This window comes from Fringilla coelebs (assembly GCF_963513975.1).
Source record: "Fringilla coelebs genome assembly, chromosome: Z".
NCBI classification, from domain to species: Eukaryota; Metazoa; Chordata; class Aves; order Passeriformes; family Fringillidae; genus Fringilla; species Fringilla coelebs.
The window spans coordinates 57,274,418-57,383,479 of record NC_140031.1 but is presented as its reverse complement, the minus strand read 5'-3'; the positions used below and the strand labels follow the sequence as shown (position 1 = coordinate 57,383,479).

General features: G+C 41.0%; 1 protein-coding gene across 1 annotated transcript; it reads right to left on the bottom strand.

Moving 5' to 3' along the window:
* Nucleotides 1-66,485: 66,485 nt before the first annotated feature.
* On the bottom strand, nt 66,486-107,682 carry SUSD1 (sushi domain containing 1; the record flags this gene model as incomplete). The annotated part of the gene is made up of 16 exons (XM_084225158.1): nt 107,197-107,682; nt 105,178-105,309; nt 103,484-103,639; nt 102,669-102,821; nt 101,169-101,345; nt 99,155-99,334; nt 96,941-97,120; nt 91,497-91,591; nt 89,637-89,826; nt 88,550-88,644; nt 87,297-87,483; nt 76,374-76,467; nt 75,084-75,339; nt 71,574-71,613; nt 69,409-69,502; nt 66,486-66,624 (listed from the first exon to the last, which is right to left on the bottom strand). Exons 1-16 carry the CDS (start codon nt 107,276-107,278, stop codon nt 66,486-66,488), a joined length of 2,250 nt encoding a protein of 749 aa, XP_084081284.1. The 5' UTR covers nt 107,279-107,682.
* Nucleotides 107,683-109,062: the final 1,380 nt, after the last annotated feature.

The following is a 109,062-nucleotide window of genomic DNA, read 5'->3' as shown; positions in this document are numbered from 1 at the left end:
TCTTTATAAAAATAGAGTTTTCCCAAGGAGAGAAACGTGGGAAGGAGAAATAACAGCAATGAGAGGTGAATGCAGTGTTAAATTTGCTTGTGACTAATGCTCCAGAATGAAATATGGGCAAATCTGGCCACCTTTGCAACATACTAGGAAACATGGAAGAATAAAAGAGGTGAAAATTTAGAAAGATTCTTTAAATTTTAAGAGTCCTTGCTCAGAGAGAGGCTGGAGACCTCTGAGATGTTCCTGAAGGCTAGATATCTAGAATAAGCCTGTTTCCATGGATTTTATGAGGCTTTCAGCATGATTTGTTTAAGGGTTATGTTGTATGGCTGGAAAAGAAGGAAAGCATTTCCGCAGGGATTGCAGCTCACTGCAAGACGTGGGAACTTACACCTGTTGTCTCTGGATTACAAACCTCTCAAAGGCTGCTTTATTTTGGCTTCCCATGTCTTGAGGCATTCAGCTTGCCCTCCTGCAGATGATTTGCAGGGAGAAGAGGGACAACTCGTCGCTGTTGGGCCATTGGCTGAGCAGGAGGGAGCTCCAGCTGGAGCAGGCAGGTTTGGACTTTCCCCTTATTTGGGAATGACTGCGGACACAGACCTTTTTTGAGATGAGGATGTTAACTCTACGGTACGGTGATGACTGTACCATGAAGGGTCTCTGCTGATGCTGTGGGACTGGGGTGTATAAAAGTGTGTCTAGTAGGGAGAAGGCAGATGTTGGAAGGAGCGTACCTCTGTGAGTACTACACTGGTGGTATGAACTAGGATCCCTCTTACTAGAGCTTAGAATCTCAGCTTAAAATGTTGGTGTGTTTCAGGCATCCTCCTGCAGTGATAAGGTCACATGATGGTGAAGCATATCCTGTCTGTATGCAGAGTGACACAAACAATGATCTCATCACAGTGCGTCAGCAATGCGCTAGCTCTGCTAGGAGCCAACAGTCATATTTGGCATTCATATTTTTATATGTGTACATAAAAACAGTCTTTCTGCAGCCAGAATATAACTGGGTAATATTTTCATGCTTTGCCTGTCAAACAGATTGCTTTTGTATGCAACAGGTGATGACTAAAGAGATTGTTTCATTTAGTTTAAAAACAGCTGAAATGAACATCAGAAGTAAAATTTGGCATTTCCAGCTCTCTGACCAGTGATTAAAAGAGAGTCTGGTGCAATTTTGCCTCAGGCAGTACATTACTGTCGAACAGTGGAGTCATTTTTCATGAACATATGAAGTCACAAACCAAGTCTGTACAGCAGGAAGGACTGCCCTGGTCCATACAGTCCATCTCAAGGCTGGTTTTTGCGGCATCACAGCAAAGTAGCCAGCAGTTGACTTATGCCGGGAAACATGTAACCATTGCGTTTCAATGTCAAAATGCTACAAGTATCCAGAGGAAATCGTGCTTCAAGTCCTTCTAATGGGTGGTAATAGCTGATTTGTAGGATCACAGAAGCCAGGTTTCTAGCCACAAAATTATGATGTTTTGCATTGCATGAGAAGGTTGTATTTCCTGCTGTTTATTCAAGCCTAAACACAGATTATATCCTAAAGGAAAGTATCTTAGAGAATAAAGGAGCCCTTTTTACTAAAGATTGTCTCCTCCTCCAAAATACAGTAGACTTCCCTCTAAAAAAACTCCATGGACTTTGTCTAATTTATAACTCCCAACGTCATGGGGTCTTTTTCTCCTTGTAGGCTGTGAAATGTTTTAAGCTTCTCAGTCCCCAGGAAGCTGATGTTGTCATAAATAGGCTGGACACAGTTTTCTTCAGTTTTCTAGGTGGGAGGTGGCAAGTGTCTGAAGGGACTGAAGCTCTACCATTTCAGTGCTCTGCTGCCTTCATCTGGTTTGCACTGCAGCCACTTCTGATGTCTGCTGCACCTCTGGGAGCCATTTGCTCCCATTGCAATACTGCAATCAGTGGATAAATGTGTTTCCTCCTGTCAAGGGAATTTTACCATCTCCTCCCTGCCGCTAGCAACATGTGAAAATCAGAGAGCTGTAAAGGGCATACTGAGTTCCAGGCTGGAGCACCTTATCTCCGTGTGCAGATGGTGTAAATCTGATACACTGATGCTTGGCAGTTGCTTTTTGGGAACTGGTTCCTGCCAAGGTGGTAATAAAAGGGGGGGGGGGGGGGGGGGGGGGAAATGGTATTTCCTTAGCATTTATTTAAAGACATTGTTTGAAAAGTCTTGCTGTAGTATTCCTGTGAAAACCACAGTCCTTGCAACACATCTCCTAAACCTTGTTTCCAGTTTCTGGGCTATTCTCCATACTTAGCTGAAACCTGTAGTTTTGCATGGAGAAAGGTGCTTCACTACCCACTTGAGTTTGATCAGATCAACACAAATGTCCATTTTCCTTTATGTGCCCAGCTGATAGATCCTTAAGGATTTTTTTCCTATATGGTATGCTTAAATCCCTTTGTGCTGAGCTCCCTTTGTTTAGTTACTATCTCTGTGTCCTCTAGAAGTACTCTACAGATACCCACAAGTCCACAGGCAACAAATCAGAAGACACTACTCTAAGAAAATTTTGTGTGACAAAGAAATTTCTGCTTCCAGCCAGAGAGTGTCTGTACTACCCCAAGGATCTCCTCAGTAAAAATGGGTACTGGATTTTTCAGCAGAAGATTGGTAATCACTGCTGCTTCAAACAGCCCACTATAAGCATTCTTGCAGTGCAGGAACTTCTTGCCCCCTGGTCCATTCAAGACTGGATGTGTGAGCTGATTGCTCAGGACTCGGTCCAGGTGGATTTTGAGCATGCAGACAAAAAAATCTTTGGCCATACTGTGCATCCACTCTCACAGCAAAAGTGTTTCAGAAAGTCCAAAAGCAATCTCCTGTGTTTCAGTTTGTGCCCACTGTCTCTAATCCTGGCACTGTGCACCACTGAGAAAGAAGTCTGTCTCCTTCTCCTTCACTCTCATCAGATATTTGTACATGCAGATAAGATGCTCTTGAGCTTTCTCTTCTCCACACTGAGCAGTCCTAGCTCTCTCAGCTCCTCCTCATATGTCAGATTCTTCAGCTCCTTCATTGTGCTTGTGGCATTCCCATGGACTTGCTTGAGTTGTGACCTCACCAGCGCAGAGTAGTGGGAAGGATCCCATTCCTCAGCCAGCTGTCATCGCTCCTTTCTGTGCAGCCCAAGGCACCATTTTCCTTCTCTGTGGAAAGGGCACACTGAAGCTAAAGTTCACCCTAGTGTCTGCCAGGACCTTCATATCCTTTTCTGCAGAGCTGCTTTTCAGATTGTCAGCCCCCAGGCTCCAGCTGTTCCCTTCTGGGTTCAGGATTTTAAACTCCTCCTTGCTGAACTTCATGATGTTTCTGTTGGGGCATTTCTCCAGCCAGACCAGGTCCATCTAGATGACAGCATGACCTCCTGGCTTTCATGTGTACATGAGGATGGTGTAAAAAGGGGGCACGAATCTGAAGTTCTTTTGCTTCAGTATAAATATGGAAAAAAAATCTATTTGTATAAACCAAATAGATTTCCATTTCCATTGTTTCCATTTCTTGGTCTGAAATGGAAACAATACAAATGGATTACTGATGGTAATCATTGGCTGTCACTACTGGCTGCACCACTAATTCCCGAAATACCTGGGTGAAAAAAGAGAATAAATGAGTTTTGTTAATCCTTGATACATCCAAGCAGACTCTGAGTGCCTTCATGGCCTATTGGATATGAGTCATCTTGTCTGGGTGAGGGAATCAGCATCTTGTCCTTCACAATAACAATTCCTCTTTGCCTCCAGTCCCTCTGCTAAGTTTCCCCTTCACCTGCCCAATGTTTCCAGGGCCAGGATCTTACTTCTAGGTTTCCTATTGCTGTTTTCTCTACCTCTAGGTTAGCTCTCTCTGCTCTTCCCTCCTATTTCTTCTCTCCCAGCCAAGTACAGGTACAGGCTGCCGCTCCCTGTCCAACCACCTGTCCATGGGATTGAGGTGCATTTCCTCCTCTCTGGGCCTGGTGCAAGGCCTGACATGCTTCTCTCCCCCTTTGCTCTTTCTCGGAGGTACCAGCTCACACAGAAGCCAACCACGTGTTGCTGATGTGCACCCTCCTGGAGGACTTGCATGTGGCATGAACTGCTCCTTGCTGGAGGCGATGCAGAAGCAGCCATGGTGCCTTGATTGTCACCATCCTGCTGACCACCTGTCCGTCTGTCCCACTGCCTCCATGCCTGGGGGGATGGTAAACAGTGGGAGTGGACAGCACGTGTGGTGGGTGTAGCATGGCTTTCAGCTGAGCTCAGGGTGCCTCCAGCCTCTGTGCCCATTGAACCCACTGCTGAAAACCTAGTAGTGCTGTCAGGGACTGCTGGAATGGAGTCCTGGATGCCCCAGAGATGATTTGAAGCAGTGATGAAGCCAAGTCGGAGGATAAAACACAGGGTTGTGTTCTGTGTTGTGTTTTTGCCTGGCTATCCTGGCACCGAGAAAGATGGTGCATGGAGATGCAGTGTGTCCAGCACCTGTGTCCCTGAGAAGTGCAACTCTCCTGGGTCAGACAAACAAACATGCTGTCTGTCCAGCGGCCACGGGCTCCTGAGCCTCACAAGGCACTGCAAATTGTAAGCCTTGAAGCACATCCTCCACCGCAGGAATCTGAGCATCTGCCACTGTCTGGCACAGGTACATTTGGACACAGGTACATTGGGTATAGGTACATTTGGGCACAGGTACATTTGGTACAGGTACATCTGGGTACAGGTACATTTGGGCACAGGTACATTTGGGCACAGGTACATTGGGTACAGGTACATTTGGGCACAGGTACATTTGGGTATGGGTACATTTGGGCACAGGTACATTTGGGCATAGGTACATTTGGGCACAGGTACATTTGGGCACAGGTACATTGGGTACAGGTACATTTGGGCGCAGGTACATTTGGGTACAGGTACATTGGGTACAGGTACATTTGGGCACAGGTACATTTGGGCACAGGTACATTTGGGCACAGGTACATTGGGTACAGGTACATTTGGGCGCAGGTACATTTGGGTACAGGTACATTGGGTATAGGTACATTTGGGCACAGGTACATTTGGGTACACGTACATCTGGGCACAGGCACATTTGGGCACAGGTACATTTGGGCACAGGCACATCTGGGCACAGGTACATTTGGGTACAGGTACATTTGGGCACAAGTACATTTGGGTACACGCACATCTGGGCACAGGTACATTTGGGCACAGGTACATTTGGGCACAGGCACATTTGGGCACAGGCCAAGGAGGTCAGACGTCACTGAATGCCACCATATAGTGCTGGCTGCAGGGATTGATAAACCCTTTGCAAGTCCATTTCAGCAAACTAAATCCAGTTGCAAAGGAAGGGAAGGAGTCAGGTTTGGGAGTTTTGGGGTTGATTTTTCTGTTTGTGTATTTGTTTGTTGCTTTAAAGTTGGAAGGCCTCAGTGGAGGGTCTGGTGGCTGGCAGAGGGAGGCAACTGCAGCATTCAACACCAGCACAAGCTGCAGTAGACTCACACCGTCAGACAGCAATGCCTTTAATGGCTTAGCACAGATTTCAGTACACATGCTGGGCTTTGCATGTTGGGTTAAGTGATTTAGATTTTATGACTGGCCATTAAAGCAGCAGCTTAGTCATAAAATGTATTAAGCTGTGGGAATTTGAGTTGCATATTGGATTAGTTTTAGCTTTAAGCTAGCTAAGAAACATTAACCCTGTGCATATTTTGTTTATACACAATATATACGCTTTCAAATTAAATATATTTATTTTCATATTAATAATTAGTTTTTATTCTTTAGCAGGATATATTTTAAATAAATTTAAATAAACATTAGATGTGATTGCTACATCATAGGTTTTGTTTATAAATAGAAATAAAAAGAAAATGTGGTCTTGATTAATTTCTTCCCTTTAATTTTATATTAAAGATATGACATTTTTATGTTAGTAAATGAAAAAAATGTAGGTTTCCATGCTTACCTGAGTGCTGTCTGGGTGTGTTTGTATTCCTACTTGCCAAAAAGACCTTTTGTTCAAACACAGTATTCTTCCAACTGAGTACCAGATATAAAAGAAATATAAACAAATCAAGTTTTAGCTTTGAATTTTTCCACCAGGTGAAACATTCTATTCCTGAGAAGCTTTATTACCTATCTGGCAGCTGTAGGTTGGATTCCTCATTGTCTTCATTTGCTCCAGTGTGAAAGAGAGGGAAGGAGTATAAAATGCTGCCATTTAAAAATCTAGTACCTTCCACCCTCTTTTTTCTGGTTTGACTGACATAATGGTGCATAAGGCAGTGGATGTATTCTCTTTGTGTTTTGTTTGAATGGTGGTGGTGGTATTTGCAGCAGTGTTACTTGGAATTAATGTATTTTGGCTATTACTGCTTTTTCCTAACTGATATCTTATTGAAACTTGCCTTTCTAGGGTGCCTTCCTTTGCAAATATGTCCTCTAAACTTACATCACCCTGTGTGTGTACCTTAGACTTGATCTCTCAGGCTATGTTCCCTGCTCAGGAAAGAGCACAAAATTTTGTGTCTGTCCTGAAAAAGTAATGCATATAAAGTAACTTATGCTGACGAAGTCAGACGAAGCCTCTGGACATTGCCCAAGAGAAGATGAACATTTTTTTCTTGGAAATGCATCTGTCAAAATCCTACACGCCTCCCACAGCACTACATTCATGCCTGGGACCAAGGGCAGTGAGAAAACCTTGCTGTGGTATTTGCTGTGCACCTGAGGAGGTGGCAGCTTCCTGCAAGGGCAGGGACCAGGCACCAGGCTCGGGACCTTGAGGCTTCATTGATGTCCAAGTAAATGCTGTGAAGACCCAAAGCCCCTGCTGTGCATGATCACAACCCATGAGCTTCCTCCTAACCTCCAGTCTCAGAACCACAACCTGAGCCAGTGCAGACTGAAGGCGAGTGCTTTTATCCCATGCCATGTACTAAGCTGTTTTTCTTCTAGGCTGTTTCTAATATTATTTTTATTCTCAGTATTTAGTCATGATGACCCATGAAGGGATATTGAATTAGCTTTTGGACTTAGGCATACTTTGCAAATAGCACTGTTCTCTTGCCTATTTCTTGCATTGTTTCTCTGGTGGCTGAACAACTCTTGTGATTTAAGCTTTTTGGAAAGCCTGCTCTAGTATCACTGCATGCTGTTGTTTTTCTCATTAGCAGCCCTTTCCCATTCAGCCAAGAGCACAGCCCTGATGCTGTGTGTGAGCTTTGGCTCTACTTTTGGGAAGTGGAGCCTGTGGGACATGTGGTGCCATGGCCACTGTGGCTCTGGGAGCAAGGGACTTGCTGAGCAGGTGATAGCATATTTTGGGCAGCCCAGGGCAAACAGACCTTCCTCAGGTGTCCTGCTTCCACGTTAACTAACTACATGTAAACCTTGAGCAATCTAAAAATGAGAACTCATGGCTACAGATTGTGCAAACCTGTAATCAGTGCCAATTATACTGGGCCAGAGGCAGGTCTGAGGATGCCTTTGGCTGCTTTTAAGCCACTCATCCTTCCCAACTTCCTTTGCTAGGAAATGGCTGTCCCAGAGTGTGGTTCCTTCTGCTGCCAACAGACAGCCTTGACTCGCAGCAGGATCAGGCCTTGGCTGGGTAAATAACTCTTTCTTAGAGTTATCTGCAGCTATCTGCACCACTTCTGACTGAGCCAGGATGGATGCAACAACATTATGCACACAGTCAGCTGCAAGCTTCCTGCTGTGGCAGCCAGGATGCTTCTGTGGGCAGAAGCTAGGGGAAAAAAGCTTTAAGGCAAATTCTATCTCCTTAAAGCGTGTGTTCCTCTTCCCCTTCCTGGGGCTGGGAGGAAGTAATTTGGAATGATATTCTTAGGAGTCCTCCTTCAACCCTGCTGGAGTTATCACTGCACAGGAAGCAGAATTAAGTGGCATCCCTCTCCATCAGCGATGCCACTGAAACCAAGCAGTTGGCACAATCCATTTTCCCTCGTGGCACTGCACAGGTTGAGCCTCTGCTGTGGTCCACGGAGTGGATTTTGCTACCAGGCTCTCATGCTGGAGGAGGGAGTACAAAGAGGCAGAAGTGGCAGAGCTGGCACAATCACCATGTGCAGCACTGCCAGCCCTGTTGTGTCCTTGGGAACCAGTGTCAAGGTTGTATAATTATGTTTCCATTTCTCCAAGGAGCTAACCCTGCTGAAGTCTCTTTGCTATCCAGTTCAGAGGTGCCAGTTCAGTATCAGGTCCCCACAGCCTGTGCAGCACTCTGAGATGTGTCACAGGGTCCTGCATGTCCCCGCAGGGTCCAAGCATCACCTCCAGGATATGTAGGGCAGCCTGCAGGAGGTGTGGGCAACATTTGTGAGATGAATTGTTGCCTAAAAATTTTGCTGAATCTGGAGTTCAGACAGAGCCAACTGTCTTATATTCACACAGAGGGCAGGACCCTGGGGGTAAAGGTTGGGAGTAACTCGTATCCTTTAATCAGAGAGTACCCTGTTCCTTATTCTGCCCTATGGCCAGCTCGGATCATCTAGGCACAAGAAACAGGGACCTCTGCTGCCTTCATAGCTGCCAGTGGTGCTGCACTGCTCAGGGCCCCATGTGTAGTGCAGCATGCTCCCAAAAACAGGTATCCACTCTCCAGACACCTTGGTGATGGGCCTCTCCTACCAAGGGTAGTAAACCTGTTAGTGACTCTCACGAAAGCTCCCTTTAATTTTTCATGCTCTTGGAATCTCTGCTGTGAAGTCAGGTGGGAAAAACCAGCAACCTCTCCTCCCAGCAAATGGTGCTGTGGCATTGCACAGCAGTGCTGGTTATTCAATTGGCACATGCTGAATACCACAGAGGTCCGTTTTTCTTTTTTTTTTTTTTTTTTTTTCTTTCCACAAAGGAAGAAGGTAATGCAGTTTCCAGAACTTGGGGCTTTCTGAAGCATACTGAACAGAGTTATGCTTGCAGCAGTAATCCAAGATTTGTCAGTGCTGCCACTTAGGAGAAGCACATGAAAAACATCCTCTGCCCAGCTGCTCTTGTTGTGTACACATTACTCATCCCCTTGCCGTCTGGATAGGAAATAGCAATACTTAGCAGCTTAATCCAACCCACTACCAGAAAATGCATCTGTTTTGTGCAAGTCCAGTTCCTCTAAAGCTTACTTTGTCTCCAGAGAAATGACAAGAGCCTGAAATCCCTGATGCTGGAGAGAAGGTTCACACCTCCCTGGAGCTGCTGACCAGCTTGCAGGTTTTCTCAGACATTTTAGACTTGCATTTTGGAGCATGAAAACTGTCCACAAATGCCAGAAGAAACAGCAAATTATCAGCACCAGGGGTGACAGTGTTTAACCACAGACTGGATCTCAGGTGTAGCTGTGTGAAGCAAATATTTCCCATGTATGTCCTCCCAAGATATCAATGGGACTGGCACCTGGAGGGCAACACCTCACATCCCAGGAAACTGCTGATTATCAGGAGAGGGTTAAAGACCAGTAAACTCACATGCACATGAGCAATGTCCCAGAGCCATCTGCACTCACAGATAGCAATGCTGTGAGATAGACCTTCTGTCAATTGGCAAACACGTTGCTGGCCCATCCCTGATTAATCTTCTGAACACTAGCCAAAGGTTCTAGCAATAAGTTTTACAACGCCACGACAGTCAGCCAGGACAAACAGGCTAGTATTTGCTCAACATTGGAGCTTACTACTGTCACAGCAGACTGTTTGAGCTGCAGAGCAAGGCAAAATGGCTAAGCTCAGGTCCCCTCCATTGTGAGGCCTGATAAAGGAGTGGGAGGTGAGAGCTGTGACTCCAGTATAAAATAAAACAACTCTGACTGATGTAAATTGGTGCAAGTCTGTCGCTGGTCATCACTGTTGCCAGATGGATTTTTGTTTCACCAGCAGCACTGATTGATTTCACCCTGCTGAATAGAACAGAAAGGAAAATAAGTGAGAAAAACAACAACACAGTCTTTCTGAGAAAGGAAGCAGATTGCACAGGCATATCTTTAGTCTATTTGTCTTGAAACAGTCCTTGGCCTCTTTCTACCACAGCTTTACTGTGTGATGAGTCATAAATCAAAGCTTTTTGCAAGGAATAAATGTAGTAAGTCTGTGGAATATGCAGGCACAGAAGCTACCTGCAGCATGATTCCTCAAGCTGAGATAGTTTTAGAAGGAAATTTTTTCAAAGAAATGTTTCTACTTATGCACTGAAAAAAAAAAAAAAGACAGAAAGGAAAGAGAAAAAATCCTCAAACTTCGAAATTCTGGAAACTTCTGCATGAAATCAGATCTGCATGAAATCAGTCAAAAAACTTTGGATTGCAGCCCAAAAGGAAACTCTTACATACTGGTGCATAGCAATGACCTGGGACAGGCTTATGGAACAGGGCTAAACAATTCTGCTTGGTAGAGGGGCGTTTCATTAAAAAACTTCTTGAGACAAGTCATGTGCCAAGCCAAAATATCTCTGGCTGTGGCTGTAGTATGGATTTTCTTCAGCATTTACTATCAGAAAAACCTGGGCATGGTGCAAGCAGGCTTTGGGACACCTTGTCCTACCTCTTCCACACTCCACAGCAATAATGACATTGTTGACAGTTTTAGCTGTGACCATGAGAAAACTGGCCCTTGAGTTTGTGCTGCCAATGGTGACAGAGGGGTCATTTTCTCGTGACACCCCACCCTGGACAAGACCACTTCAGGAGACACATCTAGGCTCCATCAAAGAGCCCAGCTTTTGTTTGCAGAAAGACTTATGTGGCACCAAATGGGCTGTGTGGGGACAGGCAGGCAGCCTGCCTTCCAGGCATCAGCACCTCCTTGCAAACTGCTCTCAAATATTCATATACCATGGCTTGCTTGCAGGAAATGGCCACGGAAAAGATTGTAGGTGGTACAGTCTTTGTAATGGTGCAACCATCACAGCATTGGTGACCTGAGAAGCCTTAGTACAGAAATTAGGCCTTAGTATTTTTATCCTGCCTGTCATATCACAGTTGTGTTTTTGCTGGTTTGTAGGAGAGGAAATACTTTAGCCTCCTTACAGTTTTTCTTCCTGAGATTTTTTTCCTGTGAAGTAATGAGCGTGCATAAAAATCAATGCAGTAAGTGATTTAGCAAATGTTTTCACTTTAAAAGAGAAACAAAAGCGTATCTATTTTGGAGAGGAGTTGGTATAACTGCTATTTTCTAGAAGTCCTGAAATTTTCTATTTTCCTCACCTCCCTCCAAAAGTCCAAGTAAAGACAAAGCACCAAAGGAAAACTTTCTGGCCCTGAGGAGTTATTAAAGTGTATCTGGAAAGGTCTAGTTAGAATTTTGAGTTAACAAACTGTAGAAAATTGCATTTCTAGAGATCTTGGAGACAGGTGCTGGATCTGCTGTCCAGCAGCTGAGGCTGACCAGTGCGAGGGGGAGGAGTAATATGGAGAGGGTGGATCTTGCAGAATGGGCAAAACCAGTGGGGGAAATTCTGGCATGGGGAGTGCCAAGAAGAGGAAGAAATGAGCTCCTGCCCTCAAACCCCAAAAGTTGCAAACACCATTGATCCCTCTGACTGCCAGCTTCCAGATATCCTGTCTAGGAGCCATCGTAAGTGCTCTTCTGTAAGTGCTGAAAAAAGGGCTTGGTTTGGGTTGTTTTTTTATTTCTCTACGAGGTTTTCTGAGGCTGTTCAGAGACTTCTGTGCTGTGGGGCTGGGTGGCCAGGATGGCTGGAAGTCACTGCCTTCGGCTCATTGCCATCCCATGCAGAGGGCCAGGGTGTGTGACGCTGCACGTTGGCACGTGTCGTCCTGTGGCATGTGCTGGAGGAAGGTAACTGGGACATGCACATTTGTCTTCTTGAACTCCTTAATATTTTGGATCTACTGGGAGTTTATGCTGGTTTCACAGTTTAAATTGAATAAGAATGCTGGGGCTAGGGCAAATTACAAATTATGCGGTGTTTGGTAATTGCAAACGGCATGAGGTAGTTGTCCCTGGGCTTGGCCTTCAGAGGGTGGTCCTAGCATATGTCCAGCATGCTCTCAAAGTTGCTGATTCTTCTGCAGAGAAGTGCCAGGAATGCCTGGAAATACAGATCAGGCCCTTTGTCATCTTTCTGGACTTAGTCCAGTATATCCATGTCTCTCATACAGGAAGCCCAGAAAGAAAAGGTAAAGAAACCTGCATCAGAAACCATCAAAAGCATGAACCAGCAGAGAGCAGCTGGGGTTGGATGGGGCCCTTGGTGCCATGGTTGAGTTGAAGTGTTAGGGCTGATCCTAAAGGTCTCTTCCAACCTAATGATTCTGAGATTTTTCTCCTTTCAGTTCAGTGAGAGGGATTCAGCTCAGTGTGAGTTTTTCATTTTCGTTTCAGTCTCTCTGCTGAGCTCAGTTGAACATTGCATGTTTGGAGAGTTTCATTTTCAGTGCACTTTAACAATTTCGTTTGCAAGTACATGTCAGGTTGTGGTTTCTGTGCTACTCTGCACTGCACTAGTGGTTTTCTGCCTACCAGGCCAGCAGAAAATAAATCAGTGGAAGAAACCTATTGCTCAAGGGCTTCACTTGCCAGATACAGGTCTCTGCCTCTACTAGAAAACCTGGAAGCTTTGGATACAAAAGAAAATTGAAAACCACTACTGTAATGTCACTCCATTAATTCCAAACAATGCTTCCAGATCCAAGCACCACTCATTATCAAAATGGAAAACAAAATATCCCTTTGCTTGACTTCATCCTGAGCAGAACACAATTTTTTTTGTAGGAGTGGGGGATGGGGGCAGGCACCAGAAGCATTCAACAGCTGGGACAGGGTCTGTGCCTTGGTCTTTCTTCCCTAGCAATGGGAAAAAGACTGAAGAAAAGATGTAGATGCATGTTTGGTTGGTTCTCTGATGTACTGAAACAGACCTGAAATACAGAAGTTTTTTTGGGCTGGAGGAAGTAGCTTAGTATGTGACAGGAATAATTTGACTTTTGGTTTGTTGCATTATCTCCCTCGCAGTGGGGAGCACTATTCATGGATCAAGCCTTCCAAGTGGCTGGCACAGAGCAAACCCAGAGCACGACAGTGTCTGGGGCAAACCCAGGTGTTTTCCTTCACCTGCACACTCACTCAAATGCAGCCTCTCACTTTGCAGAGCACCTGTAACACGTGCAGGTGAAATAGAATGCTATTTTTGCAATGAGCTGTTGCAGCTGCATTGACACAGCTAACAGCCTGGCTGCAGGTGTAAGCCTCTTGTGAGGGCTATGGCAGCACACCTAACAGGGGACACACCTGAGCAGTTGCAGCCAATTTTACACTTCCAGGGATGAGTTGCAAGTCACTCTATGGAAACAACTTATTCCCTTTTTAAGTGTCACCAGTCTTGCAGAACAGGGCTGCCCAGAGCAGCAAGGCTGCCTATCACTACAGCAGCTACCTTACTGAAATGCAGACTAAATGTACTCCTGTTGAAATCCTGATCCCACACTTTCAGGCTTGGACCTGGCCTGCTTGGGCTAGTTCTAAAGTATTTGACATTGTTTGAGAAGTGGACTGTTCTGAATTCAGTGTAAACCAAAGTTTCAATTAATTTTGATTTTGTGGTTTTAAGGAAGCTCTATGTCTGTTTCATAATTTGTCAGTGTGTGAGTTCTGTACTGATATGCTTACGTGATTTTAAAATCACATCTATTTTTTATGTGCAGCAACTTGGAATAGAAGAAGGGCTTAGATCTTCTGAGATGAGAAGACAAAGGGGAAGTTGAAAGTGCAACATCTGATCTCTGAAAACATGGAACTCACAGGGCTGTAGACATAATCTACTTGTGGGAGGGAAAAAAACTTAGGAAAAAATTTATTTTGCAGCTGATGTCTCAATTTGAAATTCTGTCTCTGGGCATAACATTTAACATGTTCCTCACAAAATTGATTGAGTGGTAGCTAATTTGCAAATTTCGTGACCACAGATGTCATTTGTTTCCTTTCAGGAAAGTGCCTGCCCTCAGTGCTGCACATTTTGACTTTACATGGTCAGGAATGCGTTTGAAGGCAGCTGTAACAATGGTTTAAATGTCTGCCCTTAGTCTAATTCAAGAACTAGTCTAATTCAAGAACAACTGGTTTTGTCTAGGGAGAATTTACACATATTTGTTATGTTCCTTTAGAAAATGCCACTTATGTGTTGGATTGGATGTCTCACACACAGATACAAATTCCCAAATTTATTCCAAAACACACGAATTCCCCCACTCCCCCAATGTAAAGAAACAAACCAAAAAAAGAGAAGTTGACAATGAAGCCAGCTTGGGCTGCATGCTGAATGCCTCTTGCTTGTCTGCATGTACTTTCTGGAGGTGGATGCTCTTTTTTGTGAGCTCTGGAGTGGCAATGCTTCAGTGCCATTTACAACAATCCAGGACAATCCAGGATAGCTGTTTTTAAAACATATAAACATATGTTTAAAGCATAGTTTTAAACTACAGATTTAAAGCAATGTCCTTTGACACTTCAAAAATAATCTTCAGTTCTTAGACTTGCATCAGCATAGAGATGCCTCCGTACACTTATGTACTATAAAAACGTGTGTGGTTTTTAGTCTAGCAAGCATAGTAATTCCCTGAATTCATTCTCTCAGCTAAAGGCTGTCATCTGAAGGGTGTACTTGAGTCTTGGCCAGAGAAGGACAACAGCATTCAGCCTTTCCTTGCTCCAGTGAGTGTTGTGGGAGGTAGTTCAAAGGAGAAGAAAAGAAGGACTGTCTCATAAGAGCATAAAGTCAGGTTTGTCCTTTTATTTTCCTCAAGTTCTCTGATATTTTCATAATACTGGGTTTAGTCCTGATGTACACAGCACCAGTGATGCAGCCCAGTGAAATTCTAGATGACTGTGCTGTGGTCCTGTTGAGTATATGGCTCAGTGTATTGTTTTCCTTAATTTTATATATATACACGTATATTTACTAATTTTATATATATATCTTATATATTAAGAGTTTCAACATGGTTTATCCTATAGTTGCAAGAAAACATGATAGCTCTGTCTGATACTACCTGGAAGGAATTAACTCAAGAGTAAGGTGAAGTGGGTTGCAGAGTGGATCATAAAGTGGAAAGTGGAGAGAGGTTGGTATGTAAAGGGGAATATGGAAAAGAAATTTGAAATAATGCTACAGGATGTAAGATTAAGTGAAAATGTGCAGCATCCTGAGACTCTGATGCTGTGGTTTGACTTGAAGTGGTGTGATGGTCAGCGTAGCTGAGCTTCATTGGCTGAACCGCCAGAGAACAGGGAACGGGGGTGGATGGGGGGATGGCTCTGTGTGTGTGTGTTTGGTACAAGAACCTACACTAGGGATGACTTTGCTGCAGATGCATTGGCTTGCTGATCTTAAGACTCAAACTGCATGTTGTAGTCATTATGTGCATGTCATAACACGTTTGCACAGGCTGCAGTTTTCCTTATTACTACGGCTGGATTGCACAACTATTCAGATTCATTTGCTTTGCAGTTTCATTAAACCTTATCTTCACCTTTAAGGTTGTGGTTGAACAATGACTGCTGCTGCTCTAAAGTAATTATTCCCAGAGCTGCCTCCTCTAACCTTTGACATGATCCAGACTGCGATTGCCATCAGAGCTTTTTGCAGCATGCTGTATGTTCGTGCCACTGTAGGCTTTCTTCTGTGATGGCAGAGACTTTGGTCTCCCCTGTGCTGGGGTCTGCCTGCCATTCATGTACTCCTTCATCCTCTGCTGGTTTTACTCTGTAGCCTCCCATAATATCCTCTGCTGGTGCTTATGTTTATCTGCTGCTCCTCTGAGGACTCAGCTCCAGAACAGAGGCATTGTCTTGGTGACCTTAAGACTCAAACTGTGTGTTCTACTCATTATGATAAAAATCTTCTAGCATCTTCTGTGGAAAGCCATTTTTATCTCAACAAGATACTTTCTGTACAAGTCAGTCTGTTCCCTTTTTCCCTGTAAGTGTTAATATTGTCACCTGTTGCTACTGCGTGAGCAGCTTCTTTCCGTACAGCTAGCGGGGGTTAATATGGTTCAAGTACAGCTGGCAAAGGTTATTGTCATTCACACAAAGTTGCAAGATTTAGGCCTTATCTGCCTTGCCTGCTATATAAGTGTTGCTGCAGTTCAGAGGAGAATCACAGTGTGGGTTTTAGCTGGCTATCAGTGGAAAGTTTGGGTCTAATTTCCACCAGCTAATCTAGGTCTTTCCAAGATGAGTCACCACTGAAGCCGCGGACTTTCGAACCTCCATCATGGTCCTACACAGATTTTTCTGCAATGACTGATTAGTCACTATCAGTTAATGGAAATCTAGGCATGCTGACCAGGCTAACAGGGTAAATTGGGCCCTGGGTTTTCTGGGTAGGGGATCCTTCAGTGTCCTGTGGTTGTCTCAGGAGGGAGGTGTGTGCTGAAGAAGAAGCCAGGAAAGGCTGAAAGAGGCCCAGAGCAATCTAAGGGGTACGTGCATTGTTGGAGGGCAGTCTACCAGAGCAGCCAGTTGATGGTGGAAATGCTTTACAGGCTTTACAGCATGTGCAAAGTTGGGACTCTCTTGTGTTTTAAACCTGGACAGCCACTAAGGACCATACAGCTGATCACTTACTCCTCATCCTCATCCTGTAATGGGCTGATGTAATTTCTGCACCCCTTTTCCCCATTAATATATTTTTAGAAGCTCTTTTTGTTGTTCCTCCCTGTACTGGCTAGCTATAACTTCAACTGAGCTTTGGTTTCGTGAATTTTATTCTTACAGTAGCAAAAACCATCTCTGTATTGCTCCCATATTGCCTAACCTTGCTTCCACTGGCCATACACCTGCTGGTTTTGCCATAGCTTCACAAGAAGATCCCTGTTCAGGCAAGCTGGCCTTCTGCCTTTTTTCCTTGACTTCCAGTATTTGGGAATTGCCTGCTCCTATGCCCTTAGGCGGTGATGTTTGAAAAGTGACCAGCACTGATGGACCCGGGTGCCCAAGGGACTTCACTCACTAGTGCCCTGAGCAGCCTCAAGTTTGTTCTCCTCATGTCCAGAGCTGAGGTTTTGCTGGTACTTTTCCTCCTGACAGCAGCTCGATGCTCTGTGACCACTGAGGCCTGCAAGCCACTCGTCTCCACTTTGCTCATGAGATCCTCGCTGTTAATAAGCAACAAATGTGGTACCTGTATCTTGAGGTTATAACCCAGGTATTTGAGCACTCTTCCTGCCCTGATTGTCTCAGCTGTGTGATATTGCCAGTTAATATCTAGCAAGTTGACGTCCCCCATAAGGACGAGGGCAGGTGATTTGGAGGTGTCCCTTAGTTTCTCAAAGAATAGTTCATCAGTGTCGTTGTCCTGGCTGCATGGCCTGTAGCAGGCGCCCACGGTGACATCTGCATTATTTATTGACCCTTAACCCTCACCCAGAGGCTCTCAGGTATGTCACTGCAAACTCCATACACATGCCAGCCCCTCCTTTACTTGCAGTGCCATACCACCGCCACCTCACCTGCCCAGCCTGTTTCTGCTGAAGAGTCTACTGCTATCCATCCTGGCACAGCAGTCACAGGACTCATCCCACAGGTTCTGCTTATCCCAGTGATGGCATATCTCTGGGACTGGGCCAGAGCTTCTGCTTCCTCTTCCTTGTTTGTCATGCTGTGTGTGTTGGTATAGGAGGGTTTCAGGTGTGGTTCATTGTGCCTGTCACCTTGTGGGGCCAATTTAACCATCTCACCAACAATTTGTCCCTCAAATTTTGGTGCAGCATCCTGCTGCAGATCACTGGCAAGACTGATTTTTTTTCCATTCCCCCTTCCAATCTAGTTTAAAGGTCTAACAATCAGCACTGCTAACATGTGCAAAAAAGGCTTTTCCCCTTCTGAGAAAGGTGCATCACATCAACTGCCAGTGGATCCACTATTGTGGATCACTCCATGATCAAAACATTGAACAGTCCTTCATTTAGGATAAGCTTAGCAACAGAGAAGACATCTGCGTGCTTTCAACATCATTTTCACTCTGAATCCAAAATAGAGCACTGTACCAGCTATTAAGGAGGAGATTAACTCTATCCCAGCTAAACCAGGACAGATTCCCAAGAGAAGAAGCTTTGGCTTTGCAAATTACCTTTTCCCAGAGCTTCTGTTTCTCCCAGAACCTTCTTTCCCACAGTATGGTGCCTACTTTGAGAGACCAACCTTGCTGTGTGCCACAGCCCTGGCTGCATCCTCCTCTGCAGCAGTGAGGAGGGCTACTCACATACAAGCAGCAGTGAGGAGAGTCCTGCAGGAGGACTTGTCATGGACAGGCAGCTGTTACTGTGTGCTTCTGGGTCTCTCATCTCGTGGACTTTGCTATCATTACTGAACCATTTAGCCAGCTCTGCCATCATATCCTTACACATCATATCCTTACAAACATCCCGTTCAGCAGCTGTCCTTTTGCACCCCGGGGCTTGCCAGTTCCTCTGGTCATGACAAAAGACCAACACCTGATGTGTTAACAACTGAGGTCTGCAGCCTTTTTTTCAGGCAAGTTATTTTTAGCTACAGGTACCTTTACCCTCCTCCATTTACGGTGAGTTGAGAGAGTCTTTACTCCCTCCACCTTGTCAGCTGCTAATATCTGCCTTTTGCAAGACTGCTTTGTGCTCTCACTGTTCAGCTGAGCAGGGAACAGAAAAGCAGGGTGGTGCTTTCATCACAGATGAAAGATGCTTCCACAGACACAAGAAGAATCCTCAGCCCTTGCTGAAGTGGACACCTGCATTTATTATTTATTATTTACCTAACACTGGCCTTGGAAATTAAGCACTCCCAGCAGACCAGGTGGCACAGTGTTTCTGTGTGTGTTTCTTCCAGCAGGCAGGGCTTACAGTCTGGCCCGAACACCAAGTGACAGAAGTGTCTGCTTACAGTTAACAGGCAAAGCCATTACAGCACACCAGAAGCAATGCAGGTGCAATGAATTTTGTATGAGAATATTTGCTCTTTGCCCATGACCCTCTGCATTTTCAGGAGGGAGAAATTTTTGGTTGAGGACAAAATGCAAGGCAAAATAATCCTTATACATCCAAGGCAAATACTTATCATGAATCCAAACTACATAAAGCTGAAGAAATATCTTCTGAAATGAAGTGAGACTAAAATAGCTAATATTTATAAAACTTGCAGAAGTAAATTCTTGGTGAAATGATAAGAGCAGATCAGCCTGAAGAAGGCAGACTTTTACCTCACTTGTTGTGATATCAAACCATCACAAAGTGAAATTATTGTCATATCAGACCACCACCATGTTGGTGCAAGCATTTTCATGCACCTAAGAACACATAGCCCATCTTCTGGACTATGGGAAGTCTTCCTCCAAAACCCACATTTGCTCAGACAACGTATTTGCACAACTATTCTTCCACTTTTCAACTTACAACCACACTTGATCCAAGGCAGTCTCTGAGATGAGCTTGATGCAAGCTTGAGCTTGGCTATTTTTATAAAATCTTGAATATTAAATGGGAGCCATTGTGAAAATGCTGCCAAATTTGCAGCTGTGTGGACAAGGGTGTGTGGACAGCATGTAGAAGGCAGAGAGACAGATGACTGCAATGGCTGTGTATGGTGTAAAACTGTCTTGTCAGGCTACTCTGGACCTCTGGGAATTCCTACAGGCTTTTCTTGAGACACTTCTTCCTTGTGCAATAATCCCTGGGGTTTTTTTCCCAGCTGGATAGACTTCACTGTATCAGCATCAGTAATAACCTTGTTTTACTCTGGAGAAATATTTATTTTCTCCTCTGCCTCTCTAGCCCTCAGTTCTTGTTGATTAATTTTTCCCACTTCTGGACAAGCAACAGCATACCTGATTCTGCTGATTTGCTCTTCCACTACTGTACTTCCATGCTGAATTTTTTGTGTGATGCTATTTGAAGTCAGCATACATCTTTTTCTTCATGGCTGTATCACCAGGACCACGCTTAGGAGCTTTTGGCTCTCTTTTTAATGGTATTTTCCTTACAAAAGTAATACTATTTTAATAAGAAAAGCCATACCAGGAGCCTGAGTATTATGAACCTAGACCCTGTGCAAGTCATCAACAGCTGATTAAAACCTCTTGTTGTTTCTGACATAGAGCGCAGGAATGAAAGATGTTAATTGCCAACATTTGTGTGAAATCAGTGAAAATAAGCCAGACTGCTGTGAATGTCAGAAAACACACTCTGCCTGTGATGAGAACAACATTGTGCAATCTCCTTTTATTACAGGCCAAGCTAATAACACATTATTTCATGTTTTCAACAGTTAAATGCATGCACACAGACCCTTACCTTCCATCTGTGGTCTCCATACAAATTAGGATACGGCTGTGGATCGCTGCTCCCCCTGCTCTTCTTGCATTCCACACCTCTTTCCACCTTTCTTGCCTCACACAAAACCCCTTCATCCATCCACTCCCCTTAATGTCACCTTCTTTTTCTCCTCAACCTGATTCTGCATCTTGTTTGGGAAACAGGGCTGGGGGGCTGCCAGCAGTGCTCAGGCTGTAAGTCATACAAGTGATGTTTGTACATTTGTGCTTGGCAGTACTGGGCTCCTGGGGGAACAGGAGTGCCTGGCCCCAAACATACCTCTCAGGCAAAGCCCAGCCTCTGCACCAGCTCTGGATGGCTCAGGGGACTGAGCAACTTGTGTTGATTTTGCCCTGTCCCTCTCCCTGATGGATGCCACCATCTCAGGTTTCCAGCTGGCCGCAGATCCAGCAGCAGTGCTGTGGGGAGATGAACGGCGACCCTGAGACTCTGTGGATTCCCTTTGAGTGGGAGCTCTGGAGCCCTGATGCTCCCATTATACTTGTAGAGATTTTCCTCCTCCCATTAGTTCTCTGACACTTGTTCACCTGCACCTGAGGGTCAGAAGATGGGAAGAAATATGGAAAAAAATAGGTGTTTGAGGGTTATTATGGCTGGGCTGTCTCTCTGTAAATATTGCTCCAACGTGTCATGAAATACAAAATCTGGCAAAACACGGCTTTGCTCTTTGTTTTTCCCACAGTGGGGGCTTTTGGCATCTTATTTGGCTGTGAGGGAAAAAATCCTTCTTTAATATGAAAATAGATGATGGCAAGTCCACATACAGAGAGCTGCAACAGTCAACACACAGCAGAGGGTTGAAAACAGGAAATTCAGCAGCCTTTTAAGCAGGTGAAACATTTTAAAACAGTCTGAAAATATGTGCAAATTTTATTTCTTCTCTTCTCCAGATGATTAGCTTCTCACCATGGATAGTGGGTTTGCTCATGTCACTGCAGTGATGTGGAGGCAGAGAAGCAGGATGGTAAGGGAAAAAAGCAGATGGATGCAAAGGGGGTTTTGGCTGTTTGCAGGGCTTCAGCTTTCCATGGTAAAGGTGGTTGCAGACTGTCTTTTAGCAGCAAGGTCTGAAGTCATTGTGTGTCTGGCCTGTGCAACAGCCTTTCTTCTGGGGGCAACATCCCTGCATCCTTCTCCATACATCTTATCCCATCCCTACCAATACACCAGCTATTTGAGAAGCAGTAAAATGAACAAGCTTCTGTGTTAAAGCATGGTATCTCAGTGCCTGTCCTTCAGCCCTGAATCTCCTGGGAATTTGCTGCCTGTTTCCCTCAGGTCTGCTCATTGGAGGGTTCCTGCCTTAAGCAACCTGCAAGCTCCTGTTCTTTCCTGTCCCAGGGCAGAAACCTCTCACTTGCACAAGCACAGCATCCTGAGCTTGTGCAGGCAGTTCTTATGAAAAAGTGTGGCACACCGAGGTTCAGAGGCCTGAGTAGGGATGTCAGTAAAAATAGTTTGATTAAAAATACTGCCTAAACCAATCCTGAAGGCCTCATCGTGCTTTAGTTTCATTCTTTTGTCTGGCAAATGTTTCTTAATATCTACTGGGGAATGCTGAAGTTTGCACTTTTTTGCAGATTTTTTTCATTTTGGTTAAGCTTTACCATTTGTGGTTTATGTACTGGAGACTTAAGAGCACTGTGGTGCAGGAAGGATGTGTGTGGAAGTGATTTTAAGCAGCAGGGCAGAAATTTGCTGGTGTTGCAGCATTCTCAATGACTCCAGAGATATCATTATGTGTTGTCTGCCACTTCTTCCTGACCATCCTCCTCTTTGTGTCCAGGAACCAGACAGAGCTGTGTGCTGCAGCTGTGGAGTGGTTTTTCAGTGGGATGCATTCACCAGTGCAAGTTTTAGTGACCACAGGGCTGCTCCTGCTTGTGCTTTGTGCTGGTGTGGCCCTTGTGGTCTGCAAAAGGATGAAAGTCACAGAACAGTTTTGGCAGGCTACCAGCTAAAGGCCTAGTGATTTAAATAATCTCAAAGGCAGCAGATGAAGTCAGTCAGTAGAAGTCCTGCTGAAGCAGGAAGACCATATATGAGAGGCACAGAGAGAGAGGAAAAAAAAGAAGTAAGAAAGAATAGTTACACTGAAACTCTTGTCCAAGTAAGGGAATTTTCCTGGCCATCTCTGTTTCACTCTTTCTCCACCTTTCCTGTTGCACAAATATTGTAGTTTTGTCCCTTACTTAAAGCGGATCTGGGTGTTTTTTCCAGCAAAGCTACCAAGATTATTACGATATACTTACCTTGTATGCTATTGTCCTGGGGTGAAAAACCAGGTGGTGTCCAAACCAAGACAGCTATTAATCCCAGGTCCCTGCTGGCAGGAGTTTTGAAGCAGTTTTCTGTAGAAACTTTGTACCATAGCTAAAGTGTCTTTTTCCAAGTAATCCCAAAACATTAACACCCTGGCAGGCATCATGTCAGGGCTGTGCAATAACTACTGCACTGGAACAGTGTCAGGTGTGTCAGTGTCAGCATTTCATCACTTACACAGCTATTTCCATGCCAGGAAGAAGATCCGTGGCCTGCTCCCTTGTTACCATGAAGCACAACCTTCCAACACATGCAGGTGATCAGGTTGGGAGGAGTCAGGGTTTGGGGTCATTTAGTCTCTGTACATTAAAGGACAGAAGCAAAATGCACCAGACTCTGAAAAATGAGATGGAGGTTTGATTCTGCTCCCATCAGTCAGTGCTGAGGTGTTGTCCTTCTTTCCCACCCAAGGTACCAGAAGTTTTGTATGTGTAAGTATGGCTTGCTCTGATAAAACACATCCTAGAAAAGGAGGTAGAGTGCTGCCTGCATGCCTGTGCCTCCTCTCACACCCTGCTTCTTTGCGAGCACAGTGGCACCAAGAGTTTGCCTCGTGGTCTGCAGTTGTCTTTGTTCAACTACTTTTTATGGAAACACCTTTTTACCCCCCAAGTGTCTTTCAGACAAATGACAGAATCCTGTTGCTGGGCTCCCTACTCAGTGCTGTGGTATTGATGAGCTAAAACCACAGCTGAAGACAGAAACTTTGGCCAACAGGAACTTCAGTGTTGATTTCATGCATGAAGTAATGCCAGGAACATAGTACATCTCAGCAGCTACCATTTGGAAAAATAAGTACTAGAGCATGTGATCCTATTGTGGGAAACACTTTGTGTTACTGTAGCTTGAAAATCAGAAGCCTGAGCCTGAGACAAAACAGAAGATGAATTTCTGCAGAGATGTCAAGCCTGTCTTTGATTCAGAGTGCTTGGGAGTGGTGGAGGAAGGGAAAGAAAAAAAAAGGGAAGGGAAGGGAAGGGAAGGGAAGGGAAGGGAAGGGAAGGGAAGGGAAGGGAAGGGAAGGGAAGGGAAGGGAAGGGAAGGGAAGGGAAGGGAAGGGAAGGGAAGGGAAGGGAAGGGAAGGGAAGGGAAGGGAAGGGAAGGGAAGGGAAGGGAAGGGAAGGGAAGGGAAGGGAAGGGAAGGGAAGGGAAGGGAAGGGAAGGGAAGGGAAGGGAAGGGAAGGGAAGGGAAGGGAAGGGAAGGGAAGGGAAGGGAAGGGAAGGGAAGGGAAGGGAAGGGAAGGGAAGGGAAGGGAAGGGAAGGGAAGGGAAGGGAAGGGAAGGGAAGGGAAGGGAAGGGAAGGGAAGGGAAGGGAAGGGAAGGGAAGGGAAGGGAAGGGAAGGGAAGGGAAGGGAAGGGAAGGGAAGGGAAGGGAAGGGAAGGGAAGGGAAGGGAAGGGAAGGGAAGGGAAGGGAAGGGAAGGGAAGGGAAGGGAAGGGAAGGGAAGGGAAGGGAAGGGAAGGGAAGGGAAGGGAAGGGAAGGGAAGGGAAGGGAAGGGAAGGGAAGGGAAGGGAAGGGAAGGGAAGGGAAGGGAAGGGAAGGGAAGGGAAGGGAAGGGAAGGGAAGGGAAGGGAAGGGAAGGGAAGGGAAGGGAAGGGAAGGGAAGGGAAGGGAAGGGAGGAGAGGAGAGGAGAGGAGAGGAGAGGAGAGGAGAGGAGAGGAGAGGAGAGGAGAGGAGAGGAGAGGAGAGGAGAGGAGAGGAGAGGAGAGGAGAGGAGAGGAGAGGAGAGGAGAGGAGAGGAGAGGAGAGGAGAGGAGAGGAGAGGAGAGGAGAGGAGAGAAGAGAAGAGAAGAGAAGAGAAGAGAAGAGAAGAGAAGAGAAGAGAAGAGAAGAGAAGAGAAGAGAAGAGAAGAGAAGAGAAGAGAAGAGAAGAGAAGAGAAGAGAAGAGAAGAGAAGAGAGAAGAGAAGCTGCTCTCTTACTTTAGTGGAGGTTTGAGCTGGAAGCGCCCATCCCAACCTGACATTCCAGCTACGATTACTTCTGTCAATTCCATGATTAGTCACTGAGGATATTTTTCAGCTCTTTGTTGCATGCTGTGGCAGTAAGGGAGACTGGGAGACATACCTCTGTCAGCAGTGTTTAAGATTTTTGGTTGTTTTCACTTAACAGGTTCCTGCAAGTTGAGAACAATGGAGAGAGGGAGAGACAGAGGAAAGAAAACAGGTCAATAATATTTGTCATTTCTAAAACCTTTGAACAATAGCATTGCATCCTCCTCCTCTGATGTCAGTAGTAAGGTGAGGTTTAGATTCAGGGACAGGCTTCTCACTGACACCTCCCTGTAAATAAGGTTGTTGGGGGAATCCTTATGAGTGTGTTCAGAAAACAATTACTTGCAGAGCTTTTTTTAATCTCATTGTTCAATGACTTTTTTAAAACACACAAATGTTATGTACATAAGAGATGTCAAATGGATAGCTAAAGTTTAGGAGAAAAATCAGGCTTTTTTTTTTTAATGAGGCATTTGTTCTTGATAAAGAGCTCAAGGTCTGCTCTTTTAATCTTCCGTGGTATTTCACAGAAACACCAACTTCTAGCTGCTTCTACAGAGTACCATCCCTTTTCAGAGCTGCTTTCTGTATGAACACAAAACATATGGGAATGCTTAAAACTTATCTTAAAGAAGTAACTAAAATAAAAATGCTTGCCCTGCTGACCTGAAATAGCAATATTTGCTGACATAACATTGGAGTGTGCAGCACTTGCATGCCTGGCAATTTCACAGTGTTAACTATGTTGAACTTGAGATCCACTGTTTGTCCTCGCACGTTTAGTGATGCTGGAGAAAAGAAACATGGGAGACCACTTACCCCTCTTTCCCCTCTGCTACTAGCAGTGTTTTTAGGGGGGAGCTGGCATACAATCAATTAATGTGCATGAAAAAATGAACCTCTCCCAGCCCATATTTTTCAGAAAAGACAAAATGGGCATGGCTGTATTCCACTGGAAAATTATGATTTCAAAAAGGATTTCAGGGAATGTGTGTTCAGAATTGTGTAAAAAAATTGCAAAGCTGAGTTGCTGATGAAGAGCAACCAAGCCTCCAGTTCTGCTGATGGCTGCCTGTCTTGGGATAGCATGTATGAGGTGAATGGGCAAATCTCAAGAGGGAAAGCTCAATCACTTTCTCCTTGACAGTATCCCTGAAAGATCAAAGCTTTCAGGGCAAAAGAGGAAGGGTGACCCTTCCCAGCTGGCTCGAAGCCACCTGACATTGACCTGACTAGTCCAGGATGAGAATGGAACTGATCCCTGGGGAGTACAGTGAAATTATCATCCTGGCTTGATGGTGGCAGCAATCATGGGGTTATTTACACAGATGTATTCACAGCTCTGCAGCATCTTTGGCTTCACCTGGTCTGCTCCTCAGGCTGCCACCAACCTGGGGACTTCACACTTCACACCAAGGAGCACAGCCTTGGGCCCTGCCACTCTAGATTTGCCATGTGTACTGGGCACATCAGTGATATTCACCATTTCTAGGTACAGAATTCCTAGGGTGCCTCAACTGTGTGCATCAGCTTTTCAAAGTGAGGCATGGGACTTATCTGGCAGATGGCTGCTGGAAAACTGTTTCTAACACCATCTGTCTGCCAGATAGGTTTTTTTTGTGGGGTACTAAGTTGTCCATGTCGTTGCTGAAAAACATCCAAAGAGAGTGAGTTGGGGTGGGAAATAGGTAATAATGGTAATCAATTCTATATATATAAAATGGCAAATCATATTAAATTAAACTATCTGATTTTCAAACACACAGGGAGACTTGCTTAAATAACTCTTATGTGGTATGTAGACACTACCTCAGGGCAGTAAATTAGGAAATTATAAAATTAGATGTGTTTCCATGTGTGGAGATCCCTGTGGGTTGAACCTCCGTGGGGTGGTGGTTAGGCTGCCTTTGCTAGTGCCGAACAGCAGAATAGAAGTTTCACAAATGCACAGGAGCAATGCCACATCCCACAAGGCTTTTACATGGCACAGCCTTCCAGATATGTATTTGGGCTGTAGAGGGACCGTGGCTGGTGTTTTGAAAACCGAGCTGCAGACAGATATTATTTTGGGGTTGAGAGCCAGCAGGCAGTGAGTTCTGGGTGAGCTGTCAGGGGCACCCATGGTTGTGTCTGTCTGCTGCCAACCCTCAGCCCACTGTGCACTGTGCAGGCACAGCCACATGAACGGGGGCTTCTTGCAGAGGGGTCAAACAGTTCTGGTGTATCCACAGGGATTTTAAAGGCCTTTGCTAGATTGCCTCTAGAAGAACAGATAATTTTCCATAACAAACCTGGTGGATGTGCTCTGTCGGTAAGTTTTCTTCTTGGTTATATATTTTTATTGCTGTGATTCACAAGGAGGTAGATGCTTCATGTGAGTTGTGGGCATGACTCAAAGGAAACAGAAATGGGGACAAAAAGATGGAGAGCCTTGCAGGCTTAGCAACAGTGCCATTTTCCTGACTTGGTCAGAGGTTAGCTTGCGCCAGGTTTCTGATTGTAGCAGAAAATCTTTGGGGTAGCTAATGTCCTCTCATCTTTTAAGGCACACATGTTTTACAGCCACCAGTCTAAACAGGGCTAAACATTTAGGAATCAATAACCCACCGTACTCAGGCAAGCAAATGTTTCTGCCTGTAATATTTCTGATTTTCCTACCTATATGGTTTTTCTCAGAATTGTTATGTGCCACATTTTAACTTCCTATTTATAAGGCATGCAGTACAAGGCCAAATGTTTCAGATTATAAGGCCAAAAGTTTGAGATTTTGCTAGCCCAATAAATGGGAATTATTTTGTTGACAGAAAAGACCTGGTCTTTCTAAAATGGTTTACTGGTTTGTACAAGGCCCCTTTTCTTGACTGAGCCCCATTTCATTATTGTGAGGAGATTTTTGAAATTGTAAGGAACAGAAAAAGAGAAAAGAAAGGGACTGTGAGTGAACTAAGAGGATACACCTCAGAGTGTAGCACACATTTGCCTGTCTCCTCCTCTTTCTCTTTTTGTACTCAGTTGCTTTGCTTGCTTCCCACACACACCTCCTTTCACAAACATGAGTCCCAGGATAAGCACAAGAGATTTTTTTATTATGTTATGCTTGAAAACTGTGTTGGGAGGGAAAGATCAGGCTTTTTCTTCATAAATACAAGCATAAAACACCTGATTTATCCTGGTAATGAGGGAAGTTGAAAGAACAAGAAGGCTTGGGAGAAAATGGGCAATAACCCTTTAGGATTACTCAACCTATTTAATGTAAATATTTCCGTGCTTTCTGGAAGTCCCTGGCATCTTCTCCATCACTTCTCTTCTGTGTGCACCACCTTCTGGATGGACACAACAGCGAGCAGAGTCTGGGTAGCGTGGAAGGCTAAAATTGCTAACCTGGGAAAGAGGGAAAGGGAGGTGTGGGAGAACAGTTCCAGGTCCCTTTGTACTGCCACTGGAAGACAGCACTCCCTGGCATCCCTGCCTTGTCCCCCAGTGATGCTCCTGGGACCAAGGCAATAAAGAGGACAGTTTTCAGGTGACAGAGGTGGAAGAGGGGGTGGAGCATCTCAGAGCACACAGGTATCCTCATCATCAGTGAGGTGGGATACCCTCTCTGCCACAGGCCATGGACTAGCCCGCATATTTTAATTGTCCTTCTGAGGACACCAGTCCAGACTCTGTAGTGAGAAACAGAGGTGGTAAATCTTCAGAGTGCAACAGTTATCCCTACCAAATGTTTATTGGCTACCAGAACAGGAGAGCAAATATGACACAGGCAAAACCATGCCAGTCTGACCCCAGAGGTTCTCTGCAGTACACAGCCAGAGCCCCCAAGGCTGCCAGGAGAGAGTAGTCCTCTGTCTCTCCAGCATCTGTCCAGCTCAAGCATTTAGGCAGCACAGCTGCTTTCTCAGGCAGAGATGTGGTACACATCCTTATTGCTCTTTCTTGCCTGTAAGCCAAGTGTTGTAGGGAACTAAAAGAGCAAATACAGCTGAAAACCTTGTCCCATAGCTGTGCCCTTGAGGAAGTGCCCACCAAGCATGGATACATGTGGTGGGGGCACATGTACCTGCCTGGTTTGGTCCCTGGGCACGCTTGCTCCCAACAGCCCCTTGGTCTCCCTTACACATCCCTGGTGGCCATGCCTGCTCACAGCAAAGCAGCCGTCCTTCCTCTGCCTTCTCTGACCACATTTCTCCCAGAGCACACCTTTTCCCTGTCCCTGCAAGCCACCAGGGTATCCTCCTGCAATGCAGGGGTCAGTCAGAGACCGAGGTCTGTCAAGGGCAATGACTTTGCAATTGGTTAGACCCACTTCAGGCAGGTCAGTTTCAGGTGGATTCCAGCTCTGTGAAAAAAGCCCCACAGATTTCCACACAGCTCGGCTTTTGCCAGGGATAGTGCTGTATTTTGTGTCACTGTCAGAACAGCTTTAGCTGTATAAATCCAGACTCTGTGAACAGTAGACAACAATTTTTATCATCAGTGCTGAAACACAATGAAAAAAATCAATCTTTCTCTCCTGAACCATCTTAGCCAACAGGTTTTCAGCATGACTCACTTCTTCTTTTTTCTGTTGCATGCAAATTCAGGGAAACTCCAGATCCTGCCTCTTCTAAACTTCACCTCCTGCCCCTTCTAAACTTTACCTATGTAAGCAGATTACCTTACACAGTTTTTGAAATACTTTATGTCAAATGATGTTAAACTGAGGAGAGCAGAAGGGTGACTGAGAGAATTTTTGGTCCTTGCTTTGTTTTGAGTGCTCTTTCACACTTATAGCTGCTAATGCATGTTACATCTGCATTATTGCATGTTGCAGCTGCTGGCCCAGCGGAGAGAAAGAATCCGCTTTAGCTATAAAATTAATATGTATCACAGGAAGGGACCAAACAGTCATCTCCAAATTGGCTATGCTGCTGTGGCTGAGACCTCATTAGGAGAAACAACAATCTCTGTGCAGAGAGAGAGGTTAGGACTGTTCTCTGTTCAGCAAAACAGCTAACCGCAGGCTCAACATTGTTCCCATAAATTGCTCTGCTAAGCCAGCTGCCATTACCGTGAGTGCTCTTTTATTTAAATGTGCCAATAAACACGTCTTTCACTTTGCTGTTGAAAGCCAACATTTGGAACAGACCACTAGCCTTGCCTAGGATGTTGTTAACATCCTAGCATGTGCTGGTCGCAGTTCTCCAGTTCTCTCACTGCTTTGCTTCTCTGGTTTCCTCCCTAATGACTTTTTTCACTTGGCTGCTTCTTTTAGTTGCTTTGTTACTGCTTTTCTGTTTTTCCAAAGGCTTTCTGCCAAGCGATCATAAAAGGGAGATGTCCTGCCTGATTCCTCTACCAACCCACTAATACCCAGGGATGACACAAACACATGTTATAAATGATTGACTCCGCAGCCAAATTTAAAAAAAAATTGACAAAGATTTATTAATTACAAATTGAAAAAAAAATCCGCCACAGCCAAGACAGCGTCAGCTCTGGAATTTGGCGCTGGGTGAACCTGGGTCCGACTGACAGAGTGCCAGCGTTTCCCGGAGGTTCACCCCATTGTCTCGTACTGCCCGCTTATATACCCTGTATTCTCCCCGAGGCCTGCATAACACAGGATGTCTCTTGTGTTTGTTCATATGTAGAGTTCAAACATAGGGATGCAAAGAGTCACTCCTGGTGCTTCTACAGTCCTCTCGGGTCTCTCCTGGATGTTCTTTTCACATGGATGGCCGAGTCCATATGGATGCAAAAGGCGTGCCTCGATGTCTGTATGGCTGTCTTTCACATGTATTCGGCGGTGCCCGGTGCCGGTGTTTCGGGAAGCCCATGTAAGATGTAATCAGCTCCTGGCTTCACCATCGTGAATAGTCGAGAGAGTCAATGTTCATGGCCAGAGAGGACTCCATTCTTAGGCTGAAGACTTGATATTATCTTTAGCTGTTCTGGGAACTGCTTGAATAGGAATGAGACTCTGCTCCTGGCCAGAGTGGTCAAGGACATGTGGTGGATCAATGTAGTATTTTATACATACATATATTTACTAACAGCATGAATTAATCACACATATATAACACACATTTCACTGAGATGCTTGCAGCTAGACAGGTACCTTCCACCAGCAGAGAGAAGTGGGTCAGCATCCAGGGGTTTGCTTGCAATCTTTTTCTACCAATTGCCCTGGGAAGCTGCTGCTTCTAGGATCATGTGCTTGTCATTTTGAAACTTGGGATGATGGATAATAACGGTGACCCACCAAATACAGCAAGTGTTTGTGAAAATATCTGGAATGCAACTTGTGGGCTCAACTCATCTTGCCAACTAACAAGCCTGAACAGTTTAAATAAACAGAGGACACCCTGGCTCTCAGACCTTAGTTGCAGTTATTTTTCTTTTCCTTATAACACTAAATATTTCAGGTTTTGAAGCCTACAAAGGACAATAGAGTTTATAAGAGCTGCATTAATGTGCAAGTAACTTAGTGATCCTCTTGAATTCAAACTATTAAAAAATTCAGAAATTAACCCAAATGTGATGGAAGAAAAAGGTTTGGGGTTTTTTCCTCATCATATCTTCAGCTGGCTGATTGCTGAAAGACAGTGATGCAGGAAAGCAAGTGCAAAGTGCTTCAAGAACCCAGGGCTCTTACTCCCACAGTGCTTTACTCCAAGGAGGCAGCTCGCAGCTGGGTGATTATGGGACTGGAAGGGGACCCACAGCTCAGAGAACTGGCAATGGGCCTGTCATCTCCAGATTAGTGATTCCCACCCAGCCTAGATCAAGCCTGGTCTCAGCATGGAGGTCCTCTCTGCTGGGCTGGGCAACTCATTTTTGGATGTGGCTACTGCCACAGGCAGCTGTAACAGAGCAGCAATTACAAGTGACCCAAGGAAGCCAGCAAACCTGATTTTCCTGGAAACAACAGACCCAGCTGGAGAAGGAGCTCTGCCGATTTGTGAACCACCTTGGAGAATTTCCCCTTCTCTTTTGGATAGTTTCAAATGCACATTTTACTCCCTGTGTTTCCTGTAGCACTTACAAGAGCACTTCTAAGAGCCTGAGGGACAGAGTGTGGACATGTATGGAAGTTCACCCAGATCATTCATCTGCTCCTAAAATTTGTAATGGGGAAAAGGCAAGTAAACAGCAGCAATTAAACACATTATCCCGACTGCTGCTCAGTGAGAACAAGCCTGACATGGGCCTGGCTCCTGACAGCCCTTTGCCGTGTCGCTACTTTAAACATGGTATGAAACTCATCAGGTGATGTCTGAAAATAGACAGGGCTCTGGAAAATCCAGATCCACTCTGACAGCATGAGCAAGGGTCGTTGTTAGCACGTCTCTGGGGAACAAGGGCATCTGACAGAGCAGGAAATCCCCTGCAGTGGGAAATGCCTGTGTGCAGTCCAGCTCTGGTTTAGCACAGCCTACACAAAAAGTGTTTGTGTGACACTGGGTTGCAATGCTCCTGGGAATAGGATACTACCAGGGTCACACTGGAAACTGTTTATGCTCAGATATCAAGGAGGGGAGGAATAGTACAGCTGTGCTAGAGAGATCTCCCTGAATTGCTGTGTGATGCTTTGATCTGCCTTTTTCAAAGAAACCTCTGTGCTGGAACGTGTCATGTAACATACATTCACTTTGTGCAGCGGTCTGTGCAGCGTACCAAGTGGAGAGGAAACGGAGCAAAGGCTGAAACATGAAAGGGGCCTTAAGGTTCAGGCTTGCTCATCTGTCTTCTGGGAGCTGGTCCACTGCTGGACAAACCTTTGGTTTACAGGGAAAGCACAAGATCTTTGCCTCCAAACCTGACCATCCTGCTGACTCAGGTCATTTATCTATGCTGGATTGATGGGGCAGTACTGAATTGCACTGACTAAATCATAGCTTGGCCCGACATGACAGCAGGTGTCAGACCCCATGGGACATTTGCAAATGGTCAGAGAACTTCAGATGATGCTATTACCCTCATCAGAGATGTTACTAACAAGCCCTGCTCTGAACATGGACTACTGTTTCGTGTTTGCTGCTCTCTCACCATTTTGACTTTCTACCTGTGTAGGTCACATGATGCACAGCACTTTGACTGGGATTTGTCCTGACATAAGAGGTTGAAAATACTTCCTGCAACCCAAGGTTTGCCCGGATTAGCTGCAGTACCTGGATTACCTCAGGCCATGAATCCTGTTGAAACCATGAATACCTGCCCACCTGGACCAAGATAAGAGGTTATCTTTCTCTGCTTTTGCGAAGGGAAAGCCAAAGCATGGACTTGGCCCCGACTTGCACTACATGCACTTAGGTAGTCTGTAAAAGTCCTGTGTTTTCTGCAGCTCTAACAAGCATCAGAAATTACCAATTTGGCTTTATACTGTGTATATATTCTCTGCTGACAGCAGCTAGAGAAGATCTATGCACGTCTTAGAGGGAAATGCAGACAGGCTGTGCAAGGATTCCCTGCCTGGAAGGGTGGCTTCCAGTTCTGCAAACCCACCCACAAGTGAACTGTTCATCCCCAAAGGTAGGAAGTACCAGTGAGTTCAAGAATTGGACAGGGTCTGTTTTTCCATGCCACACCTGATCTCTGTGAGGATATTTTGTGCCCTATCTCCACATTTTTCATCAGATGTAAAGCAGATGAAAAACACAAGAAAATTTGTGTGAGACGCAAACATGGTCAGGATGATGTCCAAGCTGCATGCTTCACATCTGCCACCACTCTGTCTTTCCTCTTGGAAGGAAGGATTGTGACAGCAGCTGTGCTGCAGTCACTGCAGTGTTGAGCGGTTTCGCGTTTCCATTCACAGGCGGCAGATTCGGTCGCCTCTGGCCAGAGGAGGGGACAGGCTGACAGCTGACTGCAGAGCCCCCATTACCCAGCCCAGGACTGCTGCTCTGCCAAGGTAACACCATCTGAGGTGTGCATGAACCAAAATCAGAGCACAGCAATCCATACCACTGAAGCACGTGGAAGGAGCCCAAACCCACAAAACACCTGTGATTCCTCCAGTGCCCAGAAATCATAGCAAGCCAATGGGTAAGACCCTCTGTCTGAAATATATTTTATTTGGATTGAGAAAAAGGAAGCAAATGAAAAACAAAGAAAGTAGAGACTACCACCTCTCTCAGAAATGCCCAGAATACACTTACTTCCAGGTTTTGTCAGATAATCTTCCCTTACAAGCAGCTACAGTTATCAGCCTCTTGCAAAAGTGTTGTGCACAGACAGTAAACCCCAAGTAGTTCCCTAGCTGCTACACTACACAACAAAAGCAAAAGATATGCCTGGTGGAACCTGAATGTCTATGTGCCTTTGTACATTTCTTTTGCACAAACCCCTGATTTAATGTATGCACACTGTCTAATGACAAAGATCAGCGTTTATGTACTTGTACATTAATTTTTATGACTATCTTTTTGTTCTTGGGAACATTTGGAATTCAGCACCTTTCGGCTGTGTCTTGGATCAGGTTTTTTAAAAGGAGACCATTTTCCTAATTGCAGTAAAGAAATGCTTTGACTATTTAGAGAATTAACTACTTTCAGTGTCTGACGTAGGTTCTTTCTATTCTTGATCTATGTTTGAAAGATCCTTACAGCTGGAACAATTTTTTTAGCAAAAAGAAACTTCCAAGTAGTGCTGTGGAGGTGGAAGGAAGTGATTGAGAATTGTAATGAAGATATATTGATTTGGATCTTCTTAGGCTGCATCAACAGTCAGTGAAGTCAGTATTGATTCATACAATGATTCTACCCTTTCCTCTCTGGAAGCTAGAACACCTTAAAGATCTCTATGTCAAGGCAAAACTGGGTGTCTTTTTCTGATAAAGATCTGAAGTCTTGGTCCTCAGACTCCTCAGAGTTTCCTTAAATGCACTAGGGAAAAGTCCAGCCCAGAGGGAAATATCATCATTATGTATGTTGTTTTATTACAGCCAGATGTTAAAAAAAACCCCCAGATTTTCATGGAGAGTGGGAAGTGTGTGTTGCTAATGGCTCCAGGCACAGAAGGAGGTTCACACCACTGAGTAAACCTGAAAATAAGGAAAATAATTCCATTGGTGTTTCATGAGGAGAAAGGGAAAGAAAAAGAAGAGTTTTCATTTTACTGTCCAACACAATGCTAAAGATCCATTGATGACTCTGTTATTTTGAACATATTTTGACAGCGTTGACTGCATTTTACCAAGGGTGTATGATCCCAAGTAACATCAGTTCTTACCTTTTCCATTGAAGCATACACTTTAATAGCGTCCTTCTTCCTCAATCATTCTCCACTGGAAAATGTGTTTGGCCTGTATTAATCATCACAGTAGCCCAATCACTAGGCAGATTAGCAAGGCAAAACAGGCTTCACTGGTTCAACTTGCTATTTTTATGAAGCCAGAGAGATTATGTCCTGCTGCCACCTGGGCTCTGTTACATGAAATCAAGAACTGGAAGGAGGGCAAAATTACAACTTAAGTGAGAATTGCACCAGGCTGTTAATTAAGTGATAGCAGGGCTATTCAAACGCCATGCACGCTGTTTCAGTGGCAAGATTATGGGTTTAATGATAGTTACAGCAGAAGTCAGTGGCCATTGCTCAGTATCTGTCATTGGCACAAGCTGACACTGAGACTCCTAGTAAAGGATGATAGGTGAAAGATGATGCCAGGGAGCACTGGCAGTACATGTTGGCACTCTAGTTTGCTACCATCACACAGCGAGCTCGTTTCCAGGGCTTTTCTTCAATCTGCATTTCCTTGCCCTTGCTTGTCCCAGAGAGAAGCCCATGCAGGTGACTCACTGTGCGTGCATCATTCTTGTGACTGACCTATAAAAAAATTGTTCTGAAACCATACCTCATTCTGTGGCTCATGAGTTTTAAAATGCTCAAAATGGGAGAAGTCTCAGACCATCCCATATTCCCTGCAATCACTGAATCTTTAATGCATGTCATTTGTCAGGTTGGCTCAAAACAAAGAGGCTGAAAGAGGGTGTATTCTCTGTGACTCAAAATGCTTTGTTTGAACAGCAGGGGAATAGTTAAGACTACCAGAATAAAAGTGAGAAGGTGATTGTCTAAACAAATAAAAGTTTGGGGGTTTTCCTCCACTCAAGAAAAAGCAAGCTTCTGAATGTTTCTAAACAGGCATCCTTCCCCCAGAGCTGGTCTTGTCAGAGCAGCTGTTCGATTTCTTCTTGCTAAGTATCCCTGGAGGAGACTAAGCTACAGGTGGGTAGTTTTCTGCATTGTAGCACAGCACATAGGTTCTGGCCACCAGAGGTAGCTGGGGAGGTAGTAGGACCTATGGGTGGGAAGTGTGGAGGGGAGGTGTCTCCCTAAAGCCCCTGCATTCAGCTGCAGCTTGGGATCAGCTGAGAGCTGTCACACAGATGAATCCAGGCACCAGGGATAGCTGAGCTTTTAATCTTTCTGCGTTGCAATGGGCCTGACCCGGTGTCTGGGTACACACATAACATGTCTGGGGTCTCCTGCTGTTCATCCCTAGGAAGTGGTAACTCCCTGGGTGAAAAGGAGCAACCAGCCTTCCAGCAGGTTCAGGGATCGGCTTGCAAGGGAAAGCTGATCAAGCGTAATGACGTCCAAAAACTGAGCTTTTGTGGCTGCCCCCATTGCATATCTTTCAGCTTAACTGCAGTTACCAGAGTTAGAGGTGTCCATGTGTGCCACAGGAGCTGGAGGATCCAAGCAGCCTGCAATTGCTCTGGTGGGGATGGGCAGAGAGGAGCACAGAGCAGGTGAGAAAGGAACCCTGTGAAGAGTTAGCAATTCCCCAGGAGTTCCCTCCTAAACTTCATTAGGTTTAAAAAGCAAACGCACACACTCCCTCAAAAAGAAGAAAGCACAGCTCTTCTTCATAGGAGTTTTAATTCAAATTACAAGCACAAATCTCTGTGAAATGGGAGAAGAATTATGCCATGGGATAAAGTTAAATGCTTTCCAATTCATATTTTTTTGTGTGGTGATTTGGGACTGCAGCTAGGGACATAAAGCAGGAACAAGTTGAATGCCATGAAGGAAACACCATTTCATTTCAGAAATGTCCACGTGACTTTGAACCTTCCCTGTCCATGGCATCCTTTTGCTCCAAAATTCCTTTCCAGTTCACATAAGGTGATAGCTGCGCAGCTGAACCTCAGTATCAGTGTCACTTCCTTAAGTCAGTGTACAGTATGATCTGGTACTCTGAGTGAGGAGAAACAAGCTTCTGAGACTGATTAAGCTGAGGAAACAGAGTCACTCATATAGTCTTTTGCTCCTACAGAATAATTGTGCAAAGGAGGAGATAGAACTGGTAACTGTGAAGAAGGATGGGAGAAGGGGATAGTGATCACCATTTGGGGAGTGATATTGCATTAATACAGCAAAAAGAAAAATAAAATAAAAGAAAAAAGAAAAGAAAAGAAAAGAAAAGAAAAGAAAAGAAAAGAAAAGAAAAGAAAAGAAAAGAAAAGAAAAGAAAAGAAAAGAAAAGAAAAGAAAAGAAAAGAAAAGAAAAGAAAAGAAGAAAAGGAGAAAAGAAAAAGAATTTTTATGATGTTGACCTACTTAACAAGAAAAATGTGTAAGCTAGTAAAAACCTTAATTAACAAACAAGGCTTGGCTGGGTAAAACTGTAGTAGTAGTAGGTAGTAAAACCAGAAAATAATTCAGAATGTAACCACAATTTTTTTTTTTTTTTTCCACAGAGACCAAAACAGGGTTTTGATCCTACCATGCAGGTGAAAGCAGAGTGAATAGCAGAAGTAATTTTGGCGCTTATCTGCCTGCTTTTAAGGTTTGCTGATCCTGCTAACACCTATAACAAGAGCCTGTCTTGGCTTCATGAAGAGCTTGTTTTCATGGCTCATTCTGTCTGCCTGCTATCACATCTTTTATTATTGCTTTATATGCATATGTGTATGTTAGGTGGTTCCTAGGGCATGTGCACAGGCACAGAGCCTCTCTGCCTGCACTGCCCATGTTTTCACAGTGCAAGCTAACAGCCTCCACTTGTCCTGTCTCCAGACTGCTGTTTCAAGAGATGCTCGAGTCTCTCACAAGCCTCCAAAGTGGCATATGTACATGAAAACAGTCTGCTCCACACCACCAAGGTGAAACCCCAAACCTCACATGCCTGACAGAGAAGCAAAGCCTTTGAGGACACTTGGACTGGAGGAACTGGTCTTTCTCTTGTGACAGCCTTCCCTGATATGCCTGCCAGTCTCTGAAAACACCAAGATCTAAATGCTAAGGTCTAAAGGAAAGCAACTCCTTCCAGATGCTCTCCCAGAAAAGAAAATATCTCAGAGGAAGAAGAAATGCAGTAAAGAGATCTGACAGAGAGAAAGGGAGATAGAAAGAAGTGGTCTAAAAAGAATTTTCCTTTAATTATGTTTTATGTGAAAAGGGAGTAATCTCATGGAGTGGAGAAAAGTTTGCCATTGTATCAGGTGCAGAAGTCTAAGCCAGCTCATAATTTGCGCATGCTTGAGCATCTTCTTCACTTGCAGCAGCAGACTCCAGCACTGCAGCAGAAAGGCTCACCCCAGAGAAAGTGAACAAATGAAACAATCAAATGAGAGTGGGTAAAAGGGGTAGGAAAGCTTGATGAAGAGCAATTTAAGAGAGAACAAAAGCAGTCTGAGACCCCCTTGAAACTTGAGAGGCTCTGTTTATGTTACAGAGCTACTTATTTGTTATCAGATAACAGAACCTGTTTGATGGCTGGCAAGGTTTGCTTGGGCAGATATAGGAGCTGGGGGGTGGCAAGTGGTAGCTGGAGTTTGAGAGGAATAGGTTGCTCTGCTGTATCCATCCAGGACCAGGAGGCCTTGATACCCAACATAAGTTTTGCAACTTGAAAATGTGTAAGGGTTACATTGGAAGGGTGAAAGTCTTCCAGCGACCATCCCAGAGGAAGACTTTAAGAGAATGATTTAGAGTTCTTTTTATAGTTTTTATTGAAATAGTCGGACAAGACAAATTTTCTTGTTTTAGTCATGTTTGCAGTTGGGAAAACTACCTCAGCAAACATCAGAAGGTTCAGAGTAAGCATCAGCGATTACTGACAGCAGTGTTCAAGTTCACGTTTCTTGCAGTGAGCCCTGTGTACACCGAGGCTGTCAGTGAATTCATATGGTCATCTCGACGTCAGTGAGAAACAGAAGGAGATGGCAGGTAAAGAGAGATAAGAGAGAGAGAAACCATGAATCAGTTCTCCAAATAGCAAAAATTTTTCCAATATTATCATTCTCTACAGAAACCTTTCTGAATCTGTTTCAATCATGTCAACTCATATAGCCTTTCTTCTGTGGTCAAGTCAGGAAATCAGTTTTCTGATGTCACAAAGTATCTGAAAGTGCAAAGTATCAACATTGCCTAAAAGAAAGCCTCACCAAACCAAAAAAAAACCAAGCAACAGCAGTGCCCTAAATACAAAGTTTTTGTTTTGGGCTCTGAAATCACTAAAATATTTGAAAAACAACAAAAGAGCCTATTGCATAAGAAATATATCTTTAGGGGCATTGTTCCCTGATCTCCACTTTTATCTTGGCTGCAAATGCAAATAATTAGTCAGCCTTGGGTCAGCATGAGAGTTATAATATATGCATTTTTTAATCACAAATGTAGGAGGACAATGAATTATAACCATGCCCAGTGGCTTCATGTTCATTCTGCATAACCAAACACATTCAGAGATTGTCTGCATCCTGAAAATAAAACCACAAATTTTCCATTTTCATTGCTTCTTTTAGAGTTCAAGGCTCTTCTTTCCCAGAGTTGTTCCTACCAAGTTGCTACAAGTAACGCCAGGCTTGATTTCATACTGCAGCACTACCATCCACTTCAGGAGTGGAACTGTCCCTTCCCATGGGTGCCAATAAGGAATGAACTCATGCCTCATGCTTCTCTTCAGAGCTGTCGGCTGAATATGAAGACCTTTTCAAGAAATAGGGGCTTTTCTCAAGACTTACTAGGAGTATGTGCTCATGGGCATCTTAAAACAGTGATAGTATTTCCTGTTGGTATCAGTCTGCCTGGTCACAGTGACTTTAAGAAGGAACAACTCAATTAGTTGGGCTATTGTAGACAGTGTGGGGCACCCTTGGTGCCTTGGAATGGCTAGGCAGAACTAAAAGAATAAAGTAGGCATTTATTAAAGGCCTTCAATAGGTACACCTTGGGCAGTGCAAAATCCTCACAGAGGCTACACCCAAGATGTGGATGGTGTTCAAGAGTTTTTCAGACATATTTGAGTTGGGTCTGTTTGCATATCAGAGGTCAAGTGTCCAATTGCAGCTTCAGGTAATGAAGTCACATACCCCCAGTTTGGTCCCCCCCAATTCACTCTTGTTCACACTTTTCAGGGACTGAGGCAGTGATGGTGACCTTGGTTCTCAGAGCTGGAAGGATTGTTTTGTCTGAGCAAACAGTGAAGAGAGCTTACTAACACTCTATATGGAGTTTGGAGTTATACACTAATGCAGTGAAGAGTTATATGCTAATGCAGGATCTGAAAACTATAAAAGCAAAAACTTAAGGGATCACCTTTCTACCAAAACTTATTGGTCCTTGAATTACAGGCAGTAAAGAACAGTGCCTAAACCAGTGCTGTACTATCTGTTTGGCCTAACCTTCTGTATGCAGCTATGTAGGTTGAACTTTTAAATAACAACAACAAAAGACAAAGCTCAAGGGCGTGGCATTGCAAGTGGGGAGGCAAAACAGCTTTGTTTTCCTTTTCTAAATTGGTTTGGATAATAGCGACTGCAAAGGGAAACTTAAGAATGACTATTGCAAGTGCCAACAAATCACAGCTTCTTCTGTCTTATTTCAGGTGAATCAATCATTGTTTACTTATTGGACTCTCCTTTTTTACAAATGTATAAAGTTAATTTCAGCCAGCATGATGGCACGGCAGTATAAGGGCAAATTTGTTATTTTCTATTTCCTGTAAAGCTTTCAAGAAATTCTTCTCTAATCTGTAAAAGTCCCTTTTGGAACCTCTGACATAAACCATGTGATCAGTTCAGCAATAATCTTATCAGGCTGCCATTGAACTTTACACAAGCACCAGCAAAGAGGGACAGCTGGCATTTATTTTTAAACCTAAACATGACCGTGAAATCTGGAAGTGCTTGGGGACAAATTAGTCATGGTTCACAATGCTAATCTTTGTTAATGAAGCTCCAAGAAGACTTCTATCCAGAAGCAGCAAGTAATGAGGTACAGAAATGTTTACAAGTCCATAGAGAATTCATTAACCAAGCTCCTGTAGCAAAAGAGCTGCAAGAGTCTGTGGGATTTGAAAGGTGATATTTTTACCTGGGAAAAAGTGAAAATACCAGGCTGGCATACACACACAGGCAGGATCTGGGCTTGTTAGCAGATTGCTGACTATGCTTGTAAAAATCTTGCATTCAGCTGCCCCCACTTCCTGCCTGTTGAGGGAGCAGGAAGATGGACATCGAGCTTGTGTTTAAAGTTATCTGTGATTTGGAAATCTCTGCAATTTCCTTGGTGACAATATAGAAATTCAATGCCCACAGTGCCAAGTTTTTCCATGAGAACTGCCTCCTCCCACCCCCATTGTTCAGTGATCCAGAAATCAAGCCCTCCGTGACACAGGGCCCAGCAGTTAGTTATGGAGAAGGACTATCTACAAGTGGATTGATCGCCACTTGTACATGTTTGAGTGGTCTTTTCTGAGTAGGAGATGGCCTTAGGCAGACATCAGAGAGGCTGAGTGGATGTCCACACCTGGAAGGTTAAAGCCATTAAAAAGCTATGTGATACCATGCCTGGGGCCAACAGTGACAGATGTGGGATCTTCCCAGGGGGTCATGGCATAGGAGGGATAGCACATTGCAGAAGCAAGACATCCGAGGTCTTGGACATTCAGTTGCTGGTAAACAACAGCAGATAGTTACTGACTCCTAAGCCTCCCATAAGTGTAAGGGATCATGAAGACAAAGGTGTCTTGATACTGCATCTGCTTGAGACTTTGAGGAAAACTCAAAATCAGTGTAAAATGCACGTGAATGTGTGAACTTCTCTCCTTCTTCCTACTCAAAAATCAGTCACTGAGCCTCCTTTGGCAGACAACAGAAATACAGCACTAGCAAATGCCACATTCTGCAATCCTGTCCCAGGAACAAACCCCCTCTGAAGTCAAAAGCAATATACCCTGCTCTGCCCCAGCACTGAGCTCTCCCTGCTTGCAGGGGTGCTGCCTCTCTGCCTCTCATGCACACGGGGTGCTGACACAGGAGACCAAGGTGCTCACAGCAAGGAACAGCATTGCTCTGACATGTAGGCATTTTTTCTATCCCTCTGAAGGGTTAGCACTAAGCAGGAGTGTAGGTAGGTATTTGGAGCCAAGGTTGTACATTGCTATCCGGACTTTGGGCTGAGTTTTCCCTTGAATACATTCTGACTCTCAGGTTGCATGAGAGCTGCACAGAGCCAGAGGATCAAGGGTAGTGATTACCATCTTCTCTGCTAATCCTAAAGGAGGATTATCAAGAAGACAGAACCATAGCAGTGTTCAGCACAGGTAACTGTAAAAAGTTTCAGTAAAGCAGACTCTGGCTAGACACGAAGGCAAAATAATTTGCCTTGAGGATGGTGAAGTAGTGGAGCCAAGAAAGAAAGTGGAATTTTCCTCCTTGGGAGCTTTCAAAACCAGGCGGAATAAAGCCCTTATCAACCTGACCTGGTGCTGAAGGTAACCCAGCCTTTTACAGGAAGCTGGATGTGAGGTTTCTAGTGATCCCTTTCTGCCCATAACTGTCTCTGTTTTTGCTTTTTTGCCATCTTGAAGTTCTGAGTAGCTTTTGTACTTCCTCTCAAGACATCTCTCAGACTGGGAGAAAGGCTTGTTAAGAATGATGGATTTAAACTAGAAACACCATCTTGCAGCAGATTTTCATGTCTAGGAGAAGGAAGAAAATGTCCAGAATTTCACAAAGTTCTTTTGGCCATTTCTGCAGCATATACAAATTCAACATGATCCAGCTGCCTTCAGGTTTTTTGCATGCAGAGGCGTAAATAAGGCGGAGGCGTGGTCTCCTGCTTCAGGTTGGGGTTTTTTTGCAAGATTATTTGCCTAGATTCTGTGAAAACATGAAGTTTCAGATGTCTACTGCCATAGTTGTCAACAGGTGGTTGGCTCTGAACTACATATTTAAGGGAGTGATTTGCTTTATCTTCTATGTCTTTGTTTTTAATTTCTTTTTTTTTTCCTTTCATTTCACATTTCTGAAGAAATCTCTTAGTCTTGATTGTGTCACAATAAATACTTTTAAAAAATAAAAATCACCCACTGCAAATACTGGTCACCTGCAGATGACCCCAGGTGGTAACAGACCAGTCAGTGTGCTCAGGGGCATGGCTGGGACAGGAGGAGAAGGCTGGGACAGGGTGAGAAAGGGGCCAGCTTGCATGGGGCAGCCCTGCCCCAGACAGGCAGAGCCCAGCAGTTCTGGGCAGTCCAGGGCACTGGAGCCAGGGGCAGTTCTGTGCCCGAACATGGAGCAAGCTGAGCCAGGCCAATGAGGCTGGGGGTAGGCATAAGCTTTTTTCCCCAGCAGCACAGGGAGGGGAAACCACCTCTGTCCTTGGAGATTTCCAAACCATAGCTGGATAGAGCCTTGAGCAACAACATTTGATCACATTTCTGACCCTGACTGGAGCAGGAAGTTGGTCTTACAGACCTCTCAAGGTCTCTTCCCCTCCTTGCTACTTCTATTTTATTTTGCTTTGTTTCCTTGCAAGTCTCTGGAGAGAATAATTGCATAGATACAAAGGATATATAAGCTTTATATTTAGACTGGAGGAGACAATGATTTTGTTCAAAGACCTTGTCCTTCCAATGTCTTGCCAGATGCACACAAAGAACAGTAAATTGAGGAGATAAAAGAAAACAAAACAAAATCAGAACAAAACAGAACACGAAAACTCGAAATTTTCGTGTCCTTCCCCAATCCAGAAACTTGGAAAAATCAGCTGAGAACCAGCTGAGTTAGCCAATATTACACAATGTAATACTAGAAAAAGGAAGATTAAACAGCACATCTGCTGAGTGTCCCCCATCAGCCAGTTCAATGAAGTTGGAAATCATGGACATTTTTCAGCTATTTACAGAGCTAAAGCCTTCAGAGATGCTCCACAAGGCAAGTTAGATACTTCGCACCTTCATGCTAATGCTTGGTCTGCTGACACCTATCAGGTGGTAATTTGTTAGCCTTTTTATAAAAACAGCACTAAAAAACCATTATATGGAGCGTTATAGCTGAATCAGTGAATAGATTTGCTTTAAACTTCCTTTATTTCTGCAATGGAGAAATATTTTGTTTTACTCTGATTACTCACTGGGTACCTAAAGGTTTTCCTGATCTCCCTGTTAATCTTGATTCTCATAAGAGATGATACAGATTTTAGTTTCTGAATCTAACATAGGGAGAGCAGCTCTGAGAATTGGAATAGGCTCTTTGATTTTTATTGGGAGTTTTGATTCTCTGCATAAGACACCATGAGCTTGGTCACTAGGACTCTGTTTTAAGATGATTTTTTTAATGGGACTCTTAACAGCACAGTATAAGGAGTTACTTTCTGGTTAGCAGCCACACACTGCAGGCTGACCGGAACATAAGAGGCTTTTGTTTTTCCTGGGCATATTTCTCTCCTTATCCTCACAAGACATGTGGTTGAATCACTTGACTGTTTGGAGACAGGAAAAGCTATCCAAAATACAGTGTGATGAATTGCAAGGATGCCCCTCAAGGGAGCAAACTGCTGACCCACAGACCAATCTGTGCTGGATGCTGTTTGGAAACCTGCTAGCAAGGGCAGGCTAGTTGTGGGGCAGGGGCCACTGTCTCCTACGTGACCAGCAGATTGTAAATTTATAAGCACTGTTGTGCCCAGCTTTAACCTGAGCTCAAGCTATGGTACATGAGCCAGAGCTGACTGGGAATCTGCTTGGTTTTGACTGGGGCTGCTCCCTAGACTGACAGGGAGCAAATTTTCCCCAGTATTTTCTAGAATTAACCACAGCAGAGTGAAAGTCATGTAACTAATTTTTTTTTTTTTTGTTCTGGTTATTATTAAGTTATTTAGCAAATATAGCTGGATATTAAATACAGAAACTTTTTTTCTTGGGATGTTATCTGTGGGTTTGATGTTACGAGATTTGCTGTTTTGTTGGTAATATCTCCTTGTTAGTATTTTTCAATTTGAGCTGCACCACCAGGAAGCATTTCAGCCCTGCACAGGGTTTTTCACTGTATTATCTTCACTTGCGTGTCATTTCTGCATTTTCTGTTAAAGGGAAACATGTGAACAATCTAGGGACTGAAAGAAATAAATCCACATAGACATTCTTACAATAAGGGAAAAAACATCCATGATCTGTTGAATGTTAAATTAGAATCACAGAAAAACTTTAACTTCAGCTATTAAACTCTAGAAAAATAAAATATGGTTTGTTTGTTGGAAATGCTTATGTCCAGGGTTAGTTGTTATATGCCTTCCTTTGGTAAATCTTTTATCTAATTGGAGGCTTTAAGAAATGGAAATAGGATTTGGTGCAAATTTCATATATGTCTGTAATTAATAATAAAAAAAAATGGAAATATAATAAACAGTATCAAGTGTATGAGGGAATTTTTTTGTTCTGACAGAATTGTTCTAAGAAATTAAATTACTTAGATGAAGACTTTTTTCATATGAGTTTTGTATATTTCTATTAACAGAATAGCATTCAATTTTTTGCTACTTTGTAATATAACATTTTAATAACTAATATATGGTTTTTAGACAACATACAAAATAATGTTCTCTATTACCCCTTCAGGAATGAATAATTTTGCAATTGGGCTGCATTTATTTCCTTAAGGTTAAACCTTTCCACTCTAAGCAAGAATAGGTTTAACAAAAAATGTAGGTAAATTACAATGCTGATCCTAAAAGAAACAGTAATTCAGTATCACCATTTTCCTGGAGAATAATTTTCCTGGAGAATAATTTTCTGGTTTAAAATCTTTGGTAAATATTGCTTATAAAATTATCTGGAAAGAGTAGTAACCATAGAACTAGACCAGCTGATAACTGATATTCCACCTGTAGACCTTCTACCTTTCTGCTTGGATTAGTTCATCACGAGGTTGAAATACAGCTGGAATATTTATTCCTGCTCATGACAAACGTTCTCAAGGGATTTTTATGTTCAAAACTTTTGAAGTCTTCACAGGAATGTGGAACACTAGCACAGGTTTGGACACTACAAACTGTCTCATGTTGTATAAGAAAATGTAAAAGATGATTTCCACAGGATCAAAGCTCTTGCAGATGTTCCTCTCACTAGTACAGACAGTTGCTACAACACCCTGTTAAATAGAAGTATTTTTTTGGGTATCACTGGGAACAATTTGTGCAATAAACCTTATTTCTCTTTCTTCAATTAGACATATAAATTTTATTGACAGAATTGCACAGTTTATCCACAGTATTATAGAGGAAGGCAACCTGGACTGTGAAGTGGCTTTATCAGGTAAACATTTTTAAAGTCCTGTCTCTTTCAATACTTTTCAAACAATGATTTTGCTTCGTGAATGCCTCTCTTTGGTCTTTCCACTACCAGACTTCTAAGAGATGTATAATTACCATAGAAAGATATTAACCCTTTTGATTTCACTGCTGGTCAAAATACTCCAGTCCTGAATAAACAGCACAATCCAGAAGTAGCAGCTGAGGTTCAGTAAGGACGTAAAATACCATTTACCCTAGGACTCGGTCTGCTAACAGGACATCCCAATTCTCACTACAGTTTTCTAAAATCTTTTTTAAGGATAAAATTTGTTATTTTTATTGTACTAGACCTTTGAAGTCAGTGACAAATACTTTACTTTAGTGTTCAGCAGTTGTGTGTAAGCTTCACAGACCTCTCTGGCAAATTATGATTTTTCATTAGAAATAATTTTAAGGTAAAGGGCAACTTTGCTTTAGGATAACTCTAGCACTGACTTCTGAAGAAGTATTTTTAAGACTAAAGGTTTCATCCATTTTTCAAAACTGTTGTAGAAGCTACTAGTACTACAACTATGATAAGAACTACTGGTTCCTTCAGGTGGTTGTGGAAATGATCCCAGCGATTTAATCGGGACTTCAGCAGGAAACTGGAAATTGCTTCTGACACTATTTTACACTTAATTTTGTAATAGGTAACTATTACAAAATTTTCAGTAGTAGTAAAATTTGGAATTCACACTCTAGTGCATTTCTGCAGCTTATTGCTTACTGGAGGTTCTTCTATGATCTTTTTGCCTTTTTTTATCTGAAATTATTTTTTAAGTGCCACCTTCTCCCTAAGGGTTTTCAGATTTCCTTTCTGTGGCTATAAGGCGCATGATGTCTACCACAGGAATTAACTGTAAAGCATTCCTTACTTCCTCTCTATAGACAAAATGTTTTCAGGAATTGAGGTAGCGGGGGAATTCATCCAGGAATTTATTTTGCCTGATTTAACTGGAACTGAAAAAAGCAGAGATGTTTTGTTTTGTTTTGTTTAATAGTATTTCTTCTTTTGAGTTGAAAACATGACCTGCATATCTAATGAACTTCTGTCATGTTGGATCTCCAGTCGTCCAGCCAGCTGCCTCTGCAGCAGCAGGAACAACATAAATCCTGCAGAAATGGGCTGGCTGGTACCTCCTGCACGGTGGTCTCCAAACCATGATCCCCCCACCCTCCGTGACACCCAGCATCCAGGGCAATACAGTGGGTCAGAACTATTTGCATATACCCCTCTCTGCATTGTTTGAGACCTGTGCAGGTCTGAACTGGAGAGTAATTAATCAGGAACAGCCTCATAGGGATCTGATCCAACCTCATCTACCAGATACAAAAAAAAGGATACTTTCTTCTGTTGACTCTAAATAAAAGGATTTAAGGAATCTAACCAATTTCTGTCCTTGTAAAAGACATAATTAGTTTGTTGTTCTCTTTCATTTAACATTTCCATTTCTATCAGAATCAAGAGCCTTGATGCAGCTGGAGCCTGCTCTGTTCATTCTATTTTCCTGAATACCTTGAGGGCAAAGGCAGTCTTCCACTGCAGCAGGGTATTCCTGATTCTCTGTCTATATGCTCTCCTATAAATGAGAACAGATCACGGTCATCAACTAAGTGTAACAGTGTTATAGGATGGAATTTGCTCAATCTCTACAAGGCATTTCCAGATTATAGAATTAACCTTTCTAAAGTACTCAATGAATTGCTACTCAGAATTGTTTAGACATTTTAAAATATACAATGTTTCAAAAGTTTACAGTTTTCTGTTTTTCTTTTCAGCATCTTTTTCCAAACCAATGCAAAATACAACTAAAAAAGTCCCTGACTCTGCATCTTTTTAGTCCTTCATCAAATTTAGGAAACAATTAATGTTGACAAAGCTTTGGACTGTAAAAATTTTTTCTGCAGGTATTTCCCTAACTGAAAAACACCCTGAGCCAACAGCACCGAGCTCCCATTCTGCTGCCAGACCCTGAACAGCTTCCCCTGCATCTGCAGAACAGCAGATGTGAGCGCTCAACGTGCCTCATTTTGTTCCTGGAGATCACAGGGGAAAGAAGGAGCAGAAGACAAACCATAGAAATGTCCAGGCGGGGATGAGCCAGGAGATGGGGATCAGCCCGATGAGGCTCACACGTGGAGCAGAGTCAGGCGACCGTAAGGCACCCTAGAGACTGTCCGTACAAGATGAAGGGAGATGTGGGTGGATTTAGTTTCAGAGGTGGAGTTCCGGGCCCGGAGGTGCTCTGCAGCTGGAATCGGGGCCCTTCAGTCCCTGCTCCGACACAGAAAACACCCGATGGGGCACCGGCCGGCTCCCCGTGTCCCGCGTGGCTGAGCTCTCACTCGGGTGAGGGCAGGCGGCAGGTGTCACTCGCTGGCGCGGAGGACACCGAGAGGTGCCGGCCGAGGCGCCCTGGAGCTCGTCTCCCCGCTTTCGCCCTTCTTTCCTTGCCCGGCACCGTTTCACTTGGAGGACGTGCCGGCCCTGGGCGCCGCTGTCCCCGGGAGAAAGAAAGGCCCCTTTGTGCAGCGGAGCTCAGGCCCCAGCGCGGGCGCCGGGCCCGCGGCGCACGGCTGCAGCGGGGCTGGGCCTGGCCAGGCAGCGCTCCGGCTGCGTCTGCACGGCTGCCTCGCTGAACTCATACCTTCCTCATCGTCAACAGCGTGGTGTGACATTCAGCCACAGAGCAGGAGAACAAAGCCACAGTCAGCAAAGGCAGTCACATGAGTGGGATTTCCAGAAATGACCAGTTCTGTTGCCAGACACTACTGAATGTGGGTTGAGTTCTACGGAAATTAAACAAGAAGGCCCAAAAAACCCCAAACCCAAAAAACCCAAACCCACGCTGCATTTTGTTTTCAGGTTACTTAAAAAGAGTGAACAGTTTCTATGTGATGCTGGATGAACTGATGGAGATAGAACGTGCTCTCAATCTTGATGCTGCAGAAAGATTAGCAGTAGTTTGAAGAAGACAAAGCTACTCCTCTCTTGAGGGCTTTAGGTGAAACAGGATTAAGTAGTATGATTGTCTTGATTTGCTCACCCAGTGACATTTGCTGAACTAAATTAAAACAGATTTATCATGACAATAAAAGACAAAACAAAACAAAAACTGGACAGCAGAATAGACTCAAATAATGGACAACTCAAATGCAGGATTTAAAGTTTATGAACTATTTCATGGTGGTGGGATAAAAGTAATGGGATCCTAAGGAAGAATGGGAATTCCACTATTCCACTCAATATGGCTTCAAAACTGATTAGAACATGTTTGTTGGAGAACTGCTGCTGCTAGACCAAACCACAAAATTTTGCCTGGTCACGGGGAGCAGATGCAGGGGGAAGGAAGAGCTTGCATGAGGTGTGAGGGTTATATGGAAAAACTCACCCTCCTACAGTAGAGCTACCTTGCTGGTGGGGGTGATCTGGCTCTACTGGCCTACACTTTTTCCAGGCTTTCTTACCATGTGAAGAAAATATAAGGCTTTCTTATGAGACTGCAGGCATGCATTTTTTGGACTCGAGCTTTCACTGGGACAGAGTGCCTCTGAAGGGGAAAAAACTGCTATTTTTGGCCAAGGGGCCTGGCAAAGGGTCTGTCTTAGATGAATTGTTTCAGAAGTAATAATGTCTGCACAAGATAGCTTGTGGCTACAAATGGGCTTTTCCTAACAATTTTGTCTTTTCTGGATGCAGAAAATTCAGTGATCTCTCTGTGTTTCTAAATGACAGAACATGTATCTATGTAATGGGCCTGCATATCCTAAATGAGAAGGTCTGCAGTGCTGTTTTTGACAGTTTTGTACCACATACCCTACCTCAAGCACTGCTTCCCCTTTTAGAGTTTGTCCACTGCAGCCAGTGGGCTCACCAGATACTTATTGTTGCCAGACCTCCAGCACTGAAAAAACAAAAATGATGCTAGCGTCCCCAGGCTGGTATTTACACTGTGGAAAAACTGCCTAGAAGGGAATGCCTTGCCCTTGCCAAGGTCTCAGTGGAAGAGCAGCCATTACCACCCATACTGCACAGAGGAGAAACAGAGACAAAGAGGCATAACACTCACCGCAGGGAGGTGAAAGCTGGAAATGTGTGGAACAGCTCTATAGTGACTGTTCTGCTGGCACTGTACTCACAAATTCCTCCTTCTACCATGTGCTTTAACAGTACCTGTGCAGTTCACATCTTTTAAAGGTGACTTGTAAGTCTCTCTCTAGCAAGAGAACTTTATTAAGTGAACTTCCACATCATATAGAGATGCTGCAATGAAAAATATACTGTAACACTGTGTAATCAAACACATAGCAATGGAAGCTGCATAAATACTGCATGCAGAGCTAGAGCAGGACACAGATCTGTGATCATATCCACCATTCAACCTCTTTACATGTATCAAAAGGATGCTGCAGGGCTAATAACCAAGAAATGAATTTTTAAAATTACTACTAAGCAAACATTTCCATGGCTTAGGCATTATCCACCCTATTGGAGATAAAGGGCATTTTTTTTTCATGGATCTGAGTTGGCTTACACACTTTGGACTGCTCTTTGAACCTTTCCTGCTAGAGAATAAGTAAAATGTTGTTCTTGTAATGCCAGAGCTCTAGGCCTTCAGTTTTCTGTGGGGTGCAGTAGCTGTGCCCATTACTTTGTTTTCAGTCCTGTAAAAGTTATTCACTTGTAAACTTAAACAAGAGCTGTTGCCCTTGACTGTCCTGTGCATCCAAAACATCTCCAGACACCTCAGGAATCCTAGTTTGTAAATGTGTAGGTACCTAGATGTTTATGGGTGTTCGCTGAACCCCAGAAGAACAGCTAGCACCTAAATGCCTTACAGAACATCTATCAAAATCCCAATGGAACAGACCAGGCAGAGGGCCTGCCTTTGGATGTAAAGTTAATGCTCAGAGGCAGTACTATGAGATTATAAAGGAATATATTCCTATTTCTCCAACTTTCCCTTACATGGGGAAACTGTGAAAAAAAAAAAGGTGGCTTTAAATCACTGGACTTTCATAGTTTGTACCTGAAAAAATGCCTATTTATATATGTTTCAGCAACTCTCTCGTAAAATTTTGTTCGTCAATAGCAAAAGGAGTGGCTTTGTTACAAAATTATCATTGTTCTTGTAAAAAAATTTCAAAATCAGTACAAGTCCTTAGATATATAAATACCAACAACTATTTATCATCTGTGGAAAATAGTATGAGGCTGTGAAATCCAGCTGTACCAAATTTTAACAATCCAAATTTCATACTTCTCAAAGTCACAATCTCAGAGAGACCCTATGTCTGGGGAAAAAGGCTGCTAACGGGTCAGCAGTGCCAAAACGGGAGCTGTTTTCTTGGTTCACATATATCTCCAAAACAAAACAAAATAAGAAAAGAGGAGGCACTTTATTTCAAGTTACCAATTTTTAAAGCCCTTTTTTTTTACTAAAAGAAATGCGAGTTGTCAAAGCAGAGGGCAGGCTACAGTGCCAGACAAAAAAATGGGTGAGATGTGGTGGAATTCTACACGGCAAGACAGCAAGACAGCAGTCCTATGAGCATCAGAGGCTGCAGCTGGTCCTCCCATGCTGTGCAGCCTAGACTCAACCCAGCCACTGGTGTACAGCTCCTGCTCAAGCTCCCCTCATGGCTCTGGCTACACCTGCACACTGCTGGAGCACACACAGTGTCTTCATGCTTGAGTATAAAAATGGTGCAAACACCCTGCTTGTTTGGGGGAAAAAAAAAAAAAAAAAGAAGAGGAGCAAAAACAGCAGAAAGCTTTTCTTTCCTTAAGGGGATCAGAGGGAGTTTAGCATTATTAGCATTGGAATATGATTGGCTGGGTGGATGGGGATGTGCTTTCTATAGTTATTATGAAAGTGTCTAAGATTATAGTATTCAGGGCATTCTGCATGAGAAGAGATTCAAATTGGAGCTCCTGCTCTCTGCTGCAAAGAGAAAATCTGCCTTTTGATAGATGCTGAACAACCAGGTTAGAAAGGTGTGCACAAATGCCTTCTTCCCCCTGAGCTTTGCCAAATGTAAGTCAGGGGAAATTTTTTTTTTGTATTTCTGGAAGGGGAAAAAAACCAGTTATATTCACAGGGAAAATTATGCTCTCAGCTTTAACTTCAGGCTGCTTCAGCTGTCCCCAGTCCTCCCACTACACCATTTTTTCTTCATAGGTAAATATTTTTCTGGAGAAATAAATTTCTCCTGCTCCCTACATGAGCCCATCCAAAGTGACCATGACGTTGCAATTCACTACACCTGCGTTGCCGACCTGCAAATGACCTGTCTGGCTGGGCTCTCAAACTGACAGCTAAACATGGCTGGCTATGAGGAACTGCAACAAAGAGGACATGGGAAGAAAACAGCACAAAAAGCAGAAGTGGTGCATTCATCTCTTTCCAAATTCTGTCTGCTTGCTTTTGCTTTATCTCTTGAGCAACTCATTCCCCTATTTAATCATGTTCTTGTGACAGAGTTTCTTATCAATGGCTTCTCCCCGAAGTGAAAACGGTCCTTTCCCCTTAAGAATGTCTGTGGACCAAAAATACGATTGTAAGCCACAGTTTAGCACTGTTTTCCAGTTGTCAATGAGGTGTTTCTCACAAAGCAGGAGAAATAAAAAAATATAATTTCACTAAAGATGGTTGCTTTTTATTTTCCTTACTGCTCCTCAGGCCCAAAGGAATTTCAGATGTTTGCTGTGCCATAGCCACAGTATTCAGATCACAGCTGTATGATAGAGTTTCTAATATTTCTAGTCCCCTCATCTGTTTCTTTGTATCACACACTAGCAGATAGAGACTATCAGAGGAAGCAGATAACTCCACTGAGATCCCACAGGAAGTGCTCTCATGCTCTGCCTCCCAATACTGTTTTGGAGCTGTGGAAAACAAGCCACTGCTGGTGGCCAGTTTAAAGCCATAGAAACTGCAAGGCTCACACCAAGACTGAGGGGAGCTGTGCAGGTAACACTGCCTGCTGCAATGACACCACATGTACAGGATGCAGACAGGGTGCTCTACTCACAGTTTTTTCAGATGAGTAGCTAAGAGATCTAGTAGAGACTTATGACCTCCTCTTCGTGCTGAGAACGAGTGTCAGGCATGCAGCTACAGAGTATACATAGATATAATACCCCTCAGAATAACATTCACACTGATAATTTTCACCAGTTAAAACATAAAAATGCATTCATTCCTACAATGGAATATTTCTATTTTCTACCCACTCTCAAAATCTATTCTATTTGATTTCATTGTAGAAATCTATAGATTTCTACAATGGAATATTTCTATTTTCTACCTACTCTCTAATCACAAGCACAGTGGTGGATAAAAATGCATGGGAAATGCCCCTATATTAACAGGCACTTTATGTAACCTTCTCATTCAGCAATGTTATGTAAAATCAGGCTGTAGTATGAAAACCAGGCCTTGATCACAGTCAGGTATATGTAGTAGAAGCAGCTTTTAAAGCATAAAAAATAGTTATCAGAAAAGAAAGGAATAGCAATGTTACTGTTGAGATGGACACACAACATACACACATTCTTGTGTAGACACAACAATGGCTTTTTCTTTATTACAAGTTATTATCAAGTTTTATACTTTAGGACAACTTAACAAAATGTGATCTTAAGTCATTAGTTACATCAAAACAGTTTATTATATTCATTGGATAAAGCAATAGGTTATTATATTTTATTGGTATAAAGCAATTAATGTCAATAATTAATTGGTAAGAGTTCATAACAAATCACTATAAAGGCGCATACGCTGGTCACTAAGGCATGTATCCTCTAACTGTAAATGTTTTTTATGTGCCTATCTGTTTTTATGTTAATGGCCTTGTTTTTTCCTTGCTTTGGATAAACTCATTTTTTATCAATTTCTTCTTCTGTTAACTCAGTTGTGTCGCCTGAGACCAGTGGCTAAGCCTACCCATACTTCGCCCTTATGGTATTTGATCTACAGATACAGTTGTTAAGGGTTTTTGTAGGGCCCTTTGTAAAAATCTAAATAGGTAGGGGAGACACAAACCAATAATTACAATCACTAACAAAATTAGCAATCTAGTCTTCAACAATGACCTAAGCCATCTAGTGATGCTCTAATAACTATGTTAATAACAAAAAATTAGTAGTTGTTTTATTTTGTAAAGTGGTACGTCTAATGATGTCTATATCTAGTAGTAACCTATTTAAAATTACAGTATGTTATTGCTTTGTTTGGTTAGTTAACAACTAAATTTATTTAATATGGTTAAAGTGTGAGCTGTAGCTACTCTAGGTGTTAAAACAGATGTAAAAATAATAGAACTAGGTCTTTAAAAGGCTACATCATCATGACACCGAGAAGTAAATTTGTGTTGGAGTGATCATGTATTTATTTTTATTTTTTGGTGTACTATTGTTATTTTGGGGGTTAGTAGGGTTAATCACTTGAAACTGCATGGATCTCCTGTTATTTTACTTGGAATAACAACTTAAGTACAATCACTATAGGTCAAAACCACACCTTTTGGCAGCTGTAAAGGTATATTTAAAAAAAAAAAGTTGTTTCCGTATAAAATAAAAAATTTAGAACATGAACTACTTTATCTAATCCTACTTAATCTTGTCTAAATCAGTGCCTATGATAAAAAATTGACAGTCAAATCATAACAGCTCTAGTTTAATGTTTTTTTACCAATTCTGTGGCAGTCAGGACAACACCTAATCTCTCTGTTCCTCATGCTTTCTTGTGACCAAGTGTTTAGGGTTCTCTGGGAAAGAAGATCAGCATATCTATATATGATATAAAGAACACATAAGGACTGACAGGCATGGGTGTAAGACGATTATCTATATTCAGAACCAGACACAAGGTTTTTCATCCCAGTGAGGGGCATTTAAAGATAAATAACTCCAGATAAGCAGCAGAGGAAACATTATAAGAATTTTGTTGTACAAAGGGAAGAAAGAGCATTAGACACTGACACGGGTTTTTAAAAAGTACAAAGGAGAAGCAGCAGTTCAAAACAAATAAAGAAGTGAATACAGGAATGCCTAAAAATGGAATTTGTCCATAAAATCTACATTTCTTTTTCTGAAAAGCAAGATCAATTTTAAGAAGGTTTTTTAAAATAAAGCTTTATATTTGTTTTTTAAAACCTCTGATGGTGTTTATCAGTATTTTACGAAAAGGAAAGGAAAAATGAATCTATAAATTATTCAAAGGGGTACCAGTGTCTCTGTTGTACAGAGGCAAACATGCATACTCTGACCACCAACATGTATACAAGTCCCATATCCAGAACACTCTTTTCTTTCCCTAAGATAAAAATTTCTACCCCAGATCAACCTTCCAGGAAAAATTTACCAGCATTGCCTTGGTGCAAATCCCTATGTACTTCTGCAACATCTTGGGTTCTATTTACCTTATGCTTTTCCTTCTTAATCAGATTTTATGGTTTTGGTGAATTTTTTTTCCCAAGGGAAGTGTACACTTCCAAAAAGAAATATAAAGAATTTAAGGACACTGTCTCTCCCTGAACCTGATGCATCATTTTTAGAAACTGTAACTTCAGAATAACAGCAGACCTTCAGCCTTCCCTCAGAAGAAGACCTATTTGCATGGAAATGGTCAGTCTTGACATCATCAGTCTCTTCTAAAAAAGCTCAGCAATTACACAATAGGATGCCTCCAATCAGTCTCAGGTCACTTCCTCATTATCCAGTTGGGTCTTTAATTGGAACTGTGGTAATGCTTCCCTACTGACACATAAGAATTGCAGACTTTGACGGCCTGAAGTTGCAGAGGTTCTGTCACTGGCTTTCATTTGCTGATCCCTTGATTGAAAATCTACTGGCGAAGATCATCTCACAAGCAAGTATTGGATAACTGTTCCTCTCAGACCCACTAGAAAGACTGACTGCCATGAGTGCTGGTCTCAACTCACAGGCAGTCTGTTAAAAGTACCGTGGAGAAATGCAAAGGCTAGACAAGCAATGAATTCTGTGATTCCAAAATAAATGTTCCCAAATGTTATGTCAAGTGTTTTAAGAGCCTGTAGGGAACCATGACAAAAGGCAGATTCAATGACTGGCAGCAGAAGAAGCAGTTCCCTCTCAAAATTCTGATAGCAAAAGAGCCAGTCACATTTGGGATGATGGTCTGAAGCAGTTTGGGACAATATGACTTCTCACTGCATTTTTTACAATATTAACTCTCACTAGAATATTTTTTTACATTGATAATTTATTAGCAAATTATTAGAATTTATTAGCAATTTATTAGAATTAGCAAAGCTTTGTTCTTGTCAGATTGCAAGATAGGGGTTAAAGTTGCATTAAGAGGCACTCCTTTACCTCTCTCTGATTTTCCTCCTGCTGAAAAAAGTTCTAAATTTAAAGTATATCCATGCACTTTTTCTGTCTTGATTTGAAATGTAAGTGGAACAGTGCAAAAGAGCAAATGTCGCAGCTAGCACATTTGAAATCATCAGGCTAGAAGACCTTTTAATTAGAATATATTTCCTAGGTGTCTAACTGATTTTTTTTTTCCCCCACAAAAGAAGGAGCAAGTCCTCTCCCTCCTTACTCCAAAGAGGAAAAAAAGGCAATCCTATATTCCTACAGGATGCTGGCTTTCCACTGGGAAAATGACAAAAGAAAATTAATGTAACTTACAATGGAGGAGAAAATTAATACAAGATAAAAAAGGTAGCAAAGAAAAAGTCAAAAAATGGTAGGGTTGCTAAGGGATGTGAAAGGTAGGAATGAGAATTTCTATTGGTTTTGAGATCTACTTTTATGCTTTGAAAAACAAGGACTGATTATAGTGATTTGCATTTGGGGACGGCAGGAAAGGAAACTGCTGCTTCTGCAGTTTCAAGACCTGTATTTGTTGTCTGTGATTTTCCAGCAGCTGGTCACCAGATTTCTACAGTTGTGAGAAGGCTAAGGTTGAAGTGAAGACTTCCCGTAGATAATTAAAAATCAGCACATTTTTGCTTAAGTCAGGCAGCAGCAAATTTGGCATATAAACTACAAGCTGCAAAAACACTAATAAATTCCTGCTAACACACACAAGGACCTTTAACCTGCAGCCTCTCATACAGAGTGTTACAGACATAGGTTCAGACATTCATTCTCAACAGTTTCTTGAAAGAACAACAGTGGGTAAAAGCATGAATGGGGTGTGAAGAGAATGGTTTTACTGGACATCTTGGAAAGACCACTGTAAATATCTGAGAGTCAAAGGCTTTTTTTATCTGAATCTAAATGTTATCTTGATTCACTCTTAAAATCTTCTGTTCAGTTATGCATACCTGCATAAACCTGTTTTCTTTATTCATACGAACACCAGGTCATATGAATAAAGGTGTCTTCCTGTGTTACATATTCTCTAATATTGTTTGTGCTGTGTCCATGTTTCCCAGAAGACCAGAGCTGGGGAAAACCACATTCCTCAGGGAAGACGGAGTCCTTTTGCTTATGTGTCATCATTCTGGACCAGCAACTATGAGAGATGACCTCTTTATGGAAAGATTGCACTTATATTTTTTTCTCTTAAAGATGGATAGATGAGTTCAGAGAATTTAATTGTTCTTATCTAATAAGAAACACTCCTGTGATTCTCTACGGCAGCCACCTCCAGCTCCACTGATTTTCTGATTCTCATAACAGGTTTTAAGAATTAACAGACTGCAAATGAATAGTGAAAAAAACCACTGCTCTATAATACTCTGAATCAGTCTGCAGGGATGCTAAAAGAGTTTAGATAACAAGCAGATCCTATGAACACTGGGTCCAGTCAATCCTTCTTTGGATTTGTATCTTGTTACTGACCTGAATTGTTAACACAACTTTAGTGTTATTAAATTAACTCAGCTCTTAGAAGGCACAGGAGACTAATCACATACTAAGCAGTAAAAGTTTTTCATTGCTATTTGCATGCAGGAGACAGCAAGAATTGACTGTGCAATGGATTCTACTGTATTCCACACTTCATAAGGCTTGGGCAGAACATCAATTACTAGTGCTGTAGATTCTCTGGGGTCTGACAAATAGAGAGGCTGGATTCTTGCCCTTCTCAATTGCCTGCATTCGCCAAACTCAAAACACAACAATTTTAATATTTCTGTTGCTCTAGAATGTGCCACAACACAGATACGAGGCAAAGATATTATTGTGGAAGACAGAGTTTGTAGTATGGTTGTTTCTTTAGAAAACCTAAAACTGTGAGACAGCTCCTTACAACAAGGAGAGCAGAAGCAACATTTGGACACACCAATCCCAAGTTTATGAATGAGAGCAGTGGGGGTCAGCAGAAGTGGATGAGCTGATCTCTTTCCCTGGTGACCAGCAGTGGAAATGGATAAAGAAATTGAATGATGATGCATCAAGGGAAGTTTCAGTTGAACATTAGGCAAAAGGTTCTTCAGTGAGAGAGTGGGCACTGGAATAGGCCTCTGGAGAAGTGGTCACAGCACCACACCTGTCCAAGTTCAAGAAGCTCTTAAACATTGTCATATGGTTTAGTTTTAGGTAGCCCTGTGAAAAGCAAGGAGTTGGTCTTAACGGTCTGTATAGGGTCCCTTCCAACTTGAGATATTCTATGACTCTATGATTCTAAGTCTTGACTCATATGCCACTCACAGCAAAATATACCTTAAAAATGGAAAGGGATAAAGAAGTGAAGTTCATTATAAGTTTCAGGTTCTTAAGACTGCTGAGATAAGATTTTTAAGAGGGAGTGGAAGTCTTTAAAAAATTAAAAATCACAACCTGATATTTAGAGTGTTGAGAAATAGTATTTCTTTTAAATATTGTAGTTTTGAGACACTGTATCAAAATATTTGAAACCATTTTCACCATGCCTTTATTCCTATAATGAAGCATATCCTGACTGCAGCAGTTTTACCCATACAGAGAAAGCTTATAACTAAAAGGAAAGGATGTGACTAAACACAGGAAGTAATTAGTCAATATCTAAAGCAGACTTGCAAGGAAAATATCTGGGAAGGGAAAGTCCAAGTACCAGATAAATGCCTGGAGGAAAAAGAATTTTACTATCATACTGCTTTACTCTTGTCTGCTGTGACATGTTTGCACAAAAGCAAGTGACATCTAAATGACATTACACAGGATTCCTTCTCATATTAGCTTACTATTCGTGCTTGCTGGTATTCTATCAAGTGTTTCGGGTTCATCACTCCTGTGATTACGAAATCATTATATATTAAGTCTCATTCTGTCACCTTAAATGCAGCCCCTTTTCAATGCATGAACTCTGCTTTTTGCTTTGGAGGATAAAGCTGGGCAAAGCTAGAGCTGCTGTTTGCAGTAAGTCATAAAATTGATGAAGGAATACTTGTTGCACCTTGTCAAAGATGGCATGGTTTTTCATTGTTAAATGCCCAAAATCAATACATTAAAAATGTGTTTAAAAATTTTGGTTTATTTGAAAAATATTAAACAGCCTTGTGGTAATTATCAGGTTGTGCAATGAAAAAAAAACCTCATGAGTTCCAGCAGAAAGCAGAGCAGATCCTAAACTAACTCCAACTATCTTATTTCATCTCATATGCTGTTGTTGAACAGATTAAAAAAAGAAATCTTTCAAGAAGAAACGCACACACATGAAGTACAAAATCATATCTTCAAACAATAAAGGGAATTGCGCAAAGGCAATGTGCAGCAGGAAATTCCTATCCACCTTGCTTCACACTGACCTCCCGTGTAGACAACAATGGATAAATAATAGTACTGCTGAAGATTCTGTGGATACTGCTGTGGCTATACCAGGAAACATTCTTACATCTATTGTTTCAATCTTCTTGAAAAAATAAACAATACATTCACCTCTCTGGTCTCCTCTTTTTTCCTTGAGTTAAAGCATAACAGTAGATTCTAAACGAATGTAAATATATGTCTCATTGAGCTAAATTTAGAAATAACAATGTTATATGGCAGAGGGTGAGAATATGGGTGATTCCATAAATTCAAAGGAATTTAATGAAAATCTGGGGGAGAAAAATAAATTCCTCAGTATACCTTGATCTAGGCCCATTTTTGAATCTGTTTTATTGTAATAAAAATGAACATCTGGCAGATTGAAGCCATGAAGAGTAATGTGATTAAGGTAGTATTTAGCTGAACCGGAAGGAGCCAGTATCATTAAGCTATAAACAACTCAAATTGTCATACTGAAACATGCTGTATAATCACATAATAATAATAATATTCCTTGGCCAGTTGGAGATCAGCATACTGTAAAAATGCAGAACTGCTGTTGAAGCACTCTTTCACAGAATCACAGAATATTCTGAGTGGAAGGAACCCTCAAGGATCATCGAGTCCAATTCCCAGCCTCACACAACGCCATCCCCAAGAGTCACACGATTATTTTCCAAATTTCTCTTGAACTCTGTCAAGCTTGGTTCTGTGACCATTCCCCTGGGAAGCCTGTTCAGTGCCCAACCTCCCCTCTGGGTGAAGAGCCTTTTTCTAATACCCAACCCAAAACCCGCTGACACAGCTTCAAGCCATTCCTTCATGTTCTGTCACTGGTTACCACGAAGAACACATCAGTGTCTGTCCAAGTCCTTCATGAAGCTGTTGAAGAGCACAGGGCTGAGCATGGAGCCCTGCAGAACTCCCCAGTGACAGGTGACCAGTCTGGTGTCCCCCCATTCACATTAACCCTTTGTGCATGACCTGTGAGCCAGTTGTTCACCCATCACATAATGTGGGTATTCAGCTATGAGCTGAACGGTTTTCTCCAGAAGGGCTTTTCAATACTGGAGGGTCAATATTGAAAGCTTTACTGAAATCCAAGAAGATTGCACCAACTGGCTTCCCTTGATCAGCTAGGTGGGTTATCTTGTCATGAAAAGAAATCAGGTTTGATAAGCAGGCCTTTCACCTCATGAAGCCGTGCTGGCTGAGACTAGTGACTGTGCTGCTCTTCAGATGTTTTTCAATACCTTCCAAAATAATCTTTCTATAATTTTACTGAACACTGAAGTTAAACTGACAGGTCTGTAGTTTCCATGGTCGATTTCCTTTTTGAAATCTGGAATCACGTTCATCAGGTCCAATCACCTGGGACGTCTGGATTCCCAAGATTGCTCAAAAATCAAAATAGGTTTTGCCACGACATCATCTAGTTCTTTGAGAAAGCCCATCAGGCCCCGCATATTTGTAGATGTTCAACTGGAGTAGCAGATCCTGCACAACTTCAGGGTCAACTGGGAGTTGATCATTTTCACAGTCAAGGGGAGACTCTCCAGCTCAGGGTACTGAGACCCCCTTGGTTCATTATCCACATTGAAGACACAGGCAAAGAATGTCTTAAACAATCCTGCCTTGTCCCTGTGTCTCTCAGCAGATACTTACAATTGCTACTAACCTGGCATTCACAGTGATCTGATTCTGTTTTTCTGTGCATTAAGGAACGCTCCAGGTTAGAAGAAAGAATTGGACAAGTGAATGCATGAAAATAATATAGCCAGAATACACAGGAGTACAAAACAAAATGAAACTTCCTAACATTTTCATCACCTAAGAGAAAAATTGAGACAGCCATTTTACACAGTTGAAAGGGATAGCTGAGAACTGGCTTTCACCAACCCTACCCTTTGTTTTTGTTACATTAGTCTTTATTTAATGTATTGGCACAGCTGATTTGTGGTCATGAGCTTGGAACACCTTTACCAGTCTGCTGCCTTTTCACTTCTCCCAGGATGACTGCAGGAGTGACTTTTATATGAACTGTTACCAAATCAGGCTAAAATATTCCATGCTAAAAGCTGCTCAAGGAAATCTGGGCCTTCAGAAATTACTTTCTGTTAAGAATTTTCTTTAATTCACTAATTCTTTCTCTGTTGCTTCTCATTCTACTAGTAGTTTTGCTAGTCTTGGGGTGGAAACCAAGGTTCTCCACTCTTGGTGGGAAGTTTTGACTGTATCTCCAGTTAGTTAAATGCATTGGAACAAACAAAATGTATAAATATACACACACATATGTATATACATATCACAGATGTATAATGTAGAACATGGTAATCCAACCAGGACTCCAGGGAACATAAAACATGAACTGCAACTGAACTGCCTAAATTTTGCTGCCTCAAGGTTGGGACAACACAAATAAAATGTTGTTGTTCCTTATTCCACTGTGAGATTGCAGGAACAAAAACACTATTTCTGGAAAAATACACAAAAAAATTGAGGTAAGAGGGGGAGGAAGAAAAAGAGAACTCCAGAGCAAGTCTCACCTTTTTCTTCTGTGACTGTAATGGTGCCATTTTGTTAACTTCAAAATGGAAATAGCTCCATAATAGAAATACCACAAATTAAATCATTGTGGTCTGACTCCTCAAACCTCATCGCTGTTGGAAATGAAAGGACAACGCCTGTGTTGTCCAAAGAGTCATTCTTCTGCTGCTAGGAACTGCAGTACTACTGCAACACTGACACTTAACCTCTTACATTAGAGCTCAGCACTGAGATCACCAAATAATTATATGATATATATGATATGATTCAAGGACACCAATTCCCTCCTTGAAAGGATTGCAACAGTTAGATTTTTCACAGACTAGCAGTTCTATCACTAGGAGCAGAAATCCTCTCCTCTGAGCCCATGCTGGATTCTAGCTGAACCACGCTGAGTATGAAAAGGCCTCACAAAATAGTGCAAGACCTTGGAAACAAGAGTCATAATTGAGAATATTTAAATCTGAGAACATACACAAACACAAGGAGCAGACTGGCTGTCCTGGTTACAGCTGGGGTAGAATTTATTTCTTCTCAGTAGCTGTTACAGTGCTGTGTTTTGGATTTAGAAAAAGAATGGTGTTGATAACACACTGATGTTTTGGGTTCTGCTAAGTAGTGTTTATCATTAATCAAGGGCTCTCTTTTTCCTTTGTCTCTCATGTCCTGCCAGTGAGCAGGTATGCAAAAAATCCAACAAGCTGGAAGGGAGCACAGTGACCTGAACTGGCCAAAGGGATATTCCACACCACAGAACATCCTGCCCAGTACATAAACTGAGGGGAGTCACCCAGAAGCTCGTCCAGTCTGGGTCCAGGAGGGGCATTTGGCATCAGTCAGTGGGCAGTGAGCAATTGCATTGTGCATCACTTGTTTTTTTCTCTTTTCACTATTCTTCTTCTTCTTCACCTCTAATACTGTATTTTGCTTTATTTTCAATTATTAAATTGTTCTTAGCTCAACATGCAAGTTTTATTTTGATTTTCCTACCCTTTTCACTGGATTGCAGGGAGAAGGGAGGGAGGGAGGGAGGGAGGGAGGGAGGGAGGGAGGGAGGGAGTGGCTGTGAGGTGTTTCATTTCCATGGACTTGTGGGCCTAAAACCATGACACCGGCTCACTTATCTGGCCCTATTTGTACAACTGATTTACAATATAAATACTGAAACAAACAAGCCTGGCTAACTTCTGTGTTTATCATGCCCAAAACAAAGAAACTTCACCAAAAGGTTTAAAGGACCATCATTGACACGTAGTAGAAACTGTATTTTATAATAAAGCCTTTTTCATTTGATATACCATCACAATTACTTGCATAAGTGCTGGATTTTTACAGTATCCTGTGTTACTTCACAATTTTAAAATAAAATAGAAAAAATAGTTTCACTTAAGCTTACAAGACTTGTTTCTCCAGGACTAACAATTTCCCATTTCCTATAAAGAGGATCCATACCAATGTCTGCACTGCATATAGTGCAGACATCAGTATGGATCTAAGCCAATGAGTTTCTCAATACAGCACATTTCAACATAGCACCATGAAGTGGTACAGATCAGCAGTTAAAGCAGTTCAACTAACCTTACTTGGCCTGGATGTGGAAAACCTATCCAAGGAAGCAGAGAAAAAACTGGAAAAAAAGGACAAATTTCAGTGTTAACTGAAGGTACTAGAAATGTCTCTAGAATCACTAGAAATGTCTCTAGAATTTCTGGAAACATGAGAGTGTGGTTATGACATTACAATTAGTTCAGCAGAAAAGCTTGGGAACAATAGAGCAAAGGTCTAACAAAAAAAAACTGTTAACATTTGTATCTCTATCTGAGGATGGCAAGGTTAAATTGCCTCTTTTCTTTCTATATTTAACTGAAACAGATATAGGTGGAAGAAAGATAAGTAAACATGAAATAATAAGATGAACACAGATGAAGATATGCTCACAGCCAGAGGTAGGTCTGCCAAGAGTGACGAGGGAGGAAGAAGGAACGAGGGAAACTTGTAGAACTGTAGCTGTTGTGGAAAATTGAGGATGACAGAGTCTTGCCTCCTCTCTTCTCCCTTATCAGTCCATTCCTGGGTATCAAGAAGCTACGCTGTGTGGAGATGTCCAAATCAGTCATTAAGTATGTTATCTAACTACCAGCAGAAGCATGGATGTTTTGTAAGGAAAAAACCTTGCTCTGAAAAATTTATGAAAAAGCAACTTAGGCAAAAAAGAGGCACACAGAAAATAAATAATCTGCTAAAGATTACACAAAGACCTCCAGTTTTCCAATGATACCCACTGACAAGATGGACTTTATAGTACTGATCAAGTGCAGCATACTGGAACACTGACAGTCTCAGTAAAGCGTAAAAAGAAGTTCAGGTTTTTCACAGAGGATGGCACATCTGTGTCTCTAAATAATTTCCAGCCTCTCCAGCTCTCCCTTACACAGGAACAGCTGCTCATGAACTCTCTCTAAAGACCAGAGCAGCAGGACACTGAATCAGAATGAAGTGGTGCAGTTTGTACTCCATACCAAACCTTGCAATCTATTCCATTGAGAAAGGGAATTAGGCATGGAATGTATGAGAATGAATTCCACATGAGAAACTGAAAAATTAAGGCATGGTTTCCCAGTACGAACAGTTTAGCTATTCTTTCTCAATTAGCAACAGAAAATGCTATTGACTTTTAATCCCTAAAGCAGACAAAGGTATTACTTAGCTATTAACCCTTAACTTGAAGGACAGCTCTGAAAATACTGGATAACAGAAATGGTATCTGCCGAGACCTGGAAAAAGCACTCTCAGCTGGATGCAGCAATTAAAAACTCTTTTTGGCTGTAACTCTTCTTTGCTTCTAACTATAAAATCTGCTGTTGTACTTTAAACCCAAAAAGACCCTAATTACATGTTATAGAGAGACAGAACATCTAAAATTTTAAGAGCAGTAGGCAACCGAATCTTAGCAGTTCAGAAACTTAACAATTCCAAAAATGTGCAGCATATATTTAAAGTGGTAAAACACAAAACATAGCTGAGGAAAAAAAAAATTCACAAAACCAAAATTATTTCACCAGTTAACATCTTTTTTGCTAACATATAACAAAGCAACTTGTGAAGATGAGTGGAAATAATCAAAGCCACTTGATTCTTTTTTACGGAAGAAAAAAAATCTGGGAGTATGCCATAGAAAATTGGTTAATTGTACTTTATTAAGGGACTCTAACCAGATGTTACACACCAGCCAATTAACTAGACAATGACTTACTGGCTTTACTCAGCTGTAATTATAGAACAGGGATTAACAAAACTACACTTAACACAGGAAGGTCCTTCCTTAAATTAGTTTCACATGCCATTAAAGCAAGCAGCTTTTGAGCAAACTGCAGTTTTATAGATTGGTATATTATTCACAATTACTGCTAATTGCTATGAGCAATGATTGCAATATCTCTGGAACATATCAGTTGCTGACACTACTTGAATGTGGCAACTTCATGGCTAACAAGTGTACATGTCACTGATGTATCATTACTTGTAAGCGACTGACAGAAGTGTTCTACCTTTATAACTGGAAGTACAATAGGCACTTTATCTCGCATAAGGGTAGGTCTGTACTTTTGTTCATAATAGGCCAGTTTATGTGGGCAAAGGCATCTAAAGTAGCAGTTAATCCTCAAACAGTCTCTGCTGGATCGGGGGATTACTCATGTAATCAAGTACAATACAAGCACTTATCATCAGGCACTCATGCAGTTGAAATAGCTGAAAGACTGACCAACACATGGGATGCATGACAACCTGCTTGTGAGGGAAGGTTCTCCTTTACACACCACACCATCTGGAATAAGGTAAGACAATAAACATCCCACTCCAGTGACAAACACACTTAAACTGACCATGTATAATACATATGTGACATGCAGATACCAGACACATGCTGGCTTTGAAAGAAGAGCATGTTTTTTTCTATGCTGACTTCAGGGAATAAACCATCAGAGAAGAGAGACACTTTCAGTCTCTAGGAATGATGATGCAACCCCTGCTTGTGCCACGTCTACTGTAGTAGATAAATGTACAGCCTCACAGGCTACAGCAGCAGGTGGGGGATGCACTGACCTGTGGAGACAAGACCTGGAGAAAGAAAAAATTCCAGTTAAAAAAAAAATCTTACAAATTATTCAAGACTCAAGCACAGACCTGAGAGGGAACTTGTATAATTCATATTGATTAGCTACATGACAATGCTCCTGAAGTTTTTTGAGGACACGTGGTGCTGCTACAAATTCTGATCACTACAGCCAGTATGAGATGGGTAGGAAGCATTCCCATAGGTTACCAGATGATCACCTGATCAGTGTTAACCTTGGCATCAACAACACTGATGCCCAGATCTTCAGAAATCTGGAGTTCTGGCACTGTCCTTATGCATATGAATGGGCATCACATACAAAAGAAAACGAAGAACTAAGAGGAATGGAGAAAGGTGTATGAATGACAAACCACTTTAATAAAAACTATAGTCTAATACATTTTTTAAAATGAAAAATGTAATATCTAAGGACATCAGGAGTCAGACTTCATTTTGTGAATCCACTTCCAGACTTTTACTTATTGAGGAACAGTTGGAACTGCTGTCAGCAACCACACTAGCAGGAATTCACACCCTGACCCATTGTGGAAACATAATTCCTGAGACAGCAGACATGTGGCAAGCTGGTGAGCACTTGAATACAGAGGCTCTTTGTGACACAAGCTTACAGGGACCCCAAGAAATAATCCAAGACCATTCACCTGATACCATGGCAAGATCAGCCATAGCTATGTCATTACTGACAAGTTTGTTTAACCTCCTCTTGCAGACCACCCAGAAGCTGCATTCACAGCAATTTGTTCCCATGCCTCCCTCTCTTACAGTTCAGAAGCACATGGACATGCTGTACATGTACCACTGGCACTACCAGCAGGAGAAAGTTGATCTTTATACAGTGGCATTTTGTATATTTGCATATTATGCTTCTTGGCAGAATCTTCTCCGCCAGGCTAAGCAACTCACCACTAAAATGCCCTGTTTACAGTTAGATTAAACAGATCCCAGGTCTCTCTTACCAAATTCAATTCTCTTTTTCTCCTGCTAGGCCACATCTGTCTTGGAGTGCAGTGTCTAAAACAGGACCATGGTTTTACAACTGGATAGGGCAGAAGGCTGACTTCACGTGGGTTTTTTCAAATCACATTCTTACTCAGAAATGCTTTAAACTGATGGTTAATTATAACTAAAAGCACATTTGTTATTTAAAATATTACACATACTTCTTTCTGAGCATTGTGAAGGGTCTTATCACAACTGACATCTGGGGTTTCCCTTCTCTGCCTACAGCTGGGATGGGGCAGTTGTAATTTCTGTCAAATGATTCTGTCTGATATTGCTTAGAACAGGAGAATGGATTCAAAAATTTCTCTGTACATGGGATCAAGGGCCTAAAAGATACTTGCTGACTTATTAAGTCCTTGTCCCCTACAATACACCATTGTCAAATTTACTCAATGTAATAAGCTCCCTAAGGATTTCATTTTCTCTCACTGCTTTTGAAGTGGCAGCTTCAAAAGAAGACTGAAGTGGCAGCTCAGGGTCTCTCACAAGTGGCTCATACTCATACATGACTCTTCCAGTACTGTCTCATACATCAAATCACTCTCCTATCACTATGAACCTAATTGATTTGACATACTTTTGAAAAGTACTAATATCCCTCTGCCACATTTTTGACAGGGAAACTGAAATAACTGAGAAGCCTTTCACACCATGACAGCCCAGGGAACCCGTTCCTCCTGCAATAGCTCCTCTGTCAGGAGTCAGCTACTTTCAAAATTAAGACAGTAAAAGCCCCTTCCTTCTCAAATATCAAACTGATTTGAAAACTGACTCTGAAAACGTTTTCAAAATCCCCCAAAACAACCAAGACTGCAAGCTCAAGTTTACCACTGCATTATACTGCTAAGGGAAGCCTGAGATCTGTTTATTTAGTTAATTAAAGAAAAAAATGAGACCTTGGAACCTTGGAAATGAGACCTATGGAACCTTTAATTCAGAAATTTGATTGCAAGAACTGATTTGAAATTTAGACAACCACAAACAATCCAAATAACCCTACTTTCTTCAGGCCTATATATGACTAATTCCTTCTGTTTCAGAGCACCAAACAAGCAGCTTAACCAATAAATGCTATATTTCATAGTCCCCAGGCTGGGGGCTCCTGACCTTTCAAGGGAAATATATCAGAAGCCTATTCTTGTAGATATGAATATATAAACAACAACAAATACACAGATTTTAGTGAAGAGGTTCTACATGTATGTAGGCATTTACAATTACATAACTTACTCTTTTTTTTTGTTGTTTTAACTTTGAAAGGAAGACAGTTATGAAGTTATTGATCCTGCTTGAAGGATCATGAAGCATAAATTAATAAATCTCCTGAAAATTTTAAACATGTTTTTATCATGGTCTATAGGTAAAATGATTCTTTTCAGGCCTTTTGAATAAATTTGGGAAGACAAAAAATTAGCTCTGTACATAAGCAAAGTGCATCAACATTTTGACAGCATATAAACTTCATGTACTTAATTCCCATTAAATCAGAATACTTCTCTACTAAAGTCCTGGTTTGACTCACTCTTAAATCCTTCCTTTATTAAGATAAGCCCTACACATTTCAGATGCTTTGCCAGTAATTGCAAAGATACAGACGACATCAGCTCTAGGAATGGACAGCATTAGTGGCCACTGAAAGCACACTTGATTACAGTTTCTAACCACCCATGATGCCTAAACCAAGCATGTTGGCAAGAAAATCTGACAAGAAAAAAAAACATGAGAAGGAGGACTGCAAAACTGGAGGCAGCAACATCACATACCGTGCCACGAAGAATGACAAGATCAATATAAGGCAGACAGCTGCCACTGACCCTAATCCAACAGCAGTCATGTATTGCAGAGTGGGTGATAAATCTGAAAGAAAGCATCAAACAATTCAAAGAAATCAATCAAATAGTGCAGCATCAGTCTGCTCATAGCTGAAGTATAGCAACAAAACCCAGATGCTGGACGTACATCCCAGTTAGTGAGAGTAATGGAGCTGACTACCTCATAGTTATCATCCAGTTGAGGAATAAAGATTATTTAGGGTACTAAAAAATTATTATAATGCTCATTTTTGGTAAAAGATATACCTGCCCTTATAGCACTATAACACCAGTTTCCATCAGCAACTTACACATCTCTAGAGAAGATGCCAGCCCTGCAAAAAAGTTACATGATTGTCTTCCCTCCATATTGTAGACTGAAAAACCATGAAAAACCCTAAAACTTAATTTAACTTCTTTGTGCAGAAGAAAGCGTGCTTTTAATATAGTTCTCTACCATTTTTTAATAACAATGATCTATCACACAATATCAAGCTAGATGGCACCTGAAACAGGGCCATTTGGTTTAAATTTAATTTACAGATTTGCCATCCACAAGTTGAATTAAGAAATATTTCTCAAAGGATTCAGCAAGCCACAAATACTCTCAGCCTCTCCAGCTGCAGCAGTACATTAGGGTAAAGGACACTGACTATAAGTCCATTCAATATAAAGGCAAATGAATTTACACCAAAGGCCTGACTGGTCCTACTCTCTTCTTCCTATGCTCATTCTTTTAGCCCCAAAAACAAAATCCACCTATTTGTAAGACAGCCTTTGATGATGCACTACATGTTGATAAATGACAAATTCAGAACAGAACAGTTTTCTGTCTTTTCAGAGTTATTCTACAGCTATTGCCTGAACAATTCTAGTAATGGAACCATCGAACCTAAGGAGTCCTTGATGTTAGCAGAGTCTCCACATTGAAGAGCTGCCTACATTACATTCTAAGTGTGGTGGTAAGTGAGCTAGGTCATAAGAGTAATTAAAAAAAGAGTAACTAAACAAAACCCAGAAATAAAAACAGAGTTGTCACCAGAAGATCAGTTGTAGTGATAACTTGATATGGAGGAGGTGCACCTCAAGCACTCCATGCACCACATGATTTGACAGCATTCCAAAGTACTGCCACACTTTCCAGCATTACTGCCTTTCCTAACTCAAATTTGTAAGACTTTCAACTCAAAAGCAGATTTTAGGGCTCATAAGAGACTCCAGTGGTGCTACTTTCTTTGTCAGGGGAGGCAAATGTTTGCTTTTTGCTAAGACATGAGGTGTGAAGAGGAGTTTCAGCTATGGTGGAAAGGAAGGAAACAAGCGGATCCCAAACTGCTCTGAGATAAGCTCATTAATTGGAAATATTTTAAAGTCAAAATGTAAATCAAAATAAAACCACACTGCGAAATTTTACAGCGTTTTAAAGTTATGCCACTTATATACTTAAGAAACTGTATTTACCAGTATTCAAATTAGCCATATTTTACATTTTTGCATAGTATCTTCTGGATTTTTAAGACTGTAAAATTCTTGATGAACCATCTGAACATTCTAAAGTAAATATGGCCTCTAAAAGCTAAAACATATTGTGGCAATGTGTTTCCGGTTTTTGGTGCTGTTGTTGGGTTTTTTGTATTTTGTTGCTGGTATTGGTGAGGTTTTTTGTTTGGTTTTTCTTTGTTTGTTTCTTCGGATTTTTTTGCCTTTTTTTTTGTTTTTTTATATAGTTTTAGTTATTGTTGTTCTTAGACTGATTTTTTTCAATCTTTAAGCCAATTTAAAACTACCTTAAAATATGCTTCCAAAATTTCCCATTTTCTGTGCCTCAAATCCTTTGTGCAAAAAAATTGCTCTAAAGATTTGGATATGATGCAAAGAAAAAACAACAATAAAAAGCAGGAAAAAACAGGAGAGTTCATTTTAGAATGGACTGCTGAATCCATTGGAATGGAATAGTGAAAAGCAAGGAAAATTTTCTGTCTCTAATATTTTCAATGCTTGAAGCCAACAGATCATGAATGGCAAAAGAAGAAACAGTCACAGCAATTATTAGTTTATGCTGCCAAGCAAAGCCATGACAACTTAAGACTTTTTTACTGAAGGAAAAATTGACTTACTTTTAATTTGTGCCCAAACAGCACAGGACTGTGTTCTTACCTAAAAAAGAAAACGTAAAAGTCATTGTTTCTCATGAGAAAAATTTATTGTTACTAACACCCTCTGAAAAATCAGTCATCGAAAAAAATTACTATTGGGAATGGAGTTTGTTATTACCTTGGCAGCAGCCTCTTTATTGTCTTAAAAGATTATAAATTATAAAAATAAGATTAGACATAGAACTTTGATGAAAGGCTGGCTCTAGCTTTTAGCTCATTATTCTTCCTTTCTTTTTACAACCTTCCATCCATGGAAGGATCTTTGACAGTGTTTTGAACAGGGTTCAGAATTTATGAAATGTGAAGATAAGGATGAATATGCTGTGTTAACTCTCTCCCATGCATAACATTTATGTTAAAATCGAGTATCTGATGGCATGTTTCACAATTACTAGATGTAGCATTTTCTTCAGTTATGATAACATGCTTAGTAATTTTTAATAAAAGAATACTTACAATTAAAGAAATATTTATCATGGGTCTGCTTTTGCAGACTTGTTGAGCAAATTTGATTTTTTTACAGTAAGCTTTGGTCTCTGTAGAGCATTTTCCCCCAGCACTCCATAGTCAAAAATACACAAGAAGTTCTGCTGTGGGTTCTATTATCTATTGTGTAATTACTGTGAAGTGTATTTTTGTAGTGCTTCCTGCTAAATGACTTTCACAGACTTGCACATAATACGTACACAATACATGCATTTTTCATATTGTAGCAAAGTGTGTATTATGTTGTTCTGAGTAACAGTATGTTTGAGAAAGAAGGCTACGGTTTGAAGCATTTGGATTAAAGGATGAAGGCATCTGTGTGATTAATCTCACTTCTGTGTGTCTGCATGCTGAGTTATGGAGTCTCAATGATTCTTAAACCCATTATTTATCAGGAATTTTCTGGTTAATTAAAAAGACAAAAGGCTGACATGAAAAATCTTCTCAGAACTGGGAAGATAAAGGGGTGGGTTTAGAAACCCAATCAAATACCAGATTCTGGGGCAGAGGTGCAAGTGCCACCATTTTGAAATAGCTACCTTCATAACACATTCTAGTGTGCAGAAAATCAGACATCTCCTGCCTATCAGGGAAGTTACAGAGGTCTCATGACTCTCAGAGAAACAAAAAATAAATGGAAAGTAAAAACCTCACAGCAGACACCCTTTTCAAGACCTCCAAATCTGAACAATGGAAAAATTGACACAATAATATATTAGGGATTTTCAGTAATAATGTTAATAAAAATCAAAACCATGCACTGATTTTGCAGCATGATACAAATTGTACCATTTTTAGTATGAAAGGAGACAGAAGGGACCCTTAAGGATGCCAGATTATGAAAGGGTATAATGAGAACATTAGTTAGGAGCCTATTACATCTATTTCTAATTTGTCTTTATTCAAATGGAAATGTGCTAACAAGTAAAAGACACTTCAGAAATGCTGATTTCACAGGTATTAAGAATTGAGGGCCAAACATTTTTTAAAAAAAGAAGACTGAGCTCTTGAATCCAAATGCAGTTGCTTAAGCAATCACATTTTTAGAAAGTCTCAAAACCCAACAACCTGCAATTCATAATTCTGATTTTTTCAACCATTTAATACCAGCAATTGCACAAAATAAAAGGGCATGACAACTGAAGATAAACCAATACTTTTGAACCAGCAGTCCAAATTCCATTTTAAAGAAGCAGAGCTGCAAACCAAAGCAGTCTGGTATTTGCAGTCCCAATAATTATTCATAACTGTTGCATGTAATTTTGTGTATTTCATCAACCAACAAAAGCCATACAGGAAAGTGTACATGAGGGAGATGATGCATTTTTAATGGTAGGAAACAGGAGTGACCTCTACAAATAACTGTAATATTAATCCGTCAAATCAGTGGCCTATAAAATACATCTGCAAATGTCAGCAGTAGAAAATCAGAAAATAATCCATAAGAAAGAGAAAGAATAATGTAAGATAGAAGCAGCTTCATAAATGGCTGGTAAAGATGTATAAGAATCTACTTTGTTCTGTGCAGCAAAAAGCTCCACAAAAGTAAAAGAAGTTAAAATACCCCAGTATTAAAAAAAACTGAGGGTAAAGAGCTAGAGAAGCCAATGCATAAATCCCCAGGATAAAGAAATTAGGCTCAAAGATATATTTAGTAGTGCTTGAAGAGGCCAAACTTGTATATGTTTGACTGATTAACAATCCCACTCCACTGAGCACATTCTTCTATGAGACACAGTTCATTGTCCAAATTCCAAGATATTTTGGATGTCAATGTTAATAACATTATTTATGAAATTAAAGGCCTTCTACTGTCATTTTCCTACCTTTCCCCTCACACAATTAATTAAAAAATTATTGCAAACAACAGACTTGTATCAGGATCAGAAACCACTTCATCTCTGCTATAAAAATTTCTCAGACTATTGTTAAATAGTACTGCACAGATTAGTAGATACCAGAATCCTCTTATTACAGGCACTTGTTTTATTTCACTGACTTTGAACTGAGGCAGTGACAGGTAAAAGGTAAATCCTTTTACTCTAGAAATACATTTTGATAGTAACACACTACTACGAAAACAGCACTTCAGAATATGCATAAATGAGGATGTTATTCACTATTGCTTAACAGAAACTGTTTTAACTTACTGAGATTTGAGTGTAGGCTTCCAGAATTGCAGAGAATTATATATAAGTGACTCATGGATCAGTTTTTGCATGCCTCCTTGGTAAGGTGCTTTTTAGGTGTTTCTTTCTTTATTAGACGTTGCTTAGTTCAGTTTTGTAACTGACATTCAGGAACTGTATTGCATACAAGACGTTATCCCCTGTCCCACACAAGAAAAACTTTCTACTGCTGAGACTTATATTATAAAAAAACTTAAAACTGTTGACTCCTGAGATAGATAGATAGATACAAATGGAAAACCAGATGATATGTACATTTTAGAAACTTTTTGATAAAACTTAATTATAAAAAATACTTTTATTTACAAGGCTTTCTCAATGGAGCTGGAGCTTACATTCACTGCCTTTTGGAAGGTAAAAACACGTCATAAAATATATTTTTTCATGTCACTTGGAGAATTGGGATTTTTTAAATAAAATATTTAATTAAAAATTAAAATGGGTGAATTCATCATTGCTAAGGAGGGATTTTCAAATTCTCATACTAATCTCTTTAAGTAAATTCTGGCCCAATACAGACATCTTCAATTAGGGATGGCAGGGATGGCCATTCATTTTTAATTCTTTTCCATTGTCTGACTTTTGGCATTCAGAGTTGCTTCAACATTACAATGACATAAGTACCATTAAGGAATTTAAGAGATATTTAAAGAGCTTCAGATTTAATGTAATTCTGTCAACTAGAAGATCCTTGAAGTGTCATAAAAAATTTAATATCCAGCTAACATTTTCATTATTCCCCCCAGCAACATTTCATTCAAGAGTTGTAAAGAAGAGGTTTTAAAACATCCATTACCTTATTCCACTCACTTATTATTTTCAAAAAAACACAATACTCTTCTCCCAGCTTTAAAGGAGCATTATAAAACTTCCCATAATAATGTCTGTCTCCAAGAGCAATTGACATATTATCAGCAACATCCTTTGCCTGAAATTCAGCCGCCACATATCCTTTCATGTCAGTGGTGTTATTAAAGAAAGATGTGGCAGCAAAGGAGTCACAAATAAAAGTGCTTTGCAAATCCAGAGGAAGCACAATCACTTGATAAAGACTAGAGTGAAACAAAAAAGAAAAGTAAATATTAGGCCTCGTTTCAATGAAATAAGCATCAGATATTAATTAATGCATACTGGTTTTTTCTATTTGTAGCCTCTTAACTGGTTTTTATTAACAATGTCCCATACAAACACTTCTTATACTAAAATATTTCTCTCTGTGTGTGTTCCGCTTCAATTTTAAGCAAATGCACTGCAGTTAGTTAGTAGTACTGCATACACAGCTTAGAGCTGGGTCTTCTTATCACATTCATGTTATTGCTACATGCTTACTGATGTTCAGGAATAAAACTGACATCAGACTAGCTCCTCCTCCTCCTCACACTGAAGTTCACCTATGAAATAATGTACAATTTCCCCCAAAAATTACTTGTAAGTTAAAAGAAACAAGACTTCTTCTGTTGAAAGGAGGAGAGGACAGGTACCTTTAACAAAATATAATCAAAACTGTCTTCATACCTCCCAAAAAAATGTTTAGTTTATCATATTCAACCATAGGAAGACTATTCAGTAAGGCTGTTACACCAGCCATTCCAACAGCACTCAGTAAGAGGTAAATCCTTTTACTCTAGAAATACATTTTGATAGTAATACACTACTATGAAAATAGTACTTCAGAATCTGCAAAAATGAGGACATTATTCACTATTTCCTCTGACTCTGGGGGAAAAATGTACTGTCTGCATGAGTTCATTGGAAAAGAAAAATCACATCAGTAGAGGTGTGTTTATATCTGTCAATAAAGATCTACTGTAACCTCACTGTGGATAAAGGGAAAAGAAAAACAAAATCAAACCACAAAACCAGTGGTGAAAACTCACAATTATCCAAATTAGGATTTTGCTCCAGAAAACAACAAAAAAGCCTGAAGCTAAATATTACTCTGCTAAGGAGAGAGAAACTGGGAGGTACAGTTCAAGCTTTTTCCCATTGCTAAAAAAATAATCTTGTCACACAAAACAGTTCTAATCTGTATGTAACAAGAATCTGCAGAATGTTCTTTGAAAGGGTGAAAAGCACAAAGACAAACCTGATTGGTCCATTTTGATCTTCTGCTTTCCGGAGTCTGAGCAAAGGTGCAGAACCTTTAACTGCAACAAATTCTACTTCTGGGAAAGGGGGATCTGAAAAGTGATCAAACACCTGTGGTTCAGAAAGGTTTTAGAAGTATTTCAGGCATCAGTTCTTAGCAACTTTTCAGTTCCTTTTTCAATTGCTACCTAGTTTGTCCGCCAAAACATCCTCAACTGAGCCATGAACCCCAACCAGCTAAAGCCTGCAGGCAACATAAACTAGCCAAGAAAAACACAGAGCAAATATGATCATGATGGTCTGGCAGCCCCTGTACTTCTGCTAGCTGGGAAAAAGAGAGATGCCCAAAAATGGTGGTTGACTACAGAAAAACGAGCCATGAAAGCTTTGTTGGAGGAAGCAGTATTATTTACTAGACTAATTTAAATGGTCAGGGAGAAGAAAAATATGGAACTGTGCACAGAGCCCATTGCAAGAAGTACAACTGTAGGAATAAAGGAGAATTTAGTAGTGCCAAAAGTACTTTCAAGAAGGCAACTTCCTTAGATACTGCTTGTAGTCAGGTAACAATCTCCAGGCCCTTAAACTGGATTTCAATATGGATACAGAACTCTAATCTGTTTTAGTGGGAGTTTGTGTCAAGGCCAAGGCTGAACAAATAGTTCTTCCTCTAATTTCAAAGGTAATGATGACAGCTGCACACTGATATGGAAATTACCACTACCAGCCTGGAAGCAAAAATGAAAATAGATTCAGTGTGTACAACCAAGGGGGCAGAATGTGAAGCATAGACACCATCTAGCACAGAAATCTGAAAGAACTTGCACAGGTAAATACAGGTACAGCTAGGCTTTTTGCACACCAGTGTTATCAGGCTGCTGATGTGATATCTGACTGAAGAGTAACAAATGCAGTGCTTATGTACAGAACACCAAGGCTTCAGAGCTAGAAAGAATAATCAATATCATGAAGAGAAACAAAAGAAAATCCATGCAGATCTCCCAAAGTTAGGTGACATCAGGCAAAATATTGCTGAGATGCATGGATCTTTCAAAGAACTGGAATACAAACAGCTGCACATATCTTTTGAAGTATAGAAAATCATTAGTTTTGCAGGAGAAAATGAGATTTGTTAGAAAAACTGTCAAGAGGGTAAGTAACTGCTAAAAAGGGAGCTAGAAAATCATGTTGAAAGCAGAAGTACTGGGGTAGAGGAAGATTATTAGAGGTTAGTACTACCAGTACTACCATCTATACATATTGTTAACAATATGTATAGATGGATTTTGCTGCTCAATGTTAGAAACACAGAGATTTTACAAAAGCAGAACTGAACCACCCTAACTGCTGTTGTTCAAAACTGGGATTAAATTCACCAATACAAAATACAAGGTGATACACCTGGGCTTCTAAGAAGAATTTATGCTAAATATTCTAATTGCTTTTGAGTAGTAGAAATGTCATATTAGTATATCTCAGAAAGAGTGCTAGGCACCAAAATGACAACAAAAAGCAAAAATCCAGAAGGCTGCTCTAAAATGCATAGGAATCAGGCTAACATAACACTAGAATAGTAGCAGTCAAGATATACAAGGCCCATGTGTGACCATTTCATGATGCCTGAAGTTCCAATCATCAGTGTGACAGAGCTATGTGAAACCAGCTCAAAGGATACAAGGAGGAGACAGATAAAGAAATCAATTTATATGAGGCAAACAAAATTTCGGATTTGTAACATATAAAGAGGAAATCTAAAAGCTTTAAACACAGATGAAACTTATGAGGGGATACAACTTTAGCACAGTGTGCCCAAAATAAAGCTAACAGGCCATACAAGCATCCCTAGCAAGAAAAACCTCTACCCCCTGACAAAAATCATCCTCAGAAGAACCTCCTGAAAGCTTACCTACCAAATAAATTGCTTTGGTAGTTCTCTTTACTAGGTTATCTTCAAAACCAGGCTATGGGTGAACTACCAGTAAAGAAACCAGCTATGAATATTTAGCATTGAAATGAGAGTAAGATTTATATAGTGGTCTACAGCTTCCTCCCCAGGGAAAGCAGAGGGGCAGGCACTGATCTCTCCTCTCTGATAACCAATGACAGGATCTGAGGGAAAGGTGTGGATTTGTGTCAGGGGAGGTTTAGGTTGGCTATCAGAAGGTTCTTTGCCCAGAGGGTGTTTGGGCACTGGAACAGCCAGGGAAGTGGTCACAACATCAGCCTGACACAGCTCAAAAAGCATATGAACAACACTCTCAGAAGGACTGGGACAATACTCTCAGGCACATGGTGTGACTCTTGGGGCGTCCTGCGCAGGGCTAGGAGTTGGACTTTCACGATCCACGTTGGTCTCTTCCCAGCATATTCTATGATTCTCTGAAAGCAATTGCTTTACAATTACTTGCTAACCTCTAGTAGAGTGAGGGCAAAAAACCCTTTCTGAGAGTTTTCTGAGTTAATGAAATGTACTACATGGCTGCCTGCAAGAACAGCAAACAGTCTTTGCTCTGCTCTTTTCAATACATCTGCAGCCGCAGATACAGGCAGAAAGGTACAGGCAGAATTTCTATCCAAACAAAATAAATGAACAACTAATATTCGACAGCCCATCTTTAGGCCCTTTGCACTTTGCAAGCTTAAGCAAACATTAATTAAGAGACGGAAATTATCTCTTAATTTCATTGGTTCCTTAGCACAGACACTGTCAACAGAGTGACAAGAAAATATACTCTCAGGGTGGTTTTATCTGGTATACTTCTTCTATATCCCTTTCCTTTGACATTTAGTATCATCAAAAGACACTATTATTAATTTCTCTAGAGAATTTTTCAATTTCCAAGAAGAACTTGGGAATTTCTTCTCTATTGCCAGCCAGAATGTGCACTGCATGCAATGATTTTGCACTGTTTTTATAAATAAACAGCACAAGAGGAAACAGATGTGGACTCAGATGACAAGAAGATGCTGACTAATGTTGTAACAATTGATTTTTCTATTTTCTATAATTTGACAGGAAAAGAAAAATAATGAAAACAAGTAGCCATCCAGAACTGACAGCCCTAGAAAGTGAGTAAAAGAGAGAAGAATCTGAAGAAACACATAGTGCTGTTAAAGGAAAGTAAACATTGCTATGTTTAGTTTCTGGTAAAAAATACTAGCTACCAAAACATGAAGCCCACAAAGAGAATCTACCTATTTTAATAAAAAGAGTGAACAGTTTGTAGGAATACAAAGGAGTAATAATAATACTAATAATAATGTAATTGAAAGGAATAGTTTAATTTTTGCTTTGGTGATCAGAAAATAAACTCCGAAGGAGTTGTTCCATATGCAGTATTTGCCCACTCTGACTTTTTAAATAAAATAAGAACTTTGCCAGAAGAAAAAAGTCTGCTGGGAAGTCAACATTATTAACAGATTTAAAAATTCACGTGTTAAAAACACTGATTTAACACCACAGAGAACAGCTGTAGGGAAAAGGGGAATACTACAGAGAAGTAAGGACTTGCACTAGGTGAAGAAATCAAGATCCTCCAGTCTGTTCAGGCTCTGTTAGCACCTTGCCTTTCTTAAAGAATTAATTTTTTTAAGTCTTCATGAGCAGAACAGACTAACATATCTGTAGCAACACCAGGAAAACAGAGAAGAGCATAGAAAGAAATCAAAGTATATGCATAGATTTATGCATACATTGTCCCACTCTAAGCACTTCCTTGTCATAACAGTTTTATGGTGAGTAACACTTGAACATTTAATATAAAGGCTAATTTTCTACAATAAGAATCCATCTGCTGATTTTCTCTGAAACTGAAACCAAGCTACAGAGAAGAAATTTCATGCCAGGAAGTGCTTCCTGCTGCAGCAACACTGAGAATCATCCCAGGCCTCAATGCTGGAGCCAAAGTCTGCTTGATGTTGCACTGTAAGGGCAATAACAAAGATTTAAAAATAATAATGGAATTGAACAACAAAGTTCAAAATTTCATGGCAACTCTTCACCAAACTTAACATTTCAAAGAATCCAAATCAAAGACTCTTCTTAAGGCTGGGTTTTAAATAAAACATCCCGTTAGTGAAACAAGACCATTTGCATGATCTTAATTCCCTGCACACATGGGATTTCTTTCATGTGATGCCTATATAACTTAGGTCAAAGTTACAAGGTGCTTACATTGCTTGAGTTATAAGACACCAATATAACCTGATCTATATAAGCTGATATCAGTATAACCTGAATCATAACTTTCTATATGTAAGTAACCTGAATCATAGCCTTTTATACCTATAGAACCTGAATCAAATTTTTTCTACCTATATAACCTGATAAAAAATAACTTTCTGTACAATGTAATGGCTAGTATATGCTTAATGCTGAATAGACAAAAAAGAAGAAAAAAATACACCAGATGGATAGCTTCAGAGACAAGTAAGTATAGTCCTATGAGAAATTGGCAAATGTAAAGCCAATTAGCCACAAAATGGAATTCAGGCCGGCTAGGACCAGACAGCCCAAGGGACCCCATAACTGCACATGCTCCGAAGACAAAGCTGAAAAGTTCAGACACAAAGAAGACCTTGGGAGCCTTCATCAAAGGCCACTGATGACCCCCAAACTGGGGAGGCACAAGCACGGTGCAGAAGAGCTTTATATAACCATGAGATCATACCAGGTAAATTAGTTCTGGCACATATGTGATGATGTAGTGACATAGTGACACGAAGCAGTACTTATGTGTAAATATACCACAGCTCTTGACAAAGGTGGGTGAGTTAGGAGAGATCGCTCCTCACCACCAGCACTGCAATAAACAAATACCTACTCTACAGACACAGTTCTATGGGGTTTTACTTCCAGCCTTTTTTGGGCATGGTTATTTGAGGGCCTTATGCCCAAAAGGTTTTCGCTGAATTTTAAAACAAGGAAGTAAAAAATACTGCTGTAAAAGTAAACCTAAAATAAGGTAGAGATATTAATACAATAGAAAACTTTGTTTACTGCTTGTATTACTGTTCAAAGAGTAATTAACTTTACTGTACATATTTTAAGATAATTGTTCTAGTACCGAGTGAGAAGAAATTTTTCACTTCAAGAGGAAAATTATGTAAAAAGAGGGAAGGAGGAAGAACAAATAAATCAAGACCACAACTACAGAAAAACATCACTTAGATCTTCTTTAAAGACTGGTCATTTCTGGAAATCCCACTCATGTGACTGCCTTTGCTGACTGTGGCTTTGTTCTCCTGCTCTGTGGCTGAATGTCACACCACGCTGTTGACGATGAGGAAGGTACGAGTTCAGCGAGGCGGCCGTGCAGACGCAGCCGGAGCGCTGCCTGGCCAGGCCCAGCCCCGCTGCAGCCGTGCGCCGCGGGCCCGGCGCCCGCGCTGGGGCCCGAGCTCCGCTGCACAAAGGGGCCTTTCTTTCTCCCGGGGACAGCGGCGCCCAGGGCCGGCACGTCCTCCAAGTGAAACGGTGCCGGGCAAGGAAAGAAGGGCGAAAGCGGGGAGACGAGCTCCAGGGCGCCTCGGCCGGCACCTCTCGGTGTCCTCCGCGCCAGCGAGTGACACCTGCCGCCTGCCCTCACCCGAGTGAGAGCTCAGCCACGCGGGACACGGGGAGCCGGCCGGTGCCCCATCGGGTGTTTTCTGTGTCGGAGCAGGGACTGAAGGGCCCCGATTCCAGCTGCAGAGCACCTCCGGGCCCGGAACTCCACCTCTGAAACTAAATCCACCCACATCTCCCTTCATCTTGTACGGACAGTCTCTAGGGTGCCTTACGGTCGCCTGACTCTGCTCCACGTGTGAGCCTCATCGGGCTGATCCCCATCTCCTGGCTCATCCCCGCCTGGACATTTCTGTGGTTTGTCTTCTGCTCCTTCTTTCCCCTGTGATCTCCAGGAACAAAATGAGGCACATTGAGCGCTCACATCTGCTGTTCTGCAGATGCAGGGGAAGCTGTTCAGAGCCTGGCAGCAGAATGGGAGCTCGGTGCTGTTGGCTCAGGGTGTTTGGGCTAGAGGCCTGCCTGGTCCTTCCAAAAGAGGGGACCTGGTATAAGAGCCTCCTGACCCCAAGGAAAAAGGTCTGGTCTGGGACCCTGCAAACAGCCATCACTGCTCTCACCCACTACCTAAGCTGATGACAGGACCTTGCCGGGGTAAGCAGAAGTTATCCAGCAGCTCTGTGCTAGAATCTCAGCGCGAGCACCCAAGGCTTACAGTGCCAGCCATTTCCTCTATCCCCTGCCTTTGCTCAGCTTTCTGCAGCTTTCCATCCCTCCTGGACCTTGGCCAAGTGTAGTGGTCCTATGCATGACTTGGAACTGCTTTAATGGGATGTGGGGCACAGAAGACTGTCCAATATGCATAGGTTCATATGCACCACGACGAAGGCACTTTCACAGCACCTGGCCATGGGAGAGGAGGAAAATTTGGTCAGGGAAAATTCAGCAAGGTACTTTTGGTGCTTTCAACTAGAAAGCCTGACAGATGACACCATGTTTACTTTTCTTTGTTTCTCTTCTGTGAGCAACCCACCCAAAGCAAACACTATGCAAATCAGAGTTCTATTCCTCTTGCAAAGTACTGGCTATAAAGCAGAGACTGTGTCACTGATATCAATTGTTCTGGAAACAGAATAAGAGAAATGATCTGAATGTTCATGAGTCCACAGAGACTCATGAAAAATTCTTCCTATGGAGGAGTTTGGAAAAATGATAGCGAAGTGATGTTCATATGAACTTAATTATCATGCATTTAAATAACCTCTGCACAAAAATACAAAGTGTGTGCATATGTATGAAATTATTTACATGGCTGGCAGCTAATTTCCCCCCTACATTAAAAAAAAAGTAACCATGCTCATGTTTTCATCACTTCTCTTCCCTCATTACATAAATCAGAAACTTCCTTCTTGGCAATTCTTGTGGTCCAATGCTGCACACTTTACTGGATAGTTTCTGGAGGACATGATGCTGGTGCTCTGGTGCTCTCAGAATACGAGCTGTGAGATCATCACACCTCCAACAGTCTTTCACTTTCTCACTGGAAAATAGATTTTGGGTTTTCCCTCCTTTTCCAGACCTTAAAGAACTCCCTTGATGAAAGAATGAGTATAAATGTTCTCCATCCTACATCAGATCAGAACAATAGTTTATCTTTTATGTGCATGTGTACATGCATAGGCATATGAACAAATGAGACATCACAATCTAATCTGTAATGTCGAACATTTTCCACACACCAAGACAAGAGACTCTAGAAGATTATACTTAATATGTGACAAAATACATTCCCCTTATTCAAGTAAATTTCTAGACTCTTTGCTTGTTCACGTGTTCATATGAAGACAGAGATGAGACACACACAAGTACATGGCCTGCTGGTAAATCTTGGGCTAAACCAAAAAGAATAGCAGCTGAGAAATACAGGAAGTACTACAATTATCTACAAGTATCAGTGAGGTACACAGACTCAAGGTCAAGCCTACTCAAACCCCCTGGAAAGTACATGAACAAATATGTAAGGAACTGCAGCATGTGAACAGTATGCCTTGAGCAAACTCAAAATACAGCTTGATTCCAAGCAGAAAATCAAGATGAGGAAAAGCAATGAGAAATCATAATTTAACCTATAAGAATTATTTTACAAGAAGGAAATGTAATCAATTACTCAGGCACAAAAGATCTATTTCTAGTGTCCAGAAACACTTTTGGTCGTACTAAGTCTTAAGTAATAGTAGCCTGTTCTAAACCAAAAAAACCTAACCAGACTCTGTACATATTTGGGCATTCATGAACCCCCAAAACACCAGAGTTTTCATAAAGAATCTACCCAAAGCAAAGCTCAAAACCAGATTCAAATATTAATAGAATTTTATTGTGGCTGAACTGAATAAATTACTCTTATTCAGAACATTAGCAACGAAAGCAAAGTAGACCTAGCTCCTTATTTATTATTCTGTTTTTCAAGCACTTGAAAGAATGGTTACAAAATGGTTCAATCATCTTCATTTCATATGTAAAAACAGGCAGTGAAATTAAAAACAATGCCTCCCCTGAGCCTGCTTTAATAAAGCATATTCCAAAGGAAAATTAACAGAGCCATGTGTAAGTAATATAATCACAAGTATGCCCACAAGACACTCCTTTCCTTCTCTGGAAAGGGACACGAGATTCCTTGCTTAAAAGACAATCTTGCTACCTTCCTTTTACAGCTACAATATAATCACTGCCTAATAATTTTTGCTAATTGACTCAATTTCCAATTTCCAGTAGAAAAGTGGTGAGAGTTTCTTTAAAATAAGTTAAGACAACATAAAAGACTATGCAAGATGCCTGTTACAATGGTCCATGAAACATTTGCTAAACTGCATTTACCATCCACAAGCTGACAGGCAAAACCAACTTTGTGCTTAGCACCAAACTATTTTTTTAGAGGATGCTACTTGTCAGGGAGAAAAACAAGCTTTTAGGTCCAAGTTCTTGGCTTTTTTTTCTTTAGAAATAGTTTAGGATATAATGTATCCTCATTCAGGATGAATATAGACACAGATATAGATATTCAGGATATAGAAGTAACTTTCATTACAGGCATTCACAAATCTTGTTTTTTTGAAAAAATATCCAAACTTATAGCTAGCATTTACATACTTATTGTATTCTGAAACAGTCTAAAAATTACACAATCACTATCCTTGTCAGGAAATCAGGTCTATAAGGCAGTGATCATCCAATTGTCTGGGACATGCTCTTCACAGTATTCAAAACTCCATAGTTAAGATTTTCCAAACTCTCAAAGTGTAGAAGGTTTGTAAAAGTCAAGGAGACACAACATCTGGATTTGCTCTAAGCTATGGCTACAGACCAAGTGATCATGTACCTCTTCAAGGATGGCATATGAAACCTCAAACAACCCATGAGAACATAATCAGCAAAACACATTTGTAAGTCTTGGTTTCCCTAGAGCTTCTTTGCTTAAGGCATATCTTGCATTTTTACAATACCATTCAGCTGGAAAAGCGCCAGGGTAAAGAAGTCACTTTTCAGAATTAATTTGGCAGATAAATTGAGATAATTCCATCCACCATGGAAAATGCATACATGATTACAAAATAACTGAACAAACTAAGATGAAAATAATAGTATAAATAGTTTAAATTATAGTTTTTATATAAATTAAACTGCTTGTATAGGTAATACAATTCCAAGACCTAAGACACGGAAGTCAAAGTAGCACTGCCAGCGGAATTATTTCAGCTGGATCCTTTTAATCTTAGATGAGATAGCAACATAATTAATCTTATTTAAATTCCCTTATTTGGCAAGTTTTGCCACAAGATCATTATTGGCTTTTTAATTTTCTGCAGCTTCTGCAAAAATTATTAAAAAATACATACTTTTATGTTTTTTCAGTAGAAGTCAGAAAATAAGAAATGTTTTCACACCAAGTTTTTGATAAAGACTCCTAATATGACAGAGCAACACCCATCTTTTATTGCTTATCAAGTAAGATAACTACCAGGTATAAACAGGCTTGTGTAGTAAAATCTCCTTTCAAAACGGAAATAACCAAATGTTTACACAAAGACCTTTCCAGGGGCTACGCATATGCATTTGTTAAGCACTAACCCAGCAGAGAGGAAAACATGCCAGTTAAATATGCCAGCTGCCAGGACACAAATACCATTTCACACAGCACCTGCTGCAAAGTGTTCTCTAGAGCTCTGCTGAGTAAGTGACCTGATGCAATCCTGCAGAATTGAGGAAATACCACAGGACGACAGAGTAAAAAGCTTTTCCTTTTCTCTGAGTATGTATTCAAAAATTACCACTATCAACAAAATTCTGAGATATCTTACTAGCTTTTTAAACAAAGACACATGTACTCATGAACTCATGGGCACTACTTTTGAGTGACAATTAGGAAACTAGTGAAAAGGAATTACCAAATCATTACTGTAATTTCATAAAAAAAAAAAGAAAGAAACAGGTCATTGTATATCTTAAACATTAGCTTTAAGAAACAAGAGATGTTTTACCTTTCATGAAGCTTAAAACCATCAGATTTACTATTGAAAATACAGCAAAACTATCCATTTCAAAACACAAATCTCCAGCTCTTTCTAAGCAGTCAGAAGAGAACTGATCCCATCTAGTGGCTGAACAGAGTTACAGACACTCAAAGATCTTCCATGTTCCTTACCTATTATAATTTGTATCCCTGACAGGAAGACACGTACCATCATTAAACACTGCACTGCACTTCACCTAATACAGAGATTCTGACAGTACAGAGACATTGAAAACTGTCCTAAACCAATCAAGACCCATAAGGTGTTTCTCATCAAGGCATTTTAGTGAGATATATCTTGCTAAATTGTGAACCCGAGGCTCTTCCTTCAGAAGCTAATTTGCTCAAATGTCTTTTTTGTTTTATACTCTGCCAGTTAGAGACAAAAGCATCTGTATGAGGTACTTGCAGACTCCTGTACTCTACTCTGGGTTCTTGCAGACTTTACTGGTATCTGTTTCTGTTGTCACAAATACCAATATGAAGTGCAGTTGAGCTATTAACTCCACTGTGGGGAGAAGTTTTTCTTTAAAAAGAGCCTTAGCCTCCAACAGGGTGGGCAGTTTAACTCAGCTGTCCTAGATACTAGTCTTGTGTCCAACCCACCAAACTATCTTTTCCCTGATGTCCTAAAATGACAGATAAACACTCTGTGCCTCAATTTTTCTCCCCCTTCTGGCTCTGAACTCTACAAAACCCATGAAAAAAAACAATGGACAGTTTTGAGCATGGAAAGAATACTCTGGCAACCCACCACACAAGACTGAGATCAACAACGCAGATTTGTTTGAGTTTCTTACACCCACTAGGTGCTTTTGTAAATATATAAAATAAATGGCATGACCTACCTGTAATTTGTGTTGTCATAGAAACAAGCAGTGAAAAATTCATAGCTACCATAGAAATATTAATAGAGTAATTGGTGCCTGGTTGCAAATCTAAACAAACTTCAGGAGCTTGCTTGTGTGTGGAAAGTTCGAAAGTCATTTCATGAAAGAAGTTCTTCTGATACCAACGCTGGCCTTGCACATGAAACTGTAACCAAACAATCACAGCACAAAAATTGAAATGTTAAAATACAATACTTGCATTCAGCCATCTCATGCTCTTAATTAGAAGAAACAGCAGAAGAGAGCACTGCTTACGATGTGTCAAAACTCTAGGCATTGACAGTTACTCAAATTCCAATCCTTCCAAAAGTTGGTTTGTCTTGATCAGATCTGATATCTTCGTGGTTCTTTCACTTCTCCCCCTAGTCTATCCTCTTTTTTATTAATTTCCCCTAGACCATATTTCCTGCTAACATATAGGCTTCCAGTAATGGTTCACTTTTATTGACGTATACCCTCCTGGTGAATTATAAAAGTAAGCTCACATGAACACCTCTTCAGTTTCACCCTGAGGATCAAGACAAAATCAAGTTATTTTGACCCATGTCAAAACACCCACTACACTCTGGGATCTCTCTACAGACACCTATATTCTCAGGGAAATTTACAGGCTCAAAGGTTTTTTTTTTGTTTCAGTAGGATTTCCTGTTTTATTGTTGATGACTGAAATGATCATGAAGTCAGTAACTTAAGGCCTCTTCTGATCAAATTATTCCTCTGTAATGAAAACAAAAATGCTTGCTGGATATGAATTGTGCATTAATTTTCCTTTAAATAGATCCTATGCCTTCAGATAATCTCTTACTGTCTCCTGGGACAGAGAAACTTGAGACAACAGCAGGTGGTCAAGAGTCATGGCAGAAGTAGCTCATGTACAAATTCCCCACTGGGATAAGGGCAGACTGAAAGCATACCACAAGGCAAAGAGAACTGACTCAGTGGAAATGGAATAGAGTTGTGTGAGTTGTTTGCCTGAACATGGCAAACTTGAAAGGAGAGCAAATTAAGAGTAAAGTATGGGAAAAATAAGCAAGAAAACAGTGGACTATAAGAGAGCATGGTCTTTCTTTGGCTGCTATGCAAGATTATTCTTCAGGGTCTTATGAGACATTATTATAATAACGAACACTGCTAGCAGTGAGTGTTTGAAAAATTAGGTTTTTGATTGATAAAAATTGCTTTCTAGATTCAAAATACAGATTGTCACTTACTGAGTACTTGTCTTCTACATCAGTTCCCCTGACATTTCTCCTCCATTTCAAGCAGGTATCATTAAAAATTAATACATTATTGAAAGCTTCCTTAACTGTAGAGACAATCAGAAAAGAGATCAACTTACTTAAAAAACTCTACCTCCTTCAACTTAATTCAATATGAGTAGCTGAGAATAAAATTTTTTAAAAAGTTTTAAATTTCATTCTCTTCTGAGACAGAGAGGTAAGCTATCATTTCTTTTTGAATGAACAAACAGGATAAGTAAAGCATGATCATTTTCCAGAGAAATTGGCTTTTGGAAAAACCCAAGCATGCCATTCAGGAAATCTAACACATAATTTACTTGTCCAGGCCTAAAAGGTTATAATGACAAAAAGATCAAGTGTTAAGGCCTCCTGATTTAAATAAAATTATCACAGAACAATTTGTCATAGTTGATGCCCTTTAAGAAAGACAATGAGAGCAAAAGCATTTTTGTGGATTCCAAAAGCAATTATTTCTCAAGATCTGTCTCAACAGAATTAGTATGTCAGAAGACAAGCCTAAAGTCTCCATGACCAAAATACTACAGAAATCCAGTGTTAGAAGATTACTTCTGTACAGTTACTGATAACTTCCAGAACCCTATTCATCACTGGTAGACACAGGAGCATTGTCTGTAATGCTCATACCACTTAGATTAGTATCATACAGGCAAGCAACAGGGAATTCTCCTACAGGCAGAGAATCATACTTCAAGGAAAAAAATAGAAACCAGTAGGTACTGTACCATGGACCAAAATTCTGTACCAATCCTGCCTCAGCCAGAAGGCAAGTCCTGAAAAAGGAAATCTGCCAAATCTTTCTGCAGGGCACTTTCTGCGGCTGCTCTCCTTGCTCATAAGAGTCAGTGGCCAAGTCAGCAGAAAGAAAAATATCTTTCAGAAAAACAGGATGCTGACAATGGCTACATGCACATAGCCAGCTTAAAGAATTATGAAGTCTAGGAAATAGACCCTTTTCCTGTCTGTTAGACGCATATCAGTGAACTCTGTAGCACAGTAAGTTCTTTTATAAGCACACAGAATACAAAACACAACCTACTTTTTGTTTGAATTGCTACTGTAACTGAGACAGTGATGTTTGTAGAAGAAATGGTAGTTACATTCACCACGTAGTTACTTCCAGAGTCCAGATCTAAACACACCTTTGGATTATCTTCACTTGTACTGATGTTAAATATCACATATTCTGAGAATATCTTCTCATCCAATCTTTGGCCCAGTATATGAAACTATTGAAACAAAGAAACAGTGCAATTTGTTGTGGCTCTCTAAAATTCAGAATACTAGCTTATTTAATCCTATTGGTTCTTAAAGGGAACACAGGATTACATCTGGGTTAGAGAATCAGTTCAAGGAAAATATAGAAGTTTCTGACTGGCTATGGGATGTCTTAATAAACTAGATCTTTAGTTCTTCGGGCTGTTAAAATTATTCATATTATTTCATATATTTCTACAACAGATAGAAGGAATCTATTATGGAATCTAATCCAATCTATTAGACCCAACGAAGATCTCCAACTCAAATAATAAGATGTCAGCAAATATTGTTTCTTGTTTACAGCACACAGATAGAAAGTACATCTACGTGTTACTTTCTTTCACTTTTGCTAGTTTTCCCCCCTTGCCCCACAGAAACAGTAGTAAGACAGAACGCCAAACAACAGTACACAAGCTTGTCCAAGATTGTCCCAATGTACTGAAAAAGAAATCTGTTGCTTATATGACATGAAAGAACAGACAAAGCTCACCTTCTCTGGCTATTCTGAAGTGTCTTTCAGATGACAGAATTCAGGAAAAGCATGTGAAGAGAGCACATTATACCAGAGATCCACAGCTTGCCAGTTACCACGGGCCACATAAAAAACAGTTCTGGCCTGTTAAGGGAACTGGGAAGCTGTGTTTTCCATCTCAGCAGTGCTCAATAAAAGTACACAAACTAAAAATACTTCGTTTACAATGAAGGAGGAGAAAGGAGGAGTAAGACTGGTTGTTTTCCAAAATTATTACCCATACTTGAAATGCTTTCCACATTAATGCACTTACCCTGGACACCCTAAATATTCCCTTTTATTTTTTTCCTTACTTGGACATAGTAAAAAAAATGAAAAAACCCAAAACCAAATAACACACACACACACACACACACACACACACACACACACACACACACATACACACATAACCCCCTTTCTTCAGATGTTATTGTGAAAACATGAAAATTCTTATCATGTGGTTTTGGCCTTCAAGAACACTGACCAAACTTTTGTTTCTGAGAATTTATCCCTTAAGTTCTTATGGTCATGCAAATTTAAAAAAAAAAAAAAAAAAAAAAAGAGAGAGAAAAAGAAGTCCTTACAAAGGTTGTTTTCAATTTCCAAGAAAAATGGTTCTAAAATGTCCAGATATACATTAGTTGAAACTTTTGAGCAAGGCACACTATTTTGATATACCTTGCATTTTTAAAACATGTTATATGTATCTAACATTTTTAAAGCATGTTATATGTATATGCAAGTGAGGCACAGATCAGTTGAGATGCTTGTCAAAGACAGGATCTGAGTCCAAGTTCTGCAGAGTTTTCTGTAGCAATGTGAGCTTGAGCTCTTCAGTGGAACTTCACTAAAACATAAACTTATGCTGTAACCTCTTACAGATTCAAGCAGGCATTTAGGTGATTTACTGGAATAAGACCCTGAACCCTGAATTTTTTCACCTACCTTTATAACAGGAATTTTCTTCTTTCCTAACACAGCCAGTCACCTCCAGGTGCTCCACTGGGAAGATCAAGACAAACTGCCATACCAACAAAACCCACAATACAAATACCCACTGCTGAATCAGCAGATATAACCAGGACAAAGTTACTCCCAATCTCAAATACTTCCATTATTACTTACTGTGTATGTTTCCTGCGCTCCCAGCCTTCCGCTTTTCCTTTGCCACCTCACACAGGTTTCATTGAAAATGGATAAATTACTAAATAATTCCTCCTCTGTGACCAAAAGCATGAACACAGAAAGAAAATAATTACTTCTCATGCATCTCTTATGTTTGGAGCAAGTGCTTATTTCTTACTTTTTCTGTGGTTTGGTCCTTTTTTGCTTTGCTTTTTTGTCCAAACAGGAAAAAACCAAAGAAGGTAAGCACATGTTAGGTAGAAGGTTTTCTCTCAACTGTGTTGGCTCCTAAACTTAAAATACCAGGCTAAGTGAAGAAGCATGTCCTGAGCTAAAGACTGTGAACTCTTTAAACTTACAGCCAGCATTAAATAAACTGACCCAAGGAACTTTTAAGAAAGCTTCTGTGTTAGACTGGAAAAGAGTTTATTTGTAGCTGAATCAAAGTTTTGGTTCATTATTGTATCAAGTTACTTTTTAAAAGGTGTTGGCATTTTATTCTTGTTGTAGAATAAATAAAATTAAATAACACAGCAGAACACTTTTCAAAACAAACACTAGATTAAAACAATGGAGCCACAGAACCAAGCATGTAGGAAGTACAACTCTAGCAACCAGAGATACATCCCTCAACACACATCTGTTAATTTATACATGTAGAAGAGCAGGCTTTCTCAGAGACAAAGCACAGCTAGGAAGGTCAGCTCATCCACGCTTTTTTTCAGCAGCCCTCTCACTGCTGTCATCAGACACAGTGCAGTTGCTCTCACATGACGAGATAACATTCTCACATAGCTCAGAACTAAGCTCCTTCTGGTCACAACTCAGATCGACAGCGAGCACACCTACTTCTTTCCTTCACCAGCCTTCAAATTATCATTCCTTTGTCCTACTACTGTATTTTCTTATGACATTCACTATATGACCAAGGTCATACAAACCCAACCTGACATAGAATCTAAGCTGAAAAACACTTAGTAGCTGCTGAAAAATTGAAAGATATTTATAGGACAGCATTGGTAGATACTTCAGGGAATAGTCACAAAATAGTTAGTGTATTGTTCTGATGCTAAAGCAAGCACAGGTCAGGGCAGTCTTTCCCTGTATAGAAACATCATTACCTTCTCACAGGGGCCCTCTTCAAGGGAGTTTCTAGCATTTCACCTCACAGGGGAGTTTCTAGCATTTCATTCTTAGGCAGCTATTTCGAACTAAAATTTAACTGTTAATGTATTTTGCAGCACCTTTTTTTTTTATTATTAGAACTGCCATAAAACTGTTTTCTAACATTATCTCCCTCTCCATACATTCAACAAATACATGCCTCATTCACTAGACTAGTTCATCTCCCAACTAATTTTAACTCTCCCATTCCACATTCATTGTATATGGAAATGCTGTTGAAAGCTTTCATGTTTCCAGGACAGAAGAAAGATATTAATCTGTGTGTCCTCTAAAACAAATTTCTTACAAATAGCTGTCTGATTAACTGTATTTAAGGGCTGCTTATACTGCCCCCAAGTCTGCAGTCTAAGGCTTCTGTACCAACACAAAGCAAAAGATTATGTTCAGTTGTTGGTGTCTTTAAATCAGACACAGTTTTTTTTAAAGAGTGGATAGCAAGTAGGACATAGAGAGGGAAAATGTTTCCATATCCATGAGATCTGAATTAAAATGCATAACAAGGAGGCAGGGGGGGACAAGAGAGGGAGTAATCTGCAAGACTTCTTAGCAAGAAAATCTGCAACTTGACTTATGAGTTTATATAATACAGCTAAAAAAAACCCCAGGAAAACCAAGCAGCAAACAACAAAAGGGATTGCACTGGATATTTAGGCAAGGAAAGAAATCTTTACAGTGGCCTCCTTGGAAGGAAGAAGGCAGAACTAGTAGCATTTTTTTTCTGTAAATACATAAACTTTTTTGTTATGCTTTCTGAACTTTGAGGACAAGGCCACCAGGCAATGACCATAAATTCACAGAATAGCTGGCAGATCTTTTCTCAAAAGTTTCCACTTTAAACGGATGTGAGTGAAAGGGCATGAAAACCTCTGCAGAATAATTACCACAACAAAGTCTTCAGCCTTCTGAGGAGACTGATTTTTCTTCTTTACTCTTACTGATCACACAACCTTCGTTTGGACAACCAAACATACAGAAAGGGCTTGGTTTAACATTAATCCCAGCACCATAAACACAGTATCTAATAACAGAACAAGGATTTCTCTGAAAAAAACATTCTGCAAGTAGAGGGAGACAGGTTTCTTGAAACATTCATTCTGCTGTGAAATCTAACAGTGCCAGTGCCTTACAGAGCTTGGGAACTCAGTTTGTTAAACACAGAGTAGCATCTAGCTCTTAAATGTATCTGATTTTGATCAACAGCTTATACTTAGACTCACAAATAAGATGGGAGAAGCAAAGACACTGCATTTGTCTATATCTCAGCACTATAAATTTTAACTAGTGATTAACCAAGGCAAGTGAAGTTCACTGCTACCCCACTGATCTTCAGGCTACCTTCACAATCGTTTTCCCATCCCAAGAGAAAGTGTCCAAGAAACAACATGCAAATAAATACCTGGAGAACCAGAGGCGAAAGGTGAAAGGAAATCCTGGAGGAGTCAAAGACAGAAAGGCAGATTTGGGAGAGGACAGAGAGATGCAAATAGCACCTGGCTGTTGGCAGCCAGGGAAAGACAGGTGCTGGTAAACACAACACAAATGGCAGAATGCAAAAAAAAAGCACAGTGTTTCAACAGCACCAGTAAGTGTTGGAGGGGGAGAAATTATGTCAAAAAATTCAAAGATACCAACTTTTTTACCAGAAAGCAGACATAATCAGCTCCACTCTGACATTTATCTTCAGCAAGTAGCTAAAAGAGAATCCACACATACCAGTTCATTTACAGAGCTCCTGCTACCTATCCCAATGCATACAAGCAATTTAGTGTAAGGAAAAAATCCAGGTATTAGATTTCTTTGTATATTTTTGCCTGCTCAATTCTGTAAGTGGTGAACAATGTTGCAAATGCCATCTGCTACCAATCAAACCACATTTTTACAATTAAATAAATAAAAATATCTCAAAGACAGGTGCCAAGACGATGGTGCCAGACTCTTTATTTTCAGTGGTGCCCAGAGACAGAACAAAGAGCAATGGCATAAACTAAACCACAAGAAGTTCAACCTCAACATGAGGAAAAGCTTCTTTACACTAAGGGTGGCAGAGCACAGGAACAGGCTGCTCAGGGAAGCATGAAGGCATTCCAAACTCACTTGGACACAATCCTGTGTTACCTGCTCTAGGTGACCCTGCCTTGGCAAGGGGTTGGGACTGGATGATATCCAGAGGTCCTTCCAACACTAACTGTTCTGAGATTCTGGGAAGCCAAACACTTCTACTCCACAGGGAAAGAAATTCTGTGAGGACCAGCTATACAAGATGTCCAGGCTCACACACTGAGCACACTAGACAACAGGTACTTTTATTGCTAGTCTGTTCTCTGCACTTGAATCACCTCATTTTATGGGTACTAATCAGAGATTGGTAAAAACTGTAATCCAGCTTACTACTGCCTTACCTCACTGGTGGCTTAATCCAATTGGCAACACAAGTAAAATTAACTTTGTAATTAAAAAGTTAAATTCATTAAATGCAAAATTACCATTTTTTAGTATTTAAACTAGCTATTTAGAAAAGTACTTGTATACACACACACACACATATATATTTACCACATATCCAAACTGACAGTGCACCAAACAATGCAAATAAAAGGCATCCATAGCAATCACTTTTAAGAATTGAAGAAATTAATTGTCAAAGAGAATTTCCTGCAGATGTTCTCTTAACTGCCTCATTTCTAATGGAATTTTTCAGGGAGGATAAAAAGACAATTGGTTTTCCAATGCCTATCACGAATTAGTTTGGAATGGTACATAATTTTCTCTCATTTTAATGGGTGTTATTGTTACATGCCATTAAGAGCATGTAAATGTCAAAGGTATCCCTACACAAGCAGAAATTTTATTTAATTTTAAAGTAATTTGTTAACTCTAGTGAATATGAAAAATGTAGAAATCAAGAAAATGCAAGATTTTCTAACAACTTCATGTTGATGATTTTTTTTTTTAAAGAAGTCTGGACTAGTTAGGCTATTTTTGTAACACTTCTTTACCATTCTATTTGACAACTGAATTTTTGGCTCTCTGATCCAGCAGCTAGGGCTGGAATCTGACAAAGCACTTGCCGAAATCCATGGTAATTCTGTGAGTGCAGTCTGCAGGTTCAGGCCCTTCAAAACTTCACAGCACTCAAGACAACTCTTGGTATTTCAAAGACTGACAGACTGACTAACTTAGTTGCTTTACACAATTCTGGCTTCAAAATCAATTCACAAAAAAATACAGTCATGTGAGTTTCTTGAATGAAATACGAAACACGACTTCTAACAACAGCAGTTTCATTTTCACTTGGACACTTTAACAGCTGAGATAACTGGTTTTCTGCATATTCATTTTCCTTGATGTCACACATTTTACATTCACCACAGATGCTCAAAAGGTCAAGTGAGGGAAGAGAGGTGTCATGCAGTAACTCTGTATGAAGTTAAGTGGCAGCAGTCAAGGACATATTTCTAGCAATTTTTGAAAACCATGAAGATGTTTCAAAGCTAAATGAATACTATCTTCTGCAAAAGACAGCACTGCTACTTAAGAACTAGAGATAGAAAGTGATAGACTTTCCTTTTTAGGACACAGGAGAACATTAATGAGCACAACAGTAATAGTCCAAAACATGTGCTTGCTGCTGCTCTTAATGAAATGTCATTACATACTGTTTCCAAGAACACAGTATGACAACACTTTTATTACACATCTTCCTTGTCAGAACTCATTCTTTAATAAGAAAATAATCCTGGAATGAAATTCAGACAACTAGATGTAGGCTGGCAAGGCAACCATGAACAAATTTTGCTTTGGTCATTACAAGAAAACAAAAAAACAAAACAAACAATGAGGGAGAGAGAGATAAATGGCTTCAAATTAAACTGCCACTATTTTCACTGGAGTGCACTTTACAGTATTAGAGTAGGAAGAAAATATTGTTAAATGCCTTCTGCCCCTCTGGTGACACTCCATGGGGTTCTAAAACTGAAGGCCCTCAGTGAAGCAATAGAACTCCAGTAGCATTAGTTCTTTCTGTTTGAGGAAAAAAGCAAGACAGCTATAGAAAAATCCGTGGCATCCAGTAGAAGTTGCTGTATTGTTAATCCTCTCTTCTGTGACATCTCCATCCAAAAGTACCACCACATTCCCTACATCATAAATTAGAAGGGGATTTCTTGCCCTCATTCTTCCTCCTGCTCCTAACTTCAGAACAGAAATGACAAACTAATTAAATTGCAATTTAAATAGTAACTTTGTATGGTAATACTTACCTTTGCACACATATGTAATATTCTCCCAAGACTGATCTATTGTGCATTCTGAAAAATTCCTGTCTCCATTGAAATAATATCCCTCTTTACAGTGGTAGTACACTCTGCTCCACAGAGTGGTAGAGTTGTCCCAGGTCATTGTTGTGTGTGGAATCAGCAAAGGTTTGCCACAGTCTATTTCTAGAACAGAGAAAAATAGGAAAAGAAAACCTTGATATGAAAATAGGCAAAACATATCAAAGTGCTAAAGATGGAGAGATGAACTGTCCCAGCAATTTACACTTTGTTTTTTCCACTTCTTAGAGATTCCTAGAAGTCACGGAGTTCATCAGAACTCAGAATTTTGTGGCTGGAGACCTTCTAGCAGGGCGAGATATTTATCCTACAAGATGAGCCATAAAATAAAAGAAAGTGTCCTGATTAGAAATGGAAAGCAAGGATCTTTAAGCAAATTTTTGTGAACAAGTCTATCTTCCCACAACACTCTCTTATCGTCCACATGCTATTTATTCCTTTATTTTACCTACCCTTAGTAACAGTAGATATTAAAAAAGACACATGGTCTGAGGAGTGTCATGAAAGAACAGCACCAAGAAGGTTATGTTCCTTTGTCAGTGGATTTAATTCAAGTTTTGAAAAAAGATGCTGGTACAGACAAGATGAATGAGCAATTCTGGGAGAAAATTTGATAGATTATGCAAACCACTTTACAGATAATTAGAAAGCTGGGATAATGAACTAATAATTTAATTCATTTGCTCAGGTTTTGCGGGTTGAATAATAAAAACAGGGAATAAAAAGAATAAAAAGTGAAGATCAAATAGTTGGAACAGTATTATTTATGGTAAAATCTGCTTTTCAATTCACAATGAACATTAAACGTCAATAAAAGACTCTACACCACTTCAGTTATAAGAGGCAAATACTGTAAGAATTAAAATCTTACCCTTATATGAATTAAGAATTATAAGAATTATAAGGATTAAAATCATTAAAGCTTATATGGAGCAAAAAAGTTCTTTTAAAACCATTCAATAATTTTAAGTGTTTCTGAAATTCTATTAAAAAAAAAAAGAAAGCAAAGAAGTAGAAACCAAAGCTTATAGAAACATGATCTGTACAACCTTTAAAGGAAAATTTAAACATATGTATTTCAATGGATAATACATCCATCATCATGACTATCTTCCTTTTCATACATCAATGAGTATGAATGTATCTACAATAAATCATGAGAACAGGCCTTGGAATAACTAATGCACATGGAAGCATGTGCTTAGCTCATAGCAGGACAGTATCTGACGAGACACAAAAATTCCTCCTGTTCCAGCTATCTGCCCATGGCCATTCTGTAAGCAGACTGAAATGCAGAAGCACATTCTTGTGTAACATTGCAAAGATTCTACTTAGAGTCATGACAGAATAAGAATATTAAAGGTCATTCTAAAAGTGGAGAGTGGTTATAACATACACATGAAGCATTCAAAAAAATTACTACATTTGATTGCAATAAACTGAAAGCTTGATCCTGGATCAAGCTGAAAAGATATTGCTTACTCAACAAGTGGAAAAGTGAAGCCATGAAAACTGACTAAAGAGTGTAATTATTCTAAGGTCTCCCGAGTAAGAATATGAGCTCAGATTAAAAAAAAACCAAAAACCAAAAAACAACAGAAGAGGGTTTTTTTTAATGTATTCCTGTGTTCCATCTTATTGAGAAACTCTTAAGCCTATATTCCTCCAAATCATAGCATTGTAAGAGACTTGACTCATCTCAAATAGCAACAGCATGTATAAACAATCATAATTTGCAACTGGAAACTGTCCAAATACAGGAATTTTGAAGGTATGTTAATAACTAATAGCAGTTTGATTTCTGATAGTGGCTTCAACTGCTATCAGAAAAGTAGATTGGATAATGAACTGGAAAAAACAACAGCAATTTAGGCTGTATTTTCATCTCATGGTAATCCCAATGCCTGACATGCATTGGGATTTATGCTCTTGGAACGTTAACTTTTAACAATTTATTGCAACTTCATTAGCAACACAGCTTAAAAAAAACACCTTCTTCAATACATGGTTTTTGTTTTGTGACAACTTTCTATGCCAGAAGACTGTACAAACTGAATGCCCAAAGAGGATGACTGATATTCATTAGAGTGACTTAAACAGTATCTATGCTAAACAAATCAGAAGGCAGGCTTTATTTACCTTTGCACACCAAATCAGGGCCATCCCACTGTCCTTTGGCATTGCAGACTGCAATGCCACTGCCACCTGCCATCAGGTACCCATGAACACAGTCGTAAGTAACTTCACTTCTGTATGTGGTCCCGTTCACAGATGTTGGACGTGCATTCAAAACCAAAGGTGGGGTCCCACAGTCCACACCTGAGGAGATGAAGGAAGAGGAAGACAGACCTACTAGTCAATCAGCAGGAGCAACAACAGCTGCACCCACATAATTATTCCTTCATCTTTACCAGCTAACCCTCTTCTCCTGTAGTAATACAGCATTTCTTCAGAACCTGTGCAATATTCCCATTATGACTGACAGTGCTGTAGCTACTCCAAACATCTACTTCCAAATAAAAGGATGCTTTTCTGTCTTTCTCTCAGAATAGCATGCTAAATCTGTTACTCCCTCCTCAGTCAAGCTGATAGTATAGAGAGAAATCCTGATTTTCTTCTGAATCTTTAGACTCTCCTGCTTTTACAAACCTGATTAGATTGGATAAGGTGGTTCTATACCATGAGCAACACTCAAAGGAAGGCTGATGAGCAGAAACTCCCTTTAGTTTTAAAAGTATACTATCACTGTAAAAATGCAAAACCACAGAAAAGGTTACAACATACTATATAAAAGTTTCCTGTTAAGGCAAGAGTCTACATAATGCTTAAACAAAGAAGTCAAGCAGCACACATACACACACACACACAAACACACACAAAGAATTTGTTAAAGGTACATTTACTAGTATAAAAAAAAATCAGACTTGCTGGTTTTAGAAAGAGAAGTCCTAATTGAAAAGGGCTTTCAATACACGGAGGAACTAAGTTTGACATTTCAGATTTGTGGCTGTTTCTCAGTGTATCACATATGTGATTTCAATTAGCCATAAGAGAGATGCTGAGAAAGTCTGACCTGACCTATTGTTTGATTGTAGAAATTTTAAAAAATCACAAGAAAAAGCAACTTCTGAAAAATGTTAAAAAAATATATCAACAAGTCGTAAGAATTACATTCCACAGTCTTTCTCTAGGGACCACTTGAGACTCTGGCACTCCTTTTTGTTTTCAAATTCATTGTCCTTTATTTTTTGAGGGGGGAAAGTGTTACTTGCATTGTTTTAAAATAGTTTTATCTTTTCTTTCTTACGAATTTCTAGTGATAGTCAATATTTTGCTTTTCCCAGCCACACTGTTTTAGCACCCTTATTTTAATTTATTCACTTTCCATAAATGTTACATTTCTATCCATTCTTGGAGGAAAAAAAAAAAAAAGAGACAGAGAAAGGGAGAACTGTTCCAGAGAAAAAATGAACTCTCCTCACTAAGTGAAAATTTCCAATTGCTACATGCAGTGTGTCTTCTGTTAGCTAGCACTTCAAGTATCACATAACTAATACAGAGGTTTTCTAACTACTCACGGGAAAACAAAAAGAATCCTGCACTCATAAGCAGTAATATTGCCAGAAAATGGATTATTAGAGCACCAAAGCAAGAACATGTTTTAAAGACAGTCATAGGAAACAACTCTTCAGAGATGTGGAAGTGTCTGTTCATGCACAAAGGTTCTTAAAATTATGAAGACTATCCAGAGATGAGAAGTGCTATAATGCCCTCTTTCGCATCTACAGCCAACCCTCTGACAAAAGTTCACAAGGTGTCAGGAAAATTGATTTTTTCATGAGAGGTCAGTGATGCCTTTCAACTAAGTAACCTTTCCCATGAAATGCTAATGAAATCTAGTTGTTTTCTAGGTCTCAGCTCACAGGCAGTGTCTGTAAAAAAAGAGGGACCAGCATAAAAAATGTCACTATACTAAAGAAAAAGGTAAACAACAACATGTCCTTTAATTTTCTTTTTTTTCTGCAAATAACCAGATCTTGAAAAAACATTTCCTTCAGATTGTGGAAATAGTCTACTATCTTCACAAACACGCTCCCCCCATGCATGAACCCCCCTAATAAAGAATTTAAGAAAGATATAAGACTCCTTTCACCTTTACAGCTTAAAGTGGCAGGTTCCCAAGTTCCATTTGCAGTGCAGTATGAGGACTTTCCTTCATTGCTGTAAAACCCTTCTTGACACTCATAATGAACTGCACTTCCTGCTAGCAAGCTGTAGTTCCCCACAATGTAGCCATGCTCCATTTCAGGAGGGGAACCACATCCGATTTCTGCAAAGAGACTGGGTTGAAAGATCTCACAGTACATAAATCACAACATTGACAGCTTTAAAATCAGCTAAACTAGATGGTCATACCCCAAAATACACTAGATCTGATGAATCTGAGGGCTTACCAAAGAAGTAGAATAATAGATTTGAAGAACTGTCCTGGCCACAGTTGGAGGAACACAGGGAAGCAGTTACTGAGCTATACTTTTACTAACATACAGCTGGAGCCACTCACAACACCAAAGATGAGACATTGAAATGTGATGGTGCTTTGCATGGGCCAGTCTTGTTACAGCCATGGCTGAATGATACTTCAACATCCCAAGAAAATTTCAGGCCCCAAAACACAGCTTTATTTCCCTGTGCATGGGAAAAGTGAAGCACTCTGCAGCAGACAAATTGAAATTAAATGTTCTGCCCCTCAAATCCTTCATCTCATTGAAACAAGCTGCATACAAAAGCTCCACTCCTCCAGCACATCTGCCTGGACAGGGCTCCCTCGTGCAAGAAACACAATCGGTACAGACACTCTACTTCACCACCGAATAAGGAGAGGCCAGTCAGTGAGATAAGAAGCAGGGTTATCATCAATTCTGGGAAACAAAGCGGAGCACTCCAGTCAGAAAAAGTGAGCAATTACAGGCTGTAAGCTGTACTGATGGTTCTGGCAATAATTCAGAAATAAAAGCTGAATATAATCTAGGCAGCTCCTTCCACCTGGGATGCCTGTGTTCATTATGTACTCCGATATCCACAGCTTACACTCCTAGCAGTCTGCATCTGTGAAAACTAACACTAAAGACAGACTTTCAAATTGGAAACTTAGTTCTGTTTTTTTCTTATGGCAACATAAACTGAACTGTTTATTTATGCAGAAGGCACAGTATGTAATAAATAGCTAAACTGTTATTTTATTATTCTTGTCCCCTAGGCTATTTTCATTCATCTTACCTCTCTTATTAGCTATTTAGTCTCTCTTCTCTTCCCCTTTAATGTGGTGTGATTATATAAACAACTGGATTACAACAGAATCCAGAATCCTTTATACTCAGAAACTAACTACATTACTTTCATAACATTATCAAGCCTCTTTGACCCTGCACATCTGAAGCACTGCTGAGAACCTGTAGGAATATCTGGTGTTGACTTTGGGATCCTGACATTACTGGGACAAACTAAATATAAGAAGAGAAGAAAAACCATACAGCGAGCGAAGTCCAGAGAAAGGGTTTCTGCCCTGGAGAAGCAGAGGCCAGAACAGGCTCTACACTATGGTGCAACATGTGATTTTATTTGCTAGCAAAAACAGCATCCAAAGACTCACCTTTGCATGAAACTATGTTTCCATCTTGACGAAAAGAATGCTCTCCAGTTTCTAATTTATAACCATCATTGCAGTAACACATGTAGCTTCCTTCAGTATTCACACATCTTGCATTGTGACCACACAGCCCAGACTCCTCACATTCATCAATATCTAAAAATTCAGAGAAAAGTAGATGCACTTCATAATAGGGGATTTTGTTTTAATTAATTAATGAAGGCCCCAAGCTTAACTCCTCCTTGAAAAGTTCTACACAGCTTCCCACAGCTCTTCTAGGAAAACAAAGGAGCTTATCATTGTCTCATCTTCAAGCATATGGAAAGAGGACTGCTGCAATTTTGTCACTAGCTGTCTTTAGAATTACTGCTGGCTTATTTGACAAGTAGTTTCCAATTCTATATGCTGTTCAAACAATTCCAGAAAAATTCTGTATCTGGACACCTCTCAAACGGTTACAACAGTTCATCACTAACAAGAAACTGGCTAATATTCTACAAAATTTTCCACAAAATATTCTACAAAAATTACAATCTGGGCAATTTAAAGTATCATCCTATTTCGTTAATCTAGCTGCTGCTGTGTCTTCTGAAAAGATGATTGTTTGTATGAGGTTGTGAAACAATGACCTGTAACATAGCAGAGCTCAAAATGGAACTAATTCATAGCTGTTAGGAACCTGGATGTCAAACAAGCACATCAACAACGGCAGTTCTCTGATATAGTATCAGAAAATAAGTTCTACAGTGATAAGAAAAAAAAATAAAAATTTGTTCAGTTCTAGATTTGTCATGCTCAGGATTCTTTGTGATGTCTACCTGTACAGTTCGTGCCGTCATTGGGAATAAATGTCTTGTTGTTGTTGGAGGCTCGGTATCCATCAAGGCAAACACAGTAAAAACTTCCATGTGTATTATGACACAGGGTATGGTTTCCACAGATCTTGCTGGCTCCAATCTGGCATTCATCTTTATCTGTCAGTACATTTAAAAAACATCAGAGAGAGATTAAGAAAAATGGGATGTCCTCCCCTCCTCGCTCATGCTCAAGTAACCAGACTTCTCCTTACTGATTTCCTTTATAAATTATTTGGGATGTCAACACTGCTGGTAAGCTGCAGAACAGCAGAAACTTTTTTCCCTGGATGAAAATGTGAATACAGTTTTGTGACACTGCTTAAGTTATCTAAGAGTCTAAGAGCTGCTGAAACCAGAGAGCTCTGCTCTATCCTTCTGCTCTTCCTTATGGCCTGATTACACACTGATTATAGCACCTCATGGAACACCTGGGTGGGGGCAATCCCAAGCCCAGCTACAGTATGGGTAGAGAATGGATCAGGAGCAGCCCTGCTGAGAAGGATTTGGGGGTGTTGGTAGATGAGAGGCTGGACATGACCTGCCCATGAGCACTCACAGCCCAGAAAGCCAAATGTGTCCTGGACTGCATCCAAAGCAATGTGGACAGCAGTGGAGGGAGGGGATTCTGCCCCTCTGCTCTGGTGAGAGCCCACCTGGAACCCTGCATCCAGCTCTGAGATGCCCAACATAAGACAGACATTGCCCAGCTGGGGCAAGTCCAATGGAGGCCATGAGGATAATCATGGGCTGGAGCACCTCTCCCACACGAAAAGGCTGAAGGGGTTGGGGGTTGCTCAGTCTAAACCAGAGAAGGCCTGAGGAGCCCTTATTATGGCCTTCCAGTACCTAAAGAGTACTTTCAAGAAAGCTGAAGAGGCACTTTGGACAACATCCTATAGTTCTAGGACAAGGGGGAACTGCTTTAAACTGAAAGAGGATGAATTTAGATTTGGCACTATGAAGAAATTTGTCATTGTAAGAGTAGTGAGGCAATGGAACAGGTCGCCCAGAGAAGTTGTGGATGCCCCAATGCATCCCTGAAAGTGTTCAAGGTCAGCTTGAACGGAGCTCTAAGCAACTTGGTCTTGTGAAAGCTGCCCCTGGCCGCGGCAAAGGGGTTGGAACTGTGTAATTTTTAAGATTCCTTCCAACTTGAAGCATTCTGTAGTTCTATGGTTTTCCTACAACGAGATACTGGAACTCTGCGCAGGATCCAGCAGCAGCCAGCGCTTTGCGAAAGAAGGATAAGAAACAGGAAGGAGGAGATCATTGGTGAAGAACCACCCCCTTTAAGTACTGGTAAGCTATTAGAAACACTAAGACACAGAGTTTGACATTGTCCTTTGATTCACATATTGATATGAGATAGTCTTAGAAGGACATTATCAGCTTGGTATGTTATTCATAAAAATATGGCTAAAGTTGCCAGGAGTAAAATTGCTTACACTAAATTACAGTAACAAATTGTTAAACAGCACTTCTGAATATGTACAAGCCTTTTGGTTAGGAAAAACAATCCAAATATATTCTATGGGAGATTCTTCCAGGAAATGCCAAAGCTTTTAGCACACTTCAAAGAATTCATTAAAATTACTTCAGAAGGAGATTTTAGGAATTTACAGAGTTTCTTTCCATTTTAGAAGCAGGCAGCTTACCTTGACAATGGGTTCTTCCATTGCCTACAAATCCATAATTGCAGATACAAACACTTTTTCCTCCACTCTGCTGACATGTTGCATGAATGTGGCAAGTTGCACAGACATCAGGAATGGATCTGTTCACAATTACTTTAATGACAAAAAACCACAATTACCTTTTTAAAAATACTCTACAAGTGGCATGGTAGGACAACCAGCACAGAATTGAAAGTGGAGATAAAATCCAGATTAAAACACATACTACCACCTCCCAGCTCATTTTGAAACTTGTAGGAAAACCACAGCTATTGTAATAAAGGACTAAAAACTAAAAATAAACAGAAAAGTTTAAACAAATAACTACCCTGAGCATTTTTGTCCATCCTTCTCTTCTCTGACAACAAAGAAAAGAGTTTTTCAGGTTTCAGAAAGGCTTAGAAGGTACAGACTAAGTAGCTCTATCCAATATTATTAATCTTTCCTCCACATGCATTTGTTTCTCTTTTGTCTTTAGTTCTATTTCCTCTGTTCTGTTGTGATTTTTTTCTATTATTTATATGTAGACATTTGGGATAGTCAGCCATCTGTTTGTATCATGTGTCAATATGGTAAAAATGTTATTAATAAAAAAGTTGCTAATGTTGCCAGGAGTAAAATTACTTACACTAAAGTAATTTTAGAAATTAATTTATATTAAAAGTGGTTGAGAAGCATACAACCTACATTACTGTAATTTGACAGGGCTGTAAATATACATGAAATTAGAATGAAATTTTTTTTTCCTTTGCATTCATACTTTCAGGGCATTATGTTCATTTTCCTCCATTTTTTAATAAGCTCTTTTTGTTATCATACATATCCTCACTTTCTAAATGACAAATGTCAGAAAGGATGGATTTAATGTAGAGAAATCATGTGCATGCTGATGCCTTTTTAAATTTTTAAATAAAGAACTAATACTGCACTAGCTGGTGTCTGATGTTGCTTGACACAGAAGTATGGAATTTTTTACTTTTCTAAGATAGCTGAAACTGATAAGAATACTAATATCACTGTATATTTAGCATCTCTGACAAATTTTGACTACTCTACAATGTCTAAATACATAACCAGAACTGGAAGGAGAAGGCAGCTGAACACTCTAGTATATTTTTATGCAGCAAATTTATCCCTGTGGTAAAATTGCCTTTCCACAGGCACAGGGTTTCAGGTTTTTTTCAGGGTTTTTATGAGTGCCTCAAGGTTGTGGGAAGCATCATAGATTCCTATTCCTAATTATCCATGCTTTTATATACTTGAGTATGTGTGTGTGTTTCTAATAAGATCAGAAAACAAAAACTGTCAACATGCAATGGCAGCCAACACGGATCAGAAAATTAAATTTACAAACAGCCACAGAAAGAACTTTCTCATGATACCCCAATCTTCTGATAAGGCATGGGAGTATTCTACTCAGATTGCTGCTTCTTCAGGAGATATAAAAACGTGTTTCTACCCCCCGCCTCCCCTTACTACTACAGCTGAAATTTTATTGCTTCTTTGTCCTTCACAACACGCAGTTTATCATGCCAGCACTACAGTCCCCTCACAGCTTTGGTCCTGCCCATGAGCTCCCTCAGGCGCGGCTCCCGCCGCGGCAAGGCCCTCTCGGCCCGGCGGGACACGAGGCCGCTGCCACCACGGCCGTCAGCAGGCGTCCAGGAGACCCCCAGCCAGAGCACAGGCCAGCGCCCACCACGGCCACCTCCGCCTCAAGGCCACGGCTACCATCACCACCGCCACGGGATGCTCCGCCACCACCGTGAGCTGCCTCCAGCACTCTCACCACGTGCTGCTCCGCCACCATCACCATGGGATACCCGCACATGCATACCAGCAGGGGCTGTGCCCAACGCGGCCACCGAGGAATGCTCCGCCACCACCACGGGCTGCCTCTGCCACCACCACCAAGGGCACCCGTCAAGCCGGGCACTTGGCGTCGCGGCAGGGCCTGGCGCCCCGCTCCAGCTCACAGTCCCGCTGCCCGGCCGCACTCACCCCGCGCGCCGCACCGCGGCAGCGCCAGCAGCGCCAGCAGCAGCAGGAGCGGCCCCGGGGCCCGGCCGCCCCCCGAGCTCATGTCCCCGCCGCCGCCGCGCCCCTCGGTACTGCACGGCACCGGCGTCTCCGCATCGTCCCTGGGGGCGGAGGGCGGGAAGGGACCGAGGGCAGGGCAGAGCCCGAGGGCAGGCCCCGGGCGCAGGGCGGCCGGCGCTGCCTCCCGGCGGGCGGGACGGCCTTATCGGCGCCGCTGTGCCCTCGGCCCCCCCGGGGCTTTCACCCTCAGCGAGGCCCCTTTCCTCCCCCGCCCCACTGCCCGCAAAACCCTATCTTTTCTTCCCTTTTTCTCTTATTTTCCTTTTTTTTTTCTTTTTCCTCTCTTCCCTGGCACAACCCCTTTCCTTCCCCGGGACACCGCCTCTGCCCCGGCCAGGCAGGTGGCAAGGCTGATAAGGGCTGCTGCTGTCCATAGCCCGGGGGCGGGGGGAGAAACGGATGGTAGCGTTATTTATGATTCCCGGGAAGGGCGGCTGGATTGACACACCTCTTTGTACGGGGGAGCTGTGCCGCTTCCCGCCAGCCGCCGGCAAACGGGGCCGAGCAGCACCTGTGACGGGCGCCGGGAGCGCTCGGGTTGCCCCGAGGGGCGGCCGTAGCAGCTGCCGCCCCGCACGGAGTTGGTGCATCCGTCCTACCATGTACGAAGCTGGTGCAGCCGTGCACGGCCAGCCCTTACTGCTTGAAATAAAGTAACGCTTTCTCACCGCAGGCGTTAGACGCTACTCAGGTTAATCCCCGAACCTCGTGTTTAGGCTGGACCACTAGTGCTGCCTGAAGAGTTTGCTGTAGAAGAGTAGTAATAGCTCTATCGATTAGAGTCGTCATTCCTGTCCGTGAGCCTGCATTTTAGAAAGCTGCATAAACTTCATCTACAAATGCAGTTGCCCAATTACCACAATAGAGGAGTGCCAAGGTGAGGAATAGGGGAGGCCTAACACAAAAGTAGAATTTGGCATATTTGATAGTTCTAATGAGATTCTTGAAGGAGTTTTGAGCTCATTTGCTATGGTGGCTTTTCATTACTGCCTTTGAATGATAATTCAGCCCAGTCCTCCATCACCACTGCATTTAAGTGACATAACCTGATCTTTCCTGCTGTATTATAACAAACACCAAACTATCACTATCTGATTTCAAGGGATGCAAAACCCAGTTTCATTGAATTATCAATTTTATTGATTTATTTACATAAGCTGCTCTCTTCCAGTTTTGGGGGTTTTGGTTTGTTGGGTTTTGGGAGGTTTTTTGGTTTGTTTTGGGATTTTTGTATGTTTTTACTTGTTTTTTTGTTGTTTTGTTTTTTTAATTGCTGTTCTGCCTACTTAAGCATGTATACACTTTAAATCAGCTTCTGCTATGCTTTTACATCTTGACCAGATTCTTCAGCAGCAGTCAGTTACATACAAGTGATCCTGCTTTTGGAAGAACACCCTGTCATTATTGCATATTTCTCCCTTAAACTTACTGAAATTGGAAGCATGCATTCTTGGTGGTGGTAAGTAGCTTATCATTATAAGGAATGGTTCAGAGAGCAATTATTCTGTACAACATATTAAAATGGTTTGGAAATTACAATTTTCCACTTCCTTGGCAGCCCACTGTGTAGCAGACCTACTAATCACTGCAATTTCTACTATTCCTTTCATAAAAACTAGTGGAAGCAACTTTTTATAATTATAAACACATCATGCAGCAAACAGGAAAATATTTTTGGCACAAAGCCTGAATAAATACATCATATTTATAAAGAGAACAAATTAAAAAATTTTATAGAAATATTCTTTAAAGAAAGTAACAAAGATG